This window comes from Pseudophryne corroboree, chromosome 9 (assembly GCF_028390025.1).
Source record: "Pseudophryne corroboree isolate aPseCor3 chromosome 9, aPseCor3.hap2, whole genome shotgun sequence".
In the NCBI taxonomy this organism is placed as follows: domain Eukaryota; kingdom Metazoa; phylum Chordata; class Amphibia; order Anura; family Myobatrachidae; genus Pseudophryne; species Pseudophryne corroboree.
Window position 1 is genome coordinate 437,890,676 of NC_086452.1, and position 144,179 is coordinate 438,034,854.

At 47.1% G+C, this 144,179-nt stretch overlaps 1 protein-coding gene across 1 annotated transcript; it reads left to right on the forward strand.

Annotated features, from left to right (window-relative positions):
* The first annotated feature begins 48,313 nt into the window (after window positions 1-48,313).
* On the forward strand, window positions 48,314-109,832 carry LOC134958451 (ficolin-2-like). Its single transcript, XM_063941071.1, has 8 exons — window positions 48,314-48,439; window positions 56,596-56,709; window positions 57,929-57,973; window positions 99,090-99,128; window positions 99,849-99,976; window positions 104,265-104,394; window positions 106,345-106,485; window positions 109,217-109,832. Exons 1-8 carry the CDS (start codon window positions 48,370-48,372, stop codon window positions 109,462-109,464), a joined length of 915 nt encoding a protein of 304 aa, XP_063797141.1. The 5' UTR covers window positions 48,314-48,369; the 3' UTR covers window positions 109,465-109,832.
* The last annotated feature ends 34,347 nt before the right edge of the window (window positions 109,833-144,179 follow it).

The following is a 144,179-nucleotide window of genomic DNA, read 5'->3' on the forward strand; positions in this document are numbered from 1 at the left end:
GACCAAAACACTGCCATCCTGGGGCAAAGCCAAATAATGTGCCAAAAATCAGCATCCAGACTGCCACATTTAGGACATCTGGTAGTATGAGTACCGCCCATGCGGGCTAATCTCACTGGTGTCATGTATACTCTGTGTATAATAAACAATTGGATTTGCTGATATCTAGTGGTGGTGGTGGTAGATAACCGTGGGGAGCAAAGAGCATTCTCCCATACCTCGTCAGAAATTGTTCCTAGGTCCGATTCCCATTTATTTCTAAGAGAGGATAATGGGTCAGAGTAGTGAGACTGGAGCATACTTGTATAAATACTGGATACCAAATGCCCGTTACCCAGATTCTGTAGGAGTGACTTGACTGGGGAGGCCAGAATCTTCGGAGGGGTATTAGAAAACTGTACATTAATCGCATGTCTCAGTTGCAAATAACGATAAAAATAAGAGGAGGGTAAATTATAGTCCTGTTGGAGCTGCTGGAAAGATTTCAATATATCGCCATTAAACAATTGCCCCAGGGATGTAACCCCCCACTTACCCCACACCGCCCTAGTATGCAGCGAGGCTAATTCCGGGAGACCAAGGATATTATCTAACGGAGTGTCTGGGTCTATACCCTGGCCCAGCAATATAGTATGTACCCGCTTCCACACAAGAGTAGCCTGCCTTATAATAGGGACCTCAGACAATTTAGCCTTCCCACAGAGTAACAACTGCAGCGGCGTGCCATCAGGATACTCCTGCAGAAACATTTGTGAGTGTAAGGTAAGTGTGTCGGAGTCCGACATCCACTCCCAGATATGCGCCAACTGCGCTGCATAATAGTAAAATTTAAAGACAGGGAGGGCCAATCCGCCCGTCAGTCTTGGTCTAGACGGGGTGTCAATCTTCAACCGTGCTCTCCTGCTAGCCCAAATCAAGGAAGACAGTAGGCTGTCAATTTGCCTGAATACTTTTAAGCCAATATATATAGGTGACTGCTGAAGAACATAGAGGAGCTTAGGGACGTACACCATTTTCACTAAGTTGACCCTACCAGTAATAGTCAGAGGCAAAGCCCCCCAAACCTTAATTTTCGAGCGGAGATAAACAATCTGCGGCATAATATTAAGAGAAACATAAGTACAAGGGTCATTCGATACCCAAATACCCAGATATTTAAAGGAGTCTACCCATTTAAGCGGGATATGGATCAATGGGGCTATCGGGATTGGACCCTTAAGTGGAGTGATATTGGATTTATCCCAATTAATTTTGAGCCCGGAGAACTGTCCATAGGTGTTGATCATATCCAGAATTATTGGCATAGAGGAGACATAATCCTGAACAAATAGCAAGAGATCATCAGCATATAATGCTATTCTATCGTCTCTAGCGCCCACCTTAATACCCATAATATCGGGACTAGCTCTAATCAAACATGCCAATGGTTCAATAGCGACAGCGAACAATGTGGGGGAGAGAGGGCAGCCCTGTCTCGTTCCTCTGGACAAAGGGAAGGAATGTGATACGTATCCATTTACCGAGACCCTGGCCATGAGCAAAGAATAAAGCAATCTAACATATTTGATAAAATTGGGACCCATGCCAAATCTACTCATGGTTTCCCACAAGAAGGCCCACTCCACTGAATCAAAGGCCTTTGCGGCATCTAACGAGGCTACAACAGAAGAGCAGGCCTCCCCATGAGAACCTGAAAATGGGTGAACAAGCGCCTTAAATTAACAGCAGTGGACTTACCAGGCATAAAGCCTGTTTGGTCCGGGTGAATGATTTGGGTTATAACCCGATTGAGTCTAGAAGCCAGGACCTTGGCCAGGATTTTAATATCCGTGGGTAGCAGAGAGATGGGTCGATATGACTCAACCCTCTTGGGGTCCTTATCTGGCTTGGAAATCACTATAATCAATGTCTCCGCCATAGAAGGGGGAAGCATATTTTGCTCAAATATAGTATTAAATAGAGTAAGCAACTGAGGGGCGAAAAATCTAGCGTGTTTCTTATACAACTCCGATGGGATACCATCAAGGCCAGAGGCCTTGCCATCTGGAGATGCGGTGATCGCAGCCTCTACCTCCTCCAACGACAGAGGAGCTTCAAGGAGAGCTCTAGCCTCACTGGAGATACAGGGCAACTGGATCCGATCCAAGTAATTACACAATTTTAGCGGGGAACATGTTAGTGTGGAGCTATATAACGCTTGATAATATGATACAGATTCCGTGACAATTTGGGGGGTGCGGTCTAATACAGTCCCGGCCGAGTTCACAACCCCTAGTACCGTATGAGAGGAACGGTCCCCCCTTGCAAGATTAGCCAAATAAGAGCCCGGTCTATCCCCTGTAGCGTAGTGAACATGCGAGGAGAATAGAAGCCTGTGCTGGGTTTTCCCCCATAGATACTTCTTCCATTCTTTCTGAGCATGGAGCCAGTCTAATTTAGAGTTGTCCAAGCCATCCCGTATGTATACCATCTCAGAAGCAATAACCCGAGCCTCCAGCTCAGCCTCATGTTTCTTAAGAGGATTTAAGACTACCCACTCTTTTGATCAAAGTCCCTCTCATGAAAGCTTTAAAGGTATCCCACAATAAGGCGATGTCGGTAGTGTCCGCATGTAAATTAAAAAATTCTAGCCAGCTCGCTTCCAATTCGGATCCCGCACCCATATGCGTGAGCCAGAAGGGGTTAAATTTCCATACTGCTTGGCCCCTCTGACAGCTCAAGTCAATATGCACTGATACAGGGGAGTGGTCCGAAATACCCCTAGTCTCATATTTAACACCATGTATCACAGGCAGGAGCTCCCGAGTGAGGAGAGCCAAGTCTATCCTAGAGAAGGAAGTGTGGGAGTGTGAGAAACACGAATATTGCCTCAGGTCAGGATACTTCAATCTCCAGGGATCGACCAAGCCCAGCTCAGAGACGGTATCTGCAAATGGAGACCGCTTCGGCTGTGGGTTGGAGGATGCCATGGAGAACCTATCCAGTTCATGGTTTAAGACATTGTTTAAGTCACCCATACATATAGCAGCCAGCCCCGGGGACGCGGCCATGAAGGTAGACACCGTTTTAAGAACGTCAGGCGAATAAGGAGGGGGCACATACACAGCTAGCAACAGTAAAGGAACGGAGTTGATTTTACATTTTAGAAACACATATCTCCCCCATTGATCTGTTTGTACACTATCAAGCAAGAAAGGAACAGACTTTCTAATCAGAATCGACACTCCCCGGGACGCCGAGGTATGCGTGGAATGGAAAGCCCACCCCACCCACGGCTTTTTAAGGGACAGAAGTCTAGTGCCTACCAAGTGGGTCTCCATTAAACAGATTACATCTGATGCATATTGTTTGATCTGCCTAAGTACCAAGGAACGCTTGATTTTGTCATTGATCCCCCTCACATTCCAGGACAGTAACCTGACCAAAGCCATAACAGAGCACTTTTAACGATGAAGCAGATGACCCGCGACCAGCCACCTCCAGCACATATCCACCCATCCATACCCGTGTGCAGCTGCAAGGGAAGCACATCTGAAACAAGCACATTGCACATCAGAGAATAAAAACAAAACAATACTTTCTTAACATAACCCCCACCCCCACCCCGTACACCACTGAAAACTTGCAGCATACCTGATTCCCTAACAAACAACTCTCCCAAAAAGCGAAAACTAACGACTAAGGCAAGAAATACCCTTACATATTTTACAAAGTCAAATAAAACAAAAGAAAGACCCAAAAGGGGGCCAAGAATTCAATGACCTTGGGGCAGGAGTAACCTCCAGCTAAATTCAAGTCCCCCCTAGGGCCGTCGGAACAGCCCCATCTAAAGAGCCATTTAGGACCATACATCGGGACAGGGATATACCCAGGCAGCCCTGAGAGTAACCTATAGAGCTGAACAGGATGCTAGTTCAGGGCAATATGAAGCAGATATAAGGACATAAGTAAGCACCGTAACATATTAGTAAAAGCAGAATAACATTTCTAAAGATATTCCAGCATGTTCCCCGTCAACAATGAGCACACATCCCTCCCAGAAACCCAATGCTTGGGTTCAGTCAGCGGCCATCGCCCGCCGTGCCGGAAACTGTCTGTCCAGCCACACCGAAGCCTCACGAGGAGTCAAGAAGAATTTAGTTTCTCCATCCGAAACCACCTGCAGTTTAGACGGAAAGAGCATGGCATAGGGGATGTTCAGGTCACGTAGTCTGCGTTTCACAGGGACAAACTGAGCTCTATCCTTTTGCACGTCAATAGCGAAATCCGGAAAGACTGAAATCGGAGAACCGTTCCACTTGAGGGGGCCCCTAGTGCGGGCCAATTTCAGAATCACATCCCTATCCCGATAATGAAGCAGCTTGGCAATGAACGTACGGGGAGGTGCCCCTGGAGGTAAAGGACGCATCGGAACTCTGTGAGCGCGTTCCACCGCAAAATGTGAGGTGAACTCCTCCGCTCCAAACGCGTCCAACAGCCACTTCTCAAGAAATTTTTCAGGGGAGGCACCCTCCTCTTTCTCAGGGAGGCCGACGAAGCGGACGTTGTTCCGCCTCAATCTCCCCTCCATATCAGTCATCTTTTTATTTACCTCCAACATCTGCGACTCCAGGGCAGAAGTACGTCTGCCGATTGGCGTAATCGTGTCCTCCAACGTGGATACGCGTGTCTCAACTTCACCGACTCTCTCTCGCACCCGCTGAAGGTCCTGATGAATAATGGATAAGTCCGCCTGGACCTGACCGATCCTGTCGGCCAAGCGGGCTTCGCTGGCCGTGACCGCATCCAGCACCTTTTGCAATGCCGCATCCGTAGCCTCCGCAGAAGAGGAGCCAGCCGACGGAGAAGGCGGCAATGAGGTCGACTGTAACTCCCCCCACTGTTGGGACCGTGTCGGAGGGTTTCTAGCAAATTTCTCTAACTTCGCCGCAGCCGCGGCAGATTGATGTGGTTTAACCATTGCTGCCAAGCCGGTAATAGAGAGACAGAAATTATAGTATATCAGAACTGTCCAGGTGCTACGTGTGTAACTGTGAAGTATATCAAAGCTGCCCAGCTGCCGCCTACGGATATATAGTATATCAAAACTGTGGGTGTGTATGGAGAGGGCAGTATAGCAAATCTGTCCAGAGACAGCCTGTCTAGATGCTGCCCGGAAGCATCTGCTGACAGCCAATAGGATAATGTGTTGAGTGTCTCACACTGTGACCCAGTATATAGCAATAAACAGCAGGGCAGCCCAGCCAAGGAATCACTATCAGTTTATATATAGTGTAGGGAGATCTGCAGACACAGATGCTCCCACACGTCTTCATCGAAGGCCAGCTCCGTCCCCCCAGCAGTGTAAGTGCCTCTCCGAGAAGCAGACAGGGGAGTAGAGCAGAAGCCGCAGTGGTAATCAGGAGATCGGCGGCTGGGACCCGCGGCAGTGCCGTAGCAGGAGTCAGGCAGAGCGCTCACCAGTGTCTCCTCGTCTCGGCTCCACACAGCGGCAGCAGGAGCGGAGACGGGCAGCAGTCTCCAGCGCGGGGAAAGGAGAGCAGGTCACGTGGTGTAGCTGGCCGCGGCACCCCGCTCAAACAGACAGTCCGGCTGCAGCGGGAATCGATGGCACAGCTCCCTGTCCGACACGGCGGCCCCTCCAAGAGTCCCCACAGGTATGGGGCTATTTTCGGGCCCAGGGGGGGACGCAGGATCTAGTTATCGGATATTGAAGCTGGAGAGCCACAGAGCCTGTGTGCTACTCCATGTCCGCCTTGGCCACCAACCAAGGTGTATTCTTGTGAGAAAGATTGCATTTAGAAGAGACTCCAGGACCCAACCAGTATCATGGTGAGGGAAGTCGGTGAAGCTGCTCAATGTAGTTGTGAGATATTGACTGACTTGCCAGCGATTCAGTTGTGCTGGGGCATGGATGTCCTGTGAGAGACTTTCCACCAACAGCTATCAAATGGAACGGAGTACGGTACCAGGGAAGGGGAAAAGTGTTCCTGTTGATGCTCTGGATAAAGCAGTACAGTAACAGTCATGATTACTGAAAGCGTATGTTTTGAGGAAGATTTATGTGAATCTAAATTGCGAACACATGCACAGATACATTAGTATGAGCCTAAGAAAGTATTATTTCTTATGTCCTAGAGGATACTGGGGTCCACAGTAGTACCATGGGGTATAGTCGGGTCCACTAGGAGCCATGGGCACTTTAACAATTTGATAGTGTGGGCTGGCTCCTCCCTCTATGTCCCTCCTACCAGACTCAGTTTAGTAAATGTACCCGGAGGAGTCGGTCACGCTTGGGAAGCTCCTGAAGAGTTTTCTGCATTTTCACCAGACTGCCTGCTTTGTGGGACTTGGGGAGGGGGGGGGGGGGGGGCAACCTCCCTAGGATTAATGGTCCCGTTCCCCGCTGACAGGACACTGAGCTCCTGAGGGTCCTATTCACAAGCCCCACCACGGCGAGCGTACAGACCCGCAGCACACCGCCACCCCTAACAGAGCCAGAAGTGAGAAGAGTGGTGAGTAGGTAGGTAGCTGGCGTCCTGGTTAGCGGGTCGCCAGCTGTAATGGCGGCATAAGGGTGCACAGTGTGACTGCTGTGAGGGGCGGCTGGAGCCACTACTATTACCCACTAACTGGCATACCTTACAGGGGTTTTAACACACTGTAGACTTTATTCTGCACCTCAGCAGGTATAAAACCCGGGAAGACCGCACACCGCTACGATGGCGGGGCCTTCACTATGAGCGGACCCAGCAGCTCACCAGCGCCATTTTCCCATCTGCAGCTTACACAGGCAGCCTGACATGGAAGCGCAGCTCCTTCACAAGGACTCCAGAGCACCTCAGCGGTACCAGGGGGTCATAGCAAGGGGGAGAGCAATATTTTGGTGTACTTAGCCCTATTAGGTTATTTAGTTTGCGACCCAGCTTCGTTTGTATTTTAGCTGTAGGGGCGCTGTGTGGCTGGCTCCAATATACTTTGTGTGGGATAACTGTGCTTTTATCATATTCCTCACTGTGTGTGTATGTTCTTTTACATTTATCATGTCAAAGGAGTGTGTATCATGCACAGCAGAGTGCTTTTCTCAATCTGGTGGGTCTCTACATTGTACTCGGGATAGTACACATTCTCAGGCTAGTGGATCAGAACCGGTATGGTTAGATTCATTAAAAGGTATGATTTCAAATAAATTATCCCAAAATGAAAAGGAGATGCAATATTTAAGGCAATCTGTAGATGACCTGATGAATATTGATTCGATGGTTATTTCGGAGTCTCAGACCCCTGCTATTTGTCCACAGAAGCGTACTCTGGTCCAAATTATGCAGGCTGATACCGACGATGATGATGATGTATCAGACCCAGAGGAGGGTGAGGTGGACTCAGTAGTGGGGGATGCAGCTTTGTCACACGGTATACAGGCCCTGATAGAAGCTATTAGAAATGTCCTGCACATTCCTGATAAGGTGTCAGAGGAGGAAGAGAAATCTTATTTTCTCTGGGTCCACAGGATAACATTGGGATATGGTTGACCGACAGCGGAAATGGCAGCAACACGGTCACAAGCTTTCTGGCCTACCAGGATGCATCAGGGCCTCACCATATAGTCCTTCCCACTGACTCGGTCAGATCAGTTTTTTGCTTGGTGCGACAGGAAGCCGCATGGTCACTGGACTGCTATGAATAAAGCAGCCTCAAGCTTTTTATTATTTTATTTTTATAGACTTACTATATTTTTTTGAGCGACTTTTCTTAACAGCGTCTTAAACGCATACTGGAAAAAGTCGCTCCAACAACTCCCCACCGGGTCGCAACAACGCTTACCTTCGCGGTAATAGTGCTGTCTCGACGGGCGTCTGTGTCAGATGTTCTCGCAGGTCCAGCAGACGTAACCAAGCTGTGGCCGAAGCATGGGGGGATGGGAAGTCTATGGATTTCCTCTTACAAGGGGAGTCCGGACACAGTTACACTGATTTGGTGGAGACTACAAACAGTGTGTTGATGCGCCGAACATCTCGAGTGCAACAGCGCTACGCTCCAGGGATCATAGGCGCCAGGACTAGGTAGAGGCCGTGATCCTTAGAGTTTAAGTCAACAGGGGGATTCAGACGCTCTCCTGGCCGCCCCTCCTCTGAGTTCATGACCAGTTTCCGCGCGTCTCCCGTCCATGAACTGAATGACCTCACTTCCATCTCAGACGCTACCACGAGGGTACTCGGTAGCAGCTTAGACGCTGCAGTTGTGTACACTAGAGATCCCGCCTAGACCGAGTCGCAGGCCTTTAGCGTCTGCATACACGTGGAAGTCGCTGAGCATCCGTGTCCGTCAGTGAGCGATTGTGTCCGTTATCAGGAGCGGTAGTGTACATCAGTAGCGTCTGAATACACTCGGCGTCTTACGAGCGCATTTGCTTGGATATGGAAGTGTGGTGAGTCTCCCTGTATCCCGCTCTCCAGAGGAAGGGTATACAGTACTAAAAATTCTCTCTACTTGTTAGTATGAATTGTTAATTTTTAGTACCTATTGCATATGAGATCTGTATATTACTGTGTTTTCTGCATGTAATTTTGAAAAAGAACCAGTTAAAAACAGAAGAAAAATTTTCCTACTTATTTATAAGTTGTAATGGGGGTTGTATTCTCATATGACAATGTCTAACGCTTTAACATGTGACTGACTGCTAGTATGAGTGCTGACTTTTCTGTGTAATGTCAGTCCTGTTCTGACCCTCAAATCAGGTGCACTGTGGTCAGATTGATTTCACTTCTATATACTCATATATAGGTGATTTTCAGTCACAAATTGTGTAGTCATTAACAGATTATTACCATGTCTGTGAGCAGCAAAAGTGACGAGGAGAATTTATCAAGCACTCCTACATCCCTAACATGCTTATCTTGTAAGACAGGGTTAATTGGTATGAACCAATTGGTCACTTATGAGGAATTGTGTGCAAACTGTTTTGCTTTTCAGCAAAGTAAAAAACAGGAGTTGGTTCAGCCACCAACAGAGCCACCATGGAATATGTTCGCAAAGACTCTATCTTCAATAGCGGACAGGTTAACTCCGGTAGCACCACCTCAAGGGTTAGGTTACACTATTAACCCATACATGCAGCTCCCTTCCTACGGCTTGGTTCCAGTAGCTTCTACAAGCAACCAAGGGACAGGTAAGACTAAGACAGATACGCCTATGTGACAGACTACACAAGATGATACATTGATGATGATACAGTATATTCAAATACTCCGTCTGATGATCAGTTGCAACTTATTAATGCTGTGAAGGCTGTTCTCTCTTTGGAAGAGCCAGCTAAGACAGTGTTAAAATCTAAAGCACCTGTGTTCAAACAAACAAAATCAGTGAGAACTGAATTCCCAGCGTCAGATGAGCTGACGGAAATGATGGATGAGTCTTGGGCAACGCCAAGTAAGAAATATAAGATTCCGAAAAGATGGAATTCTTATTATCCATTTCCAGCTGCGGATTGTTCGAAAAGAGAAGTTCCTCCAAAAGTAGATGAACATGTTCTGCGACTTGTGCATAAATCTGCATTCGGTTGTTGGGGAAGATGGTGGCGGCCTACGAGGCCATACAGTTTGGCAGGTTCCATGCCAGAGTATTCCAGTGGGACCTGTTGGATAAGTTGTCGGGGTCACACCTACACATGCACAGAAAGATAATCCTGTCGTCAAAAACCAGGATTTCGCTCCTGTGGTGGTTACACAGCTCTCGCATACTAGAGGGACGCAGGTTCGGGATTCAGGACTGGGTTCTGGTAACCACGGATGCAAGTTTCCAAGGCTGGGGAGCAGTCTCTCAGGGAGAAAACTTCCAGGGACGTTGGTCACCACATAAACGTTCTGGAGCTAAGAGCCATTTACAACTGCCTTCAACAAGCGGTACATCTTCTTCAAGACCGTCCCGTGCAGATCCAGGCGGACAATGTAACAGAAGTCGCATACTTAAACAGGCAGGGCGGAACGAAAAGCAGAGCGGCAATGGCAGAGGCGACAAAAATCCTCCACTGGGCAGAAAAACATCTACAAGCTTTGTCTGCAATATTCATTCCGGGAGTAGACAACTGGGAAGCAGACTTCCTCAGCAGACACGATCTCCATCCAGGAGAGTGGGGCCTCCACCAAGAAGTCTTCGCAGAGGTGACAAGTCTTTGTGGAGTTCCTCAAATAGACATGATGGCATCTCGTCTCAAGAAGAAGCTTCAGAGATACTGTTCCAGGTCGAGAGACCCTGAAGCAGTAGCAGTGGATGCACTGGTGACCCAGTGCGTGTTTCCGTCAGTGTATGTTTTCCCTCTACTTCCACTGATCCCAAAAGTACTCAGGATCATAAGAAAAACAAGGGTTCGAGCAATCTTCATTGCCCCAGACTGGCCAAGGAGGGCTTGGTACCCAGATCTTCAGCAGTTACTCATAGGAGATCCTCAGCCTCTTCCTCCTTGAGAGGACCTGCTGCAGCAGGGGCTGTGTGTGTACCAAGACTTACCGCGGCTACGTTTGACGGCATGGCTGTTGAGTGCCGTATCCTAGCCAGGAAGGGTATTCCCGAGGAGGTCATCCCCACCCTTATTCAGGCCAGAAAGGGAGTAATGTCAAAACATTACCACGGTATTTGGAGAAAATATGTATCTTGGTGTGAATCCAAGAAAGCTCCTATGGAAGAGTTTCATTTAGGATGTTTTCTCCATTTTTTGCAGGATGGTGTGGAGGCGGGCCTCCGATTGGCATCCATCAAGGTCCAGATTTCGGCCTTGTCAGTGTTCTTTCAGAAACCATTGGCCTCTCTTCCAGAGGTTGAGACCTTTGTGAAAGGGGTTCTGTACATCCAACCTCCATTCGTGCCTCCAGTGGCACCATGGGACCTTAGCGTGGTATTGAAGTTCCTTCAATCGGATTGGTTTGAGCTTCTACAAAAGATAGAGTTGAAGTTTCTCACTTTGAAAGTGGTGATGCTTTTGGCTTTGGCATCCGCAAGGCGGGTGTCTGATATTCATCCCACGGACAACAGGTGTCTCCCCGGGTGCCTGACTTAAACAAACCAGCTCACCATCAGATTCCTCCTTGTCAATTTCCTCCTCAGCGCCAGCAACACCCATATCCTCATCCTGATGTACTTCAACAGTGACATCTTCAATTTCAATATCAGGAACTGGACTGTGGGTGCTCCTTCCAGCACTTGCAGGGGGCTTGCAAATGGTTGAAGGCGCCACCTCTCCCCGTCCAGTGTTGGGAAGGTCAGGCATCGCAACCGACACAACTGGACTTTCCTTGGGGATTTGTGATTTAGAAGAACGCACAGTTCTTTGCTGTGCTTTTGACAGCTTAAGTCTTTTCATTTTTCTAGCGGGAGGATGAGTGCTTCCATCCTCATGTGAAGCTGAACCACTAGCCATGAACATAGGCCAGGGCCTCAGCCGTTTCTTGCCACTCTGTGTCGTAAATGGCATATTGGCAAGTTTATGCTTCTCCTCAGACGCTTTTAATTTAGATTTTTGGGTCATTTTACTGAACTTTTGTTTTTTGGATTTTACATGCTCTCTACTATAATATTGGGAATCGGCCTTGGCAGACGACGTTGATGGCATTTCATCGTCTCGGCCATGACTAGTGGCAGCAGCTTCAGCTTCAGCATGAGGTGGAAGTGGATCTTGATCTTTCCCTATTTTACCCTCCACATTTTTGTTCTCCATCTTTTAATGTGTGGAATTATATGCCATTAATATATCAATAGCAATGGCCTACTGTACCGTACTGTTATATATATATATATATATATATATATATATAACCACCAGGAGGTGCGGCACTCCGTGCGACGATATCAACAGGACACTTACTTCAAAAAGTGGTGACATATATATATATATATATATACATACATACTCTGGTGGTCAGCAAAATTCTGCACTGTCCTCCTACTATATACTGCGCACAACTACAATGCAGCACAGATATGGATAGTATACTTGACGACACAGAGGTAGAGCAATGGACTACTGTACCGTACTGCTTTATATATTTATATATATATATATATATATATATATATACTGGTGCTCAGCAAAATTCTGCACTGTCCTCCTACTATATACTGCACACAACTACAATGCAGCACAGATATGGAGCATTTTCAGGCAGAACGTAGATATTTGCAGCACACTGAGCCCAGATATTTGCAGCACACTGAACACAGAAACTGAGAGAATGCAGCCACGTCCTCTCGCTATCATCTCCAATGCACGAGTGAAAATGGCGGCGACGCGCGGCTCCTTATATGCAATATGAATCTCGCGAGAATACGACAGCGGGATGATGTTCGGGCGCGTTCGTGTTAACCGAGCAAGGCGGGAAGATCCGAGGCGGGCTCGGACCCGTGTAAACCACGTGAAGTTCGGGGGGGTTCGGATCTCGAGGAACCGAACCCGCTCATCTCTACTCATTAGCAGATTGCAGTTATTATTAGAGATGAGCGGGTTCGGTTCTCAGAGAACCGTACCCCCCCAACTTTGCCTTCTGAGTCCAGATCCGAGTCGGGCTCGGATTTCCCATCTTGACTCGGAAACCCGAACGCGGCAAAACGTCATCATCCCGCTGTTGGATTCTTGCGGGATTTGGATTCCATATAAGGAGCTGCGTGTCGCGGCCATTTTCACGCCAGTCTCGGAGAGTGTAGTGAGAGGACGTGTCTCTGTCCTCAGTGTCTGTGTGGGGGCGGGAAAGTGGCGTGGCGAGTCTACTTACTGCTGTCTTGTGCTGCTCAGTCTAGTCCAGTGTAGTCAGTGTCTTATGCTGCATCAGTCCAGCCAGTCACAGTGTTGGTGTCCTCTGCTGCTATATGTCCCCAGTGCTGCTGGCTGCTGTATAAGTCCCTTACATTTTAGCTGTGTTGTCTTGCATCAGACCAGGGGTAGTGTCTTGTGCAGCATCAGTCCAGTGACCAGTCACAGTGGTGGTGTCCCCAGCTGCCATGTATCCAATGTTACTGCCGTATAATTCCTGTAATACTGGCGTATAATTCATGTGATATTGCCCTATAATTCCCGTGATACTGGCGTATAATTCCTGTGACATTGCCTTATAATTCTCTGAATACTGGCATATAATTCCTGTGATATTGCCGTATAATTCTTGGAATACTGGGGTATAATTCCTGTGACATTGGTGGTCATTCCGAGTTGTTCGTTAGCTGCAATCGTTCACTGTGCAGCGATGAGGCAAAAAAATGGCACTTCTGCGCATGCGTATGAGGCACAATATGCACGCGCGACGTACTTTCACAATGGCCAATGTAGTTTTACACAAGGTCTAGCGAAGCTTTTCAGTCGCACTGCTGACCGCAGAGTGATTGACATGAAGTGAGCGTTTCTGGGTGTCAACTGACTGTTTTCAGGGAGTGTTCGTAAAAATGCAGGCGTGGATGGCTGAACGCAGGGGAGAACGCAGGCATGGATGGCTGAACGCAGGGCGTGTTTGTGACGTCAAAACAGGAACTGAACAGTCTGAAGTCATCGCAAGCGCTGAGTAGGACTGAAGCTACTCTGAAACTGCCCAAAATTATTTGCAAAAATGTATTTATTTCTGTGCGATCCTTTCGTACGCACTTCTGCTAAGATAAAATGCACTCCCAGAGGGTGGCGGCTTAGCATTAGCATGGCTGATAAAAACTGCTAGCGAGTGATCAACTCGTAATGACCCCCATTGCCGTATAATTCTCGGAATACTGGTGTATAATTCCTGTGATATTGCCGTATAATTCCTGTGATATTGCCGTATAATTCTCGGAATACTGGCGTATCATTCCTGTGACATTGCCGTATAATTCTCTGAATACTGGAGTATAATTCCTGTGATATTGCCGTATAATTCTTGGAATACTGGCGTATAATTCCTGTGATATTGCCATACAATTTCTGTGATATTGCCGTATAATTCTCGGAATACTGGCATATAATTCCTGTGATATTGCCATATAATTCTCGGAATACTGGCGTATAATTCCTGTGATATTGCCATGTAATTCTCGGAATACTGTCGTATAATTCCTGTGATATTGCCGTATAATTCTCTGAATACTGGCGTATAATTCCTGTGATATTGCCGTATAAATCTTGGAATACCGGCGTATAATTCCTGTGACATTGCCGTATAATTCTCGGAATACTGGCGTATAATTCCTGTGATATTGCCGTATAATTCCTGTGATATTGCCATATATAATTCTCGGAATACTGGCGTATAATTCCTGTGACATTGCCGTATAATTCCTGAGATATTGCCGTATAATTCTCAGAATACTGGCGTATCATTCCTGTGATATTGCCGTATAATTCTCGGAATACTGGCGTATAATTCCTGTGATATTGCCGTATAATTCTCTGAATACTGGCGTATAATTCCTGTGACATTGCCGTATAATTCTCTGAATACTGGCATATAATTCCTGTGATATTGCCGTATAATTCCTGTGATACCGGCATATAATTCCAGTTATCCTGCCGTATAATTCCATTTAAATCCATATAATTCTGTATAAATCCAATCCAGTGGTGCTGCCATATAAATTCAGTGGTGCTGTCCTGTGCTGTATATTATTTACTCCAAATAAAGGGGTTATTAATATTTAATCCAAATACTTTTTACAGGGTTTGCCCTGTGAGGTGTAGGGGTATGCTCTCTTGTGCCGCATAATGTGTTATATAACTCCAGAAAAATAATGGAGAACAAACATTTTGAGGAGTTATTAGGGAAAGATCAAGAACCACTTCCTCCTAGTGCTGAAGCTGCTGCCAATAGCCATGACATAGACGATGAAATGCCATCAACGTCGTCTGCCAAGGCCGATGTCCAATGTGATAGTAGAGGGCATGTAAAATCCAAAAAGCCAAAGTTCAGTAAAACAAACCAAAAAAAGAAATTTAAATTGTCTGAGGAGAAACGTAAACTTGCCAATATGCCATTTACGACATGGAGTGGCAAGGAACGGCTGAGGCCCTGGCCTATGTTCATAGCTAGTGGTTCAGCTTCACATGACGATGGAAGCCCTCCTCCTCCCGCTAGAAAAATTACAAGAGTTAAGCTGGAAAAAGCACAGAAAAGAACTGTGCGCTCTGAGATGGTATCACAAATCCCAAAAGAGAGTCCAATTGTGTCGGCGGTTGTGATGCCTGACCTTCCCAACACTGGACGGGAAGAGGTGGCTCCTTCCACCATTTGCACGTCCCCTGCAAGTGCTGGAAGGAGCACCCACAGTCCAGTTTCTGATATTCAAATTGAAGATGTCACTGTTGAAGTACACCAGGGTGAGGATATGGGTGTTGCTGGCACTGAGGAGGAAGTTGATGAGGAGGATTCTGATGGTGATGTGGTTTGTTTAAGTCAGGCACCGGGGGAGACACCTGTTGTCCTTGGGATGAAGAAGCACATTGTGATGCCTGGGCAAACTACCAAAAAAGCCACCTTTTCAGTGTGGAATTATTTATCCTCAAGCCATCTGTTGCCTTTGTCAATTTGTAATAAGTAGGGGTAAAGATGTTGACCACCTAGGAACATCCTCCCTTATACGTCACCTGCTGTGCATTCATCAGAAGTCACTGTCAAGTTCAGAAACTTTGGGTAAGAGCATAAGCAGTCCACTGACACCTAAATCCCTTCTTCCTCCTGTACCCAAGCTCCTGCAAGCCACACCACCAACTCCCTCAACGTCAACTTCCTCAGTCAGGAACGTCCGTAGTCCTGCAGGCCATGTCACTGTCAAGACTGAGGAGTCCTCTCCTAACTGGGGTTCCTCCGTAGGATCCTTGAGTGGTGCACCTGCTGCCGCTGCTGTTGTTGCTCCTGGGAGTCAATCGTCATCCCAGAGGGGAAGTCGGAAGACCACTTGTACTACTTCCAGTAAGCAATTGACTGTCCAACAGTCCTTTGTGAGGAAGATGAAATATGACAGCAGTCATCCTTTTGCAAAGAAGATAACTGAGGCCTTAACAGCTATGTTGGTGTTAGACGTCCGTTCGGTATCCACCATTAGTTCAGATTTGTTTGAGTTACTGTGTCCCCGGTATCAATTCCCATCTAGGTTCCACTTCTCTAGGCAGGCGATACCGAGAATGTACACAGACATCAGAAAAAGAGTCACCAGTGTCCTAAAAAATGCGGTTGTATCCAGTGTCCACTTAACCACGGACATGTGGACAAGTGGAACAGGGCAGACTAAGGACTATATGACTGTGACAGCCCACTGGTAGATGTATAGCCTCCCGCAGTGGTACCAGTAGCAGCATCTTGCAAACGCCAACTCATTCCTAGGCAGGCTATGCTATGTATCACCGCTTTCCATAAGAGGCACACAGCTGACAACCTCTTACAGTAACTGAGGAACATCATCGCAGAATGGCTTACACCAATTGGACTCTCCTGGGGATTTGTGATATCGGAAAACGCCACCAAAATTGTGCGTTATTACAACTGGGTAAATTCCAGGCAGTCCCATGTTTTGCACATACAATTAATTTGGTGGTGCAGAATTTTTTGAAAAATTGCGGGCCACTTTCAGAATTCTGCCACTGCGTGCCGAAGACTGGAGCGCCAGCAAACTCCTGAACCTGCCCCGCCATCAATTGAAGCAAGAGGTGATAACGAGGTGGAATTCAACACTCTATATGCTTCAGAGGATGGAGGAGCAGCAAAAGGCCATTCAAGCCTATACATCCATCTACGATATAGGCAAAGGAGGGGTAATGCACCTGACTCCAGTGCAATGGAGAATGATTTCCATCTTGTGCAAGGTTCTCCAACCCTTCGAACTTGCCACACGTGAAGTCAGTTCAGACAGCTTGAGTCAGGTCATTCCCCTCATCTGGCTTTTGCAGAAGCAGCTGGATAAATTGAAGGAGGAGCCAAGACGGAGCAATTCCGCAAAGTATGTGGGACTTGTGGATTTAGCCCTTCGTTTACTTTGCCAGGATTCAAGGGTGGTCAATCTGTTGAAATCAGAGCACTACATTTTGGCCACCTTGCTCGATCCTAGGTTTAAAGCCTATGTTGTATCAGTTGAAACAAGTGTGTAGAGGTGCAAAGACCTTCTGGTTAGTAAATTGTCAACTGAAGCGGAACGTGACCCGTCAACAGCTCCTCCTTCAATTTCTCCCGCCACTGGGACTGCAAGGAAAAGGATAACATTTCCTAGCCCACCCACTGGCGGTGATGCAGGGAAGTCAGGAGCGAAAGCTGACATCTGGACCGGATTGAAGGACCTGCCAACGATTACTGACATGTCTACTGTCACTGCATATGATTCTGTCACCATTGAAAGAATGGTGGAGGATTATATGAGTGACAGCATCCAAGTAGGCATGTCAGATAGTCCATACGTATACTGGCAGGAAAAAGAGGCAATTTGGAGGCCCTTGCACAAACTGGCTTTATTTTACCTAAGTTGCCCCCCCCTCCAGTGTGTACTCCGAAAGAGTGTTTAGTGCAGCTGGTAAACTTGTCAGCGATCGGCGTAGGAGGTTACTTCCACAAAATGTGGAGAAGATGATGTTACTCAAAATGAATTATAAAGTCTTCCGGGAAGACCTTTACCAGCAATTGCCTCCAGAACGTACACAGGAACCTGTGATGGTGGATTCCAGTAGGGACAATTTAATACTCATTGAGGAGGATGTACACGGTGAAAGGGGTGAGGAATCGGAGGATAATGATGAGGTGGACATCTTGCCTCTGTAGAGACAGTTTTTGCAAGGAGAGATTGATTGCTTCTTTTTTGGTGGGGGCCCAAACAAACCAGTCATTTCAGCCACAGTCGTGTGGCAGACCCTGTCGATGAAATGACTGATTTGTTAAAGTGTGCATGTCCTGTTTATACAACATAAGGGTGGGTGTGAGGGCCCAAGGACAATTCCATCTTGCACCTCTTTTTTTCTTTCATTTATCTTTGCATCATGTGCTGTTTGGGGACTAGTTTTTTAAGTGCCATCCTGTCTGACACTGCAGTGCCACTCCTAGATGGGCCAGGTGTTTGTGCCGCACACTTGTGTAGCTTAGCTTAGTCATACAGCCACCTCGGTGCAACTTTTAGGCCTGTGATTTTAGCTGTTTTTATGGGGGATTTAAAAAAAAAAATCATCCAGATCCAAAACCAAAACACAAAAAGGGTGGTTTGGGCAAAACCAAGCCAAAACCAAAACGCGAAAATGGAATTAGAACCAAAACACAAAACACGAAAAGTGCCAGCCGCACATCTCTAGTTATTTTAAATGGGGACTATTTGAGGCCAGTCTGAGTAAGCTTTGGCTTACTCAGATGGCCGAGGACTGCACACCAATTAAAACACTAGTTTTAGGGCCTAATTCAGACCTGCACAGCAGCAAATCAGGTGCCCTGCAATTGCTTCTGCCTGATTGACAGGGAGAAGCGGTCGCTGGGTGGGAGGGAGCGGGAAAGCAGCGTTTGGCCGCCATTTAGGCGGCGTGGTTCGGGCAATGCAGGCATGCCCGGACCGTGCGTGGGGAAGGGGGGGGGGGGGCGGGCTGCAACGGCTGCGTGATGTCACACGTAGCGGCTGTGGCAAGCACAGCAATGGGTAGCTCCCTGCCAGTATGCACGATCTTCAAGTACAAAAGCATCGCCCTTTGTACTAGTGCGGGGAAGTCGGCCCTGACATGCGGGGCGGACTAGCCCTGTGCTGGGCGTCCCCTCACATGTCAGTGTGCCTGATCGTAGATGTGCTAAATTTAGCACTTCTACAACCAGGTGTGAATTAGGCCCTTAATGTCAACAACAAACTTGAATGTGCACATTGGACTTCGAGTGCAAATGTCGAATTGGTGAAAGTGAGCCATACATTTTAAACCATAAATTGTAATCAGGGTCTTTTGATCTGACATTTTTATTTCCTCTTCATACTTGAATACTTTTTAAAACATTGGTATTTTTTTGCATGCATGGACTGATTTATGTTTGTACGCAAAGCAAATAAGCAAGTAACTGGGTAAAACCGTGCTGCACTGCAAGAGGAGCAGATGTAACATATGCAGAGAGAGTTACACTACCGTTGAAAAGTTTGGGGTCACTTAGAAATTTCCTTTTTTTTTTTTTAAAGAAAAGCACTGTTTGTTTCAGTGTAGATAACATTAAATTAATCAGAAATACACTCTATAATTGTTAATGTGGTAAATGACTATACTAGCTGCAAACATTGGGTTTTTAATGGAATATCTACATAGGTGTAGAGGCCCATTTCCAACAACCATCACTCTAGTGTTCTAATGGTACATTGTGTTTGCTAATCGCGGTAGAAGGCAAGTGGATGATTAGAAAACCCTTGAAAACCCTTGTGCAATTATGTTAGCACAGCTGAAAACGGGTTTGCTCATTAGAGAAGCTATAAAACTGGCCTTCCTTTGCGCTAGTTGAGTATCTGGAGCATTACATTTGTGAGTTCGATTATACTCTCAAAATGGCAAGAAAAAGAGAACTTTTATGTGAAACTCGACAGTCTATTCTTGTTCTTAGAAATGAAGGCTATTACATCGAGAAATTGCAAAGAAACTGAACATTTCACAAAGGTGTGTACTACTCCCAGAGGCGGATTGGCCATAGGGTTCACAGGGAAGATCCCCGGTGGGCCGACGCACCCTTGGGGCCTGTTTTGTTTGAGGACATGTGGTCCTTTTTATAGACATAATGAATAGGATGCAAAATAATTTGCATATATGAAAATGACTTTGCCACTTAGCCTGTGATTGCAGATGATCTAGTGCAGGCATGTCCAACCTGCGGCCCTCCAGCTGTTGTGAAACTATATATCCCAGCATGCCCTGACACTGTTTTGCTGTCAGAGAATGCTAAAGCTGTGTCAGGGCATGCTGGGATGTGTAGTTTCTCAACAGCTGGAGGGCCGCAGGTTGGACATGCCTGATCTAGTGTATGCTCTGACTGCCTGTTTGGCTGACATATAAGATTGATTGAATAGTGATTGGGATACGGTTGGTGTAATAAGCAAGAAAATATATCTTTCTAAAGAATTATATAGTTTCCTAAATTCTGAAGGTGTATCATATAATGTGCTCATAATATGTAATTTTATTTCTTTTTAACTTCCCCCTTGATGCTGGACCAGCCCACTATCTGGAAAGTCTTGGGGGAAGGGTGCTGCTGCCATGGCCCATGGCTAGACCTTACACCTCTGGTGCTGCCCATGTGGGGCCACTAGTACAAATTTTTCCAGGGCCGGTTTTTGTTCCCAATCCGCCCCTGACTACTCCCGTCAGAGAACAGCACAAACAGACTCTAACCAGAGTAGAAAGAGAAGTGGGAGGCCCCGGTGGACAACTGAGCAAGAAGACAACTACATTAGAGTCTCTAGTTTGAGAAATAAACGCCTCACAGGTCCTCAACTGGCAGCTTCATTAAATGGTACCCACAAAACGCCAGTGTCGACCTCTACAGTGAAGAGGCGACTCTGGGATGCTGGCCTTCTAGACAGAGTGGTACAGAAAAAGCCATGGTGGTCATTCCGAGTTGTTCGCTCGGTAATTTTCTTCGCATCGCAGCGATTTTCCGTTTATTGCGCATGCGCAATGTTCGCACTGCGACTGCGCCAAGTAAATTTGCTATGCAGTTAGGAATATTACTCACGGCATTACAAGGTTTTTTCTTCGTTCCGGTGATCGTAATGTGATTGACAGGAAGTGGGTGTTTCTGGGTGGAAACTGTCTGTTTTATGGGAGTGTGTGAAAAAACGCTACCGTTTCTGGGAAAAACGCGGGAGTGGCTGGAGAAACGGGGGAGTGTCTGGGCGAACGCTGGGTGTGTTTGTGACGTCAAACCAGGAACGACAAGCACAGAACTGATCGCACTGGCATAGTAAGTCTCGAGCTACTCAGAAACTGCACAGAGAAGTCTTTTCGCAATATTGCAAATCTTTCGGTCGCAATTTTGCTATGCTAAGATTCACTCCCAGTAGGCGGCGGCTTAGCGTGTGCAAAGCTGCTAAAAGCAGCTTGCGAGCGATCAACTCGGAATGAGGGCCCATATCTGAGACTGGCCGATTAATATGAAAAGATTAATGGGGGCAAAAGAACACAGACATTGGACAGAGGAAGATTGGAATAGTGTTATGGACAGACGTATCGAAGTTTGAGGTGTTTAGATCACACAGAAGAACATTTGTGAGATGCAGAACAAGTGAAAAATGCTGGAAGAGTGCCTGACGCCATCTTTCAAGCATGGTGGAGGTAATGTGATGGTCTGGGGCTGCTTTGGTGCTGGTAAAGTGGGAGATTTGTACAAGGTAAAATGGATTTGAATAAGGAAGGCTATCACTCCATTTTGCAATGCCATGCAACATAGAGATGAGCGGGTTCGGTTTCTCTGAATCCGAACCCGCCAGAACTTCATGGTTTTTTTCACGGATCCGAGCAGACTCGGATCCCTCCGCCTTGCTCAGTTAACCCGAGCGCGCCCGAACGTCATCATGACGCTGTCGGATTCTCGCGAGACTCGGATTCTATATAAGGAGCCGCGCGTCGCCGCCATTTTCACACGTGCATTGAGATTGATAGGGAGAGGACGTGGCTGGCGTCCTCTCCATTTAGATTATAAGAGAGAGAGATTTATAGAGAGAGAGATTTACTGGAGCTAAGGACTAGGAGTACTGTTACTGTAGAAGTGTAGAGAGTGCAGAGAGTTTACTAGTGAGGACAGTGCAGTTTATTTAATATATCCGTTCTCTGCCTGAAAAAAGCGATACACACAGTGACTCAGTCACATACCATATCTGTGTGCACTGCTCAGGCTCAGGCCAGTGTGCTGCATCATCTATTATCTATATAATATATATATTATATATATCTGTCTGACTGCTCAGCTCACACAGCTTATAATTGTGGGGGAGACTGGGGAGCACTGCAGTGCCAGGCAGTTATAGGTTATAGCAGGAGCCAGGAGTACATAATATATTATATAGTGACTGTGAGTGACCACCAGACAGTGCAGTTTATTTAATATATCCGTTCTCTGCCTGAAAAAAGCGATACACACAGTGACTCAGTCACATACCATATCTGTGTGCAGTGCACTGCTCAGGCTCAGCCCAGTGTGCTGCATCATCTATATATATTATATATCTGTCTGACTGCTCAGCTCACACAGCTTATAATTGTGGGGGAGACTGGGGAGCACTGCAGTGCCAGTTATAGGTTATAGCAGGAGCCAGGAGTACATAATATTATATTAAAATTAAACAGTGCACACTTTTGCTGCAGGAGTGCCACTGCCAGTGTGACTGACCAGTGACCTGACCACACTGACCACCAGTATAGTTAGTAGTATACTTATATTGTGATTGCCTGAAAAAGTTAAACACTCGTCGTGTGACTTCACTTGTGTGTTGTTTTTTTTTTTATTCTATAAAAATAAAACTCATTCTGCTGACAGACAGTGTCCAGCAGGTCCGTCATTATATAATATATAATATATACCTGTCCGGCTGCAGTAGTGATATATATATATATTTTTTATATCATTTATCATCCAGTCGCAGCAGACACAGTACGGTAGTTCACGGCTGTGGCTACCTCTGTGTCTGCACTCGGCAGGCAGTCCGTCCATAATTGTATACCACCTAACCGTGGTTTTTTTTCATTCTTCTTTATACATACATAGTTACATAGACATCTTCTCTTTATCAACCAGTCTATATTAGCTGCAGACACAGTACAGTACGGTAGTTCACGGCTGTGGCTACCTCTGTGTCTGCACTCGGCAGGCAGTCCGTCCATAATTGTATACCACCTAACCGTGGTTTTTTTTCATTCTTCTTTATACATACATAGTTGCATAGACATCTTCTCTTTATCAACCAGTCTATATTAGCTGCAGACACAGTACAGTACGGTAGTTCACGGCTGTGGCTACCTCTGTGTCTCTGCACTCGGCAGGCAGTCCGTCCATAATTGTATACCACCTAACCGTGGTTTTTTTTCATTCTTCTTTATACATACATAGTTACATAGACATCTTCTCTTTATCAACCAGTCTATATTAGCTGCAGACACAGTACAGTACGGTAGTTCACGGCTGTGGCTACCTCTGTGTCTCTGCACTCGGCAGGCAGTCTGTCCATAATTGTATACCACCTAACCGTGGTTTTTTTTCATTCTTCTTTATACATACATAGTTACATAGACATCTTCTCTTTATCAACCAGTCTATATTAGCTGCAGACACAGTACAGTACGGTAGTTCACGGCTGTGGCTACCTCTGTGTCTGCACTCGGCAGGCAGTCCGTCCATAATTGTATACCACCTAACCGTGGTTTTTTTTCATTCTTCTTTATACATACATAGTTACATAGACATCTTCTCTTTATCAACCAGTCTATATTAGCTGCAGACACAGTACAGTACGGTAGTTCACGGCTGTGGCTACCTCTGTGTCTGCACTCGGCAGGCAGTCCATAATTGTATACTAGTATCCATCTCCATTGTTTACCTGAGGTGCCTTTTAGTTGTGCCTATTAAAATATGGAGAACAAAAATGTTGAGGTTCCAAAATTAGGGAAAGATCAAGATCCACTTCCACCTCGTGCTGAAGCTGCTGCCACTAGTCATGGCCGAGACGATGAAATGCCAGCAACGTCGTCTGCCAAGGCCGATGCCCAATGTCATAGTACAGAGCATGTCAAATCCAAAACACCAAATATCAGAAAAAAAAGGACTCCAAAACCTAAAATAAAATTGTCGGAGGAGAAGCGTAAACTTGCCAATATGCCATTTACGACACGGAGTGGCAAGGAACGGCTGAGGCCCTGGCCTATGTTCATGGCTAGTGGTTCAGCTTCACATGAGGATGGAAGCACTCAGCCTCTCGCTAGAAAAATGAAAAGACTCAAGCTGGCAAAAGCAGCACAGCAAAGAACTGTGCATTCTTCGAAATCCCAAATCCACAAGGAGAGTCCAATTGTGTCGGTTGCGATGCCTGACCTTCCCAACACTGGACGTGAAGAGCATGCGCCTTCCACCATTTGCACGCCCCCTGCAAGTGCTGGAAGGAGCACCCGCAGTCCAGTTCCTGATAGTCAGATTGAAGATGTCAGTGTTGAAGTACACCAGGATGAGGAGGATATGGGTGTTGCTGGCGCTGGGGAGGAAATTGACCGGGAGGATTCTGATGGTGAGGTGGTTTGTTTAAGTCAGGCACCCGGGGAGACACCTGTTGTCCGTGGGAGGAATATGGCCGTTGACATGCCAGGTGAAAATACCAAAAAAATCAGCTCTTCGGTGTGGAGGTATTTCAACAGAAATGCGGACAACAGGTGTCAAGCCGTGTGTTCCCTTTGTCAAGCTGTAATAAGTAGGGGTAAGGACGTTAACCACCTCGGAACATCCTCCCTTATACGTCACCTGCAGCGCATTCATAATAAGTCAGTGACAAGTTCAAAAACTTTGGGTGACAGCGGAAGCAGTCCACTGACCAGTAAATCCCTTCCTCTTGTAACCAAGCTCACGCAAACCACCCCACCAACTCCCTCAGTGTCAATTTCCTCCTTCCCCAGGAATGCCAATAGTCCTGCAGGCCATGTCACTGGCAATTCTGACGATTCCTCTCCTGCCTGGGATTCCTCCGATGCATCCTTGCGTGTAACGCCTACTGCTGCTGGCGCTGCTGTTGTTGCTGCTGGGAGTCGATGGTCATCCCAGAGGGGAAGTCGTAAGACCACTTTTACTACTTCCACCAAGCAATTGACTGTCCAACAGTCCTTTGCGAGGAAGATGAAATATCACAGCAGTCATCCTACTGCAAAGCGGATAACTGAGGCCTTGGCATCCTGGGTGGTGAGAACCGTGGTTCCGGTATCCATCATTACTGCAGAGCCAACTAGAGACTTGTTGGAGGTACTGTGTCCCCGGTACCAAATACCATCTAGGTTCCATTTCTCTAGGCAGGCGATACCGAAAATTTACACAGACCTCAGAAAAAGAGTCACCAGTGTCCTAAAAAATGCAGCTGTACCCAATGTCCACTTAACCACGGACATGTGGACAAGTGGAGCAGGGCAGGGTCAGGACTATATGACTGTGACAGCCCACTGGGTAGATGTATGGACTCCCGCCGCAAGAACAGCAGCGGCGGCACCAGTAGCAGCATCTCGCAAACGCCAACTCTTTCCTAGGCAGGCTACGCTTTGTATCACCGGTTTCCAGAATACGCACACAGCTGAAAACCTCTTACGGCAACTGAGGAAGATCATCGCGGAATGGCTTACCCCAATTGGACTCTCCTGTGGATTTGTGGCATCGGACAACGCCAGCAATATTGTGTGTGCATTAAATATGGGCAAATTCCAGCACGTCCCATGTTTTGCACATACCTTGAATTTGGTGGTGCAGAATTATTTAAAAAACGACAGGGGCGTGCAAGAGATGCTGTCGGTGGCCAGAAGAATTGCGGGACACTTTCGGCGTACAGGCACCACGTACAGAAGACTGGAGCACCACCAAAAACTACTGAACCTGCCCTGCCATCATCTGAAGCAAGAAGTGGTAACGAGGTGGAATTCAACCCTCTATATGCTTCAGAGGTTGGAGGAGCAGCAAAAGGCCATTCAAGCCTATACAATTGAGCACGATATAGGAGGTGGAATGCACCTGTCTCAAGCGCAGTGGAGAATGATTTCAACGTTGTGCAAGGTTCTGATGCCCTTTGAACTTGCCACACGTGAAGTCAGTTCAGACACTGCCAGCCTGAGTCAGGTCATTCCCCTCATCAGGCTTTTGCAGAAGAAGCTGGAGACATTGAAGGAGGAGCTAACACGGAGCGATTCCGCTAGGCATGTGGGACTTGTGGATGGAGCCCTTAATTCGCTTAGCAAGGATTCACGGGTGGTCAATCTGTTGAAATCAGAGCACTACATTTTGGCCACCGTGCTCGATCCTAGATTTAAAGCCTACCTTGGATCTCTCTTTCCGGCAGACACAAGTCTGCTGGGGTTCAAACACCTGCTGGTGAGTAAATTGTCAAGTCAAGCGGAACGCGACCTGTCAACAACATCTCCTCCTTCACATTCTCCCGCAACTGGGGGTGCGAGGAAAAGGCTCAGAATTCCGAGCCCACCCGCTGGCGGTGATGCAGGGCAGTCTGGAGCGACTGCTGATGCTGACATCTGGTCCGGACTGAAGGACCTGACAACGATTACGGACATGTCGTCTACTGTCACTGCATATGATTCTCTCACCATTGAAAAAATGGTGGAGGATTATATGAGTGACCGCATCCAAGTAGGCACGTCACACAGTCCGTACTTATACTGGCAGGAAAAAGAGGCAATTTGGAGGCCCTTGCACAAACTGGCTTTATTCTACCTAAGTTGCCCTCCCACAAGTGTGTACTCCGAAAGAGTGTTTAGTGCCGCCGCTCACCTTGTCAGCAATCGGCGTACGAGGTTACATCCAGAAAATGTGGAGAAGATGATGTTCATTAAAATGAATTATAATCAATTCCTCCGCGGAGACATTGACCAGCAGCAATTGCCTCCACAAAGTACACAGGGAGCTGACATGGTGGATTCCAGTGGGGACGAATTGATAATCTGTGAGGAGGGGGATGTACACTGTGATATATCGGAGGATGATGATGAGGTGGACATCTTGCCTCTGTAGAGCCAGTTTGTGCAAGGAGAGATTAATTGCTTCTTTTTTTGGGGGGGTCCAAACCAACCCGTCATATCAGTCACAGTCGTGTGGCAGACCCTGTCACTGAAATGATGGGTTGGTTAAAGTGTGCATGTCCTGTTTTGTTTATACAACATAAGGGTGGGTGGGAGGGCCCAAGGACAATTCCATCTTGCACCTCTTTTTTCTTTTATTTTTCTTTGTGTCATGTGCTGTTTGGGGAGTGTTTTTTGGAAGGGCCATCCTGCGTGACACTGCAGTGCCACTCCTAGATGGGCCCGGTGTTTGTGTCGGCCACTAGGGTCGCTAATCTTACTCACACAGCTACCTCATTGCGCCTCTTTTTTTCTTTGCGTCATGTGCTGTTTGGGGAGGGTTTTTTGGAAGGGACATCCTGCGTGACACTGCAGTGCCACTCCTAGATGGGCCCGGTGTTTGTGTCGGCCACTAGGGTCGCTAATCTTACTCACACAGCTACCTCATTGCGCCTCTTTTTTTCTTTGCGTCATGTGCTGTTTGGGGAGGGTTTTTTGGAAGGGACATCCTGCGTGACGCTGCAGTGCCACTCCTAGATGGGCCCGGTGTTTGTGTCGGCCACTAGGGTCGCTAATCTTACTCACACAGCTACCTCATTGCGCCTCTTTTTTTCTTTGCGTCATGTGCTGTTTGGGGAGGGTTTTTTGGAAGGGACATCCTGCGTGACACTGCAGTGCCACTCCTAGATGGGCCCGGTGTTTGTGTCGGCCACTAGGGTCGCTAATCTTACTCACACAGCTACCTCATTGCGCCTCTTTTTTTCTTTGCGTCATGTGCTGTTTGGGGAGGGTTTTTTGGAAGGGACATCCTGCGTGACACTGCAGTGCCACTCCTAGATGGGCCCGGTGTTTGTGTCGGCCACTAGGGTCGCTAATCTTACTCACACAGCTACCTCATTGCGCCTCTTTTTTTCTTTGCGTCATGTGCTGTTTGGGGAGGGTTTTTTGGAAGGGACATCCTGCGTGACACTGCAGTGCCACTCCTAGATGGGCCCGGTGTTTGTGTCGGCCACTAGGGTCGCTAATCTTACTCACACAGCTACCTCATTGCGCCTCTTTTTTTCTTTGCGTCATGTGCTGTTTGGGGAGGGTTTTTTGGAAGGGACATCCTGCGTGACACTGCAGTGCCACTCCTAGATGGGCCCGGTGTTTGTGTCGGCCACTAGGGTCGCTAATCTTACTCACACAGCTACCTCATTGCGCCTCTTTTTTTCTTTGCGTCATGTGCTGTTTGGGGAGGGTTTTTTGGAAGGGCCATCCTGCGTGACACTGCAGTGCCACTCCTAGATGGGCCCGGTGTTTGTGTTGGCCACTAGGGTCGCTAATCTTACTCACACAGCTACCTCATTGCGCCTCTTTTTTTCTTTGCGTCATGTGCTGTTTGGGGAGGGTTTTTTGGAAGGGACATCCTGCGTGACACTGCAGTGCCACTCCTAGATGGGCCCGGTGTTTGTGTCGGCCACTAGGGTCGCTTATCTTACTCACACAGCGACCTCGGTGCAAATTTTAGGACTAAAAATAATATTGTGAGGTGTGAGGTATTCAGAATAGACTGAAAATGAGTGTAAATTATGGTTTTTGAGGTTAATAATACTTTGGGATCAAAATGACCCCCAAATTCTATGATTTAAGCTGTTTTTTAGGGTTTTTTGAAAAAAACACCCGAATCCAAAACACACCCGAATCCGACAAAAAAAATTCGGGGAGGTTTTGCCAAAACGCGGTCGAACCCAAAACACGTCCGCGGAACCGAACCCAAAACCAAAACACAAAACCCGAAAAATTTCAGGCGCTCATCTCTAATGCAACACCCTGTGGACATTGCTTTATTGAAGCCAATTTCCTCCTACAACAGGACAATGACCCAAAACACACCTCCAAATTATGCAAGAACTATTTAGGGAAGAAGCAGGCAGCTGGTAATCTGTCTGTAATGCAGTGTCCAGCGCAGTCACCAGATCTCAATCCCATTGAGCTGTTGTGGGAGCAGCTTGACCGTATGGTACGTAAGAAGTGCCCATCAAGCCAATCCAACTTGTGGGAGGTGCTTCAGGAAGCGTGGGGTGAAATTTTTTAAGATTACCTCAACAAATTAACAGCTAGAATGCCAAATGTCTGCAATGCTGTAATTGCTGCAAAGGGAGCATTCTTTGACGAAAGCAAAGTTTGAAGGACAAAATTATTATTTCAAATAAAAATCAATATTTCTAACCTTGGCAATGTCTTGATTATATGTTCTATTCATTTTGCAACTCATTTGATAAATAAAAGTGAGTTTCCATGGAAAACATGAAATTGTCTGGGTGACCCCAAACTTTTGAACAGTAGTGTAAATTTGGGTGGGGCGTGTTCAAACTGAAATCTAAATTTACCCTGCACAGAAATTTTTTTTCAGGTATTTGCTCCCCATGTATGGCAACATGATATGTTCCAGACTCAAAGTTACTTTTATTTATTTTTTTCTTTACTTACAAACATGAATCAGGCCCACGGTATGGTGCAGTTGCACGACTTGGATAAAGAGAGAAAAATGTTTGACTTTTAGATGGAGCCACGCTCATCTAATGTGGCTCCATCACAAACGTGCACTCCCGTCGCTGATAGGCGATCTGGCGCCTAGCCACGCTACGTGAGTGCACAGAGATGCTCCCATTGTAGTGAATGGGGTGCGTGCGCGTCTCAAATGCATGCGCGTACCAGACTCTGCTATAAGCACGCCAAAGGCTCAATCGCCATCACAAAGATTAGGGGTGACAGAGGGCACCCCTGTCTCATACCATTGGAGATGTCAAAACCTGAGGATAGGCATACATTAACAGAACCCTAGCAGATGGAGAGGTATATAGGGCCAGAATAGAGTCCAACATCCTACCATCAAAACCAAATCTGCTTAAACTAGCCTGTAAGCAGCCCCAGTGAAATCTGCCAAATGCCTTTTCAGCCTCGAACAACTGGATTAACAATGGTTCCTTCCTTCAATAACATTCAGAACTCTGCGCGTATTGGGGGTCATTCCGAGTTGATCGTAGCTGTGCTAAATTTAGCACAGCTACGATCATTCACACTGACATGCGCGGGGATGCCTGCGATGGCCGGACTGCACTCCCTAAACGGCGGCTTAACGCCGCCGTCCAGCCCCCTACCGCTCAGTGACCGCCTCTGCCTCATGTGCTGTTCCGACCCAATTGCTGCGCTACAAGAAACTGCAGCGAGCGTTCGGGTCGGAATGACCCCCTTTGTCTGTGGCCTGCCTGTCCAACACAAACCCCACCTGATCAGATTTAACCCCTTCAGTGGTGACTTTATTTTTACTATGTAACACCACCCAGGGTGGGTTTTTAAATGAATTACCTGCGCATTGCCAGGGGTTTCATGCACTGGGTGTCATGCTCGTTGCCAGGGGTTTCATACTCTGGGATCCATGCCACTGCCAAGGGTAATGCTTGTTGCCAAAGGGATTCATATTTGCTGGCAGGCGCTAGCTGAAATCCTCTCCCCCTCCTCCCTCATATTTAGCTTGGGGGCGGGGGTAGAGTATTGCAGAATGATCGGAGTACGAGGGAGGAGGAGCAGTTGCATGCCCCGTAATCTTCCGGGATAGCCAGTCTCCCCAGTGCAGCTGGACCCAGAGATTTTCTGGGCATGACACTTAAGGGGTTAATAAGGGTGGGCAGAAGGGGGCACAGATGGTTAGCAACTAATTTAGTATATAATATAATGTCAGTGTTCAGCAAGGCTATAGGTCTGTAATTTTGCCCAGCAGTAGGATCTTTAGGGATAGCAATAATCTGTGCTTGCAGCATCTGTTTAGATTCCAAAAGTAATTTAAATCTAAACATCAGCACCGGGGTCAGCTTTGAAAGACTTGCAAAAGTTAGAAGGATACCCATCTGGACCAGGTTCCATAGCTCTTTCCACCTCCTCCAACGTCCAAGGAGAGTTAAGTGTCATGGCAGGTCTCTCACGATGAAGATGGATGGGGAAGCTCATTCAGGAAGTTATCAATAGCAGTCAAACGAGGCTGAGGTTCATTAGAATTAGAGATGTGCACCGGACACTTTTCGGGTTTTGTGTTTTGGTTTTCGATCTGGAACTCTGTTCATGTTTTGAATCTGCATTGGTTTTTCCAAAACCTCCCTTTTGGGTTTTGGTTTTGAATCTGGATTTTTTTTAAACCCAAAACATAAAAACAGCTAAAATCACAGATTATTTTTTTTTATCCTACAATATTATTAACCTCAATAACATTAATTTCCAGTCTATTCTGAACACCTCACAATATTGTTTTTAGGCCAAAAGGTTGCACCGAGGTAGCTGGATAACTAAGCTCAGCGACACAAGTGGGCAGCACAAACACCTGGCCCATCTAGGAGTGGCACTGCAGTGTCAGACAGGATGGCAGTTTTAAAAACTAGGCCCCAAAGAGCACATCATGCAAAGAAAAAAAAGAGGTGCAAGATGGAATTGTCCTTGTACTCTCCCACCGACCCTTATGTTGTATAAACAGGACATGCACACTTTAACAAACCAATCATTTCAGCGACAGGGTCTGCCACACGACTGTGACTAAACTGATTGGTTTGTTTGCGCCCACACAAAAAATAGGATTTTAATTACCTACCGGTAAATCCTTTTCTTGTAGTCCGTAGAGGATGCTGGGGTCCACATTAGTAGCATGCGGTATAGATGGGTCCACTAGGAGCCACTGGCACTTTAAGAGTTTAATAGTGTGGGCTGGCTCCTCCCTCTATACCCCTCCTACCAGACTCAGTCTAGAAACTGTGCCCGAGGAGACGGACAACTTAGAGAGAATGATTTTACACAGATAGGGGTCGAGATTCACACCAACTCACACAAACAAGGCAAACCAAGCTAACTAGCTTGAAATCTCAGCAACAGCTGAATAACATTACTGAACCAAGTAATAACGCAGTACTTAACTAAGAACAAAGCAGTACTCCATCAAGTAACCACTGCAGGATCACCAAGCGCTGGGCGGGCACCCAGCATCCTCTACGGACTACGAGAAAAGAATTTACCGGTAGGTAATTAAAATCCTATTTTCTCTTACGTCCTAGAGGATGCTGGGGTCCACATTAGTACCATGGGGATATACCAAAGCTCCCAGAGGGAGAGAGTGGAGGTTCCTATAGAAATGATTGACCAAACTTAAGGTCCTCAGAGGGTCGCTTAGCTTAGTCACACAGCTACCTCATTGCGCCTCTTTTTTTCTCTGCATCATGTGCTGTTTGGGGACTATTTTTTTGAAGTGCCATCCTGTCTGACACTGCAGTGCCACTCCTAGATGGGCCAGGTGTTTGTGTCGGCCACTTGTGTCGCTTAGCTTAGTCACACAGCGACCTTGGTGCGCCTCTTTTTTTCTTTGCATCATGTGCTGTTTGGGGACTAATTTTTTGCAGTGCCATCCTGCCTGACACTGCAGTGCCACTCCTAGATGGGCCAGGTGTTTGTGTCGGCCACTTGTGTCGCTAAGCTTAGCCATCCAGTGACCTCGGTGCAAATTTTAGGACTAAAAATAATATTGTGAGGTGTGAGGTGTTCAGAAAAGACTGAAAATGAGTGTAAATTATGGTTATTGAGGCTAATAATACTATGGGATCAAAATGACCCCCAAATTCTATGATTTAAGCTGTTTTTGAGGGTTTTTTCAACTTTTTTGTAAAAAAACACCAGAATCCAAAACACACCCGAATCCGACCAAAAATTTTCAGGGAGGTTTTGCCAAAACGCGTCCGAATCCAAAACCAAAACACAAAACCTGAAGTTACCAGCTGCACTAAACACTGTTTCGGAGTACACAGTGGAGGCAGGGGGGGGCAACTTAGGTAAAATAAAGCCAGTTTGCGCAAGGGCCTCCAAATTGCTTCTTTTTCCTGTCAGTATACATACGGACTACTTGAATGTTGTCACTGATATAATCTTCACCATTCTTTCAACGGTGACAGCATCATATTCAGTGACAGTAGACATGTCAGTAACTGTTGGCAGCTCCTTCAGTCCGGACCAGATGTCAACACTTGCTCCTGACTGCCCTGCATCACCGCCAGCGGGTCAGCTAGGAAATTTTATTCTTTTCCTCGCAGCCCCAGTTGCAGGAGAAAATGAAGGAGGAGCTGTTGACGTGTCACGTTCCGCATGAGCTGACAATTTTCTTACCAGCAGGTCTTTGCACCTCTGCAGACTTGTGTCCACTGTATTTTCACAGCACTTCTGTATTTTAACAACAGCCCTGTATTTTTACAGCATACAGGACAGGGCCAGCACCCCTGTATTTTAACAACACCCCTGTATTTTTACAGCATACAGGAAAGCGCCAGCATATCTTTATTTTTACAACACCCCTGTGTTTTTACAGCATACTGGACAGTACCACTGTACAGCACAGGACAGCAACATCCATGTACAGCACCCCTAATAGCACAGGGCACCCCTGTACAGCACCCCACATAGTACAGGACAGCACCCCTAACAGCATACAGCACAGCACCCCTAAAGAGCACACACTGACCCCCACCCGACACCACCACCTACAAAGAGACATAGGTCTGTCTTCCTCACTTCTCCAAGTCTGGAGTGACTTTGAGACACACGGCACCCGGCTCCTTATATGGAATCCAAAACCCACAAGAATCTGACAGCGGGATGATGATGTTTTGCTTCGTTCCGGGATCCGAGTCTGGCGGGAAGTACCAAGCCTTGGATCCCGGCTCGGATCGTGAAGTTAGGGGGGGGGGGGGGGGTCGGATCTCGCTCACCTCTAACTGGGATCCTCTTTAAAATTATACAGCTGGGAATAATATGGTGCAAACACATTGGGAATCTCTTTCAGATCAGATACCTAGGGCCGGATGTAATGACACCCCCCGAGTTCGCCAAGGTGCAGGTTCCCGGCCGAACTCGGACATTTTTGTAATGTGGCAATCATTTGCAAGGATTAGTTTTGTCTTGTAAATGAGTTCGGCCAGGAACCTGCACCTTCAGCGAACTAGGGCATCATTACATCCATCCACTTGGCTCATTTCTCTGTATAAACATATTAAACCCTCTCCCTAGCCCTCCTATACCTCAGTTTTCATGACAACAAATGGTAGCCCAGTTCCCGAACACAGAGAATTTCTGGTTAAGGCGAGCGAGTATTACGCTGAACTTCAGCAAGAGAGAAAACATTTACCTTCTCCCTAGCGAGGCAATTTAAATAAGCTTTATTAGTGGGATCAGTTTTATAAGCCACCTCAAGTCTCGCCAGTTCTGATTCAGCCTGCTCATAATGATTCTTATAATCTCTCGATTCTCGCCGCTACTTGGATTGCTTATCCCCGAATAACAGCTTTCAGGGAGCACCAAAAATTATACTTGGATGTATACTGAAGAGTGTTTTCACTTAGGTAATGAGACAGGGAGGACTGAATGGCTTGTTGAGCCTCCAGCTCAGACAGGGTATGGTTTCCCAAGAACCACAGTCCAAAAGCTACCTGTCTTATGCCTATATCCCACACCAAGAATAAAGGAGAGTGGTCTGACCATGACATAGGGAGAATATCAGCTTTACGGACAGAGGGCAAAGTCCATCTATCATAGAGTGCTAGATCTATCATAGAGTAGGACCTATGAAAATGGGAATAAAACATTAAGTATTTTTCTGAGGAATGCTTAGAGCACCAAATATCAAAAAGATCATATTCCACCAATACCTGGCAAAGCCTCAAGCAAATTCAAGTAGCTGACTTGAGAGTGGAGCACATTTTCTGGATCTATTCCTCAGTGGGGAAAGGACCATATTAAATTCCCAAGAATTAAAACCACACCTCTAGAATGTTTCTGGAGTATTGGACAAAACTTCCAATAGAAGGATAATTGTCTGGGGTTGGGGGCATAGCAGGCGACTAGGGTAACTTCAATGTCATCTAAGCAACCAACCAAAATTAAGTACCTCCCCTCAGGATCTACACATTGTGATACCAAAGTAAAACGGCACTGCGCTGAAATAAATATAGCCACCCCAGCTTTTTTAGCTCGTCCATTGTCCGTACAGCAATGAGGAAATCTAGCATTTCTAAAAAGGAGGGGAGCTGAATGCTTAAAGTGGGTTTCTTGAACCACAACAATATGGACTTTGAGTTTGTGAAAGTCATTTAAACCTAACCTCCTTTTGGGAGGGCAGTTTAATCCCTTAGCATTTCTGGAAACAAACATCACCATACCATATTCATCATAACTAGATATTAAACAGATGCAGCAATCGGGTATGCAACATATACCTGGTGGGCAAAAAGGAAAACAGAAAAGTACAAGGGAAGTAATAAATGAAAAATACATGAAAAGAGAACTGAAATGACCCCACTTGGCGAACCTTACAGAATCATTGGGGGTAGTAGTATATCCCTGATCACCCATAACATAGACTAAAGAAACACGGTTCGTTGTTCTAGACCACCCAATCATCTAAAATGTTAAAGGTAGACATCTAATGGGAAGCCGGCCTTGCAGACACCTGGGTGGGAACTGAAACTGAAGCAAAAATGGAAAAGTAAAATAGAAATAACAGAATAGCATATGAAAAATATGCTATACTCTTGGCTTTGATCCCACCATCGATCAGTCCTGCTGGAGCCTACGAGCAGGAGAAGAATGTACAGTATAGAGGGCCTTGCAAAGTTCTATTTAGAGAGGAGTTTCATGCCCTCTCCAGAGTAGCAGTTGCAACAGTGGAGCCATCGTGAGACACCAGCAGCCTAGTAGGAAAACTCAACTGATAGGGAATGTTCTACCTCCAAAGAGCAGTGGTGATGGGCAGTGGCAAACGCAGGATTTAGCGAGGGGGGTTTCCGTGGGTGTGTATGTATATGTGCATGTATGTGTAATATATATATATATATATATATATACGCAGTGGTTGAAGTGGAATTTTGAAGTGGGGGTATGCAAAAGTCAAGGACGTAATTATGCGCGCCCAAGGCGCGCTCCAGAAAGGGGGAGTGGTCACCCAAAAAGGGACATGTTCACCCAAAAGGGGGCGTGTCCAATGTAGTAGAACCCCTTATACTATCTAGTACTGGTGCCCCTTTCACCTTATAGCACACGGTACGAGCTGAAATTCACATTATAGCACACGGTACGAGCCAAAACTCACATTGTAGCTCACTGAATGAGCCGAAATTTACATTGTAGCACAATGAATGAGCCGAAACTCACATTATAGCACACTGAATGATCCGAAATTCACATTGTAGCACACTGAATGAGCCGAAATTCACATTGTAGCACACTGAATGAGCCGAAATTCACCTTGTAGAACCTGAATGAGCCGAAATTCACATTGTAATACACTGAATGATCCAAAATTCACATTATAGCACACTGAATGAGCCGAAATTCACATTGTAGCACACTGAATGAGCCAAAATTCACATTATAGCACACTGAATGAGCTGAAATTGTGACAGCAGGGACTGCCAGAGTGACGACAGGGAGAGAGAGCGACGACAGGGAGAAAGTGACGATAGTGACGTCAGGTAGAGAGAGTGACGACAGGTAGAGAGAGTGACGACAGAGAGAGAGAGTGACGACAGGGAGACAGAGTGACGACAGTGACGGCAGGGAGAGAGAGTGACGATAGTGACGACAGGGAGAGAGAGTGACGACAGGGAGAGAGAGTGATGATGGAGAGAGAGTGACGGCAGTGACGACGGAGAGAGAGTGACGACAGGGAGAGAGAGTGACGACAGGGAGAGAGAGTGATGACAGGGTGAGAGAGTGATGACAGTGATGACAGGGAGAGAGAGTGACAAGAGGGAGAGAGAGTGACGACAGGGAGAGAGAGTGACGACAGGGAGAGAGGTGACAGCAGGGGAACTTTACCTCATTTGTTGCTGGTGGCTGGCAGCGGTGAGCTGCTGGCGGTGGCGGGAGGCTGGTGTCTGGCGGCGAGCAGCGTGCGGTGAACGGCGGCCAGCTGGCGGTGAGCGGCGTGCGGCGGCGGGTGGCTGTGAGCTAATACAGCGCTCTACACAGCCGCCGGCCGCCGCGCAGGGACGGGGAGCACAATGTGCAGCAGGATCGCCACTTATATATAATTATATACACACATACATACATGTGTGTATATATATATATATATACATATACACACACACACATACATACATACATACATACATACATATATACCACATTAAAATATACATACACAAACGCACACATATACACAAGTACACATCCATACAATGGCGCACGCATGGGGGGTTTCCGAGTACCTGGAAACCCCCCGATGAACCGAGATTTCTATTTTGAGACGGAGACAGCTTTGTCTCCGTCTCAAAAAAATCCGCTACCGCGATCGCGACCGCGGAGCTGCAGCAGCAAGGGAGACCTGTGGAGCTCTCTGCTTGCAGAATGTGCCGGGGGAGCTGCTGGTTGCGCATGCTCAGCATCATCAGGTCCCTCCGCTCTGTCCTCACTCCGCCGTCCTTCTGCTCCCAGGCCCTGATGGATCATGTAAGTTTTTGCAGCCAGTGTTTGTGTGTATTTGCATGTTTGTATGTACAGTATGCCTGTGTGTTTGTGCAATGGTGTATGTACAGTATGTATGGGTGTACTTGTGTATATGTGTGCGTTTGTGTATGTATATTTTAATGTGGTATATATGTATGTATGTATGTATGTATGTGTGTGTGTGTGTGTGTGTATATATATATATATATATATATACACACATGTATGTATGTGTGTATATATATAAGTGGCGATGCTGCTGCACATTGTGCTCCCCGTCCCTGCGCGGCGGCCGGCGGCTGTGTAGAGCGCTGTATTAGCTCACAGCCACCCGCCGCCGCACGCCGCTCACCGCCAGCTGGCCGCCGTTCACTGCACGCTGCTCGCCGCCAGACACCAGCCTCCCGCCACCGCCAGCAGCTCACCGCTGCCAGCCACCAGCAACAAATGAGGTAATGTTCCCCTGCTGTCACCTCTCTCCCTGTCGTCACTCTCTCTCCCTATCGTCACTCTCTCTCCCTCTTGTCACTCTCACCCTGTCGTCACTCTCTCTCCCTGTCATCACTGTCGTCACTCTCTCTCCCTGTCGTCACTCTCTCACCCTGTCGTCGCTCTCTCACCCTGTCGTCACTGTCGTCACTCTCTCTCCCTGTCGTCACTGCCGTCACTCTCTCTCCATCATCACTCTCTCTCCCTGTCGTCACTCTCTCTCCCTGTCGTCACTATCGTCACTCTCTCTCCCTGCCGTCACTGTCGTCACTCTGTCTCCCTGTCGTCACTCTCTCTCTCTCTGTCGTCACTCTCTCGACCTGTCGTCACTCTCTCGACCTGTCATCACTCTCTCTCCCTGTCGTCACTATCGTCACTTTCTCCCTGTCGTCGCTCTCTCTCCCTGTCGTCACTCTGGCAGTCCCTGCTGTCACAATTTCAGCTCATTCAGTGAGCTATAATGTGAATTTCGGCTCATTCAGTGTGCTACAATGTGAATTTCGGCTCATTCAGGTACTACAATGTAAATTTTGGTTCATTCAGTGAGCTACAATGTGAATTTCGTCTCATTCATTGTGCTACAATGTGAATTTTGGATCATTCAGTGGGCTACAATGTGAGTTTTGGCTCGTTACCGTGTGCTACAATGTGAAAGGGGCACCAGTATTAGATAGTATAAGGGGTTCTACTACATTGGACACGCCCCCTTTTGGGTGAACATGTCCCTTTTTGGGTGACCACTCCCCCTTTCTGGAGCGCACCTTGGGCGCGCATAATTACGTCCTTGACTTTGCATACCCTTACTTCAAAATTCCACTTCAACCACTGCGTATATATATATATATATATATATATATATATATATATATGAAGAGAGAGAACAAACCGCGCCAGTATGCGATTGCCGATCAACACTAGTAGTTAGACCAAAAATAATAATAGGTAAAAATCAATCAATAAATGAATATATACCTATGTGATCTCCCTTGAAGGACACTCCCGTAAGTATAATAGGGCGTCTGCTAAAACCTTAAGAATTAAGCATTGGTAAAGTGCTTCATGGGTAATGTAAATTGGAAGGTGGATAAGGCGTTTTTAAGCGACCAATGGTTTCACATGAAATTTTGGAGATCAAAAAAAAATAATTTTTTTTTTGTTTTTTAAAAATTTTTTTGACAATTTATTACTAAGCACACCAGTAAAAAACAGTAAACTATTTAAAACCACAGATAAAAAGTTGATCAAAAATCTTTAGAGCAGGCTAAAAATGCAGAAAATTCATCCCTAAAAAAGTATATATATGATATATAATATATATAAAATATGAGGAACAAATACTACATAAAATAATGGTAAAAACAAGATAAAAAAGAACCATAAATTTGCTTAACTTGAGAGGATGGGTTAAGTCTGGTAACACCCAACGCGTTTCGTCCTATCTGGACTTCATCAAGGGGTGATCTGTGAGTGGGACAGCTCAGATATATATACCTATGCTAGTGAGGAAGTAATTATTACCTCACTTCCTGTCAATTAGTGATTCAGAAATTAAAGGTATATTTTAAATAGTAAAAACAAGTGCTGGTGCTTCCTCTGAAATGTATACACCTTACTGAGATTAATCGATAGGTTAAAAGATTGTAATTTGCTGTTTACAGGGTGTTTTTCACATTAGATTGTCTTTTCTCCGGACTTCCGGTCCGGGCTGCGGGTGACGTCACATCCGCCCCACTTCCGGCGTCGGACGTTTCCATCTGCGCATGCGCCGGCCCCGGATGGCGGTACTCGGATCCCTGTGCGCTTCTGCGCCTGCTCCGTACAGCCCGTTCAGGTGACGTCTGATGTCCCTGCTCCTAAATTCAGCATGCAGCGGCCATTTTCTTGTAGCATGTCCTGCTAGTAGACAGTTCTTTAATACAGAATACAGTCACGGCGGCCATCTTTGATAGGAAAATCCGGATGCTTCACAATAATACTCGCAAGCCGTGGATATAGTTACAAGAGAGACAAAGGAGATAGGAGGAAAGAGAAAAGTAGTATGAGTTCTTCATTTGTAATGGCACAAACATTACTTTTAATGATACATATGGATAAATCTTATTATTATTGTCCAAATTGTTTAACTGCTAAACTGATAATAGAGGGGAGTGATTCCAGGATGTAGCAATGGTCATTACCCGTATTATGCAGATATACAGGGACTGTAATTTTCCCCTTTGGATGCATATGTGTATATTATCTATATGTGTGTGCATATACGCACGCGAAAACATGGATCCCCATACACATTTCGGTACATGGTTTGATCATTATTGTTCTCATATTTGGATACCAGTTTAATAGGGGTCCCCTGAATGTTTAGCTCATTCAGTATACCACAGAGATTGCACCAGAGCTCCCCATGAAGGATTAATTTCAGAAAAGAGATTAGATGTAAAATAGAGGAATAGTCAGCCTCATATTTATCCTTCAGAGATACAGCACCCAGTCTTCCATGACGGTCTCCCGTCTATGTACTGGCTGAGCCCAACACTGCTTGGCTTCCAAGATCGGGCGGAGTTGGGCATCTCCAGTGTGGTATGGCTGTAATGTTGATGTGAAAACAGAGGTGGAAGGAAAGTATATGAAATGGAAAAAGAGGGATAAGGAAGGTCGCTCTGGTGATCATGAGGAGATGCAAAAACTGGCTTACGTCATAGAAATGGGGCTATTTCATAGCCCTCGTTGAAGCCTTCTGGATGGAGGGTGTTCACTTCGAAAATCCAGTACATCTCCCTTCTAGATAGAAGGTTGGAAAGATCTCCACCTCTCTCTCCCAGCGCAACCAACTCAATGCCTTTAAACGTTAGTTCATCGGGGTCAGAATTGTGGCATAAATGGAAATGCTTCGACACCGCATGTGTCAGGACCTTGTTTTTAATGTTTCTCACATGTTCCTGAATTCGGAGCTTCAAGGGTCTCTTGGTTTTCCCAATGTACTTCATTCTGCATGAACATTCCAACATGTAGATGACCGAGACGGTGTTGCAGTTGATAAACTGTTTAATTGTATAGTCTTTAGAGTTGTTGGTATCTTTGAAAGTTTTCCTATTGGGATGCAGATATCGACACACATTGCAGCGTCCACACTTGTAGCATCCCACACACTTTGGCATCCTGGATAGTGTAAAATATACCTTTAATTTCTGAATCACTAATTGACAGGAAGTGAGGTAATAATTACTTCCTCACTAGCATAGGTATATATATCTGTGCTGTCCCACTCACAGATCACCCCTTGATGAAGTCCAGATAGGACGAAACGCATTGGGTGTTACCAGACTTAACCCATCCTCTCAAGTTAAGCAAATTTATGGTTCTTTTTTATCTTGTTTTTACCATTATTTTATGTAGTATTTGTTCCTCATATTTTATATATATTATATATCATATATATACTTTTTTAGGGATGAATTTTCTGCATTTTTAGCCTGCTCTAAAGATTTTTGATCAACTTTTTATCTGTGGTTTTAAATAGTTTTACTGTTTTTTACTGGTGTGCTTAGTAATAAATTGTCAAAAAAATGTAAAAAAAAAAAAAAATTTTTTTTTTGGTCTCCAAAATTTCATGTGACACCATTGGTCGCTTAAAAACGCCTTATCCACCTTCCAATATATATATATATATATATATATTACACATACATGCACATATACATACACACCCACGGAAACCCCCCTCGCTAAATCTTGCGTTTGCCACTGCCATACATACTGTACATACACTATTGCACAAACACACAGGCATACTGTACATACAAACATACAAATACACACAAACACTGGCTGCAAAAACTTACATGATCCATCAGGGCCTGGAAGCAGAAGGACGGCGGAGTGAGGACAGAGCGGAGGGACCTGCTGATGCTGAGCATGCGCAACCAGCAGCTCCCCCGGCACATTCTGTAAGCAGAGAGCTCCACAGCTCTCCCTTGCTGCTGCACCTCCGCGGTCGGAGACAAAGCTGAGACGGAGACAAAGCTGTCTCCGTCTCAAAATAGAAATCTCGGTTCATCAGGGGGGGTTTCCAGGTACTCGGAAACCCCCCCTGCGTGCACCATTGGATGGGGTAGAAAGCACACTGTTTGGAGAAGGTAGTTTGTGAAATCTCAGACGATTCAGGTGATGGTCTAGCACCCTTCAATACTGACTCTATGATATGAAAAAGATGCACATCGCGTGGAACACCCTCGAGGGCATTCCTGGTTGTAGGGAGCCTATGAATAAGGTCTATCAGAAGATCTGAGGGTCTAGCTGAAGACAGAAGTTTCTTAAAGGGGCCAACAGCGAAGTCGTCTAGGCTGCTTTCGGGGACACCATGGGGTATATTTACTAAAATTCGTATTTTTCCGAAAAAGGTCAAAGATCAATCACGAATGACATCGACAGTGTAAAATTGCAACTTTTTGAATTGATTGCGACTAATTTACTAAGCTGCCGTATTTTGCCTTCTCGGGTTTTCCGATGTCGATGTCATTCGTGTTTTTTTTCCGTTTTTTACGGCAGTGATTAGCAAAACACTGCCGACTTTTTCAAAATGAATCTCGGACGGATCTGTGTGATCCGTGCTGGGGTTCATTTTTTTTTAAATAAACACTGTAAAACGTAAAAAAAAATTGCATGGGGTCCCCCCTCCTAAGCATAACCAGCCTCGGGCTCTTTGAGCCGATCCTGGTTGCAGAAATATGGGGAAAAAAGTGACAGGGGTTCCCCCATATTTAAGCAACCAGCATCGGGCTCTGCGCCTGGTCCTGGTTCCAAAAATACGGGGGACAAAAAGCGTAGGGGTCCCCCGTATTTTTAAAACCAGCACCGGGCTCCACTAGCTGGACAGATAATGCCACAGCCGGGGGTCACTTTTATACCGTGCCCTGCGGCCGTGGCATCAAATATCCAACTAGTCACCCCTGGCCGGGGTACCCTGGGGGAGTGGGAACCCCTTCAATCAAGGGTCCCCCCCCCCCAGCCACCCAAGGGCCAGGGGTGAAGCCCGAGGCTGTCCCCCCCCATCCAATGGGCTGCGGATGGGGGGCTGATAGCCTTTGTTGATAGTTATGAATATTGTTTTTAGTAGCAGTACTACAAGTCCCAGCAAGCCTCCCCCGCAAGGTGGTACTTGGAGAACCACAAGTACCAGCATGCGGTGGAAAAACTGGGCCGCTGGTACCTGTAGAACTACTACTAAAAAAATACCCCAAAAATGACAAGACACACACACCTTGAAAGTAAAGTTTTAATACATCCATCCACACAAACATATACACATACTTACCTTATGTTCACACGCAGGTCGGTCCTCTTGTCCAGTAGAATCCATGGGGTACCTGTTGAAAAAATTACACTCACAAAATCCAGTGTAGATCGGTCCTCTTCAAATCCATTTGTAATCCACGTACTTGAGGGGGAAAAAAACGGAGTCCCGACCATGAACTGAAAGGGGCCCCATGTTTTCACATGGGACCCCTTTCCCCGAATGCAAGAAACCCACTCTGACTTCTGTCTAAGTGGGTTTCTTCAGCCAATCAGGGAGCGCCACGTCGTAGCACCCTCCTGATCGGCTGTGTGCTCCTGTACTGAGTGACAGGCGGCACACGGCAGTGTTACAATGTAGCGTCTATGCGCTACATTGTAACCAATGGTGGGAACTTTCTGCTCAGCGGTGAGGTCACTTTCGGTCAACCGCTGAGCAGAAAGTTCCCACCATTGGTTACAATGGAGCGCATAGGCGCTACATTGTAACACTGCCGTGTGCTGCCTGTCAGTCAGTACAGGAGCACACAGCCGATCAGGAGGGTGCTACAACGTGGTGCTCCCTGATTGGCTGAAGAAACCCACTTAGACAGAAGTCAGAGTGGGTTTCTGGCATTAGGGGAAAGGGGTTCCATGTGAAAATATGGGTCCCCTTTTAGTGCGTGGTCGGGACTCCGTTTTTTCCCCCCTCAAGTACGTGGATTACAAATGGATTTGAAGAGGACCGATCTACACTGGATTTTGTGAGTATAATTTTTTCAACAGGTACCCCATGGATTCTACTGGACAAGAGGACCGACCTGCGTGTGAACATAAGGTAAGTATGTGTATATGTTTGTGTGGATGGATGTATTAAAACTTTACTTTCAAGGTGTGTGTGTCTTGACATTTTTGGGGTATTTTTTTAGTAGTAGTTCTACAGGTACCAGCGGCCCAGTTTTTCCGCCGCATGCTGGTACTTGTGGTTCTCCAAGTACCAGCTTGCGGGGGAGGCTTGCTGGGACTTGTAGTACTGCTACTAAAAACAATATTCATAACTATCAACAAAGGCTATCAGCCCCCCATCCGCAGCCCATTGGATGGGGGGGACAGCCTCGGGCTTCACCCCTGGCCCTTGGGTGGCTGGGGGGGGGACCCCTTGATTGAAGGGGTTCCCACTCCCCCAGGGTACCCCGGCCAGGGGTGACTAGTTGGATATTTGATGCCACGGCCGCAGGGCACGGTATAAAAGTGAGCCCCGGCTGTGGCATTATCTGTCCAGCTAGTGGAGCCCGGTGCTGGTTTCAAAAATACGGGGGACCCCTACGCTTTTTGTCCCCCGTATTTTTGGAACCAGGACCAGGCGCAGAGCCGATGCTGGTTGCTTAAATATGGGGGAACCCCTGTCCATTTTTTCCCCAAATTTCTGCAACCAGGGTCGGCTCAAAGAGCCCGAGCCTGGTTATGCTTAGGAGGGGGGACCCCACGCATTTTTTTTTGGAAAAATTAACACTTTCACACCCCTTCCCACTGATATACATGCACGGATCTCATGGATCCGTACATGCCTATCCAATCATGGCTTAAAAAAGCAGGTCTGTTTTTTTAGCACTTTTTTACGAATTGTAATTTTTCACGGCAGTGTTTGGCTCTTTTGAGATTTGCACTTTTTAGTAAATGACCGAGTTCTGCTAATTTGCTGGCGTATTTGACCGATGGTGTATTCATTCGTATTTTTTTTCTTGGACTTCCAAAAAAATACGAATGCCCTCATCACTGCCGAGATTTCAGTTTAGTAAATTACCGAGATGACACTTTGAAGAAAAAACGGCATCTCGGTCAAAATCGGGACCTTAGTAAATATACCCCCATGTAGTTTGATGTTGTTGCGGCAGTATCTGTCTTCTAAATTTGTTGTGACCTTATCCCTGAGCGCTGTAACCTCCACCTGCAAAATCTCATGAAATGTTATCAGGTCATTGTGAGAACCAATAACCTCCCCCATTTTAGACTATAGATGATCAGTATACCCCCCAAGTCATCTATAGACTTTTGGCATGCCTGAAGGGTGTCATTTAAAGACAGCTGCAACCTCCTCCTTAAATTGAGATAGGAGATACTTCATGATACCCACAGAGAGGGCATTATTGTCACCAATCTGCACCAAAGTAACATCCTCTATAGCCAACGATGGAGTGCTGGCAGAAGGGGAGGAGGCAGGAGAGTCTTTCCGTGAAGTGGGCTCCCCCAGATTTTTTGGATTTAGAGACTTAAGGGGAACGTTTAAAAAAGCCGCATGACACATTTTGACACCTTGTAGCATTTAGGAGGCAGAGGAAGGCTGAGGGTCAATAACATAGTAGCAGAATATTATCTAGTATATTATCTAGTATATTCATCGAAGAAGTCTCCACTCCACTGTAGATGAAACTGTTAAGGGGGGTACACACGGTGAGATCCATTCTTAAAAGCTAAGCAATCTGACTTAATTTTAAGCATGGATCTTGCGTGTATGCCCCCCAGCGATAGCGATGCGCGACCCCGCGCGTCGCTATTGCTGGTGCTAAATTGGCACATCGCGCTCTGCTGAGAAGGGGGAGAGATGTGTGCTGAGCGGTCTGTGATATATTGCTCAGCACACTTCTCTGCCAGTGTGTACTTAGACAATCACACAAATAGCACGGGTGATTGGAGATAAGGGTCAGGTCACTTCAATATGCTAAAGGGGGGTACTCACGGAGCGATATTCTAAGCAATCTGACTAGATTGCTTAGAATATCGGGATGATCGCTCCGTGTGTAGCCCCCTCGGTGATAGCGATGCGCGGCCCCGCACATCGCTATCGCTGCTGCTAGATTGGCCTGCATGCAGGCCAATCTAGCGGGTCGCTCACTTCAGCCGCTGGGTGAAGTGAGTGGCCCCCCCGTCTCCCCCCGCAAGCTCAGCACAGATCGCGCTGTGCTGAGCGGCAGGAGAGATGTGTGCTGAGCGCTTCGCTCAGCACACATCTCTCCTATATCGGCCCGTGGGTACTGGGCTTTAGTTACACATTCATGCACACTAATGGAGTCATATGGCCTCATTCATACCCGATCGCATGCTACCTTTTTTTGCAGCAATATGATCAAAGCGCATGCGCGTCGCACGGGTACAAAGCGGATCGTTGCTGTGCGATGGATTTTACGAAGAATCCATTCACACGGGCGATCACAAGGTGATTGACAGAATGAGGGCGTTTGTGGGTGGCAACTGACCGTTTTCCAGGAATGGTTGGGGAAATGCAGGCGTGCCTAAGCGTTCACATGGAGGGTGTCTGACGTCAATTCCGGCCCCGGACAGGCTGAAGTGATCGCAGCGGCTGAGTAAGTCCTGGGCAACACAGAAACTGCACAAAATCTTTTCGTACCGCTCGGCTGCACATGCATTTGCACACTTGCAAAGCTAAAATACACTCCCCTGTAGGCGGCGAATATGCATTCGCAGGACTGCAAAAAAACCCTAGCGAGCGATCAGGTCTGAATGACGGCCGTAAACGTATTGGGAGAGCAGGGAGCCACACACTGGAAGTGAGGAATTCCGGGCACAAGGTAAAGGTATCACTCTGCAAACTGCTAAGAGCCAAAAAATTAATTTATGCAGGCTGTTGCTCTGAGGGACCGCCAGAGGGAGCTCCTGGACCACCGCAGATCAAGATATAGTCAATAATAGTGAAAATGGGGAAAAAACAGGAGTAAGACTGTATAAAAATTCGGGCACACACCAAAAACAGGAAAGGGGTCCTCCTAGGGGAACACAGGCACCCACCTTACTCCAGAATGGTATGGAGTTCAGCCTAGGGTAGAGGCTGCTGAATAAAAAAAAATGTCCATCTCCCCACACTCATGGACAGGGAATCTGTCCATGCTTGAAACCCTCTGTATCAACAACCTGGTGCCACTCCTGGCCAGACACAGTCCCAGGGGACGGGTGTGGTATAATAGATAGTGTCTAGTTAGACAGTCAATCGATAGACACCACGGGCCAAATGTAATAGAGTGAGAACTTCAGAAAGTGAGAGATTTGGTAAGGTTTTGCAGTTTTTTTTTAAAAGTGCCAATCATTTATACAGCAAGATCAACCTGGTTTTGCAGTGTAAATGATTGCCACTTTAAAAAAAACTGAAAAACCTTACCAAACCTCTCACTTTCTGAAACTCTCACTCTATTACATTTGGCCCCATACAGTATGTTAAACAATGAAAAGGTAGACAGGGTCAAAAAACATAAAAAAGGTAGACACTATTTTTTGGGGGAATTTTTGGGGTTTGTGTGGATAGTTTTGGCATCTGGGACCCCTGATTGTAAGAAGGCATCCCCTTGTGGGGCTCGCTTTGCTCGCCAAGCTTTGGGCTCGGTGGCTCGCTGCGCTCGCCACAAGGTTTCTAACCCAATCTGTGCCGACATGGATAGAGTAGGTATGAAAAAGTCTAAAAACATGTAAAATAAATAAAAACCTGTGTCTACCTTTTTATGTCGATCATTTTCGTGTGGACCTTTTGACCCTCTCTATATTTTGACCCTGTTGACCTTTTGTACTGTCTAACTTTTTATGTAGACCTTTGACCCTGTGGACCTTTTGACCTTGATGACCTAATGTCTGTCTATCATATAGTGTCTATCTATTGACTGTCTAGCTAGACACTGTCTATCTATCATCTGGATACCCCAGGGGGCAAAGGAGACATCTGCCACCACTCTGGTTGAATGCGGAGGCCCTCTTGCGATTTGGACAGAGAGCTTCACAGCTGGGGTGACCCCTGCAGGAAAGACCATGGCTCCACCTAGCCAACTAGGCCGCAACTGCTGGAAGACCACAGGGAGCACCATGGACTCTGGGACCCGAGTCCTGCAATCTCTGGAGGCTAGAGAGCACTGTGGGGGAGCCTGCAAAATCAGCCAGACAGGTGTTGGGATGCGGGAGCTCAAGGTTGGTGCAACCGCTCCCGGTAACCGCTAGACCACTCCCCACGGTAAGTGTTTTTGAGGCTACAGCCCTTTGAACAATACACGCCTAAATCAAGATATCCACACCAATTAATGCCACTGACCTGCAGTGTGTCGCTGCTTAGCATATTACCGCTGGGTCAGTGGAATAAAACAAAGCAGGATTGACACAGATATTCCACAGATCTTTGTCTATGGGTTGCTGTTGTAATAAGAAGACCAAATAAGGAACAAAAATTGGAATTTCAATTGCGCAAGTATTACATATTTTTCAAGATAGAGAAGTGTTTACATGGGGAGGAGTTACATGGTCTCTTTTATCTGGAATCACTGATGAAACTACATTGTAGAAGGCAGTGAGGAACAGAAGGTAACAACATATCAGTTACTATGTGGATCTTGGTGGCCTCTGTATTCTGCTTGGTGATCACTCTCAATCACGCTGAGGACACCTGCCCAGGTAAGTTGTATCCTACCGACACTACATGTGTCAAAGTTTTCTATTAGAGCCACTGAAAAGTTTGACGGTAATATTTGTATTTTATTATTTGTTGATTCTCTTTTTCAAGACTGGGGGTGGATTCTGCCTTTACAACGGGACACATTATCATGGCTTTCACCAGAAATTTTATTTTTATATGTTATTCTATCCAAGCAACTGTTATATTGGATTGTCTGTACGTTTATTTTGGAAGCTTACTGAAGTTTGTGCATTTTTATTTTACATCCATCAATTGTATATAAAAATATAAAAAGTTGATAAAAGCGTGAAAACATACACTCTCTGTTATTTTTCCCATACTTACTTTTACTATGGACAAATGCTTCTTAAAGTAAAATGTGTCAGCAATTAGAAAAAAACAATCAGTGGGTCTATGTTCAGTGATAAGAGCAGAATATTATATTATAAATCTATTATATATAATGCACATAAAATAAGCTTCTGCATCATCCCATGTTCCCTTTATCCCCCTACAACCATGTTCCCCAACACATTGTAATAGCCCAATGACCATATACTGACATGACCAGACCTAAACATACATACATTATGCCACACACCGCAATGCCCGTTATATATTATGCCACACACCGCAATGCCCATTACACATTAAGTCCTACAGTAAGGCTTCTAATTACTTTTAAATTACCTGCTTGTTGCCAGGGGTTTCATGCTCAGGGTGTCATGCTCGTTGCCAGGGGTTTCATGCAGTAGGTGTTATGCTTGTTGCCAGAGGTATCATGTGCTGGGTTTCAAGCTTTTTACCAGAAATTTCATGCACTGGGTGTCATGCTCATTGCTAGGGGGTAATGCTTGTTGCCAGGGATTTCATGAGCTGGGTGTTGTGCTTGTAACCAGGGGGGTAATGCTTGTTGCCAGGGCTGTGCTCCCAGTGTCACATATGCCCCCAGTACCAGATATTCCCCCACAGTGCCAGGTACACATATGCCCACAGTGCCCCATATCCCCCCCCCCCCAGTGCCAGCTACACACATACCCCCTAGTGCCAAATATGCCCCCCGGTGCCAGGTACACATATACCCCCGGTGCCAAATATGACCCCCCCAGTGCCAAGTACACATATACCCCCAGTGCCAAATATGCCCCCCCCCCCCCCCAGTGCCAGGTACACATATATCCCCAGTGCCAAATACGCCCCCCCAGTGCAGGTACACATATAACCCCAGTGCCAAATATGCCCCCCAGTGCCAAATATGCTCCCCCGGTGCCAGTTACACATATACCCCCAGTGCCAAATATGCCTCCCCAGTGCCAAATATGCCCCCCCCCCAGTGCCAAATATGCTCCCCCAGTGCCAGGTACCCCCCCCCCCCCCCCCCCGGGCTCCCCTGCTGCTGTGCGTTTTGGGAAGGAGGACACGGAGGGCACAGTGCGCGCCTCTCCTGTGTGTCCCTCCTGCCTCTCCGGCAGCAGCGACGTGTCTGTCAAATTAAGTGCCGGTTCATGACCCAATCGGAGCTCATGAACGGGCACTTCATATTTGGCACATTGGAGAGGGAGGGGATCACCTGGCATTGTACAATAAGAGCTATTTCTTTATGTGTGGACTTACACAGTTTAAATTAATTATTATTTTTTTTGCAAAATTAGTCCCACCTCCCCCAAATAAGAAACCTGTGGGACAGGTGGTGGAGAAAATATGACGCAATTCAGCATGAAACGCATCCTCAGCCTCTTTCCGACTACACAGGGGGTGGTTTATGTGTGGGTGCGGTGGGGTGGCCACCAGCCGGGGGACTTGGCCACTATTCCAGGGGGACAGAAAGCAACCCAATTTTTGGGAGCTTCCCGGCCAATCCAGGGGAGTAGGCAAGTATCACATCACTAACCCCCTACCTTACTCTGTTTGCCACCACTGTCTACAGAAGTAATCACTCACATAGTATACATTCCTCTACTTCCCAAACTAAAATCTCTACACATCACTAAAAACCAAAAGAGATCTGTGTCTTTTCTCATCATGGTCCTTCTGTTGATTTTTTAGCATTAAAATCAATCCACACCTTAGCCAGTCCAAGCTACAGCACAGGGACAGACTCTGGGTGAGAAACTTGTCCATCACACACATAAAGGCATAGGAACCAGTTGGAGTTTTTCCAAGGCACTTAATAGGCAGTGAGGAATTACTGTATGTAGTATGTATTATGCTGGACAGCTGATTTTCCTCAAGACTGATCTGAAGCAGTGTGGCTTGTTGGAAACAGATAAAAGGATCTGCCACAAATGACCATGGTTTGTAATTGTGACCACACAGAAAATCCTAACAAGAACTTTGGCTGGTTCAATGGTCAGGTTTTATATTTATACAGCTGGTACCATTAATGTCATAAATTCACCCCAGAATTATAATACACAACAATCCAGCTATGCATATCCTCCATATTGCATCAGACTGAAGAAGGTGAGATGAGCTGCGTGGATGAATGCGTGGATGAATGTGTGTATGAAGTAGTGATGAGCGGGTTCGGTTCCTCGGAATCCGAACCCGCCCGAACTTCAGGTTTTTTTACACGGGTCCGAGCAGACTCGGATCCTCCCGCCTTGCTCGGTTAACCCGAGCGCGCCCGAACGTCATCATCCCGCTGTCGGATTCTCGCGAGGCTCGGATTCTATCGCGAGACTCGGATTCTATATAAGGAGCCGCGCGTCGCCGCCATTTTCACACGTGCATTGAGATTGATAGGGAGAGGACGTGGCTGGCGTCCTCTCCGTTTAGACTAGAGTACTAGAGAGAGACACTTGATTTACTAGTAATTTTGGGGAGCATATTATTAGGAGGAGTACTACTTGCTGCTGATAGTGTGACCACTGACCAGTGACCACCAGTTTAAATAATCCGTTCTCTGCCTGAAAAAAAACGATACACAGTGTGACACAGTCACATACCATATCTGTGCTCAGCCCAGTGTGCTGCATCATATGTAATACTGTATATCATTATCTGACTGTGCTGAGTGCTCACTGCTCACACAGCTTAATTGTGGGGGAGACTGGGGAGCAGTTATAGCAGGAGTACATTAACAGTGCACACTTTTGCTGCCAGAGTGCCACTGCCAGTGTGACTGACCAGTGACCACTGACCACCAGTATATTGTGATTGTCTGCTGACCACCAGTATATTGTGATTGTCTGCCTGAAAAAGTTAAACACTCGTCCTGTGGTGTTTTTATAAACGCATTCTGCTGACAGTGTCCAGCAGGTCCGTCATTATGTAATATATACCTGTCCGGCTGCAGTAGTGATATATATATATTTTATATCTCATTATCATCCAGTCTATATTAGCAGCAGATGCAGTACGGTAGTCCACGGCTGTAGCTACCTCTGTGTCGGCAGTCGCTCGTCCATCCATAATTGTATACCACCTACCCGTGGGTTTTTTTTCTCTATCTTCTTGATACTAGTAGCTTACTTTAGGAGTCTGCAGTGCTGAGCTGACAGTGTCCAGCAGGTCCGTCATTACATAATATATACCTGTCTGGCTGCAGTACTAGTGATATATATATATTTAAATTTTATCTCATTATCATCCAGTCTATATTAGCAGCAGACACAGTACGGTAGTCCACGGCTGTAGCTACCTCTGTGTCGGCAGTCGCTCGTCCATCCATAATTGTATACCACCTACCCGTGGTTTTTTTTTTCTATCTTCTTGATACTAGTAGCTTACTTTAGGAGTCTGCAGTGCTGAGCTGACAGTGTCCAGCAGGTCCGTCATTACATAATATATATACCTGTCCGGCTGCAGTACTAGTGATATATATATATTTTAATTTTATCTCATTATCATCCAGTCTATATTAGCAGCAGATACAGTACGGTAGTCCACGGCTGTAGCAACCTCTCTGTCGGCAGTCGCTCGTCCATCCATAATTGTATACCACCTACCCGTGGGTTTTTTTTTCTATCTTCTTGATACTAGTAGCTTACTTTAGGAGTCTGCAGTGCTGAGCTGACAGTGTCCAGCAGGTCCGTCATTACATAATATATACCTATCTGGCTGCAGTACTAGTGATATATATATATTTAAATTTTATCTCATTATCATCCAGTCTATATTAGCAGCAGACACAGTACGGTAGTCCACGGCTGTAGCTACCTCTGTGTCGGCAGTCGCTCGTCCATCCATAATTGTATACCACCTACCCGTGTTTTTTTTTTCTATCTTCTTGATACTAGTAGCTTACTTTAGGAGTCTGCAGTGCTGAGCTGACAGTGTCCAGCAGGTCCGTCATTACATAATATATATACCTGTCCGGCTGCAGTACTAGTGATATATATATATTTTAATTTTATCTCATTATCATCCAGTCTATATTAGCAGCAGACACAGTACGGTAGTCCACGGCTGTAGCAACCTCTGTGTCGGCAGTCGCTCATCCATCCATAATTGTATACCACCTACCTGTGGTTTTTTTTTCTTTCTATCTTCTTGATACTAGTAGCTTACTTTAGGAGTCTGCAGTGCTGAGCTGACAGTGTCCAGCAGGTCCGTCATTACATAATATATACCTGTCCGGCTGCAGTACTAGTGATATATATATATTTAAATTTTATCTCATTATCATCCAGTCTATATTAGCAGCAGACGCAGTACGGTAGTCCACGGCTGTAGCTACCTCTGTGTCGGCAGTCGCTCATCCATCCATAATTGTATACCACCTACCACCCGTGGTTTTTTTTTTCTGTCTTCTTGATACTAGTAGCTTACTTTAGGAGTCTGCAGTGCTGAGCTGACAGTGTCCAGCAGGTCCGTCATTACATAATATATACCTGTCCGGCTGCAGTACTAGTGATATATATATATTTTAATTTTATCTCATTATCATCCAGTCTATATTAGCAGCAGACACAGTACGGTAGTCCACGGCTGTAGCTACCTCTGTGTCTGTAGTCGCTCGTCCATCCATAAGTATACTAGTATCCATCCATCTCCATTGTTTACCTGAGGTGCCTTTTAGTTGTGCCTATTAACATATGGAGAACAAAAATGTTGAGGTTCCAAAAATAGGGAAAGATCAAGATCCACTTCCACCTCGTGCTGAAGCTGCTGCCACTAGTCATGGCCGAGACGATGAAATGCCATCAACGTCGTCTGACAAGGCCGATGCCCAATGTCATAGTACAGAGCATGTAAAATCCAAAACACCAAATATCAGTAAAAAAAGGACTCAAAAATCTAAATTAAAATCATCGGAGGAGAAGCGTAAACTTGCCAATATGCCATTTACCACACGGAGTGGCAAGGAATGGCTGAGGCCCTGGCCTATGTTCATGGCTAGTGGTTCAGCTTCACATGAGGATGGAAGCACTCAGCCTCTCGCTAGAAAAATTAAACGACTCAAGCTGGCAAAAGCACAGCAAAGAACTGTGCGTTCTTCGAAATCCCAAATCCACAAGGAGAGTCCAATTGTGTCAGTTGCGATGCCTGACCTTCCCAACACTGGACTGAAGAGCATGCGCCTTCCACCATTTGCACGCCCCCTGCAAGTGCTGGAAGGAGCACCCGCAGTCCAGTTCCTGATAGTCAGATTGAAGATGTCAGTGTTGAAGTACACCAGGATGAGGAGGATACGGGTGTTGCTGGCGCTGGGGAGGAAATTTACCAGGAGGATTCTGATGGTGAGGTGGTTTGTTTAAGTCAGGCACCCGGGGAGACACCTGTTGTCCGTGGGAGGAATATGGCCATTGACATGCCTGGTGAAAATACCAAAAAAATCAGCTCTTCGGTGTGGAAGTATTTCAACAGAAATGCGGACAACAGGTGTCAAGCCGTGTGTTGCCTTTGTCAAGCTGTAATAAGTAGGGGTAAGGACGTTAACCACCTCAGAACATCCTCCCTTATACGTCACCTGCAGCGCATTCATCATAAGTCAGTGACAAGTTCAAAAACTTTGGGCGACAGCGGAAGCAGTCCACTGACCAGTAAATCCCTTCCTCTTGTAACCAAGCTCACACAAACCACCCCACCAACTCCCTCAGTGTCAATTTCCTCCTTCCCCAGGAATGCCAATAGTCCTGCAGGCCATGTCACTGGCAATTCTGACGAGTCCTCTCCTGCCTGGGATTCCTCCGATGCATCCTTGAGTGTAATGCTTACTGCTGCTGGCGCTGCTGCTGTTGTTGCTGCTGGGAGTCGATCGGCATCCCAGAGGGGAAGTCGGAAGACCACTTGTACTACTTCCAGTAAGCAATTGACTGTCCAACAGTCCTTTGCGAGGAAGATGAAATATCACAGCAGTCATCCTGTTGCAAAGCGGATAACTGAGGCCTTGACAACTATGTTGGTGTTAGACGTGCGTCCGGTATCCGCCGTTAGTTCACAGGGAACTAGACAATTTCTTGAGGTAGTGTGCCCCCGTTACCAAATACCATCTAGGTTCCACTTCTCTAGGCAGGCGATACCGAGAATGTACACAGACCTCAGAAAAAGAGTCACCAGTGTCCTAAAAAATGCAGTTGTACCCAATGTCCACTTAACCACGGACATGTGGACAAGTGGAGCAGGGCAGACTCAGGACTACATGACTGTGACAGCCCACTGGGTAGATGTATTGCCTCCCGCCGCAAGAACAGCAGCGGCGGCACCAGTAGCAGGATCTCTCAAATGCCAGCTCGTTCCTAGGCAGGCTACGCTTTGTATCACCGCTTTCCAGAATACGCACACAGCTGAAAACCTCTTACGGCAACTGAGGAAGATCATCGCAGAATGGCTTACCCCAAATGGACTCTCCTGTGGATTTGTGGCATCGGACAACGCCAGCAATATTGTGCGTGCATTACATCTGGGCAAATTCCAGCACGTCCCATGTTTTGCACATACCTTAAATTTGGTGGTGCAGAATTATTTAAAAAACGACAGGGGCGTGCAAGAGATGCTGTCGGTGGCCAGAAGAATTGCGGGACCCTTTCGGCGTGCAGGCACCGCGTACAGAAGACTGGAGCACCACCAAAAAGACCTGAACCTGCCCTGCCATCATCTGAAGCAAGAGGTGGTAACGTGGTGGAATTCAACCCTCTATATGCTTCAGAGGATGGAGGAGCAGCAAAAGGCCATTCAAGCCTATACATCTGGCCACGATATAGGCAAAGGAGGTGGAATGCACCTGTCTCAAGCACAGTGGAGAATGATTTCAACGTTGTGCAAGGTTCTGCTGCCCTTTGAACTTGCCACACGTGAAGTCAGTTCAGACACTGCCAGCCTGAGTCAGGTCATTCCCCTCATCAGGCTTTTGCAGAAGAAGCTGGAGGCATTGAAGGAGGAGCTAAAACAGAGCGATTCCGCTAGGCATGTGGGACTTGTGGATGGAGCCCTTCATTCGCTTAACCAGGATTCACGTGTGGTCAATCTGTTGAAATCAGAGCACTACATTTTGGCCACCATGCTCGATCCTAGATTTAAAACCTACGTTGGATCTCTCTTTCCGGCAGACACAAGCCTGCAGGGGTTCAAAGAACTGCTGGTGAGAAAATTGTCAAGTCAAGCGGAACGCGACCTGTCAACATCTCCTCCTTCACATTCTCCCGCAATTGGGGGTGCGAGGAAAAGGCTCAGAATTCCGAGCCCACCCGCTGGCGGTGATGCAGGGCAGTCTGATGCTGACATCTGGTCCGGACTGAAGGACCTGCCAACGATTACTGACATGTCGTCTACTGTCACTGCATATGATTCTGTCACCATTGAAAGAATGGTGGAGGATTATATGAGTGACCGCATCCAAGTAGGCACGTCAGACAGTCCGTACGTATACTGGCAGGGAAAAGAGGCAATTTGGAGGCCCTTGCACAAACTGGTTTTATTCTACCTAAGTTGCCCTCCCTCCAGTGTGTACTCCGAAAGAGTGTTTAGTGCCGGTGAGGTTTTGCCAAAACGCGTTCGAACCCAAAACACGGCCGCGGAACCGAACCCAAAACCAAAACACAAAACCCGAAAAATTTCAAGTGCACACCCCTAGTATGAAGACAGGTATATAAGTGCTTTTGTTAAATAACCATGATGTTATCTACAGAGAGGTGATTTGTCAGCAATGGCTGTCCTTATTATCTGTCACCCTACGTATATTATACCTCTCCTCTATTATCTTGGCCTGCAGATGTAAAACTTGTGGGGATTGGAGAATCTGATAAGTTGGCCATTCTTCGAGGATGCCCTGGGCTGCCGGGATCTCCTGGCCAAAAAGGAGAAACTGGTCCGTCTGGAGAAAAAGGTAAGTGGTCACTTATGTGCTACATACAGTAGCCCTTCCTGCACTTAATAGGAAATTATGGATATGTAATGCTGTATATCAGAGGTTCTCAAACCCGGTCCTCGGGAGCCCACACAGTGCATGTTTTGCAGGTAACCCAGCAGGTGCACAGGTGTATTAATTACTCACTGGCACATTTTAAGAGGTCCACAGGTGGAGCTAATTATTTCACTTGCGATTCTGTGAGGAGACCTGCAAAACATGCACTGTGTGGGCCCCCGAGGACCGAGTTTGAGAACCTCTGCTGTATATAATATGCTGGACTGGGATAACTGACCCACCAAATGAGATAAAAGTGAGTACCAATGGGATATGTGTGGTTGTATGAATGGCATCAATATTGTTGTTCAGTACTTTATTGAGGTTTGTATGTGATTGGAATGATATAGTGGCACAGTGGTTAGCACCATGGCACTATTTGTGTGGATTATGAATGTTCTCCCCAAATCTGCAGGTGTATCCTATTGGTGTTCTGGTCTCCTCACAGCATACAAAAACAGACTCATAGATTAATATCGTTGTGGGAGGAAATTTACATACCTCCCAACTGTCCCGATTTTTGCGGTACAGGCTCACTTTACAGGCACTGTTCCCACCGTCCCACCAACTGGACAATATACGGGGATGTTTGGAGGTGGGGATGTTGGCACTATCTAAATAAAGGTTAATAACAATTATAATTATAATAATAATAATAATAATAATAATAATATAAATATTAATAATATTAATTATTATTATTATTATTATTACTATAATATAATCTTAGCACGGGCCCTCCCTCAGCACCCCTACCCCCATACCCAGGTAAACAGTTACTTGCTCTTTTTTGCTTTACTTCCACCACAGAATCAGACCCACAATTCTGTAGGAAGTGAATTGTGCTTTCACTGTGGAAATTGATAGATTGCAAGAGACCACGGTGCCTAGTTTATGTCAGCAAGGTGTCCTACTGTCCTGACCGCGCCAGCTGCAGGTTGGGGATGCCATGAGTTTGTCTTCCGCACCAGTACTGTGGCATGGGTAGAGGACAGCTGAGAGCGCAGTTTATATAAAACAGATTGTTCTCTGAGCTACTAGTGGAAGGTAATTGTTATAGTTGTCCCCCTGTCCTGTAGCTGCTCGGCAAATACAAATTGTAAACATTAAACTTGATCATCAGCATTTTTATTCCTTTCAGGACCTAAAGGAGAGCCTGGGAAAGCTGGACCTACAGGGCAGACAGGTTGGTTGTTTACAATTATTCATCATTGATGCCAGGATTCAGGAATACCCACACTGTGCCCTACTGTCATACACCAAGATACTGACTGGTTTATTTATGCAGTTCCTGGACCAGTCTAATGCCCAGAATGTATCATTACTAGAACTGATGCCCACATACATTTGTTCTGCATTCATTTTCCTCCACCCAGAAAGTGGGAATTTCCAATACGCCAACTTTCTCCAAGACTGAGTACCCATAATGTTGGATTGTCTGTCCACCCAAGTGTTTGTATTAGAAGTTTAGGCTCCAGATGGACAGGTGTCAATCCAAGCACAATAGAGAGCCTTGGCACGTGCCATAGCAGAGTATCTATCTAATAGGATACTGCCAATCTTTATTGTCTACCCATGTTGGATTTCTCCTGGCACAGATGTAAAAATGAGAGAAGCACAGCTATGGAACATGTAGATGGAGGTCCTGGGTGAAGGACCCATATGAACATTTTCATACTTTTTGCTTACAAATGTAGTTTGTTCTGCATTGATAGTAAGCAATTGTGTTTAGTCATAGTCAGGGCCAGCGTATGGAAACATACAATCATCTGTGCAGGTTTAAGCTGACGTCACCCAGGTGTATTACAGCATGGGGCCTGATTCAGCAGCAGGGGGTGTCCTGACAGCCCATGTGATCCCAGTACTGCACCCGAAAGAGCATTGAATCACCATCACAACCATTGTTGCATCTGAGTATGCCAAAGCAACACCTTCCCGTTTTCAGACACACTACGTTCCCACCCCTTCCCACTATGGCTGGGATGTACTAAGCATAAAATTCTGTAAACCCCTGTTTACCGTATTTCTCTAATGTACAAAGCCCTGGCCGCCAGGTCAGCTGGCAATAACTTATAGGAGCCCATGAGCTTCTCTCCGCAGCGCTGGTGTGAGGGATCTGATCAGATCCCTCGCAGCAGGCCCCGCAGCCGGCCCGTCATTCTGCGCAGGCGCAGACTGACTCCTGGGGCCAAAACCCGGAAGTCAGTCATCCACCAGGGTTCATGGAGGACAGCTCTTATCAGAAGAGCTGTCCTTTGCAATGCTAATCACATGTGTAAGTACCAGAGATGTGCGCCAGGCACTTTTCGTGTTTTGGTTTTGGATTTGGATCCCTGCTCGTTTTTTTGGATCTGGATTGGTTTTTCCAAAACCACCCTTTCGGGTTTTGGTTTTGGATCTGGATGATTTGGGAAAAAAACATAAAAACAGCTAAAATCACAGAATTTGTGGGTAATTTTGATCCTACGGTATTATTGACTTCCATAACATTACTTTCCACTCATTTCCAGTCTACTCTGAACACCTCACACCACACAATATTGTTTTTAGGCCAAAAGGTTCCACCAAGGTAGCTGTGTGACTAAGCTAAGTGACCCAAGTGGCCAACACAAACACCTGGCCCAGCTAGGAGTGGCAGCAGTAGCAGACAGGATGGCACTTTTAAAAACTAGGCCCCAAACAGCACATCATGCAAAGAATAAAAAGAGGTGCAATGAGGTAGCTGGATGACTAAGCTAAGCGACACAAGTGTGCGGCACAAATGTTTGGTCCATCTAGGAGTGACAGTGCAGTGGCAGAAAGGATGGCACTTTTAAAAAGTATGCCCAAACAGCACATCAAGCAAAGAAGAAAAAGAGGTGCAGTGAGGTAGCTGGATGACTAAACTAAGCAACACAAGTGGGCGGCACAAACACCTGGCCCATCTAGGAGTGGCACTGCAGTGTCAGACAGCATGGCACTTTTAAAAACTAGGCCCTAAAGAGCACATAATGCAAAGAAAAAAAAGAGGTGCACCGAGGTCGCTTGGTGACTAAGCTAAATGACACAAGTGTGCAGCACAAACACCTGGCCCATCTAGGAGTGGCACTGCAGTGTCAGACAGGATGGCACTTTTAAAAACTAGGCCCTAAAGAGCACATATCACCAAATTAATTGAATGTGCAAAACATGGGACGTGCTGCAATTTGCCCAGATGTAAAGCACGCACAATATTGGTGGCGTTGTTCAATATCACAAATACCCAGGAGAGTCTAAGCGGGGTAAGCCATTGTGCGATGATGTCCCTCAGTTTCCGTAAGAGGTTGTCAGTGGCGCGCCTCTTACGGAAACCGGTGATACACAGCGTAGCCTGCCTAGGAACAAGCTGGCATTTGTGAGATGATGCTACTGGTGCCGCTGCTGTTGTTGCTGCGGGAGGAAATACATCTACCCAGTGGCCTGTCACAGTCATGTAGTCCTTAGTTTTCCCTTCTCCACTTGTCCACATGTCTGTGGTTAAGTGGACACTGGGTACAACTGAATTTTTCAGGACACTGAGGACACTTTTCTTAATGTCCCTGTACAGTCCAGGAATCGCTTTCCTAGTGAAGTGGAATCTAGATGGGATTTGGTATTGGGGATACACTACCTCCATCAATTGTTGAAATCCCACTGCACTAATGGCGGATACCGGATGCACGTCTAACACCAACATAGCTGTCAAGGCCTCAGTTATCCGCTTTGCAACAGGATGACTGCTGTCATATTTCATCTTCCTCGCAGAGTGGTCTTCCGACTTCCCCTGTGGGATAACGATCGACTCCCAACAGAAACAACAGCAGCTGCAGCAGCAGCAGTAGGAGGAAGTGGTTCTTGATCTTTCCCTAGTTTAACCTCCACATTTTTGTTCTCCATTATTTTTCTGGAGTTATATAACAATATGCGGCATAGGAGAGCATACCTCTACAACACACAAGGCAAACCTTGTAAAAATTATTTGGATAAAATATTAATAACCCCTTTGTTTGGAGTAAATAATATACACAGGACAGCCCCACTGGACTTATACGGCAGCACCACTGTACTGGACTTATATGGCAGTACCACTGGACTTATACGGCAGTACCCCTGGACTTATATGGCAGTACCACTGGACTTATTTGGCAGTACCCCAGGACTGGACTTATATGGCAGTACCCCTGGACTTATACGGCAGTACCGCTGGACTTATATGGCAGTACCTCTGGACTCAACTTATACAGCAGTACCCCTGGACTTATAGGGATGTACCACTGGACTTATACGGCAGTACCCCTGGATTTATATGGCAGAACCACTGGACTTATGGCAGCACAGGACACCAGCACTGGACTGATGCAGCACAAGACAGCACCACTGGACTGGACTTAAACAGCAGCACTGGACTTATGGCAGCACAGGACACCACCACTAGACTTGTGGCAGCACAGGACACCACCACTGAACTGATGCAGCACAAGACAGCACCACTGGACTTGACTTATACAGCACCACGGGACTTATACAGCAGTACCCCTGTGCTTATACAGCAGTACTGCTGGACTTATAAGGCAGTATCCCTGGACTTATATGGCAGCACCACTGGACTTATGGCAGCACAGGACACCACGACTGGACTTATGGCAGCACAGGACACCACCACTAGACTGATGCAGCACAAGACAGCATCACTGGACTGGACTTATACAGCAGCACTGGACTTATGGCAGCACAGGACACCACCAATGGACTGATGCAGCACTAGATTACACCGCTGGAATGGATTTATACAGCAGCACTGGATTTATGGCAGCACGGGATACCATCACTGGACTTATGGCAGCACAGGACACCACCACTGGACTGATGCAGCACAAGACAGCACCACTGGACTGGACTTATACACCACCACTGGACTTATACACCACCACTGTACTTATTGCAGCACAGGACACCACCGCTGTGACTGGACTGATGTAGCACAAGACAGCACCACTGGAATGATAGAAAAGAGCAGTTTGCCACACCACCCACACCCCACGCCACTTTCCTGCACAGACACTGAAGAGACACATCCTCTCGCCACACTTTCCAGGACTGGAATAATGGGCAGGGGGGCAGTCAACACCTTGTTTCCACCGCTGCCAGATGTCTGGCTGCTGGGCGCTGCACACCTCCTCCCCGGGACACTGAAGCAGCTCCCCCCGCCATGGTGGCATCCGGTTCATGAAGTACAGTGCCCAGCGATAAGGGCACCATCTCCCGTCACTGCCCACACGCCCACCACCTTTCAGAAAGTTTCACTGCGGCTCCCCAGCCGCCAGCTCTCCTTGTCCCGGAGGCTTCCAGTGCAATACCAGCGGGCATCTCACAGAGACAGTGGCGCTGCATGAGTAAACACACACCAATGTGAGTCATTGCCTGCGGCAACAGCATGGAGCATTGTAGTGACAATGTTGGGGGGGCCTTTCAAGATTTTGCTATGGGGCCCCCAAAGTTCTAGTTATGCCCCTGCTCCCCCTGCGTCTCTCAGCCAAACAGTATGAGTCTTGCATCCCCCTTGCGTCTCACAGCCACACCATAATTTTCCTCCCTGCGTTGCCTCTCAGCAGATCCGGATTTAGACCTCATGGGGCCCTAGGCAAGATATCAGTTTGGGCCCACCCTCCCTCAAACAATCCATAGCACTATATTTCCTTTCCTGATTCATGCACCTTACATTGTGTGTTGATTTTACGTCTTATGCAAGCTACGTCGCAGCAACAACACCATTACATCATGTCACACTGCAATAACAATGTATGGTTGCAACAATCTGGAGCTGCACTGCACAAGGTGGTGGGGGGACAGAATGTGGCTATAATATACGCTGCATGAGGAATGTGACAGCCGTAAATTAAAAGTGCCAATTTGAAATGTAGAAAAGGATTTGGGGAGTGAGCAGGGAGTGTTCGTACTGAGTCCTATCCCTATGTCCTCAAACACTGTGATAATTTTGCATGTGATCCATTTCCACCAGTTACTGCAAGCATCCAGGCCCGGCGACAGGGGGGGTCAAAGGGGACAACCCTCGCGGGCCCCGAGCTTCAGGGGGCCCCATCACTTGCTTGGTCTGGTTGGTCTCCGCTTTGTTGCCTTCATTATGCTTGCGGCATGCCTCTCTGCCGTCCCGTCCCTGTCTGACGATCTGCTGCCGCTGTCGCTGAAGAGCCGGGCAGCAGAGCAGCAAACACAGGCTACACTGACTGTGTGAGTCAGGGCTCCTTATAGCAGCTGCCCGCAGCACTATCTCTGTCCAACCCTGCTCCCTACGTGCCTGGATGGCACCCTCACAGCCTGTCATACTGTATACTATGTCAAGGTACTGCCATATTATTCTATATAAATGTGTGTATGTTGAGTTCTGTGTGTGTGTGTGTGTGTGTGTGTGTGTGTGTGTGTGTGTGTGTGTGTGTGTGTGTGTGTATATATATATATGCAAAAAAATGTCCCTGGCACTCCGGACTTCCGTTCACCTTGCTCCGGTGCCCTCCCCTCAGATCTGCACCTGTGTATATGGTCCTTGTATGCTGCCCATACAAGGACCATATATATATGTATATATATATATATATATATATATAGTGTATATATATATATATGTATAAATTATAATATATATACTGTATATTTTATATATATATATATATATATATATATACAGTATATGTGTGTGTATATATATATATAATTTTTATACAGCGACTTTGTGCTTTATAAGGGGGGGGGGGGGGGGTAGTCAAGGCAGGGTGGGGGGCCCCGGAGAAATTGGTGTACCGGGCCCCAAGATTTCTCTTGCCGGCCCTGCAAGCATCACAGCGTTTATTGGGGGTAATTCTGAGTTGATCGCAGCAGCAAGTTTGTTAGTAAATGGGCAAAACCATGTGCACTGCAGGTGTGACAGATTTAACATTTGCAGAGAGAGTTAAATTTGGGTGGGTTATTTTGTTTCTGTGCAGGGTAAATACTGGCTGCTTTATATTTACACTGCAATTTAGATTTCAGTTTGAATGCACCCCACCCAAATTTAACTTCTCTGCACATGTTATATCTGCCTCCCCTGCAGTGCACATGGTTTTGCCCAACTGCTAAAAAAATTCCTGCTGCGATCAACTTGGAATTACCCCCATTAATCCGGAAGGCTTGAAGCAAATCGCAAAGGGCAGCTCTCCCGGGAGCTGGGATCCCACAAAGGGGCAATAGGCTTCTATAGGGTAACGCATTGCCTACTGCATCCAAGCTCTGGAATATGTCTTCTGTCAATCCTGCTGCAGTCCTGATGCCATGCTGCGAAACACAGCATGGCATCCTGCATCATTCTGTCACCCCCTGCATCGGCAAGTGTGTATGCACAAGAGCGGATCTAGGCACGGGCAAGCAGGGCAGGTGCCCGGAGCGAGGACGCAGTCATCCCACAGGTGCCTGCCACCCACCGCATCCCGCACTCCGGCTGTAGCAAGCGCCGTGGGCAGTGTGGGCGCCCGCTGCAGCCGGAGCCGCTGTAACCAGCTCCAGTGACAGACAGACACTAAAGGTAATAATTGACCTCTACTGTCTGTACGTATCTGCTATGGGAGAGACGTCATGACGTCTCTCCCATAGAGAAAAGCCGGCGGCGGCCAGAGACAGAGCGGTAGCGGCAACAACAGTCGGGAAGCAGGAGCGGGGCAGGTGAGTATTGGTTTTGTGTTTTTTTGTGGGAGCTGCTCTGCTGTAGTTAATTCAGGCCGCCGTGGCCAAACACCACGAGCCTTCAGTGGCACAATGGTAGGTGGGCGGCGTGGGTGTGTTGCCAGGGGGGCGGGAGGTGTGGGCACAATGCCATTGCCGGAAAGCCACTGAGGGTCAAGAACATTTGGAATGACCCAATCCGCCCCTGTGCCCGCACTGACGTGGTCAAACTGAAATTAAACTTCAGCTCCAGCTTCCAGCAGCAAGGGCTGCTGGGAGCTGTAGTTTACATTCAGCTTGATCACTGTAGTGTAGTGCCACTCCTACTCAATTCAGGCATGTCGCGAGGTCCAGTCAGTCTCGCCGGGATCTAAGCCTCTGCTTTTGCGGCTTAGCGGGGTGAATTCGCTAATGGCTGGGGGAGGGGGGGGGGGGGGAGTGCTGAATATTAGGGGTTATCTGTGCGCACCAGGCACTCCCTGTGAGCATGCCTATGCAGTCAGCCAGCCACAGAACCTAGAACCCAGAAGCCTATTACAAAAGTACTACAGTATATACAAGATACAAACACCAAATTATATACACACAGGACATAAGAGATTCTGTATCTCTTATATCTAGAGCAGAAAGAGGAGAAATTACAATGTTTAGAAAGTGCACATTAAGGGGCAGATGTATTACGCCTGGAGAATGCATAAAGACGTGATAAACCAGTGATATGTGCAAGGTGATAAAGGCACCAACCAATCAGATCCAATATGTAAATTGAGAATTATGAGCTGATTGGCTGGTGTGTTATCACCTTGCACTTATCATCGCTTTATCACTTCTTTATGCCTTCTCCAGGCTTAATACATCTGCCACTAAATTCCTTAAACCACTAATTAAAATGGAAAATAAATTCAATAAAAAATAAACAAACTTGTGTGGGCCCCTAACGCTAAAAGTATTTTTCAAGCTATCAGTGAGAGACGGATTTCTCTACAAAATACAGGGGCAAACATAGGATTTCTAAGGATTTTTTTCTCTCCAGATTTTTATATAGGTGTTATTTATATATAGCAACAAACATACTGCGGCACTCGGAGACTTTAGAAGTGAATAACTGTATTTCACAACAGCAACATGGAAAGCTCCTCATGTTGCTGTTTCTGAAATACACTTCTAAAGTCTCCGAGTGCCGCAGTATAGGGGTAATTCCAAGTTGATTGCAGCAGGAATTTTTTTTAGCAGTTGGGCAAAACCATGTGCACTGCAGGGGAGGCAGATGTAACATGTGCAGAGAGAGTTAGATTTGGGTGGGTTATATTGTTTCTGTGCAGGGTAATACTGGCTGCTTTATTTTTACACTGCAATTTAGATTGCAGTTTGAACTCACCACACCCAAATCTGTCTCTCTCTGCACATGTTATATCTGCCCCCCCTGCAGTGCACATGGTTTTGCCCAACTGCTAAAAAATTTCCTGCTGCGATCAACTTGGAATTACCCCCCTTGTTTGTTGCTATCTACCACTATTGAGGCTGAGGGCACTGGAGCCCAATTCTTTCTAGAGGGGAGTGCCGGTCTAGCAATATTGTCCACCTCATCAGGAGCATGCCCAGGCGTTATAGGGAGGTCATACAGGCACGTGGAGGCCACACACACTACTGAGCCTCATTGACTACCATATACTGTATTACAGAGCACATCAGTGAACACCATATATTAAAGAGAGCATCGCAGTGACCACCATATACTACAGAGAGCATCAGTGACCCCCATATATTACAGCGAATATCGCAGTGGCTACAATATATAGAGAGAGCATCAGTGACAACCTTACATTACAGAAAGCATTGCAGTGACCACCATATAATACAGAGAGCATCACAGTGACAACCATATATTACAGAAAGCATTGCAGTGACCACCATATAATACAGAGATCATCACAGTGACCATCATATACTACAGAGAGCATCGCAGTGGCCCCCATATATTATAGTGAGTGCCATATGATAGAGAGTACTACAAAGACCATCACAAAATACACAGGACATAACAGTCACACCACACACTATGTATGCAGGGCCATTTTTAGACCTTGTGGCGCCCAGGGAGAATGTTTTCTTTGGATCCCCCCCATTCAAAACAGGAATGTGGCTTCATGGGGAATGGGCATGGTCACAAGCTAGTACCAATTCACATTACACTGCACAGTAGTGTCCGTCAGTCACATTAATCCACACAGTAGTATCCCTTATACGCATTGCAGCAGGTAGAGCCTCTAATACACATTGCACTAGGAAGAGCCTCTTATACATACTGCACCAGGTAGAGCCTCTTATACATAATGCACCAGGTAGAGCCTCTTATACACATTGCACCAGGTAGCACATTATACACATTGCACCAGGTAGACCCTCTTATACACATTGCACCAGGTAGAGCTTCTCTCTCTATATCTATCTATCTATCTATCTATCTATCTATCTATCTATCTATCTATCTATATATATATATATATATATATACAGGCACTCACTCAATCCAATGAAGGAAGAAGCAGAACAAGCCAGCACTCACGGTTTTGATGCAAAGAAACACGAAGGTTTATTCCATGTTGTCACAATGAGCATACATACAGGCACAGCCCGTCAGTTGTTTCGACCGACTTAGGTCATCCTCAGGGCCCCTGAGGATGACCTAAGTCAGTCGAAACAGCTGTTGGGCTGTGGGCTGTGCCTGTATGTATGCTCATTGTGACAACATGGAATAAACCTTCGTGTTTCTTTGCATCAAAACCGTGAGTGCTGGCTTGTTCTGCTTCTTCCTTCATTGGATTGAGTGAGTGCCTGTATATTATTTTTGCTGCCTTGCACCTACATTAAGTTATTCATCTGTGGCTTTGAGTGCTGTCCTTGCCTTTTATATATATATATATATATATATATATATATATATATATAGTGCAGTAGTTGTGCGGCACTCAGGATTGGAGACAGAAATTACCACCAGCAGTCTATCAACGTTTCAATTTTACTAAGAAAATTGTCATCCAATTTTCTTAGTAAAATTGAAACGTTGATAGACTGCTGGTGGTAATTTCTGTCTCCAATCCTGAGTGCCGCACAACTACTGCACTGTACCTATCCATTGGATTAGTGAGGGCACCAGGGACTTTTGCATCAGTTTTGGAGTGCCAGACCATCTCCCACATTATATATATATATATATATATATATATATATATATATAGAGAGAGAGAGAGAGAGAGCGAGTCACGCGCACACATTACCTATAAGACATTTTTTCAACTTGCACCACTGCACAGCGCCCTGGGTGCATGCCCTTCAAGCCCCCACCTAAAACCAGTACTGTATCTACTGCCCCTAGAATGGGATAAATTAGTCAGAAAACTGCAGGCACCACCCCCCCTCTACACACACACACACACACACACACACACACACACACACACACACACACACACACACATCCCCCCACTACCACCCACCACCACTACCACACACCACAACACCACAACACCACACACCACCACCACCACCACCACCACCAACACAGAATTTGACCAAAATCTCTCACTTTCCGATTCTCACACCCTATTACATTTCCCCCATCGTGCTGGAACTAGTTGGTTTTCGTCCCAGCGCCGTAAGGAATGCCTGCAAAATAAATGACGATTGATAAGTCAGAGACTAAAATACTTAAGACTAAGTTAGAACTATTAAGATAGGTCTAGATTTTTGGAAATGGATCAAAGGTTAATATCATGTTTTGCTAATTTGTGTACTATGCTTTTCCCAAAAATCATACATTACAGGGAAAATGTACTAAGGTGGGAGCTTTTTTAGAACTGGTAACATAGCAACCATTCAGAGTCTATCGATTATCTTCCAGAAGCAGCTAGATAAATGTTAAGTAGAATCTGATTGGTTGCTAAGAGCAACATCGCCAGTTCTAAAAAAATCTCCCACCTTAGTAAATTTACCACTGCGGTTTTTAACTAGTCTCTGTTAGGGTCTCCTGCCCTGTGCTGCCACGTCGTCATGGCAACCGGGAGACAAGTGCTAGCGGAGTAACCTGAGCGCAGCTGATACTCCGGTTCGGGTCTTTTGCTGTGCAGTGGTTATAGGCTCTGTGCACGACAGGGGATCCGGTGCTGGTTTTTGTGCTCACAGTCTGTGATGTCTGAGTGGGGCGTGGACAGCACCTGCTTTATAAGGCCTATTCTCAGGGTAAGCAGATGCTGCTGAATCTTTGTTGGTTAGTCAGTTCCTGAAAGTTAACCAGTACTGTGTAGCTTTGTATTTGTTTGTTGCTTACTGCAAATAGGCCTGGGGATTTGGTATTACACTCTGCCAATCCAGACCTAGCAGTAAGACTGGAGTCAGTCGTTTAGCTTGCTGGGGTTCTGTTACTACTCTGTGAACTTAGCAAGTTTGCGGCTGTATTCTAAGACTTGCCTGTCTAATCCTGTCTCACTGTGCTAGGTGTCAGGGGTCAGTTTAGTGGCAGTAAGCTGAACCTGTGCACTGCAAGTGAGAATTAGGATTGTGGAGACTCTCCTTGTGTCTATCATTCCATCTCTGACCAAGGAGTTTACTGCCACACCCGTTGGTAACCCTTTAGGGTTTTGCTGTTGCCCTTAGCAACAGCATTTCGGGTTCGCTACGTATTAAAACACAACATCTTGCTTTTCCCATCTGAGCATTTCTAATACAAGGGAGATACCCAGTTCCTTAGCCTCTGGGCTTCTCTGTTCACTTTGTGTGTATTTTGTTACCCTATCACCTTCTGTGTACGTTATGTCATATTCCCCAGTCTGTCTGTGAGTCCATTTGTTTTGCATAACAGTTCAAACACCAGTACATTCCTGCAGGCACTGGAGTGCATAACAGTTCTGACACCAGTACTTTCCTGCAGGCACTGGTGTGCATAACATATTCAGCAGCCTAATACTCCTGTTGAAATTTTGTGGGAATATGGAGCATACCCCTCAAAATACGTTGCAACAGGTGGTCGATCAGGTGCAGGTCCTGACTCGACAATTTAATGATTTGTCCATTAAAATGCACACCTCCCAGGCTGCTGGCGGAGCTCCCGCAGCAGCAGCACCTGCAGGGGTTAAGGAGCCGAAAGTAAATCTCCCGGATCGTTTTTCTGGAGATCGCTCGCAGTTCTTTTGTTTCAAGGAGAGCTGCAAGCTATACTTCCGGCTTAGGCCTCAGTCTTCTGGGTCGGAGATTCAGCGGGTGGGCATAGTGATTTCCTTGCTACAAGGAGACCCACAAGTCTGGGCATATGGGTTGCAGCCTGACTGTCCGTCGCTTAAAAGTGTTGATGCTTTTTTTACGGCACTGGGCATGTTGTATGATGACCCTGACAAGACGGCCTCAGCCGAGGCTCAGATTTCGATCCTTAAGCAAGGGCGAAGGCCAGTTGAGGTTTACTGTACGGAGTTTCGGAGGTTGGCCCATGATACCCAGTGGAATGACCCAGCCCTGAGACACCAGTACCAAAGAGGTCTTTCTAACCAGATAAAGGACCAACTGGTACAATATCCCTTGCCTGATAGCTTGGATCAGCTCATGCAGTTATCCATTCGGGTGGATAGACGGCTGAGAGAGCGTAGGCTTGAAAGGGAGACTGAGATTTCCTTCCTTCCCAAGGGAACCTCAGACTCTGAGGAATTTTCCGAGGAGCCTATGCAGATTGGGGCTACCCGCCTCTCCTCGCGTGAGAAGACGCGGAGGAGACAGCAGGGTGTCAGGTCCGGGTGTTTTGTGAATCCGTTAACCTGGAACCAACCACAGGTGTAGGTGCTGGGGTATGAAGAAAACAGGGAGGACGAAGGAAGTTCCGTTTCATATATTTATTAAAGTAACAATTCAGTAAGGAGTTAAATGACTAGTTGTTAATCATCATTATACTGAAGTATTGCAGGAATGGCAGAAATAATATGCAAGAGAAAACTCAGAAATAAATAAAAGAAATGTTCATGGAAACATATGCAAAAACAAGCTGAAGAATAAATGTTGAATTGTCCAAATATAAACAAGCTTTGATGCTGAGCTGCAGATTGAGTTTAACTGGTTAATGCAGACATGGAGAATCAACTGTAAGAATTTGCAATGGAGCTTTAAGAGTTAACTGAGAGACTGTGAAGAATTATCCTTGTAATGACAACATAGAAAATAAAAGTACTGAATTGGGTTACTTGCGGGTTCCGGAGATCACTGTGAAACTGTAGTAGATGGCAAGGTGATGAATGGGTTAAATGCAGAGTTGAACAAACGAACAGCTGAGGGAATTGGATTCCTCCAGACTTTGTATGAAAGGCAGACAGACAAGGTAACCTCATGCAGGACACTGGGAATCCAAGTATTTCCAATAGGTGTGCATTTGACTGATAGCACAATGGAGAGCCGGTGAATCTTTGGCAGTGAAGGTGTCAAAGTCAGAAAAATGTCTCTATGCACGTTGCCATATTTGCACCGCACACTGGTCCGCGCTGCGCATGCGTACGCTCTCCCGTGAAGGCGCATACCCGCAATAGCGTGCACCCGCGGGCGCACGGTATGCGTATTTACGGTAGAGTTTATGTAGTCGTAGCGTGCGACTCCTTCGTTACATATTTTCATAATTAATGTAGTTTGTAGATCATGGTCCCTTTGATAGTTTCTGAAAGTTTGGTTAATATAGAATGTCCCTGAGCTGAGGAATCCCTCTTTGTATTGTAGGAAGGGTCTAACAGGAGTCATACAGCAGTGTTTGGTACCCATCGGAAGAGTATTTAATTAGCAATATTCCGGTGTTGGTTTGGAGCGTATTAATCGCTCGTGCGAATAGTTATGGACATAAGAAGTTTATGTCCATTTCTATTATTTACTCATACTCAGGTATGCGGCGGGAAACCTAGTTTCCCACCCACCTGAGCTGTTTGAAATCGTCACAGCCCACCTGTATGAATCAACCTATGACCTTTTGTTATGATACAGGGCCGAATTCCGACGTCCAATGGACAATGGGATTGTAGGGACTATGAGATTGCATTGTGTGTGGGGCATAAATAGGCAGGCCGACCATATCCAACTTCACTCTCTCATCAACGGTTTTCTGCTGATAACCGGGAGCTGGATATCGAGGCGCATGCGATCGTTACCCTTTGTGCGTAAGTTTTCTCTCCGTAATCATTGTCTTACTGTGAGCCAATTTCTCTCATCTCTCTCCATTTCTCTCTCTCTCTCCTTTCTCTTTTCTCTCACATCTCCCCTAGACTAGTATTGTATTGTATTAGATAGTATTGTATTTTGGTTAGGAAGTCTCTGTTATATTGTAGTGTATCATTTGTACTGTTATCCCCTTTTACAAGTATATTAGATATAATACAGTTAATAGGCTTTGGACCCTAAACCAGTATCTGTGTATTTCCTATAGTGTTAAGTGTTCACTTGAGCGTCGGTGACGCTCAAGCAGCTTTGTAGCTAGTCAGGTTACACAAGGTTGCACTTACACCCTGTATTCACATTAAGGTATTCTGTGTATTTCATTGGTATAAGGTTTAGACATAAAGGTATAGCGTTGTGAGCGTCTGCGCCGCTGGTGATCTCCTCGTGGTCTCGAGCGTCCGCTACGCCATAGCGAATCATTACTCTAGTCATAGCCATTAACGTGCTGTCCTGTGATCGCTGGGCCGTGAGCGAACGTGACGCTTGAGCGTCTCGCCTACGGCTGAGCGATCGTTACGCAACCAGCGTACCCGTACGGTACTTCTTAAGTAAACAGCGTACAGTGTTCTTAGACTTCATAAAGGGTTGTTTATACGACAAAGGAATTTAGCATTGTCAATTGGGGACTCGTCCTATCCTTCTCATATCTGCACTAGGTAGATCAGCAGACATTTTCCCCCCAGCAAAGGGTGGGAGTTTGTCTCGCAGTGCTGACGGGATAAGCGTCTGCTTCGCTTAGATAAAGAGTGCTGAAGGAATCCGGGAACCGGAAGTAAGAACAAAAACGCTTGTGTCTTTTAAAACTGTTTATTTCTCTTCTGTCTTGCGCATACACGCACGCATACATATATATCTGCATTTTCTTTTTCAATTTCGTATATCACTATTCCTGTTTGCCAATTTTTATAGTTGATAGAAAGTGCTAAAAGAGATTTGCTGTTATTTCATAGTAGAGGTAATAGTTAAAGTATAGACCAACACACGGCTTGTCTGGGAGATAAGGCAGTCAGTGTGGTGTGCGGTAGATGATCAGGGATCATCTACATTGATAAAAGTAGAAATTGTGTTACGGTGGATCTTTGTTTTGCGTACACGTGTCCCTAACAAAAGACTTGCGTACGCAATCCAAAAGGCAGACGCACGCAGCGTACATTACGCAACGTAGCGTCCGGTTACGCCCACGTAGCTCAAGTCACGAAAAGTTGAATTAACGCAAAGGCGATAAGTAACGCACAGCGGTAGATAACGCGACGCGGAAAATAACGCAAATCTATTTTTTGGAAAAATCTGAAATTTAGTTTAACAGATCCTGCTCCTAATTGGTAACACAGTTGGACTGAAGAAAATTTCTGCGCAGAAATAGATATAGAAACAAAGTGTACATGTGTTGTGTGAGTGTGTTTTTATCACATAAGTTTATATAACTTAGAGGTTGAACCAAAAAGGAAAGTCGGGTACTCGTCAAAGGACATACGTGTAAGTGACATATACGGTGGCTAGGGAGGCATCCCTGGTTAAATAATATTTGAGCATTAGAGTATAGCGGACCATAAGGTAACAGACCAGGAGGTCATTAACAGACGGTAACAAACCAGGAGGTCATAAGGTAACAGGTAAAATAGACAAAGAGGTCCGCTATAAAGGTACAAGAGGCACAACGCCTGGGGTGTTGGTGCAGAACCCATATAGGCCATACAAGCTCATGCTGAAGGAATCGCGGCCGGAAACATCGATTCCATTGATCTTTCAGTACATGACAAGTAGTGCTTATGTACTGAACGATTGTACCGCACGTAATTGTGTGCAGTAGTTAGTAATCTGACCTAATACCATTAGAGTAAAGTCGTCACAAACGCTATTTGTACATTCTGACGTGATTTGTGTAATTTTTTATTTTTGGAAGGGAAGTTCGCTGGTCACTCAGGAACTATCTAACAACCCCACCTTTACTGGAAAGAGTAAGTGTCCTGCGGGTAACCCTCATATGTTCCAGTAAACAGAAGGTTCCATAGGGGCCCTGTATCGAGTACGCCAGCACCATATCGGTGTGATCAGGTCGTATTGGTCGAGGTGGGCGAGTGAGTGGGGTACTCGGTAAACCGCCACCGCCGGCCTATTTTTGGACAATTTGGTTTGCTGTAAGGGTTCGCTGAAAACCTTGATATAAAGATCCAAGGAGGAATAAGCAACACCTGCAGATTATGGGGGCCAGTTGTTCAGGTAGGGGGCGATCAACCTCGGTTCGGGTTGATTCAGAGAACCGACCAGTTGGGTCGGCCAGATACATCATGTGTGAAAAATACGGAAGTCACACAGAATCTTTATGTGATGAATGGGAGAGAATGACTGTACAAGACAGGGACAAATTCCCAAGAATAGGTAGCTTCAGTCCAGAAGTGTTACAAAATTTAAGGAGGAGGATATGTCTAATAAAATCAACAAAGAGACGAATTCAGCATCATGATTATTTACAGTTATGGCACCAGGAAGGTGAGATACAGAGAGGTTTGGCTCTGGCGGCGGGATCTGGGGCAGTCAGGAAGCTGATAGCCACAGCTCCACCACCACCATACATAGCAGGAGAGAAGTTGATTGCGGAGAGAAACGCACTGGGTTGTAAAATACAAACTCTTAGTAACCCTGTAAATGTTAAGGATATTAACCAAGTAACTCATGCAATTGTTGACCCGTGCAAGTTGTACCCTGTTTTGAACCTTCCTCAGGAGTGTGATCAAGAAGACGATTCGGCAACAATTTCAGCGCTCTCTCTGGCGGCCACCATAGCAGAGACCACAGTAGGCACAGCGACACCCACGAGATTAGCGAAAGCCCCTAGCGGAGGGATAGGTGAGGTCGTGTCAACGGGTAAGTACGGCACCATGCACTACACTGAAACAATTGTACCACAACAAGCTGTAGAATCTACACAGGAAGAGGCTGTTAGAATTGCTCCTGTAAGGGTAATAGCAGTTCCCAATGGAAAAACAGATGTGTCTGGAGCCACTCCCATAAGGAACATTGCCATGTACACTCCATTTTCCCGAATGGAATTAAGAACAATAGTGTCCGAATTTCCTGACCCCAGGAAAGACTTAGTTGCTAGCCAAAAATACATCAGGGATCTAGGTAACACTGTAGAACCCAACAACAAGGATTGGCAGATACTGCTAAGAGCTTGTTTACCTTCCAATGTTGACGCAACTCAATTTTTAGCTGACTGTGCATTGGATAAAGATGTACCGCTTACAGACGTGTACAACAAGGATAATGTAAAAAGGATAAATTTACAGCTAAAGGAGTATTTCCCAGCCGTTGTTAAATGGAACAAGATATTCTCCATTAAGCAAAAGGAGTCCGAAACGGCAACAGAATATTTTCACCGGGCACTATTAGAAATGGCAAAATACACTGGAATAGAAGACATTAAGACCAACCCAAACCATCGAGAAGTAGCAGTATCTGTACTGATGGATGGTTTGAAAGAAACATTAAAAGCTAGGGTACAGACCACACAACCATGTTGGCGAGGTCTGTCAGTGTCCACCTTGAGAGAGGCTGCTATTGATCACGACAGAAACATCACTAGGCACAGGGAGTCGCAAAGTGATAAGTTGATGTCAGTAAGTATACAGGCGCTGACCACAAGGCAGCCTGCGTATGTACCACCGAATCCTGTGGGTAAGGCAAGTGTAATAACATGTTTTTCTTGTAACAGACCGGGACACTATGCACGAGAATGTAGAACAAAGAGTGTACAAAGATCTTTTCAACCCCCTAGACAACGACACGACACACGACATTGGGAGCAGGGTCCACAGAGGCGGAGTTTCGAGCCACATACAGGGGAAACAAAAAGATATCCCCCGAACAGAGATTGGCATGCCTCTGGTAGTTCCCAGCTAACCCCCTCACAAGTAGTTGCTGCCAGCGGGATTCAGGGAGGTCAGCATACCCACTAGGGGTGTGGCCATACCTGTAATCTGCAGCCAGTTAAGTTGATTGCCAGTCTTGGAAGCGAACCAGAGATTGCAATCAATGTAGCTGGTAAAACTTTAAACTTTCTTGTAGACACAGGGGCGGCCAAGTCAGTGATAAATTCGACAGTGGGCATGAGAACCACTGGTAGGACAATTCCAGCCATGGGAGTAACAGGAGTAGTCCAGCACTACCCTGTTAGCAAACCAGCCGAGATTACAATAGGGCCTTTGCATACCAAGCATTCCTTTTTGCTGGCTGCATCGACACCAACTAATCTCCTGGGTAGAGACTTACTATGTAAAATGGGTTGCGTCATTTATTGTACTCCTGAAGGTGTATTCTTGGACATTCCTGAGAATCACGCTCAGGAGGTACGAGACATGTTAGACTCCCCATCAAAATTAATGTCACATTCCATTATGACAAATAGGAATCCATCCCAAGTAGAAGAGATGACATCTCAGATACCAGAGTCACTTTGGACAAAAGATGGACAGGACACTGGATTAATGGCAAACGTAGCTCCAGTAGTTGTACAAGTAAAAGATGGTAGGATAGCTCCAAAAATCCCACAGTATCCTCTGAAGCCAGAGGTGGAGTTAGGAGTTTTTCCAGTAATAGAGCGCTTGCTACAACAGGGCATTCTAGTAAGAACGTCCAGTACAGCAAATAGTCCCATCTTCCCTGTTAAAAAGAGCGGGGGGAGGGGTTACAGGCTAGTGCAGGATCTAAGGGGGATTAACAAAATAGTTGAGAGCCAGTTCCCCGTAGTGCCTAATCCAGCTGTCATCCTAATGCAAATTCCTCCCACTGCCAAATTTTTCACTGTTATTGACCTCTGCTCCGCTTTCTTTTCGGTACCTCTGCACCCTGACAGCCAATATTTGTTTGCATTCACATACAGAGGAGTCCAATATACGTGGACTCGGTTACCCCAAGGTTTCATAGATAGTCCAAGTATATTTTCTCAGGCTTTGCATGATTGTTTACAGTCTTTCCAACCAGAGAGTGGATCAGTATTGATACAGTATGTGGATGATTTACTGCTGTGTTCAGATTCACTGGAAGCTTCCCTGAAAGATACGAAACAGCTCCTGTTTCATCTTTCAGACACAGGTCACAAGGTTTCCAAAGACAAGTTGCAATTATGCCAAACTAAGGTAAAATATTTGGGACACTGTCTAACACAAGGACTGAGACACCTGACCGCTGATAGAATCCAAGCCATTAGAGACATGACACTGCCACAAACCCAGCAACAGATCAGGACGTTTTTAGGAATGTGTGGGTATTGCCGTAATTGGATCCCAGGGTTTTCCATATTGGCACTACCTTTGCAGGAAATGGTCTCTTCAAACAAACCTGATAGGATTTCGCATACCGACGAATCCGAAACAGCATTTGAGAGACTCAAACAGTGCCTAACGCAGGCACCAGCACTAGGTATGCCAGACTATGGGAAACCCTTTGAACTATACGGAACAGAAAGTGCTGGGTGCGCAGCAGGTGTACTAACCCAAAAACACGGTGACGCCAGCAGGCCAGTCGCATACTACAGCGCCCAGCTAGACACGGTAGCGCGATCCCTCCCCACATGCTTGCGTAGCGTTGCGGCGATAGCATTGCTAGTGACAAAAAGCGAAGATGTCGTGCTAGGCCACAACCTCACAATCCATACACCGCATGCGGTATCTGCCTTATTGAATTCTGCCCAAACCAGACACGTCTCATCAGCAAGGTTTACAAGATGGGAATTGGCATTAATGGCCCCAGTAAACATCACCATAAGGAGATGCAGTGCATTAAATCCTGCAACGTATCTCCCAGGTGTGCCTGGTCAGGCACAAAGGGTGGAAGGTGAGAGTGATGGGGAAGGAGGATTTAATGCAAAGGAAGATACACATGATTGTATGGAATATTTGACCCAAAATTTTACCGCAAGGCCTGACATCAGTGACAATCCACTGGAAGATGCAGAACTCACGTTCTACACTGACGGTAGTTGTCATAGACAGTCAGACTCGGGAGACTTGTGTACTGGATACGCAGTCGTAGATGACCAAGACACCATAGAAGCGGAACCGTTAGGCCCACCTCACTCAGCCCAGGTTGCTGAACTGGTCGCCCTAACCAGAGCATGTGAATTGGCTAAGGGTAAGTCAGCCAATATCTACACCGATTCTAGATACGCCTTCGGGGTAGTACATGATTTCGGAGCCCTATGGCGCCTCAGAAATTTCATGACGGCGGCTGGTACACCGATAGCGCATGCAGCTCATATAAAAAGGCTTCTAACAGCGATACAGGAACCCGACAGAGTGGCTGTTATCAAATGTAAAGCACATACATATAGTCAAGACCCAGTATCCCTTGGTAACAGCCGAGCAGACGAAGCCGCAAAGCTTGCAGCTGCTATCCCCATACAGACAGACACCACACAACTGATGGTATTTAATACCATCAACACACAGAAGTTGTGTGAGATGCAGAATTTGTGTTCCACACAGGAAAGAGCAGTCTGGAAGGCAAAGGGATATGGCCAGGAGTCCTCAGGGCTCTGGACGGATGGACATGGTAAACCAGTGGCCCCCAGGGCATACCTTCCATGTCTGGCTGAAGCAGCTCACGGGCTGACTCATCTAGGCAGGGAGGGGATGTGCAAATTGGTAAGAGCATACTGGTGCGCCCCAGGATTCTCCTCTCATGCGAGTAAAAGAGCAATGTCATGCCTTACCTGTCTGAGAAAGAATATTGGAAAAGCAATACCTACAGAACCATCCCATATCCCACCTGCCGGCGGCCCTTTCCAGGTAATACAAATTGACTTCATTCAATTACCCCCATGTCGAAATTTGAAATATGTACTTGTCTGTATAGATGTTTTCTCGAATTGGGTCGAAGCTTTTCCAGCAGCTACAAATACCGCTATGTTTACAGCTAAGAAAATTGTGCAGGAATTTGTATGTAGATATGGTATCCCTAGAATCATTGAAAGTGATAGGGGTACCCATTTTACAGGTGATGTCTTTCAAGGAATGTGTAAATTAATGGGTATTGATAGCAAGCTGCACACTCCGTACCGTCCACAGGCGAGTGCGAAGGTCGAAAGAGTGAACAGCACTATTAAAAATAAATTGAGTAAAGTAATGGCAGAGACAGGATTGACGTGGCCAGAAGCTTTACCCATTGTTTTGTATAGCATCAGAACCACTCCCAGGTCCCCTCTTAATCTGTCCCCTTTTGAAATCTTGTTTGGTCGACAACCGCATGTCATGATTAACCCTCAGGATGATTTGAAATGTAACAATGAAGTAACTGTAAAGTACTTGATTAACATGAGTAAGCAGTTGAGGAATCAAAATGATAATCTGAAGTTAGTGATTCCTGATTTACCAGATAGTAATTGTCATGACATTGAACCTGGGGATTATGTAATGATACGAAATTTTCTACGCTCAGGTTGTCTTATTGATAGATGGGAAGGACCATACCAGGTCTTATTGACTAGCACCACAGCATTGAAGGTTGCTGAGAGAGAGACTTGGGTCCATTCATCCCACTGCAAAAAGGTTGCTGATCCAGAGAAGTCCCGTGATAAGGAACAGACGGTAGAGGTTGTATCACTGGAGTGTCTGTTCCAGGAGGACTGAGGCGGCACCTGAGCCTTGAAGACCGAAAGCAGTTGTCGACTCCCTTCTCCCTTTTATTGTTTTTCTCCACTTCCCATCCCCTCTTCCTTGAAATTTCTTTTTCCCCCTTCTCATTCTTCTCTATTTCCTCCTCAAAGATGGACTTGCCCCAAGAGACTGTGATCCGGATTTTGATGTTAACCATGATGTTGACCAGAGCAGTCTGTTCCGGCGAGAGTACCATAGAGGTCGAGAGAGGTTCTGGAATGGGTTCCGATTATGATGATGGAGGCGTAGTTTTCCAAGATCAACCAAACCAACAAGCAAAGGCGAGTATCAGAAAACGATCCGATAGAAGAAATTGTGATGGATTGTTAGCTGAAGAAAACTGTATCTGTAGGCTCTGTGATAATCTGGTTGAAGATGGATGCATAAAGAAATGCCAATCCAGTTTTAATATCCATATGGACCGGCATCCATTGAGTGACTATCACTCCTTAGTGGGTAACGTGTTAAACCAAACAGATTGTTGGGTATGCTCTCAAGTACCTCAGGGTCATAGCAAATCAGGGCTAGTACCATTTCCTTTAACGTTAGGGGAGGTACTTGAGCTAAGTGGTGGGAGACCGGTGGACCGGAGGTTTAACATCTCCAGCCCTCCTAGTTTGAAGCTCCACCAATACCATGTGGATAGGTCCCTCTTATGTTTTAATATCTCCAATCCCCGTAAGCCGGGAAATTGGGAAGTGTCATGGAGCAACCTTACCATGACCTTTTCACACAGAGCAGATAGAATGCCTACAGATACAGAGCTGGTACGCCACATAGCCAGTAGAGGAAAATCTTTCCGGTATCGATATACCTTAGGAAATAGGATTACTAGAGTTGGAGAGGTATCACCAGGATACTGTGCACATATCGTACAAACTGATACGTGCATTAAGCAGATGGAAGAATTAGGGTCAGGAGATTTCACCTGGAAGGTTTGTAACATGGTCATGTCCTTCTCCGTCCCTTATGTTCTCCCCGATGATGCATATTTCATATGCGGGAGAAAGGCGTACAAGTGGCTTGCCCCAAACTCTGAAGGATTGTGTTATATTGGAAAAGTATTGCCTGAAGTGATGACTGTTACACATGACAAAATGAAGGACATACACCGTGGTGCCCAAGCTCCTTATACTCACACTCATTACGAGCACCGAGTTAAAAGACAACTGTCAGAAAGGTTAGAGCATCCGGCCTCTGATCTTATCCATGAATCCACCGGGATTCAGGTATTGGTAGCGTTAGATTTCACTCGCACCGCTCGAGGAGTGATGAATTATAGATACATTTCCGCACTCGCCAATTTGTTAGATAATATCACCGAAATGTATGATGACACGTTTAGATACACTGGAAGAGAACTTCAAGCTTACAAAACAGAACTAGTTCAGCATAGGATGGTTCTTAATTATCTTACAGCAGTAACAGGCGGATATTGTGTTACATTGGCAACACAGTACGGCATAAAGTGTTGCACGTATATCACAAATAGCACCGAGGATCCGGTAGAGGTCATAGACCAAAAGATGGACGATATTCTCCAATTGAAGTGGGAATTTCGTTGAAAACACAATCTCACCCTTGCTGCTGTAGGTAATGAGCTGACTGGTTGGGTGTCATGGTTGAACCCGCGAAATTGGTTCTCCGGTTTAGGAGACTGGGCTCAAGGAGTCATAATGGATGTTGGAAAGTTTCTACTATGTATCTTGGGTGTCGTTATATCGATTGGATTGATATTTAGATGCGGGCAGGCTTTAATGAGGTGCAAACAAAGTACAAAAGTGATGAGCTTGAGGAGTGAGGAAACCGTAATTAACCTAGATTTGATTTATGACCCAATGATAGAAACCAGAATGTGATGAAAATGCGAATATACGGTCCGTTTCTTTCACCTGTTTTTCTGCTTTTCTCCAAGATACAAAGACCCCCTTGGACGAGGAAGTTGACGAGACGCTGTACAGACAACAGACAAGCACCAAAGATGAAGTTTTGACAACCTATGATATGGACACTTGATGAACTTTGCCATGGATCCCCAGTTTCCCTAGTATTTTTAAACTCACGCTAGCCCAACATTTTTTGTAAAGCTGATGGCACTGACAAAGCTATTTGCTCATGCCCAAGGAGCAATACAGCGCAAAGAAGACGACTCTCAACAGATAGCGAACACAACTTCAACAACAGATGTACATTTCCCTGACATAGAATATCATTGCATTTTCCATAAGTGTTCTTTATCTTCATCTCTACAACCCTCAGGTAATGACACACATAGACGATAGGGAATACAGGCACAGATATCAGCAACCACATACCTCCCCCATTCGTGTATCATCAACTAAAATGTGCATCCCCATTTTGTTACAACTGAAAGCCGAAATGAGCTCGGTAGAGTTTGACAGCCCATCCACAGACCCTTAGTACGGGATAAGAAGGAATTCAAATGTATACTTCGCAATACCTCGAAGCTTGATTTACCACACGTACGGCACGATGATACATGACCCTCCAAACATGGACTCATACACACATGCTTCTGCTTTCTCACTAGGTCATACCCTCTTCACACCTACTCCACTCTTCTTCCTTTCCCCACCATGGAAATCAATTAACCCCTGACTTACATTTTTCTCCTTTTTGAAATGTTTTAGAAGGTGGCAGTTATTATTGACTGCCAAAGGGTGGACTGTCAAAGTCAGAAAAATGTCTCTATGCACGTTGCCATATTTGCACCGCACACTGGTCCGCGCTGCGCATGCGTACGCTCTCCCGTGAAGGCGCATACCCGCAATAGCGTGCACCCGCGGGCGCACTGTATGCGTATTTACGGTAGAGTTTATGTAGTCGTAGCGTGCGACTCCTTCGTTACATATTTTCATAATTAATGTAGTTTGTAGATCATGGTCCCTTTGATAGTTTCTGAAAGTTTGGTTAATATAGAATGTCCCTGAGCTGAGGAATCCCTCTTTGTATTGTAGGAAGGGTCTAACAGGAGTCATACAGCAGTGTTTGGTACCCATCGGAAGAGTATTTAATTAGCAATATTCCGGTGTTGGTTTGGAGCGTATTAATCGCTCGTGCGAATAGTTATGGACATAAGAAGTTTATGTCCATTTCTATTATTTACTCATACTCAGGTATGCGGCGGGAAACCTAGTTTCCCACCCACCTGAGCTGTTTGAAATCGTCACAGCCCACCTGTATGAATCAACCTATGACCTTTTGTTATGATACAGGGCCGAATTCCGACGTCCAATGGACAATGGGATTGTAGGGACTATGAGATTGCATTGTGTGTGGGGCATAAATAGGCAGGCCGACCATATCCAACTTCACTCTCTCATCAACGGTTTTCTGCTGATAACCGGGAGCTGGATATCGAGGCGCATGCGATCGTTACCCTTTGTGCGTAAGTTTTCTCTCCGTAATCATTGTCTTACTGTGAGCCAATTTCTCTCATCTCTCTCCATTTCTCTCTCTCTCTCCTTTCTCTTTTCTCTCACATCTCCCCTAGACTAGTATTGTATTGTATTAGATAGTATTGTATTTTGGTTAGGAAGTCTCTGTTATATTGTAGTGTATCATTTGTACTGTTATCCCCTTTTACAAGTATATTAGATATAATACAGTTAATAGGCTTTGGACCCTAAACCAGTATCTGTGTATTTCCTATAGTGTTAAGTGTTCACTTGAGCGTCGGTGACGCTCAAGCAGCTTTGTAGCTAGTCAGGTTACACAAGGTTGCACTTACACCCTGTATTCACATTAAGGTATTCTGTGTATTTCATTGGTATAAGGTTTAGACATAAAGGTATAGCGCTGTGAGCGTCTGCGCCGCTGGTGATCTCCTCGTGGTCTCGAGCGTCCGCTACGCCATAGCGAATCATTACTCTAGTCATAGCCATTAACGTGCTGTCCTGTGATCGCTGGGCCGTGAGCGAACGTGACGCTTGAGCGTCTCGCCTACGGCTGAGCGATCGTTACACAACCAGCGTACCCGTACGGTACTTCTTAAGTAAACAGCGTACAGTGTTCTTAGACTTCATAAAGGGTTGTTTATACGACAAAGGAATTTAGCATTGTCAAAGGCTGCAAACGGACCTCTGGGAACGGAGGCGATATCTGGACCACGGGAATCACACAGGAATGCACGGAGAGAGTTCAGAGCTAGAGCACAGCTTTGATACAACAAAGCACTGGCCCAGAGTGACATAATCCCAGCCTACTTAAAGGCAGCACAAGCACGGGATTGGCTTACACCTGCTCCGTATCCGTTCACATGGTCGACCATGTTATGGTCGACAGTCATTAGGTCGACCACTATTGGTCGACATTGACATGGTCGACGTGGACACATGGTCGACACATGAAAATGGTCGACACATGAAAGGTCGACATTGACATGGTCGACGTGGGCACATGGTCGACACATGAAAATGGTCGACACATGAAAGGTCGACACATGAAAAGGTCGACATGAGTTTTTTAACTTTTTTTTCTTTTGGGGAACTTTTCCATACTTTACGATCCACATGGACTACGATTGGAACGGTAAAGTGTGCCGAGCGAAGCGGTAGCGGAGCGAAGGCACCATGCCCGAAGCATGGCGAGCGAAGCGAGCCATGCGAGGGGACGCGATGCACTAATTGGGGTTCCCTGTCACTTTACGCAAAAAACGACACCAAAAAAAGTTAAAAAACCCATGTCGACCTTTTCATATGTCGACCTTTCATGTGTCGACCATTTTCATGCGTCGACCATGTGTCCACGTCGACCATGTCAATGTCGACCTTTCATGTGTCGACCATGTGTCCACGTCGACCATGTCAATGTCGACCAATAGTGGTCGACCTAATGACTGTCGACCATAACATGGTCGACCATTCATACCGGAACCCACCTGCTCACAGGTGTTTTCACAAGTGCTCAGTATTAGCTATTTGGTCTCCAACATGGCCACCTCCTATACAGCAGACACACCGCAGTGCCTTAGGCCATTTAGTCCCCGCACTCACAGTTCCCAGACTCTGCATTACCTGTGCCATTGATCACGCCGTGTCCCCACACGGGCGCACAGCACCGCGAGCAACCGCACTGGCAACGGATGAACCCCAGAACCCGCAAAGGTGAGAGACCGGTTCGTGACACAGGGGTTGTGTTTGTACTGTGGGAATAAAGGTCATGTGGTAGTATCATGCCCAGAAAAGCCGGAAAACTTCAGGGCCTGAGGGTGATGGGAAATATCCTGTCAGGCCAGAAGTCAGAATTTCCCAAGAAGACTTTTATCATTCCGGTGACCTTGAAGATCCTCGGTCAAACTGTCAAGACTGAGGCCTTTGTGGACAGTGGGGCCGACGGGGTTTTTATGGACCGCCAATTCGCCCTGAAACACTCTGTTCCCTTAGTACCCTTGGCATCGGAAATTGAGATTTGTGGGTTAAACGGGGAACCATTATCCCAAGGTAAAATTACCTCTTGCACTAGCCAGATTTCTTTGTTTATTGGAGCCACACACTCTGAAAAATTGTCCTTTTATGTGACTGTCTGTACTTTTGCCCCATTGGTGTTGGGGTTACCCTGGTTAAGGGCCCACAATCCTCAATTTGACTGGGTCTCTGGGGAGATTCTTAGTTGGGGTACTGATTGTTTCAGGAGTTGCTTGAGCCTTCCAGTCAGGCTCTCGCAGCTAAGTTTGCCAGGATTGCCAGGGTGTTATGCAGATTTTGCGGACGTGTTCTCCAAAAAAATTGCAGAGGTACTACCTCCCCATCGCCCCTATGACTGTGCCATTGATTTGTTGCCAAATGCTAAGCTTCCCAAGAGCAGGTTGTACTCCCTGTCACGTCCTGAGACTCAGGCTATGGCAGAGTACATTCAGGAGAACTTGGCTAAGGGATTTATCAGACCTTCACAGTCTCCAGTTGGGTCGGGGTTCTTCTTCGTGGGTAAAAAGGACGGTTCGTTGCGACCCTGCATCGACTTCAGGGAATTGAACCGTATCACGATTAAAAACTCATACCCACTGCCTCTCATTTCGGTCTTGTTTGACCAGCTTCGTACTGCCACCATTTTTTCTAAGATTGACCTACGCGGTGCATACAATCTAATCCGAATAAGAGAGGGGGATGAATGGAAGACTGCCTTTAATACCCACTCAGGGCGTTATGAATATTTGGTGATGCCTTTTGGGCTCTGTAATGCCCCGGCAGTCTTCCAGGATTTCATGAATGATGTGCTCAGGGAATATTTGGATAGATTCTTAGTTGTGTACTTAGATGACATCCTAATCTTCTCCCATTCCCTGGAGGAACATCGGAAGCATGTACGCTTAGTCCTCCAGAAACTCAGAGACCACCGGCTTGGGGCGAAGCTGGAGAAGTGCGAATTTGAAGTTCAGCAAATCGCATTTCTAGGATATATTATCTCCCCAGAAGGTTTCCAAATGGAGGGTTCCAAGGTACAGGCAGTCCTGGATTGGGTGCAGCCCACTAGTTTGAAGGCGCTTCAGCATTTCCTGGGCTTTGCGAATTTTTATAGACGATTTATCGCTGGATTTTCGTCTATAGTGGCGCCCTTGGTGGCACTCACTAAGAAAGGGGCGGATGTTGCTCACTGGTCTTGTGAGGCTAAAGCGGCTTTTGCCCGTCTCAAAAGGGCATTTGTTTCGGCCAAGGTGCTGCGACACCCAGATCCAGAGCGTCCTTTTGTGGTGGAGGTGGATGCCTCTGAGATGGGTATTGGGGCAGTGCTTTCTCAGATGGGAGTGTCTGATAATCGCCTTCATCCCTGTGCTTACTTTTCCCGTAAATTTTCGCCTGCCGAGATGAATTATGACGTGGGTAACCGGGAATTGTTGGCTATTAAGGATGCACTCGAGGAGTGGAGACACTGGCTTGAGGGGGCTAAGTTTGTGGTCTCAATTCTCACTGACCATAAGAATCTGGCATATTTAGAGTCAGCGAAGCGTCTCAATGCCAGGCAGGCACGATGGGCTTTGTTTTTTGCTCGCTTTAATTTTTTGATAACATATCGCCCTGGGTCAAAAAACATCAAGGCTGATGCACTCTCGCAGAGTTTTGCTCCAATCCAGGAGACCACCGAGGAGCCGTTGCCCATTGTTTCCCCATCATGTATTAAAGTGGGCATTACCTAGGACCTCTTATCATTAGTCCTTAGAGCACAGGAGCAGGCTCCTCCAGACCTTCCGGTAGGTCTTTTGTTTGTGCCTCCTAGGTTAAGACAGCGAGTGTTCCTGGAATTCCATGCCAAGAAGTCGGCAGGTCACCCGGGTATTGCCAGAACTCGGGAGTTGCTATCTAGGGCGGTGTGGTGGCCCTCGGTGGCTAAGGATGTGGATCAGTGTGTTCGGGCATGTGACATCTGTGCCCGAAATAAGACTCCTAGAGGGGTTCCTGTTGGCCCATTACATCCACTCTCTATCCCATCTAAGCCATGGACCCACATTTCAATGGATTTTGTGGTGGACTTGCCCAAATCCTCGGGGATGACAGCCATCTGGGTTGTCGTTGACAGGTTTTCGAAGATGGCGCACTTCGTTCCACTGGTTGGGCTGCCATCGGCCAGACGCCTGTCTGAATTATTTATGCTGCATGTTGTGCGTCTCCACGGGTTGCCACTTGATGTGGTCTCTGACCGCGGATCCCAGTTTGTGGCCAAATTCTGGAGGGCATTTTGTTCCGATCTCCAGATTTCTGTCAGCTTGTCGTCAGGCTACCATCCGCAGTCTAATGGGCAGACTGAAAGGGTGAACCAGTCCTTGGAGCAGTTCCTCAGGTGTTATGTCTCCAAGTGTCAGACTGACTGGGTTGCTCATCTGTCCATGGCGGAGTTTGCCTATAACAACACGGCTCACTCTGCTACAGGGATCTCTCCCTTCCTTTGTGTGTATGGACATCATCCTAAGGCCAATTCTTTTGACCCCCTGGACTCCACGCCTGGTGGTTCCTCTGTGGTTTCGGTCCTTAGAGGTATTTGGCGGAAAGTGAAGAAAGCCCTTGTGTCTGTGTCATTAGTGACCAAAAGGGTTTTTGATAAGCGGAAAAGACCCTGCAGCTTCAAATTAGGAGACTTCGTCTGGTTGTCTACCAAGAATTTGAAGTTGAGACAGCCATCTCATAAGTTAGGCCCCCGGTTCATCGGCCCTTATAAGATCACCAGGGTTATCAATCCAGTGGCATTTCAGTTAGATCTGCCCCGTTCTTTGGGTATCAATAAAACATTTCATTGTTCCCTTTTAAAACGGGCGATTAGTAATCCTTCTTCCAGTGGAAGACCTTCCCCTATTCTGATACGTGGCCAGAGGGAGTTTGTTGTTGAAAGGATTCTTGACTCCAAGGTGGTTCGGGGTCGGCTGTCATTTTTGGTGCACTGGAAGGGGTATGGCCCGGAGGAGCGGTCGTGGGTGCGCAGTTGTGATCTTCATGCCCCCAGACTGATACGCTCTTTCTTCTCGCAGTTAAAACTGATAAACCCGGTGGTAGGGGTTCTTTGACCCCTCGTCAGAGGGGGGGTACTGTTAGGGTCTCCTGCCCTGTGCTGCCACGTCGTCATGTCAACCGGGAGACAAGTGCTAGCGGAGTAACCTGAGCGCAGCTGATACTCCGGTTCGGGTCTTTTGCTGTGCAGTGGTTACAGGCTCTGTGCACGGCAGGGGATCCGGTGCTGGTTTTTGTGCTCACAGTCTGTGAGGTCTGAGTGGGGCGTGGACAGCACCTGCTTTATAAGGCCTCTTCTCAGGGTAAGCAGATGCTGCTGAATCTTTGTTGCTTAGTCAGTTCCTGAAAGTTAACCAGTACTGTGTAGCTTTGTATTTGTTTGTTGCTTACTGCAAATAGGCCTGGGGATTTGGTATTACACTCTGCCAATCCAGACCTAGCAGTAAGACTGGAGTCAGTCGTTTAGCTTGCTGGGGTTCTGTTACTACTCTGTGAACTTAGCAAGTTTGCGGCTGTATTCTAAGACTTGCCTGTCTAATCCTGTCTCACTGTGCTAGGTGTCAGGGGTCAGTTTAGTGGCAGTAAGCTGAACCTGTGCACTGCAAGTGAGAATTAGGATTGTGGAGACTCTCCTTGTGTCTATCATTCCATCTCTGACCAAGGAGTTTACTGCCACACCCGTTGGTAACCCTTTAGGGTTTTGCTGTTGCCCTTAGCAACAGCATTTCGGGTTCTCTACGTATTAAAACACAACATCTTGCTTTTCCCATCTGAGCATTTCTAATACAAGGGAGATACCCAGTTCCTTAGCCTCTGGGCTTCTCTGTTCACTTTGTGTGTATTTTGTTACCCTATCACCTTCTGTGTACGTTATGTCATATTCCCCAGTCTGTCTGTGAGTCCATTTGTTTTGCATAACAGTTCAAACACCAGTACATTCCTGCAGGCACTGGAGTGCATAACAGTTCTGACACCAGTACTTTCCTGCAGGCACTGGTGTGCATAACAGTCTCTAAATGATACAAAATATATATTTATATACCAAGATTAATTCATCTTTTTTTGTCCATTCTCTCCTGTCTAACACTCTCCTCCTACTCCATCTTCTTTCTCCTTTCCTTTTCACCTCTCTCCTCCTCCTCCTCCTCTCTCCTGTCCTCTCCACCCCTCTCCTTTTACGCCTCCTCTTTCTTGTCCTCCTCTCCTCTCTCCTGTCTCCCCTCTCCTCCTACTCCCCCTTTTCTCTCTTGCCCTCCACACCCCTCTACTACTACTCTCTCTCCTATCCTCTACACCCCCCTCCTCCTACTCCTCTCTCCCTCCGCCCCACCCCTTCCTCCTACTCCCTCTCCTCTCTCCTGTCTTGCACACCCCTCTCCTCCTACTCCTAATAACAGTAAATAAAGCGCGCTGCTATGGGGGAGTTCTATCCTCTACAAAGGGGGGACATTTGTCCTACTCAGCAGCGCAGCTCAACAACTGACACAGGTCCGCGGCACTGCGAGCTGCATAAGGGAACAATGTTCTTCTCATCAACTGACCCAAGCTTCCACCAGGCCTACAAGTCCAGGCTTGGGTAAACAGCGCCCATTCCCCCACCCCTCTCGGCGACACTGATGATGACGTTTGCAGGGATAAAAATGTTTTTTAGCAACCTATCATAAATACCCCTAAATGAGCCGTCTAAACCCTTCTAAGCTTATGTTTGTGTATATTTATGAGCAGCATGAAATGCATTACTGAGGGCACCTTGTATGCAGGTCCATCCCGTCAGGTTCTGTTTGGTTTGTGTCCCCGGAGGGGGCGCTAGTGGGTCAGTGGAGGTAGGATGGAAGAAGTGAGGAGGCCGGATTAGATTCCTGCGCATGTGCGCAGTATGGTTTTATTAAACAATACGTAAAACAATAAGGCAGCAGGAATACTTGGCAGTAACAGAAAATAAATGCAGTGGTAGTTGTGCAGCGTAGAAGCTGAGAGTCTATGGCAATGACTGTATAGTTGTATAATCGATCAAGGAATCGATATGTCGGTATGGGAACCGAAGATAGTTTGACCGTGGAGCCAACAGAGATGGTATTGGAAGTAGCAAGCCTGGTAGCAGATGCAGGAGACAAGTGAAAAGTTCACAGTGCAGTTGGGCATAACACTGGCAGCTTGCAGGCTGATGAACAGGTGTAGATGATGAGATGCACCTGGAGAAGAGTCTCTACTGCAGAGAGCTGGAGCACACTGTAGCTGTTAAAGGTGTGGAGCTTGGTAACAGATGAAGGGATTGCTGGTACTTGTGGTTCCACAGTGGTATCGGAACAACGCTGGAAGGTAGACTGGAACACAGGAGAACTGGAGAGCGGAGCCAGACACACGGGTCGCAGGAGTGACACGAAGTCCAGGACAAGGACTGACTCACCCTGCTGTCCCTGATATACCCCCCGGTCTGCAGGCATTGGCTGGAATGGAAACGAGGAGGTGCGGCCAAGCTCCGGATTGGCCGACGCAGCAGTCCGAGAAAAACTGTCATGGCGGCGCCCATGCCGCGGCCCGACGGAAACGCGGCGTGCATGCACGCCCGCTGACAACAGGAGCGTTCCCAGGCCCAGGATAACATCCAGCAACAGCAACAGCAAAACGTAGGGACCCCGGACGGAGACCGCACCGACGGACAGATGCAGCTGTGGTAAGTTGATTCCTGACAGATTGCCATGGGCAACATCCCATCTTAAATAGAACTCCTATCTTAGTAAATTTACCCCTGTGTCTGAAAAATTAATGACGGGAGCTGATTGATAAGTGCTTTATCTCTCTCCACTTTATCACTCTCCATATTTTGATGAATGCCCCCATTATGTGTTTTATGCCCCTTTCACAAAGAGCCGAGTTATTTCCATGGTAGGCCAGCACTACTCGGGCCCAGGCTCTGTGTGAATCCCTGATCCAACCAAGGTCACGACCAGGGTTATTCTCTGGGTCCTACCTGGGTCGGCTGCAGTGTGAAAGGCAGACCCGGGTCACTGATGTACCATGTCATGCCTAAAAGGCTGCAGATTGGTTGGTTTAGTAGCGCTTAGAGATTACATCATCTCCCAGTGCCCTGTGTGAGTGATGACAACCCGGATCCTGGTAGCGATGTGAAAGACCGCGTAGGGAACATAATGTGACCATAGCGGCATAAACGCACCGTCTGGGCTTCCGCAGCGCCACTCGATGCATCACCTTGGCCTGAAGGGGGTTAATGTTTTGTGGTGGGAGAAACGTAGAGAGAGGACCGGGGGCTAATTGGCTGGATCATGGAGAGGGGGCTGGCCTGTCATGCATATAGGCAGCTGACCGGATACTTCCCGCCTCTCTTCCAGCTCTTTTCGTGAGACCTGCAAGTTCTGCTCATTTATTATATTTCTAAATCCTTATTCTCCCTCATATTTCTCATTCACCCCTTTTTACTTCTTCCACTCTCCTCCTCTATCCCTTGCCCTTCTCTATCACCTCTACTCTTGTAATCTATTTTCCTCTTCCTATCCTTTGTTCTTTCCCCAGCCTACCCTCTCTATGGATGTCAGAAGCCGCGCCGCTGGCCTCCCCGCCCGGCTCCTGGACGCCTCTGAAGTCCAGCCGGCACGGGGAAGGCCTGCTGCGGTTGCCGCGCGGGAGACTCGAGGCGTGCGCGGCCGGGCTCGGCCGCCCGCCTGTGCTCCCCCGCACTTGCGCTCTCCGTCCCCGCTGCTAGCCGCGGCGGGAGACGGAGTGCAGGGGGATGGCGGGCGCACGCGGCGGCTTGCCGGGGACGGTGTCCTGCCGTCCCTGAGCCCGCCGCTTGATGCTAACCGAGGCCGCTCCGATCACGTGGGGTCGGGACGGAGCTCCCGCCCCGCTGACCAGCGGTTCGCCGCATCCACTCATAGGGGTAAATTTACTAAGGTGGGAAATTTTTAGAACTGGTGATGTTGCCCATGGCAACCAATCAGATTCTACTTACCATTTATCTAGCTGCTTCTAGCAGACAATAGATATAATCTGATTGGTTGCTATGGGCAACATCACCAGTTCTAAAAATCTCCCACCTTAGTAAATTTACCCCATAGAGTCCCTGGGGTTGATGGGCGGGTGGGGGGTCGCACGGCTGCCAGACCCGTTCAGTCTCGGCAGCGCGTGCGTGCCGCGGTTCTCCCTGCCAGCTGGGGGGCCCAGATGAGGCCAGACCCCTCTGCACTGCCCTCCCCTTCACCCAGTCAGGTCCGGCCTGCGCCCTCCCCCGACAGGGTGGGGCGACGCCTCCCCTGCTCCACTACCCCCTCTGCCGTTTGCGGAAAGGGCAGGGCCCGTCAGGCGAGGGCGTTCTGCATCCGTCCGCGGCGGGGCGGCCCCTTCCCGGTTGCCTCGCATGGCGGGTGGCGCTGCGGCCGCCGCCCGTGGCCGTGCGGCTCCTCCCAGGGTCACTCACCCCAACGGGGGGCGGCGTACCCCGTCGGTGAGCGACCGTTCTGCCCCTCCCTGTGTCCACTCGTCTCCTGCCCTCCGGCTCTCATTCCGACGTCGGGCTGCCTCCGTCCAGCAGTGACGACTCTCCGGTTTCGAATCCTGAGGCCAATGCTCGGGATCGGAGGAGGTTGCGGCGCTGGCGGTTTGCGCGGGATTCAGCGCAGTGGGTCAGCGGTACCGTTATGCCCGACAGTGAGGGATCATCCGGGTCCTTGCTCCCGACGGGAGGTTTACGAACCTCCCGTGGGGCGCACGACTCGCTTGGCGGCTCTGATCTCCCAACGCCTGCCCCTGCGGCAGCACCCTTGGTGGACGCCACTGTTCTGTCCGCCATTTGTGCAGCTGTGGTGTCGGCAGTGGCACCCTTGTTATCCTCCATACCTGGGGGACTGGGGCGGCCCACTGCTTCTTTGGCGGATAGCATTGCGCGATCTCTTACCCCGCTTCTGTCCTCTGGCGCGACGGTACCCACGCCTGCCCCGCTCCTGGCGGCTGTTGGTCCGATGGGGGAGCAGGGGAACCATGTCTCTTTTCTTTCCCCAGCAGCGGACGTCGGGCCAGGAATGGAGTCTGTCGGTGCTTCCTCGAGTCGTCCAGTGGCCGTTGGGACGGACGGTGTCGCGTGCTGGTGAGTCTTCATCGGACCCCGACTGGTCTTGGGGGAGCACGGTTACACCCCATAGTGGCTTGGGATCGGGTACTCAATCTGGCTCCTCTAGCGCAGGCAGCAGTGCGTGTAGGTTTTCCAGCACGCGCAGCAAGCGCAGACGCAGGCGTCGGGGCACGGACTCTTCCCTTGCCTCCACATCCTCGTAGGGGCTGTCCTCCTCTGACGGCGGCTTGCACAGGGTTAAGCGTCGCAGACAGCGCGAATGTCGGTATTCAACCTCGTCCGCCTCCCAGGTCTCGGTGGAATCGGACACCGTGCACTGCGCTAATACGGCCGTGCAACGCGGGCTCAGGCCCCGAACCGGGACCGTATCCGTAAGGGCCAATATGTAAATATTTTCGCTCTTACTAGTGACGATCGGAAAGCCTTACTTTCAGCTAAGAAAAAGGGGCAGGGCAGCGAGGACGCTTTGCGCTCCAACACGAATTGGGTGCGATGTATGCTGATCTTTGCTGCATGTTACCTAGAGACCCGCCCAGACGAGCACATGAACATAGTGTGATATCAATTCCTCATACATGTTCTGTACCATAAGTACAAAGGGTCGGCTTGGCGACGTTATGATGAGGATTTTCGGCGGAAACAACATGGGCGGCAGATCTATAACTTCGGTAAGAAAGATGTGGAATTGTGCTCGGAACTGACCCAGGGTTCTGCCGGCGCTGAGGAGGGCGGCACTGCGAGGCATTGGGCAAAATGTCCTGCCTCTCGTTCTGCTGGCTTTCGCGGCGGTTCGGGCCGCGCGGAGCATGGCAAATGCTTTGCTGTTAATAATGCCCAATGTGACTTGGGCGGCCGCTGTCGTTTTCGTCACTCCTGTATCCGATGTGGCGGGGGCCACGAGATTAAGGACTGTCCAAGTCCTGCGACCGGAGGGGGTTCCGGCCCACAGGCCCGGCAGAGTCGCACGCCCTCGGCCCCTGGCATTGTCCTCATCCCCCACCCCAATTAGACTCTGGGCGCTCATTCCCTGGCTGCGACGGAACCCGCGGCCGGCGGACGCCCAATTCTTACCCTCGGGTTTCGCGTCGGGCTTCCCTTTGCCGATACATGGCCGTGTTGGTCCCGGGGCGGGTTCGAACCTGCGTTCGGCCCGGGAGTTTCCGGACGTGCTCCGGCAGAAGGTGGAGGCAGAGGTGGCGTTAGGGAGAATGATAGGCCCTTTCCGGGAACCCCCCTTGCCCGATTTGGTCCTGTCCCCCGTAGGCATTGTTCCCAAAAAGACCGTGGGAAAATTTCGGCTTATCCAACATCTTTCCTGTCCTCTGGGGTCATCGGTTAATGATGCTATACCTTATGATCAGTGTAGTGTTGTTTACCTGTCCTTTGATTCAGCTATAGATGCCATCCGGGCTTTCGGCCCTGGGGCTGTTATGTGTAAACTGGACATCCAGTCATCGTTCCGCTTACTGCTGCTGCACCCGTCCGCCTTTCGGTTTATGGGTTTTAAGCTAGATGATGGCTATTACATCGATCGGTGCCTCCCTATGGGCTGTTCTATCTCTTGCGCCTACATCGAGAGGTTTAGTTCTTTTCTCCACTGGTGTCTCGAGCAGGCGACGGGCGAATGGGGATTTCGGACTACCTGGACGATTTTCTTTTTATCGGCCCATCAGACTCGGATCACTGCGTCCGCTTGCTGCAGGGGGCTCTTGCCCTCTTCGCACACTTCGGGGTTCCAGTGGCACCTGAGAAGATGGAGGGTCCCTCCGCCTCCTTGGTTTACCTCGGAATTCAGATTGATACGGTCGGTGGTCTGTGTTGGCTCCCTGCAGACAAGGTGTTGCGTTTACACGACGGTATCCTATATGCGCTGGCTGCGGGCAAGCTCACTCTCAAACAGGCTCAATCCTTGTTGGGCCTGTTTAATTTTGCTTGGAAGGTGATCCCCATGGGCAGGGTTTTCTGTAGAAAATTGGAACGGGCTACCGTGGGGGTTAGACGCCCGCATCATTTTCTTAGGTTGTCTCTCGAAATCCGTAGGGATTTGCGGATTTGGGACGAATTTCTTGTTAGTTTCAACGGCATCTGTATTTGGCAGGAGGCGGCCGTGTCTAGCCCATCCCTAGAGCTTTTCACGGACGCCTTTGGCGCTTACGGGTTCGGAGCTTATTTCACAGGCCGTTGGTGCGCGTGTCCCTGGCCTCGTGCCTGGCTTAGCAAGGGCCTCACGACGAACATGCTGTTGCTGGAAATATTTCCCATTCTGGTCGCTCTGGAATTGTGGTGCGATGCCCTGCGTAACAAACAGGTTATCTTCTGGTGCGACAATTTGGGCATGGTTTTTGCCATAAACCGCTAAAAATCCACGTCCTTGCTGGTCCTGCAGGTCCTTGCGCAGATAGTCTTGCTATGTTTGGTGAACAACATTATGTTGCGAGCCAAACATGTCCCTGGCGTGCGTAACGAAATTGCGGATGCACTGTCTCGGGGCGATTGGCAGCGGTTTAGGCGCTTGGCTCCTGCAGCGCTAATCCATGGGGAATCCTGTCCTGCTTATGTGTGGCAGCTCATCCACCCGGATTGGAGGAGTTAGCACACAGGTCATTGGCTCCTGCTACTTTTACGGCCTATCGGGCCGCCTGGGAGTGGTGGAGTCGCTTCCTCCTGGAGAGAGGCTAGCGTGGTAAGACCTCTCACGATTTACTCTCAGAATATATCTGGATGTTGTACTCCGACGGGATTTTGCGGGCGTCTGTTAGCAGGATTCTGGTGGGTATATCATACTTTCTGCAGCTGCGGGGGGAGCGGATTTTACAAAGTCCTTTTTCCTCCGGCGGGTGTTGACAGGTTGGGCTCGGGCGTTCCCGCCCCTCCCGGATACTCGCCTGCCGATCACGGGTGCTTTGCTGAGGCGGATTTTGGGATCCCTACGGAGTATTTGCTCTTCGGGATACGAAGTTCGCCTTTTCGTTGTGCCTTCCACGGTGCATTCAGGGTGGGCGAGCTGGTGGCCGTCTCTCGGACTTCTGCCTCGCCCACGCTGGCAGCCCACGTCGTCGTACGCCCCGACGGTTTGTGGTGCAGGATTCAGCGCTCCAAGACTGACGTAGTCGGCAGGGGGTAGTGGGTTTGAATGGGTCGGGCTCGTGCGCGGGGCATTTGTCCAGTTGCCGCGGGCCAGGCTTATTCGTTCCTTCGGCATTCAACGCCCCCCGAGTGGCTCGTCCATTGTGACGGTTCCCCGTTGACCAGATATCAATTCTGGTCGGTTTTGGGACGTTGTCTTTTGTACCTAGGTCTCTCTCCGGCCGACTATGGGACTCACTCTTTCCGCATTGGCGCTGCTTCAGCAGCCCCTGCGGCGGGTTGGTCCGAAGTCGAAGTCCAGGCACTGGGTAGGTGGAGGTCTGGTGTAGTCAGACGCTATATCAGGCCTTTTCCTCCCAGTGCGCCCATTTGAGGACTAGCCGCTCGTCGCAGTTGCATTTTGTGATTGCGGGGGCCTTGAGGAATTTTTGTTTTATCGATGGTTTTACTCATGGCTTTTGCCGGCTAACAAAGTTTTGTTTTTGCCTCAAGTCAAATTGGGTGCCCCCCTCCCCGCCCCCCTCCACTCCCTGTTAGGGCCGCAGTCAGGTTGTCCATTTACATATGCCATCTTTCCCTCATTTTATTAACCTTCGTCACACCCTTCTTTTGCAGGACGGCGGTTAGATCCACACTTTATATGGTTTGTCGGTCATTCATACGTGTATTGGCTGTCCGTGTCGGCTCTGGCCCGCGACACGACCTGGTTTCCATAGCTGCGGGCCATGCGCTGGTTGGGGCGTAGAGGCCTCTGCTGGGGTGGCCTGTTTTTGGTCTTGTTTCTCGGTGGCAATAATTTGGTGCGCCGCACGGGGCTTGACATTCGCCTCGAGATCAGACGTCAACTGTTGGAACTTATGGCTGATTGTCCGTTTTGCCTGATCTTCTGGTCAGACATCGTCCCTCGGCGGTCTTGGCGTGGAGCCTTTAACCCCGGGGCATTTGACCTAGTTCGGAGGCGGGTCAATTCGGTTGTCGGTCGTGCTGTCCTCCAGCATGGCGGCCTGGTCGTGCCGCACGGTGGTATCTCTTTCCGGGATCCGACTCTATACCGGTCTGACGGTGTGCATTTGTCGCCAGCTGGCATGGTGATCTTCTTCGGTCCTCTTAGGTAGTTTTTCTCTTTTGATAGTCGTTTTGGATTTTTTCATTGCGTTAGTTTGTCTTCTACCTTTCTGGTTGCTTTAGTTAGTTTTGTCTGCTTTTAGGTCCCTTTAGTTAGTTTTGGAGTTCGGTGGCGGTGGCAGGTTGGTAACCTGGCAGTTGGCCGGTTTCTGAACGGTTACTTAATTTTTAATTATGAGTTCAAGGTTAGAAGTTTGGGTGTACTTTTAGGTAAATTTCATAGTCGTTTGAATTAGTTTACGGGCATCACTTTACCAAGTGGGGTCCATATAATTGGTATAAACATATGTGGATGGCGGGGCCGGTGGCCCAATTTTTTACCCCGTAGGGGCGGAGCGTACCTTCGTCCCTACAACTGTTGGTGGGCAGGGGTAGTGGCAGTAGGTCGACCCCTGTCCTTGGATTTTTTGATTTTCAATGTTCGGGATGGAGGCAGGAGGCCGATCCTGGAACATCGGGGGCAGAAGGCTCCCTTACACATATGTTTTTTATTGCTTGCTTTTTCTGTATTATAATGTTTTTTCACCCATGTTACATTTATTATGTTTAACCGTTCTTTCCCCCGCCACCTTAGTTACAGAGGGAAGTCTGCATTTTAGTTTTAGTATTTAATAGGCCTCCCTCTCAGTCAGAAAATAAAAGCTGACCCCTTTCACGCCAACTACAGTTGTGGTGTCTTTGTTTTATAAGATAAGCTGCGTGAGTGGCGCATGGATGCATCTGACGTGTGAGGTTTAAGACCGCGTAGGGAACATAATGTGACCATAGCGGCATAAACGCACCATCTGGGCTTCCGCAGCGCCGCTCGATGCATCACCTTGGCCTGGAGGGGGTTAATGTTTTGTGGTGGGAGGAACGTAGAGAGAGGGCCGGGGGCTAATTGGCTGGATCATGGAGAGGGGGCTGGCATGTCATGCATATAGGCAGCTGACCGGATACTTCCTGCCTCTCTTCCAGCTCTTTTCGTGACCCGCCCTCCCGCCCTGGGGACTTGGTTTTGTTCTGCAGTTGTGTTCATTGTGTCGGCTTTTGGTGGCCGGTTTCTGAACGGTTACTTAATTTTTAATTATGAGTTCAAGGTTAGAAGTTTGGGTGTACTTTTAGGTAAATTTCATAGTCGTTTGAATTAGTTTACGGCATCACTTTACCAAGTGGGGTCCATATAATTGGTATAAACATATGTGGATGGCGGGGCCGGTGGCCCAATTTTTTACCCCGTAGGGGCGGAGCGTACCTCCGTCCCTACAACTGTTGGTGGGCAAGGGTAGTGGCAGAAGGTCGACCCCTGTCCTTGGATTTTTGATTTTTCGATGTCTGGGATGGAGGCAGGAGGCCGATCCCGGAACATCTGGGACAGGAGGCTCCCTCACACATATGTTTTTTATTGTTTGTTTTTCTGTATTATAATGTTACGTTTATTATGTTTGACCGTTCTTCTCCCTGCCACCTTAGTTAGAGAGGGAAGTCTGCATTTTAGTGTTAGCATTTAATAGGCCTCCCTCTCAGTCAGAAAATAAAAGCTGACCCCATTCACGCCAATTACAGTTGTTGTGTCTTTATTTTATAAGATAAGTTGCGTGAGTGGCGCGTGGATGCATCTGACGTGTGAGATTTAAAGGACTAAGTATAGCTGAAGTCCGGGTTCAGACCGATGTTCAGTATCCCAGATGGGAAACAGGCCGGATCCGGGGGTTCAGTGTGAAAGGGGTATAATTGTGCAAATGAGCGCAGGTGCGCAAGTATAGAGCATGTCATTTGTGGTGCATATTTGGAAATTACCCTTACTGCCTCTTATTTGCCAGTAAATCTTCATTTCAATAACAGTATCCAAAAGTACAAAGTCGCTGACAAGTCACTTCACACAGAGTAGTGTCTTATATTTTGTGTATTGTCAGAAAGTTCATACATAGCATTCCACTACATGCCCTACTCATTACTGTCTTTCCCTTTTAGGAGAGAAGGGGGATGCAGGCTCCACAGACCCAACTTATGGTAAGTGAAAGTCTTAAACTCGGACACCATTTTATTATATAAGCAAAGTACAAAGGCTAAGGTAAAAGTGATGCAGGGCAGTCAAACGTACCATGTGATCCTGCGCAAATCAGGCATTGGCTAATTTGATTGTTGCCGTCAACATTTTCTGTCTCTTGTACTTTGTCCCTCATTCCAAGTTGATCGCTCGCTAGTTACTTTTAGCAGCCGTACAACCACATAGCCGCCGCCCACGGGGGAGTGTATTTTCGCTTTGCAAGTGTGCGAACGCCTGTGCAGCCGAACTCTGCAAAAACATTTTGTGCAAAACACGACTAGCCCTGCAGTTACTTATCCTGTGTATGATGAATCCAGCGACGAAAGGTCCCGGAATTGACGTCAGACACCCGCCCTGCAAACGCCAGGACACGCCTGCATTTTCCCAAACACTCCCAGAAAACGGTTGACACCCATAAACGCCCTTTTCCTGTCAATCACCTTGCGATCGGGTGTGCGAATGGATTCAACGCTAGATCCATCGCTCAGCAACGATGCGCATGCGCATTGCGGTGCATACGCATGCGCAGTTTTGCCGTTTTTTTTTTTACCTGACCGCTGCGCTGTGAAAATCGTCAGTGAGCGATCAACTCAGAATCACCCCTTTAGTATGATCACCCTTTCTGGTTTCCCCAAATCCGGCATTAGCCATGTCTGCTGGCCACTTACTGTACTCTCTTCCAGCTGCTCGTAACTGCAAGGAGCTGCGGAACCTGGGCTCAGGCCTCAGCGGGTGGTACAAAATATATCCGGATGGTGTAAAGCCTCTTACAGTCTTGTGCGACATGGACACAGATGGTGGAGGATGGATTGTAAGTGAGAACAGACCTACTGTATAACCCTGTGTAATGAAAACATTCACAAGTCCTCTCCAATACCTCTACTATACAGTACTAGATGGAGTACCCGGCGTTGCCCGGGATTTTAAGAATGTCTGTTTACAAAAGAAATGTAAATATTAAACTCACAGTATAAATGACATTGTAGATCGCTGAATACCCGTGCTTTGTTACGGGATGAGGATGGTAAATTAGAATGATAGTTGTTCACTAATTTACGTTGGTTGGAGATCTAATATATAGGCATATCTTGCTTCCCTGACGCACTTTGTGTAGTGACCACACCCCTTTTTGGTCCCCCAAGGGACCCTGCTCTTCCCACTATACAACTCTCAGTCTGTGGCTTCCTGCTGCCTCCATTACCCTCCTCACATCATGTCCGTGCCCTGTGAAATTATTGATTTTTTTACAGTTTCTTATATAGCGGAGCACATTATGTATCTACTGGTATACTCTGTGCTGCTGGGGGACCCTGCTACTTCCACTATATAACTCTCAGTGTGTGACTTCCTGCTGCCTCCATTCCCCTCCTCACATCATGTCACTGCTCCTGTCACATGCAACCCTGTCCTTACTGACACATCACTCATCTCCTGATATACTCTGTGCTGCTGGAGACCCTGCTCCTCCCACTATATAACACTCAGTCTGTGGCTTCCTGCTGCCTCCATTCCCCTCCTCACATCATGTCACTGCCCCTGTCACATGCAGCCCTGTCATCACTGACATATCATGCATGTCCTGATATAGTCTGTGCTGCTGGGGACCCTGCTCCTCCCACTATATAACTCTCAGTCTGTAGCTTCCTGCTGCCTGCATTCCACTCCTCACATCATGTCACTGCCCCTGTCACATGCAGCCCTGTCATCACTGACATATCATGCATGTCCTGATATAGTGCGTGCTGCTGGCCCACCCCTAGGGGTACTAGTGGTGTGTTACCCACACAGGGGTATATGCAATTGCGGTCGAATTCCCGAAATTGGCGAAAAACTGGACTTTTTCGCCCCCAAAAAAATTTGTCAATGCAATTCAGTACTTTCTGTCAAAAAAACGGACTTTCAAAATTCGACTTTTTGAAATTCGACTTTTGACAAATTCGACTTTTTTGCAATGATACAAATGCTGCAATTCAACCAAAGTATATTCAATTGAAGTTTGGAAATTCGACAACAGTGCTTTTAGACAGTAAATTCGTCATTTTCAATCTGCCACACTTTGGTGGGTGAAACTAATAAGAAAAATGTAAAACATGTTTTTTTTGGTAATAGCATATCTATTTATATTAGAAGGGATTAGGTACTTGGTTTGTCTTTTTTGGAGGCACAAGTATTATTTATATATTTTTAAAAATATATATATATATTTTTTTTAGATGGAATGGTAAAATCCCGGGGAAAAATGGCGTGGGGTCCCCCCTCCAAAGCATAATCAGCCTCGGGCTCTTCGAGCCGGTCCTGGTTCTAAAAATCCGGGGAAAAAATTGACAGGGGATCCCCCGTATTTTTAAAACCAGCACCGGGCTCTGCGCCTGGTGCTGGTGCAAAAAATACGGGGGACAAAAAGAGTAGGGGTCCCCCGTATTTTTTACACCAGCATCGGGCTCCACTAGCTGGACAGATAATGCCACAGCCGGTGGTCACTTTTATACAGTGCCCTGCGGCCGTGGCATTAAATATCCAACTAGTCACCCCTGGCCGGGGTACCCTGGGGGAGTGGGGACCCCTTCAATCAAGGGCCCCCCCCCCAGCCACCCAAGGGCCAGGGGTGAAGCTCGAGGCTGTCCCCCCCATCCAAGGGCTGTGGATGGGAGGCTGATAGCCTTGAGAAAATTGTCCGAATATTGTTTTTCCCCGTAGTACTACAAGTCCCAGCAAGCCTCCCCCGCAAGCTGGTACTTGGAGAACCCCAAGTACCAGCATGCAGGAGAAAAACGGGCCTGCTGGTACCTGTAGTACTACTGAAAAAAAATACCCAAATAAAAACAGGAGACACACACCTTGATAGTAAAACTTTATTAACCAACTGCCGACACACACACACTTACCTATGTTTCCCCGCCGACTGCCACAGTCTCCGTCGATCCGGGGTACCTGTGAAAAAAATTACACTCACCTGATCCAGTGTCCACTGTCCAGAGATAAATCCACGTACTTGGCAAAAAAATTAAACGAACACCCGGACCAGCGGACTGAAAGGGGTCCCATGTTGACACATGGGACCCCTTTCCCCGAATGCAGAGACCTCTCCGTGACAGCTGTCACTGAAAGGTGTCTTAAGCCAATCAGCGAGCGCAACGTCCTTGCACTCTGCTGATTGGCTCGCACAGCTCCCTCCATCACTTTCAGTCATATGTGTAGCAAGTTTGGTGTAAATTGCTCCAGGCATTCCAAATTCAAGCTGTCTGCTGGAAAACTCTGTGCTGCTGCCTCACCCCTAGGGGTGCTAGGGGTGTGTTTCTTGGACTTAACCTTACCTCCCCTAAAGAAGGTATTGGATGAGCTGGCCTTTCTAGGCTTGTTAGGCCAAAAGGACTGCTGCTCTGCTGAGGAGAAGCATTTCTTCGGAGCAGGTGCTGCTGAGGGAAGAAACAGTTTTTTCATGGTATTTACAAATAGCGCTGCTATCAGTTTGTTCACACAGGCTTATTTTTTTCTTTGTTAGATGCACAGTCACTTAGGGGTATTTGGGAGGTGAAAAATAATAAATTCCAGCGTTTCTGTAGGCGCACTTACTAGTGTGAAGCTGTCTGCTTACCGATGTATACCTGTCCCCGTGCGTCCTCAGGTCCTGTCACTCCCTTAAGTCCCGTTTAGATGCAAGTATCCACTGGGACAACAGCAGATCAATGCCGAATATGATGACACATGTGTGGGCGGAGTCCTTAACGCCTTTTGTCACGCGTCATGTGACTTTCTCAAAAGGCAGTCTGCTGCCTTTTGGGGGGAGGGAGCAGCAACAGCCACCGTTTGTGAAAGCAGAGGTGTCTCACCACCGTTTAGAGCAGGGGTTCTCAAACTCGGTCCTCAGGGGCGCACACAGTGCATGTTTTGCAGGTAACCCAGCAAGTGCACAGGTGTATTAATTACTCACAGACACATTTTAAAAGGTCCACAGGTGGAGCTAATTATTTCACTTGTGATTCTGTGAGGAGACCTGCAAAACATGCACTGTGTGCGCCCCTGAGGACCGAGTTTGAGAACCCCTGGTTTAGAGGGTGGGAAGAGGCCAGGGATCTCCGTCATAGATTAATGTGTTAGAATAGGAACCTCCCTACACAAGGTTAAGATTTTGTAACCCAAGACAGAAGACTTGTTTGCAATTCCACATTTGTTCTAGTACATACAATGACAATGGTTATTGGGGGTAATTTCAAGTTGATCGCAGCAGGATTTTTGTTAGCAATTGGGCAAAATCATGTGCACTGCAGGGGAGGCAGATATAACATGTGCAGAGAGAGTTAGATTTGGGTGGGGTGTGTTCAATCTGCAATGTAATTTGCAGTGTAAAAATAAAGCAGCCAGTATTTACCCTGCACAGAAACAAAATAACCCACCCAAATCTAACTCTCTCTGCACATGTTACATCTGCCCCACCTGCAGTGCACATGGTTTTGCCCAATTGCTATCAAAAATCCTGCTGCGATCAACTTGGAATTACCCCCATTGTTACAAAGTAGAATTAAGTATAAGAACTAGTGTATTTAGGGGGACATTTACTAAGCAGTGATAAGAGCGGAGAAGTGAGCCAGTTGAGAAGTTCCCCATGGCAACCAATCAGCACTGAAGTAACATCCATAATTTGCATACTATAAAATTATATAGAGCTGGTGATTGGTTGATGGGGCAACTTCTCCACTGGCTCACTTCTCCGCTCTTATCACTGCTTAGTAAATGTCCCCCTTAGGGACTAATTTGCGATGCGACCGCAATTTCTGAGTACAGTGCGCACTGTGCACGTGCAAGTCCCATCCTGGGCATGCGCGAGCAGTTAATGCAGTTGGCCCGCATTAACTGTGAATGCCTCTCCCTGATTGGCGGACATCTTAACCGCATCCGGTATCAGCAAAGCAACACATTTCCCTCAAAACTGCTGGTCCCATACATCCAGTTTTGGCCACTAACCATAGTGCCAGTCAGGCCTTTGTCATCTTCCAGTCTCACTACAGATAGTTCCTCTGTACTGAAGTTGTAATTTAGAACTATCCATATTGTACTGACTGGGGTTCTCCAAGGCTCCTAAACCTGCTGTGAACCTTTAGGTTTTCCAGAGACGATGCGATGGCACTGTAAATTTTTTCAGAGAATGGGATGACTACAAACGAGGCTTTGGCAACCAACTGAGCGAGTTCTGGCTAGGAAATGATAACATTCACAGACTGACATCTTCAGGTAACTGACTCATTACCTTCACATACCATGCAAAAATGTGTATTTTTTTAATCTATGGTGTTGTGCAGGCATTCCTTGGCTCAAGTGCCTCAGGGTGGATCTGAGTGCTACCCCACCACGGTGGGGTCAGTCCCATTCCAAATATGCATGCTGTGCTGCTTCTCTCCTTCTGCCTCACCTGCTTCTATCACAGAGGAGACCTTTCTGGAGTGCTAGACACTCTCCAAACTGGAAAATCCAAACGCGGCCTGCATACCTAGCAAAGCCTGGGTCTCTAGTGAGTGAACCCAGACACAGATAGTCCTGCTCACAACTAATAAATGCACGAGGGTGGTTCAATAAGTAAGATAACAAGACCTCTCACATGTGTAATGTTCTCTATTTTGTTCTAATTTGCCACCAGGCCAGAGCAGGTAGACCACTGCTTCCCCTCACGGCCATCACACTGCGTCTAACACCAGCTAAGATGATGGGGCTGGCGGAAACTTGATCACACGTTGATGTGCGTGGTGTGACCAGTTTTCTGCATCTAAAGGACACGTCAGCAACTGAAATTCATTGGAAACTTGTTGAGGTGTATGGTGATAACGTCATTTAATGGAGACATGTTGGGGTTTGGTGCACTTTTACGTTATCAGCGTAGACTTTTACAAGCTGGCGATGAATTTCAGCTGCTGATGCAAAATTCTCAATGTTTAACAATGCATCCGCCAGCCCCGCCATTTTACAGCTGATGTTGGGACAGTATGACTTATATGAGGCGCAGTCCTTTCCTGGCGGGAAATTAGAATTAAATAGAGAACATTACCCACATAAGAGTTCTTGTCACTTTTTCTTATTGAACTACCTTCGTACAAAATTCTGAAAGATGGCAGTGTCTCCAGACTACAAATTATCAACTTGACTTAAGCAAACTGGTTTCTGAAAAGCAAGGACAGAGAAGCCATTTTATGTAAATACAGATGTGTCCTCATAAATTTTTGCTCACGTCATGGCAAATAGCCCCTCTCAACGCACCAGGTCCCATGGGACTAAGGCCCTCATTCCGAGTGGATCGCTCACTAGCTACTTTTAGCAGCTGTGCAAATGCATAGTTGCCGCCCACGGGGGAGTGTATTTTTGCATTGCAGGAGTGCGAACGCCTTCCAGCCGCGCGGCAGCAAACACATTTTGTGCAGAACAAGACCAGCCCTGTAGTTACTTATTCTGTGCGATGATTGCTGCGACGAAGGTCCCGGAATTGATGTCAGACACCCGCCCTACAAACGCCCGGCCACGCCTGCGTTTTTCCAAACACTCCCAGAAAACGGTCAGTTGACACCCAGAAACTCCCACTTCCTGTCAATCTCCTTGCGTTCGGCTGTGCAAATGAAAACGTTGCTAGAAACAGTGCAAAACCACAATGCTCTTTGTACTTGTACGACGTGCGTGTGCATTGCGGTGCATACGCATGCACAGATTAACCCCATTCTGCCATAATCGCTGCGCTGCAAAAATCCGTAGTGGGCGATCAACTCGAATGACCCTAAGTCAGGCCGAGTTACTTTTTTGCTCAAAATTATCAATTTGATGTGGGACATTTGTACATCTGTGTGTGATTTAGGAGTCAATCCAAATATCTGCAATGAACTCGCACCCACGAGTCATCGCAACAGCCGCCGCACTTTACGGCTCACTGAACTCGGACAAAAGTGCTCGCTACCCCATAGGCCTCCAAGCCATTTTGTGTGAATTTGGAACAGAAATCAGCATGCAAGGGGTGCGAGATCAGTTGCTGTTGCCGGCGTTGAAGTGCCGCGGCAATGGCACATTGCATCCTTTGCACCTAACTGAATTGACTTCTTAGTCTGAATCTGTATACAAAGTGCTGCGATGCAGCGGCTTTGGCCTTTACCGACACCAAGTTCGTTTGTGCTTAATCTGTGACTTTGCACATGTTTAACCCTTCAGGAACCCATGAGCTTCGAGTTGACCTGACAGATTTTGAAAACAACTCTAGTTTTGCAAGCTATGCTTCCTTCGCTTTGCTAGGAGAAGAGGACAATTATAAGCTGAGCATTGGAGCTTTCAGCGGAAGCAGTGCAGGTACAGGTAAGTGTCTTTATTCAATTTCTGTGTAAAGATATCCTCATACAAATACTGCAGCCTCAGTTCTCCACGTGTTGCGAGTCATCTGGCATAAGGAAACCGCCGGGTCCTGTGAGACTCTGCTAGCACCGGGCGTCTTTTTCACATCATCTTCATCTGGAAAAGTTGCTAAATATACAGAGATGTGAAACGTAATTATGCCCCATGACTTGACATTCCACTCAAAATTATATATATATTTTTTAACAGCTATTCATACAGATGTCTCCTCATACACCTACTGTAGCCTCACTGCAGCACAAGAGGGTTTAGAATGATTTCCCGATGGACGGGATGCAGACGGTCAGGATACCGACAGCGGTATCCTGTCCATCAGATCCTGTCCGCGGTGTCCTGTCCGCTGGATGGACATTCAAGATTCTGGCTGTCAGTATTGTGACGCCGGTATCCCATGCGGCATTGGTGTCAAGACGCCTGGATTTCAGCGTCCTTCCGGATACCGGCATCGGTATATATCATACACTAGGATCCCGTCCGTGGGGAAGCTAACTGCTTCCGGCACAAGAAGCCTGGTGAGATAGAGAGCCGCCAGGCCCCGTGCAACTCTGAAAATGATAAGCTTCTTTTTTGCCCCAAAATTCATCTTACTCGCACACAGATATACAAATGTCAAAAACAGCGCAGTCGCATTGCAAATAAGATGCATGTCTGGGTGAAAAAGACGCCTGGAGCTAGCAGAGTCGCATGGGAGCTGGTATGCTGAGTGGGTCTGTTTGGCACGACTGCAGCAATAGTGTATGAGGAGAGGACACATCTGTATGTGGTATTTTAATGGATGTTAAATTATTCTTTATATCCCATACAATAAAAACTCATTCTCCTTGCCTGCTGCTCAGATTCCCGATTTATGCCTCTCTATGGGCATGGCCGCCATGCCCTCTTCAAAAAAAGATGAGGGACATCTGTCCTCCCCGGCAACTGATCCGGACCATCGCCAGGTTCCTCCAACAAGCCCAGGGGCCAGGGTGATCACAGTGCCCATTCTCCCCCCCCCCCCTTTCCTGCACTCCTGAGTATGGGCTAAAGCATAAAAGTTACTAGTCTGGCACTTGCAACCCTAATAAGTCACATTTTCTATGTGTCTGTCCAAAAGCATGGGTCCATTAAATGGGATATTCACCTAATTAGCAGAATGAGGTGGGCCTCCAGAGTCAAGCAATAGTTTTCATTGGTATTACCAGTGCTGGTTTTTTTAATAAAAATAAAAAGGTGCCAGTACTCACCTAAGGTTATAAATTGACGATACAAGAAAGCTAATCCTTAGTTGGGAGCAAAAACACATTACACCGCAGGTGGGGCAGATCTAAAATGTGCAGAGAGATTTACATTTGGGAGGGGCGTGTCCAATCTCACATCTAAAATTGCATCTATGGACTACATGCATAAGCAGCCAGTATTTACCCTGCATGTAAAACTAATAAATTAATTTCCACCTCTTGTATTGCAACATGGTTTGGTCCAGATAGTTACTTGCTTTTTTATGCTTTGCTTCCAAATCTGAATCATCTGCATTGTGTATAGGCCCTCATTCCGAGTTGATCGCTCGTTCTTTTTCATCGCATCGCAATGAAAATCCGCTTAGTACGCATGCGCAATGTTCGCACTGCGACTGCGCCAAGTAATTTTGCTATGAAGAAAGGATTTTTACTCACGGCTTTTTCTTCGCTCCGGCGATCGTAGTGTGATTGACAGGAAATGGGTGTTACTGGGCGGAAACACTGCGTTTTATGGGCGTGTGGATGAAAACGCTACCGTTTCCGGAAAAAACGCAGGAGTGGCCGGAGAAACGGGGGAGTGTCTGGGCGAACGCTGGGTGTGTTTGTGACGTCAAACCAGGAACGACAAGCACTGAACTGATCGCACAGGCAGAGTAAGGTTGAAGTTACTCAGAAACTGCTAAGTAGTTTGTGATCGCAATATTGCGAATACATCGTTCGCAATTTTAAGAAGCTAAGATACACTCCCAGTAGGCGTAGGCTTAGCGTGTGTAACTCTGCTAAATTCGCCTTGCGACCGATCAACTCGGAATGAGGGCCATAGTACTGTCCACACAATAATTGTGCTTATTTACAAAAAAAAAACCCTCAGAATTTTTTTTTTGCTGCCCTGTAATACTCGATGTCTGAGACAGCTTCCTTAGTTTGGCTCCGTAGTGCACCCCGGCTCATTATATGAATACTCCTGACCAGTGCCATATTCAACCCTGTGGAGGCCCCTCGGTGGTTGAAATCTCAGAGCCCTCCTCACAAATTATCTCCGTTTTCCTAATATGTTTTTAATTTTTACCAACCAACAGTCTGCAAACTGGAAACTGTGATGTGAATCTGATGTCTATGGTTTATGTTCTTTAAATTGTTAATCCAGTATTTTCTCTATAGAGTGTTTAATGTAACGTTCTCATTTCTTTGAGTTGATTCATTTTTTCGATCTTTTGGAAACAATTTAGGAATGCTTGATTGTAATTTTCTAGCAAGATCAAATAAATATTATTTTGATCCTTTGTCGCGGTGCCCCTAAAAGGTGCGCTACCCAGAGGCCGGTGCCTACTCTGCCTATTTGGTAATCCGACACTGCTCCTGACTTGTTATAGGCTCACCCCTGTCAGATGGAGCCAAGAGTCAAATATTAATATATAACAAGTTTTGATTTCTTGCTATTTCTTTGTTATCTGCAGGTGACTCTCTTAGCTATCATAACAACCGTCCCTTCACGACAAAAGACAGGGACAATGATACACATGACAGCAACTGTGCAACCATGTTTAAAGGAGCTTGGTGGTATGGAAAATGCCATAATTCCAACCTGAACGGACAATATCTGAGAGGGACACATACCAGCAACGGTGACGGAATTAATTGGAAATCTGGCAAGGGATTACATTATTCTTATAAAATAACGGAAATGAAGTTCAGGCCTCTCTAACCTGTAACTACACACTGTGTGCATCATTTAATTTTATATAAAGCCTGAAACAATATCTGTTACTGTATGTTGCATGGAATACTCAGGGGAGGAAACCTTTGGCCTGCGGGCAAACAAGTGACTCAGGCTCTTCTAGCAGTGAGTAGCAATAGGAAAAATGGTCATTGTCCAATCCCTGGACCCTGATTGGTCTGACGCGGTTGTGGTTATAGGGGGTCAAAGTAATATTTTCTTTTTAAACTTTTTTATTTTATTGAAGCTGTATACAGTCATATTGAGTTACAAACTGTCACTTTACAATACATGAGGTAATGCGCAGTACAGACGTTTACTGATCTTTTACATAATAAACACAGAATGTAATTGAAGATGTTGTTGGGATGTTTTTCAAATGATCAGACACCTGGAATAGCGCACATATGATATTTTAATATGCGCTAAGAGTCCGCTTGCGGGCATGGGTTCTCGCACTCGCCACAAGATCTATTCCCACTCTATGGGTGTCGTGGACACCCATGAGTGGGAATAGCACTGTTGCCCCAGTATTCCTGCTGTCGGCATTGTCGGCCGTCGGGATTTCAGTGTCTGTATCCTGACCGTCGGGATCCTGACAGCCAGCAAATTAACCGCATCCGTGTAAGTTGTAAGGCGGTGGTTAGGGTTAGACACCAGGGGGTGGGATTAGCCGTAGCCACCACTCTCACTATCTTAGCCCTAGCCGACACCCCCTGTGTCTTAGCCCTAGCCACCACTCCCACTATTTAAGCCCTAGCCGTCACCCCAGGCGGGTTAGGGTAGGGTACAGGGGAGGTATTCTATTTGTCCAGATTCTGTGGTCGGTCATGTGACCTCCGGCATCCAGAACATCAGGATCCTGTAGAATAGATAGGCATTTTAACAAGATACTAATGTGTTTGAGCAAAATAATTTTCACCAAGAATTGGTAAGATACAGGCGCTGTAACTGGGCTGGTTCTCTGAGCTGCTGTTGGATGGGGTAATAGTCAGTCACCTCAACAAACATAAACATATATACACAAAAAAATGGGGACCAACTGCGCTAGTGCAAATAATCAATATTATATTCACTGAAAAATCGATATCTGGATATTTAATAAAAACATTTTTTATAAAATAAATGAAAAATAGTAGTCATATATGTAAACACATACACTTAAACCCGAGCCATATAAGCCAATCTCTGACCGCAATTAGTCTCTCTTAGGGCAGTCTGTGTGCAAATGACAGCATGAGCAACCGGTGCTGGTTGAGATAAGAATGAGTCCTGCAGGACAAACAAATGTGTGGATTTTGTAACATCCAATCTGGAGACGAATAATTACCTTTGATAAAGCTGCCAATTGACAGCGAAACGCGTTAGCAGGGCATTGCTGAGAATTCTACAGAACTTTGCAAGATTTACATCTTGGGAGACTCCAGTACCCCTTCTGTGGACATTAATAAAGGCAGAACCATCACATTATTGGGCTGGATAATGGAGGATACTCCGGACCCCCGCTAGGTGGAATACCCGGCAGAAAGACCACAAGGGATTTGGTAATTATTCGTCTCCAGATTGGATGTACCGGAGGACAGAAGATCGGCAGCTGAATCCCGACACTGCTTAGAATACCGACTCTGGAATCCCAACAGCCGACATCCCAAACGTATGTATTGGGTGAGTTTAGGGATAGGCTGCCGAAAGGGAGGATTAGGGTAAGGCTGCGGTATGGTACTGTTAGGGCTAAACTGCGGGGAGGGAGGGTTAGGGAAAGGGTAAGAATTAGGCTTACGTTGGCTTACGTTCCTTATGAAGAACTATCAGGGTTCTTACTGTTGGGATCCTGAAAGCCGGGATCCCGTATCACACTCAGGGGAAGATTTATTAAGCCTGGAGAAGTAATAAAGCAGTGATAAGTGGAAGGCGATAACGCACCAGCCAATCATTATGGGTTTGAAAAATGACAGGAGCTGATTGGCTGGTGCGTTATCACCTTCCACTTATCACTGCTTTATCACTTCTCCAGGCTTAATACATCTGCCCCTCAGATTGACATGTGGTAGAGGTGTCAATATATTTAAGCATTTCTTTAAAGACTAATGTGACAATAATCTTTGACATTGGTATGCTCTGTTGGCTCATTATCAGTATGAGAAGGTGAGGTTTTCCTTGCTGAAGCATGTACAGGAGAAGAAGATAAAGGAGGAGTTGTGTCATATATGATATGAGCTGACAATTTGTTCACAAAACGCTGTTAAAGACCTGTGTCAGTTGGAAAGACAGACCTTACATAGGACTTAAACCTAGGGCCTAGCATGGTCACCAAAATATGGTGATCCAATTCCAAGTTGCTGGCCCCAATGAAGAAAATAAAGAATGTTTGAGACATTTAGAAAAATCACTTACTATACTTTCACATCCTTATTCTGCTTCTTCAGCTGCTTTTCAGTACAGGTTTAGTCTCCCATATCTAAAAATCTAATACCCAATATATTCTGAAATCCAACGTTTATTGAGTGCCACTGATATCGTAACACCTTTCCTTTCTGATGGTTTATTGTACAAAAAAAATTTAATGCACAAAATTATTTAAATTATTGTATAAAATTTCCCTCAGACTTGTTGAAATAGGATCAGACTCCAGTCTTCCTGTTCTCCAGGGAGGCTTCATGTCCTATTCCAAGATGTCCACTGAGATTTCTATTGAGCATGTGCAGGAGCCATCTTGAGATTGTGTACAGTGACATGGCAGGAGACAGAAGTCTCCTGCTTAGCTCCTATGAGAGACCTGGTTAATACCTGCAATAAAGCTATTCTAGCATCCCTGAACCACTACCCATTTGCAGCATGCTTTCACCAACTGGTAAGCTGTATGGAACCCCAATCCACTCAAACTCCACTCCATCACAACTATACATGTAACAGTGAGTACAGCTGTACCTACTATAAATAAGCCAACACCACTGGTTAAGTAACTGGGCTATTTATAGTTTGAGTCATCTGCTGGTGTGTGCCTTTATAATTGTGCCACATTAACACCTGCACACACATCATTTCCAACAAGACTACTGTATGTGTAACATACTGTAAATGCATTTTGTGTTTAGACTTGGGTACCATCCCCAAGATCTCTCAATTTGGAATGCAAATATTCCAAAATATGGAATAATCCAATTTACTTTTGGTATCAAGTGTAACCAGTAAGGTTGATGCTAAAAATAAGAGTTAAGGTAAAACTTACCCTTGTTAACTCTTTTTCTCCAAGGTCCATGGGATCCACCGGGTTAATCTTGGGGTATGGTTGGTGGAGACCAGGATCAGGCACCAAACAGCAAAGCTTTTGAACCTCCCAGGATGCACTGGGTCCCTCTCCCCTCATACCCCGCCTACAGTTCAGGATCCTCAGTTTTAGTTAACAAGCCCAAAGCAGGAGCTGGAGAGAAGGAAGAATGGTACACACAGGAAACACACTCTCACTTGTAGGAGAAGGGAACTGGTGACCGAGAAGAGTAACCCATTGAAGCTAGAAGCATCAGGGTGGGCATCCTGTGGATCCCATGGACCTCAAAGTAAAACAGTTAACAAGGGTAAGTTTACCATAACTTTTATTTTCTTCTTCATGTTCCATGGTGTCTACAGGGTTAACCTTTGGGGGTGTCCCAAAGCAGTTGTAATAAGGAGGGAATGCTTCTAAGCTGAAATGAGGACACTGCAGCCAACGGTTGCATCTTGAGAGGCAAACATATCGAAGGCATATAACCTAAGAAACATGTGAGCAGAAGACCATGTAGCGGCCTTACATAATTGTTCAACATATGCGCCACAGCGGGCTGCCCACAAAGGACCCACAGAGCGAGTAGAGTGAGCAGAGACTGTTCTTGGAAATAGAAGATCAGCCTGCATGTAAGCCTGTGAGATGGTCATGCAGAGCTAATGTGTACACGTTTGTTTATTGGCTGGCCAGCCCTGCTTGTGGAATCCATAGAGAATGAAAAAAGGATCTGTTTTCCTAATGGAACAAGTATTGTTCACACAGATCTTTAGAGCACAGATCATGTCCAACAAAGCTTCCTCTTGTGAAAGGTCCAGACCTTGGAAGGCCTGGACCACAATTGGCTCATTGATATGGAACTTGCAGATCACCTTAAGCAGGTATCCATGCTTAGTCTGAAGAACAGCCCTGTCATGATGAAAAATCATAAAGGGGGGAATTCAGGAGAGTGCCCCCAAGTCAGAAACTCATCGGTATGAGACAATCACTAAGAGGAAGAGAGTCTTTGCAGTCATTTGAGGTCAACAGTATCCAATGGATTAAAGTGTGGCTGTTGCAAGGCCCGAAGAACCAAGGACAAATCCCTAGGAGCCACTGGAGGAACAAAGGGAGGTTGAATCTAGAGTACCCCCTGCAGGAAGGTACAGGCATCTGGTAAGGCAGCAAGTCTTTTCTGAAACCAGATGGACAGAGAAGAGACCTGTACTTTAAGAAAAGCAAGGTGGAGACCCATGGTAAGGCCTGCTTTTAGAAATGCCAGAAGTCTAGGAATCTGAAAAACCAGAGGATCATAGTGGCGATGAGCACACCACTGAAAGTAAGAGTGCGAGCTGATGCCGGTTTCCGAGCATGAAGCATAGCTTGAATAACCGCACTGGAAAACCCTCTTTCCCTTAGTATAGATGACTCAAGAGCCACACCATCACAGACAAGTGAGCTAGGTCCAGGTGTAGATGGGGACCTTGTGATAAAAGATCTGTTCAAAGAAGAAGCGGGAAGGGCTCATCTATGGAGAGACAACAAAGATCTCTGTACCAATGCCGCCTGGGCCATGCCGGAGCCACTAGATTGATCCTGCTGCCTTCCTCTTTGAATTTGAGCAGTACTCTAGGAAGAAGAGAGACTGGAGGGAAGAGATAAGCCAGATGAAAGTACCATGGGACTGCGTCCACGGAAGCTGCGTTTATATCTCATGTCCTGGCTCCTTATACGGGTACCTTGTGGTTGTGTCTGGAGGCCATGAGGTCCTATTTGCTCACCAGAAGCTGAAAGACATCTGGGTGTAGATACTACTCGCCGGTGTGCACATCCTGGCGACTGAGAAAGTCTGCTTCCCAGTTTAGGACCCCCGAGATGAAGATCATAGAGATGGCCGGAAGATGGATTTCTGCCCAGGCAAGAATCTGAGTTATTTCCTGCATTGCTGTGGCACTGCGAGTGCCTCCCTGCTGATTTATATAAGCCACTGTTGACTGTACTTGCACGGGAGAGCCATGACGAAGGTCCTGAGCCAACTGAAGTGCCCAGTAAACTGCTTTAAGATCCAGGACATTTATTGGAATAGCTCTCTCGGATGAGGACCAGTGGCCCTGAAAGGAGTGACTGCCCATGACAGTTCCCCAGCCACAGAGACTGGCATCTGTTGTGAGAAGAACCTAGAGTGGAATCCAGAATGGGCGACCCTTGTCCAGGTTGGGAGCGTGTAGCCACCAGGAGAGGGACGTTCGGACTTCCTGAGGCAGAACCATTATCTGACACTTGAACTGCTGGGGGTGTCCATTCCACCTGGCAAGTACAGTATGAGGTGTTGGAGAGGCCTGGAGTAGAATTGCTGTATTTCACCATGTCAAAGGCGGATACCATGGAGCCCAGGTTCTGCATTGCAGACTGACATGCACAAATTGTTTGTTATTGGGTTTACATATTGCTGCATTAGTAGAAAGGTGGGTCTCATAACAAGATGGTCTCAAGAACAGGTAATAAATGATTTTATATGCTGCTATTTAGCTATAACTATAAATTAAGCAATACTTCCCCATACCTGAAAATAAAGTAGAGCATCAATGTATGGATGCTATATAGTTTGTATACATTTCTGGGGAAACATCATCCCTAATCTCAAGAGGGACAAAAGGTTGTGATGTGTGACACATCTTGGCCTTTGTTACTTGAGCTGATATGGATGGATGTGTCCAGTATCCACGTTCTTCAATCTGGGTGTCTGATTATGTCAGAAAGTAGTCCCCTCAGGGATCATTGAAGTCTAAATCAGTGGTTCTCAAACTGTGTGCCATGGCACCCTGGGGTGCTTCGGGGTACGTGCCTAGGTTGGTGGTCCAGGACTAATTGATTTACCATTTACAGTCAATGTAATAGACAAAACCAGTGCTTGTGGCTTCCAGTAATAAAATATGTGGACAAACAGAAGTGAATCCTGTCCCTCACCACATCACTGTCCCTCACCACATCACTTGTCCCTCACCACATCACTTGTCCCTCACCACATCACTGTCCCTCACCACATCACTGTCCCTCATCACATCACTGTCCCTCACCACATCACTGTCCCTCACCACATAACTGTCCCTCACCACATAACTGTCCCTCATCACATCACTGTCCCTCACCACATCACTGTCCCTCACCACATAACTGTCCCTCACCACATAACTGTCCCTCACCACATAACTGTCCCTAACCACATCACTGTCCCTCACAACATCACTGTCCCTTACCACATCACTGTACCTAAGGATGACATATAAACACAATTTACTTAGTTTAAACTGTTGGCTTAGGGGTGCCGTGAAAAAAAAATTGATACTCTAGGGCGCTGTGCCTCAAAAAAGAGAACCACTGGTCTAAACTAGAGATGTGCACCGGAAATTTTTCGGGTTTTATGTTTTGGCTTTGGATTCGGTTCCGCTGCCGTGTTTTGTATTAGGATGCGTTTTGGCAAAACCTCCCTGAATATTTTTTGTCGGATTCGGGTGTTTTTTTTTCAAAAAACCCTCAAAAACAGCTTAAATCATAGAATTTGGGGGTCATTTTGATCCTATAGTATTATTAACCTCAATAACTATAATTTCGACTCATTTCCAGTCTAGTCTGAACACCTCACAATATTATTTTTAGTCCTAAAATTTGCACCAAGGTCGCTGGATGACTAAGCTAAGCGACCCAAGTGGGCGTCACAAACACCTGGCCCATCTAGGAGTGGCACTGCAGTGTCAGAAAGGATGGCAGATTTAAAAAATAGTCCCCAAACAGCACATGATGCAAAGATAAAAAATAAATAAAAAAAGAGGTGCAAGATGGAATTGTCCTTGGGCCCTCCCACCCACCCTTATGTTGTATAAACAGGACATGCACACTTTAACAAACCCATCATTTCAGCCACAGGGTCTGCCACACAACTGTGGCTGAAATGACTGGTTGGTTTGGGCCCCACCAAAAAAAAAAAGCAATCAATCTCTCCTTGCTCAAACTGGCTCTACAGAGGCAAGATGTCCACCTCATCATCATCCTACAATTCCTCACCACTTTCACTGTGTACATCCCCCTCCTCATAGAGCATTAATTCGTCGCCACTGGAATCCACCATCTCAGGTCCCTGTGTACTTTCTGGAGGCAATTGATAGTGAATGTCTCCACGGAGGAATTGATTATAACTCATTTTGATGAACATCATCTTCTCCACATTTTGTGGAAGTAACCTCATATGCCAATCGCTGACAAGCTGACCGGCTGCACTAAACACTCTTTCGGAGTACACGCTGGAGGGGGGGCAACTTAGGTAAAATAAAGCCAGTTTGTGCAAGGGCATCCAAATTGCTTCTTTTTCCTGCCAGTATACGTACGGACAGTCTGACGTGCCTACTTGGATGCGGTCACTCATATAATCCTCCACCATTCTTTCAATGGTGAGAGAATCATATGTAGTGACAGTAGACGACATGTCAGTAATCGTTGGCAGGTCCTTCAGTCCAGACCAGATGTCAGCATCAGCAGTCGCTCCAGACTGCCCTGCATCACCGCCAGCGGGTGGGCACGGAATTCTTAGCCTTTTCCTTGCAGCCCCAGTTGCGGGAGAATGTGAAGGAGGAGATGTTGACGGGTCATGTTCCACTTGAGTTGACAAGTGTCTCACCAGCAGGTCTTTGAACATCTGCAGAATTGTGTCTGCTGGAAAGAGAGATACAACGTAGGCTTTAAACCTAGGATCGAGCACGGTAAACAAAATGTAGTGCTCTGATTTCAACAGATTGACCACGCGTGAATCCTGGTTAAGCAAATTAAGGGCTCCATCCACAAGTCCCACATATCTAACGGAATCGCTCCATTTTAGCTCCTCCTTCAATCTCTCCAGCTGCTTCTGCAAAAGCCTGATGAGGGGAATGACCTGACTCAGGCTGGCCGTGTCTAAACTGACAACTGTATAGGCTTGAATGGCCTTTTGCTGCTCCTCCATCCTCTGAAGCATATAGAGGGTTGAATTCCACCTCGTTACCACCTCTTGCTTCAGATGATGGCGGGGCAGGTTCAGGAGTGTTTGCTAATGCTCCAGTCTTCGACACGCGGTGGCTGAATGCCGAAAGTGGCCCGCAATTCTTCGGGACACCGACAGGATCTCTTGCACGCCCCTGTCATTTTTTAAAAAATTCTGCACCACCAAATTCAATGTATGTGCAAAACATGGGACGTGCTGGAATTTGCCCACATGTAATGCACGCACAATATTGGTGGCATTGTCCGATTTCACAAATCTCCAGGAGAGTCAAATTGGGGTAAGCCATTCTGCGATGATGTTCCTCAGTTTCCGTAAGAGGCTGTCAGCTGTGTGCCTCTTATGGAAAGCGGTGATACAAAGCGTAGCCTGCCTAGGAACGAGTTGGTGTTTGCGAGATGCTGCTACTGGTGCCGCCGCTGCTTTTCTTGCTGCGGGAGGCAATACATCTACCCAGTGAGCTGTCACAGTCATATAGTCCTGAGTCTGCCCTGCTCCACTTGTCCACATGTCCGTGGTTAAGTGGACATTGGGTACAACTGCATTTTTTAGGACACTGGTGACTCTTTTTCTGAGGTCTGTGTACATTTTCGGTATCGCCTGCCTAGAGAAATGGAACCTAGATGGTATTTGGTACCGGGAACACACTACCTCAAGCAATTCTCTAAGTCCCTGTGAATTAATGGTGGATACCAGACACACGTCTAACACCAACACAGCTGCCAAGGCCTGAGTTATCCGCTTTGCAGCAGGATGACTGGTGTGATATTTCATCTTCCTCGCAAAGGACTGTTGAACAGTCAATTGCTTACTGGAAGTAGTACAAGTGGTCTTCTGACTTCCCCTCTGGGATGACGATCAACTTCCAGCTGCAACAACAGCAGCGCCAGCAGCAGTAGGCGTTACACTCAAGGATGCATCGGAGGAATCCCAGTCAGTAGAGGACTCGTCAGACTTGCCAGTGACATGGCCTGCAGGACTATTGGCATTCCTGTCTAAGGAGGAAATTGACACTGAGGGAGTTGGTGGTGTGGTTTGCAGGAGCTTGGGTACAAGAGGAAGGGATTTAGTTGTCAGTGGACTGCTTCCGCTGTCACCCAAAGTTTTTGAACTTGTCAATGACTTCTGATGAATGCGCTCCAGGTGACGTATAAGGGAGGATGTTCCTAGGTGGTTAACGTCCTGACCCCTACTTATTACAGCTTGACAAAGGCAACACATGGCTTGACACCTGTTGTCCGCATTTCTGTTAAAATAATTCCACACCGAAGAGGTGATTTTTTTTTGTAATTTGACCAGGCATGTCAATGGCCATATTCATCCCACGGACAACAGTTGTCTACCCGGGTGCCCGACTTAAACAAACCACCTCACCATCAGAATCCTCCTTGTCAATTTCCTCCTCAGCGCCAGCAACACCCATATCCTCATCCTGGTGTACTTCAACAGTGACATCTTCAATTTGACTATCAGGAACTGGAGTGTGGGTGCTCCTTCCAGCACTTGCAGGGGGCGTGCAAATGGTGGAAGGCGTCACCTCTTCCCGTCCAGTGTTGGGAAGGTCAGGCATCGCAACTGACACAATTGGACTCTCCTTGGGGATTTGTGATTTAGAAGAATGCACAGTTCTTTTCTGTGCTTTTGCCAGCTTAAGTCTTTTCATTTTTCTAGCGGGAGGATGAGTGCTTCCAGCCTCATGTGAAGCTGAACCACTAGCCATGAACATAGGCCAGGGCCTCAGCCATTCCTTGCCACTCCGTGTCGTAAATGGCATATTGGCAAGTTTACTCTTCTCTTCAGACGCTTTTAATTTAGATTTTTGGGTCATTTTACTGAACTTTAGTTTTTTGGATTTTACATGCTATCTACTATGACATTGGGCATCGGCCTTGGCAGACGACGTTGATGGGCATTTCATTGTCTCGGCCATGACTAGTGGCAGCAGCTTCAGCACGAGGTGGAAGTGGATCTTGAGCTTTCCCTATTTTACCCTCCACATTTTTGTTCTCCATTTTTTAATGTGTGGAATTATATTCCAGTAATATATCAATAGCAATGGCCTACTGTACTGTACTATATGTATACTGCTGGTCACCAAAATGCTGCACTATCCTACTATATACTGCTCACAATAATGCAGCACAGATATGGATAGTATACTTGACACAGAGCTGCAAGATACAGCAATGGCCTACTGTACTGTACTACTATAATTATATACTGGTGGTCCCCACAATGCAGCACACTGAGCACAGATATTTGCAGCACACTGAGCACAGATATGGAGTGTTTTCAGGCAGAGAACGTAGATATTTTCAGCACACTGAGCACAGATATTTGCAGCATACTGAGCACAGATATTTGCAGCACACTGAGCACAGATACGAAGCTTTTCAGGGAGAGAACGCAGCCACGTCCTCTCCGTTCAATCTCCATTGCACGAGTGAAAATGGCGGCGACGCATGGCTCTTTATATAGAATACGAATCTCGCGAGAATCCGCCAGCGGGATGATGACGAAGTGCAGACTGGGATATTAAAGCAGATGGAAAAAAACAGAGCATGCTGAGAGTGGATTTTTCCTTTAAACTCAACACTTTTTATTTTGGCAGCAAGTTTGTCCGTCTGTATCATTCTGCGAGGTACGCTGGGGTTAATAATATACAGTGGGTATTCCGGACTTCCCATCTGTGTTACAGTTATTTCCATCTGCTTTAATACCCCAGTCTGCACTTCCCAGTTTTGCATGAAGTCATCTTGCTCATTTTATCGTTTATGTAAATTTGAATTGGCAATTTTTTGTGTAATAAAAAGAAAAAACATTTTCTGCTCATCTACCGGGTTGGATTGTGATTGAAAGATACCTTTATATGTGGATTGAACCTGTTTTACACGTGAGTGATGGTACGATGTGCCTATATGAATTGATGCAATACCATTAGACAAAGAAACCTTTATGTGCTTTTCTCCATCACTATATGAGTGAGTTTTGGTACGCTCCATTCGATACTGAACTGGTGGTGAGAGTCTGTCCTCCCTTCTATCAAGTTGAATCACCAGGGCTCTTTTTCTGATTATCACGAGACAGAATTTTCCAGCAATATTACCCATTGGAACTTTTGTATTTCTTTTATTTGCATGTTTCCCGTGGACATTCGATAAGGTACGAGTGACCCAAGGACTGTGTTTGGGACATCTAGACCATATTGTAAAAGGTTCTTTATTCATTTTTCGTTATTAGACTCATCACATTGTTGCTATTTCTCTATTTGTGGGCGCCTTTGATCATTTCCTTGTCCTTTTTCCCACGTCATTGCATGAAAGTCTGCCCCCTGAGCTAAGTAGTAATGATGGGGAGGAGGGGGAGCACAAACTGAGCCACAAAGAGCCACGGCGGGCACCCCGCGCGAATGCACGCCTCGCCCGCTGCAAGAAATGGCTTTGGTTGAAATATATTCACACCAAGCATTTTGGATATGGGAGATTGAACCTGTGGTTTGATTAGAGGTATGAACTGACTCAGGCTGGAAGTGTCAGAACCAGCGGTGCAAGTATGCGGGTACAGGTGGGCACGGCGTACCCTTAAGAATTTAGCCGTGGGTACACCGTACCCACGCCAATGGGCCGCCGCTCCTCGCCGCTCTGTCCCTCCCTCCGCTGCTGCCCACCGCTGATGTGAGGGGAGGAGAGCACAGCCTGCGCCTCTCCTGCCCCTCAGTAACTTCGTTCAATTCAGCGCCGCCCGTGAGCCAATCAGAGCTCGCGGACCGGCAGCCAAGGCTGCCGGACCGCAAGCTTTGATTGGCTCATGGATCGGCGCTGAATTGAACTAAGACAGCCGCACCCGCCGGAGACTGAGAGGCTGCGCTCTCCCCCCCTCACACACACAGGACAGCAGCTGCGGTGAGCAGCAGGGAAAGGGGGGGGGGGGGAGGGCGTGTATACCTGGTACTGGGAGCATATCTGACACTGCGGGGGACCTGTGTATCTGGCACTGGGGGCATATCTGACACTGAGGGCATATCTGGCACTGGGGGGACGTGTGTATCTGGCACTGGGGGGGGGGCATGTGTATCTTGCACTGTGGGCATATCTGGCACTGGGGGGGCATGTGTATCTTGCACTGTGGGCATATCTGGCACTGTAGTGGACATGTATATCTGGCACTGGGGGCATATCTGGCACTGTAGGGGACATGTGTATCTGGCACTGTGGGCATATCTGGCACTGGGGGAACATGTGTATCTGGCACTGGGGGCATATCTGGCACTGGGGGGACATGTGTATCTGCCACTGTGGGCATATCTGGCACTGGGGGCATATCTGGCACTGGGGGACATGTGTATTTGGCACTGGGGGCATATCTGGCACTGCGGGGGCATGTATATCTGGCACTGCGGGGGACCTGTGTATCTGGCACTGGGGCATACCTGACACTGAGGGCATATCTGGCACTGGGGGGACATGTGTATTTGGCACTGGGGGCATATCTGGCACTGGGGGGGCATGTGTATCTTGCACTGGGGGCATATCTGGCATGGGGGGACATGTGTATTTGGCACTGGGGGCATATCTGGCACTGGGGGGACATGTGTATCTGGCACTGGGGGCATATCTGGCACTGGGGGGACATGTGTATCTGGCACTGGGGGCATATCTGGCACTGGGGGGCATGTGTATCTTGCACTGGGGGCATATCTGGCACTGTAGGGGACATGTGTATCTGGCACTGGGGGCATATCTGGCACTGGGGGGACATGTGTATCTGGCACTGGGGGCATATCTGGCACTGGGGGGACATGTGTATCTGGCACTGGGGGCATATCTGGCACTGGGGGGACATGTGTATCTGGCACTGTGGGCATATCTGGCACTGTGGGCATATCTGGCACTGGGGGGACATGTGTATCTGCCACTGTGGGCATATCTGGCACTGGGGGGACATGTGTATCTGCCACTGTGGGCATATCTGGCACTGGGGGCATATCTGGCACTGGGGGGACATGTGTATCTGGCACTGGGGGCATATCTGGCACTGGGGGCATATCTGGCACTGGGGGACATGTGTATCTGGCACTGTGGCCATATCTGGCACTGTGGGGACATGTGTATTTGGCACTGGGGGCATATCTGGCACTGGGGGGCATGTGTATCTGGCACTGCGGGGGACCTGTGTATCTGGCATTGGGGGCATATCTGACACTGTGGGCATATCTGGCACTGGGGGGACATGTGTATCTGGCACTGTAGGGGACATGTGTATCTGGCACTGGGGGCATATCTGGCACTGTGGGCACATCTGGCACTGCAGGGACATGTGTATCTGGCACTGGGGGCATATCTGGCACTGGGGGGACATGTGTATCTGGCACTGGGGGCATATCTGACACTGGGGGGACATGTGTATCTGGCACTGGGGGCATATCTGGCACTGGGGGGGACATGTGTATCTGGCACTGAGGGCATATCTGGCACTGGGGGACATGTGTATCTGGCACTGGGGGCATATCTGGCACTGGGGGCATATCTGACACTGAGGGCATATCTGGCACTGGGGGGACATGTGTATCTGGCACTGGGGGCATATCTGGCACTGGGGGCATATCTGGCACTGTGGGGGCATTTCTGTGTCTGGCACTGGGAGGCAATGTATATCTGACAGTGGGGGCATTTGTATATCTGGCACTGTGAGGCAATGTATATCTGGCACTCTGGATGCATTTGTGTATCTGGTATTGTGGGGCAATGTGTATCTGGTACTGTGAGGCAATGTATATCTGGCACTCTGGGGGCATTTGTGTATCTGGCACAGTGAGGCAATGTGTATCTGGCACGTGGAGCAATGTATATCTGGCACTGTGGGGCAATGTATATCTGGCATTGTGGGGCAACGTGTAACTGGCACTATTGGGGTCATGTGTATCTGCCCCTCCCCCACATGTGTATCACGCCCCCATTTTCATTGGTCACGCCCCATGTGGCATTTGGCCACACCCATGTTTTTGGCGCGTGCACACAGTACCTGTAAGACATTCTTTCTACTTGCACCACTGGCTAGAATTCACATCATTTGTTGCACTTTTAAATGGTTTCAGTAACTTGCAAGTAAAAATAAAAGCTGCTGCAATGTTCTACAAGCAGCTGCTGAAACCCGAAAATGCCCAGAAATTTTATGGGCCACATACATCATCTCCAGGACCAACCTCTCATTTTTTATCTTAACTTAAAACTTTGGTGGTCATTCCGAGTTGTTCGCTCGTTGCCGATTTTCGCTATGCTGCGATTTGTTGCTAAATGCGCATGTGCATGGTACGCAGAGCACATGTGCTAAGTTATTTTACACAAAACTTGGTAGATTTGCTGGTGTTCGTGCTTTTCAGTCGCACTGCTGATCTGTGAATGATTGACAGGAAGTGGGTGTTTCTGGGTGGTAACTGAGCGTTTTCCGGAAGTGTGCTAAAAAAACGCAGGCGTGTCAGGGAAAAACGCGGGAGTGTCTGGAGAAACGGGGGAGTTGCTGGCCGAACGCAGGGCGTGTTTGTGACGTCAAACCAGAAACTAAACGGACCGAGGTGATGGCAATCTAGGAGTAGGTCTGGAGCTACTCAGAAACTGCAAGGAATTATTTAGTAGCAGTTCTGCTAATCTTTCATTCGCTATTCTGCTAAGCTAAGATACACTCCCAGAGGGCGGCGGCCTAGCGTGTGCAATGCTGCTAAAAGCAGCTAGCGAGCGAACAACTCGGAATGACCACCTTTGTTTACCAGAGGAATGAACATTGATATACTGTAGATCACAGTAGATGTAGCATCGTTTTTATAGCTCTATGAAGCTTCTATCCATAATGAATTTTCAATGGCCCTCATTCCGAGTTGTTCGATCGGTAAATTTCTTCGCATCGCAGCGTTTTTCTGCTTAGTACGCATGCGCAATGTTCGCACTGCGACTGCGCCAAGTAAATTTGCTATGTAGATAGTATTTTTACTCACGGCTTTTCCTTCGCTCCGGCGATCGTAGTGTGATTGACAGGAAATGGGTGTTACTGGGCGGAAACACAGCGTTTTATGGGCGTGAGGATGAAAACGCTACCGTTTCCGGAAAAAACGCAGGAGTGGCCGGAGAAACGGGGGAGTGTCTGGACGAACGCTGGGTGTGTTTGTAACGTCAAACCAGGAACGACAAGCACTGAACTGATCGCAGATGCCGAGTAAGTCTGAAGCTACTCTGAAACTGCTAAGTAGTTTGTAATCGCAATATTGCGAATACATCGTTCGCAATTTTAAGAAGCTAAGATTCACTCCCAGTAGGCGTCGGCTTAGCGTGAGCAACTCTGCTAAATTCGCCTTGCGAGCGATCAACTCGGAATGAGGGCCAATATACAACTCCATTCCTGTATTCTAGTTTTTTCTGTCACTGAAATTCCATGTGTACCACTATACATATACATTAATGTATGCACTAATCCTATCAGTTTTCTGTATCAGTTACAGCTCTATACAAATAGGTGATAGTATTGTACATGTATATAACGGTTCTGGTATGAATGGTCGACCATGTTAAAGTTGACAGTCATTAGGTCGACCACTATTGGTCGACATTGACATGGTCGACATGGACAAATGGTCGACACATGAAAAGGTCAACGTGGATTTTTGAACTGTTATTGGTGTAATTTTTTCCGTAACTTGACCAGGAACCCCAATTAGTGTACCGCGTCCCCTTGCACAAGGTGCCTCGCTCCTCTACCACTGCGCTCGGCACAGGTTACTATTCCCAATCATAGTCCATGTGGATGGAAAAGTAAAAAAATCTATTTTTTTGGAAAAAAGCCATGTCGACCTTTTCAAGTGTCGACCTGTCATGTGTTGACCATTTTCATGTGTCACCATTTGTCCATGTTGACCATGTCTATATTGACCAATAGTGGTTGACCTAATGACTGTCGACCTTAACATGGTCGACCATCCAAATGGATACCATTTATAACAAAGGCGTGGTCTTCAGATTGCCGGTTGTCGGGGTCCCAGCGCACAGTATACCGGCGCCGGCATACCGACAGCTGGCATACCAACACCTTTTCTCCCTCTTGGGGGTCCACTACCCCCATGGAGGGAGAATAGACAGCGCACCACCGTGCCTGCAGCGTGGCGAGCATAGCGAGCCCGCAAGGGGCTCATTTGCGCTCGCCCAGCTGTTGGTATGCCGACGGTCATGATTCCGGTGCCGGCATGCTGTGCCCCGGGACCACAACAGCAGGCATAACATACTACACCCATAACAAAGCTGTAATGGTTGTGTTTATAAAAAAAAATTTTTTTGTTGGGCCCCCTGGCTCGCTGCTGAATGCACATCGTCGCCCCCCTTCTCTTCCTCTTAGCCCCTACCGCTGACCCATGGGCACCACCCGCCGCTCTGACTCCATTGTCCACTTTCATGACTTCTCCTTTTTTTTTTCTCTTTCTTTTTTAATTCTCTTCTTGCTATCTCTTCTTCTTTTTTTCTCATTCTCACCCTCTCCCGTCTCCTCCTCGACCTATCTCTCCCTCTCTCTTCTGCTTTTACCATCTCCAGGATATGCACTGTGTTTATGTTACACTGTGGTTTCCATCCATATATGCCCCCCTTCTCCCTCCTCTCCCCTCTCCCCTAATCTCATAATTGATTACCATCGTTCATTTTATCTGATTGTTCTTTCTGTTTATTTTAAAATTGTGGTTCTTCCTGGACGTTGGGTCTTATGACCACCTGTTCCATATGTCACTGTAATGTTTGGCTACCCTGTTTTACCACACACAAATTGGGAGTAATGTGCTCTGTGCTCTATGGGACTGTGTACTAACTATGGAGACAAAAATATTTTTTTTTAGGAATTTTTGTTTATTTGTCTGTACGTTTCGGCATCACGCAAAGAAAAAAAAATATGGGATGAATTTGGATTGCACTTTCACTATTGTATATCTTAGTGACCTAGAAAATAATTGAGGTATATGTATTATTTAAATGTGACATAAGGGAGAAGAGCAGTAAAGGAAAAACCAGACACTTGACACGGCACAAACAGTGGGATAAATATACTATTAGACACCTCTGTCTTTCTCAAATGAGTTCCTCTGAGCAATGACGGACATTCACATGAGCAAAGCAGCAGGCAAACTCTGGTCATCAATATGATAAAATATATACAATTTGTATATACGTGTTCACATTAGTATATACATTGGCCCTCATTCCGAGTTGATCGCTCGCAAGGCGAATTTAGCAGAGTTGCTCACGCTAAGCCGCCGCCTACTGGGAGTGTATCTTAGCATCTTAAAATTGCGAACAATGTATTCGCAATATTGCGATTACAAACTACTTAGCAGTTTCAGAGTAGCTCCACACTTACTCGGCATCTGCGATCAGTTCAGTGCTTGTCGTTCCTGGTTTGACGTCACAAACACACCCAGCGTTCGCCCAGACACTCCCCCGTTTCTCCAGCCACTCCTGCGTTTTTTCCGGAAACGGTAGCGTTTTCATCCACACGCCCATAAAATGCTGTGTTTCCGCCCAGTAACACCCATTTCCTGTCAATCACACTACGATCGCCGGAGCGAAGGGAAAGCCGTGAGTAAAAATACTATCTTCATAGCAAAATTACTTGGCGCAGTCGCAGTGTGAACATTGCGCATGCGTACTAAGCAGAAATCTGCTGCGATGCGATGAAATTTACCGAGCGAACAACTCGGAATGAGGGCCATTCGTTCTAATAATTATCTATAGATCAAAGATTCATGATATCCATATCCATATTGCTGAACATACAGTATGTGCATCAACTGTTTTATTTCATATTATATTGTATCATTCATTATCTTATGTTAATTGTATTCAGATTTTCCAAGTAATTTATTCATGTTTAATATAATTTATAAATCTGCTTTATTATATTTTAATATAAAAATGCTCTCAGATGCTAAATTTCTTTAGTTAATCCTCTGTTTTTTAATATCTATTCATGAATACTGCACTCCTACACTTTTATCACTTGAACTGCATCCATATTGTAGTTTTTACTAATCCCTTAATATCCTCCTTGCACTGTTCACAATTCCATACAGAGACGGAGTCACAGTGCGCATGTCAGGGCTTCAGAACCTCTTCTTTGTTTACATGTTGCTGGTTAATCAGTCACCTTTTCCCTCACCACACTGACTTATACCCCTTTCACACCGCTGTTTCAAGCCAAGTCACGGCTCAGTGTGAACTAGTCCCCTCCGTCCCTCAAAAATAGAATCCATTGACCCAGGAATCCAACATGGGTAGCTTGCGGGGTTGGAAACGGTAAGAACACGGGTCAAGGGGCAGTATGAACGGGTAACCCAGATCATCCAGGTCCCATTTACAGCAAAGGGAGATTCCCTGAGCTTGGAGAAGCTGTCATCTCCCAGTGCCTGCAGAACAGTTCCACAGCACCCGTGTGCAGCGTAACCAGTGCCGGGATACGGTCGTTAGGTCGACCCAACTTAGGCCGACAGTCATTAGGTCGACATGAGCACTAGGTCGACATGGACATTAGGTGGACATGTACTAGGTTGACAGGTCAAAAGGTCGACATGAGTTTTTCACATTTAATTTTTTTGACTTTTTTCATACTTTACGATCCACGTGGACTACAATTGGGAATAGTAACCAGTGACGAGCGCGGCGAGACATGCCAGGGGACACGGTGCACTAATCGGTGTTCACGGTCACTTTACGGAGAAAACGACACCAAAAAAAGTCCAAAAACTCATGTTGACCCAACGACCCATACCCACCAGTGCCAACCCAGGAATAAACCAGGTTGGAGCTACGGTGTGAACGGGGTCTGTCCCTGACAGGAACCATGTTCCAAATCCCAGGTCAGACCTGTGATTTTGGTGTGAAAGGGGTATTGCTTACAGAGACTCTGCTACAAACTTAAAGTCCAAGCTTACAGCTGACTACTAATAACCTCAAGCTCTAACACACTATCTAATAGAAAGGCAAGATCCTTCCATCTACTTTCTTTCTTTCTTTCCTTCTTTCTTTCTTTCTTTCTTTCTTTCTTTCTTTCTTTCTTTCTTTCTTTCTTTCTTTCTTTCTTTCTTTCTTTCTTTCTTTCTTTCTTTCTTTCTTTCTTTCTTTCTTTCTTTCTTTCTTTCTCTCATTGTTCTATTTGCATCACACTGGCCAATATATCTGCCATTCAATTGAATGGCCAATATATCACTGATCTGTCAGTCAGTGTGTACCAGCAATATGTCTGTGTACAACATCGTTCACAGACATATTGTGTCAGTCCTGCAACACAGCCGATGGACTGTATATCTAAAGATATATTGGTGCATCGTGCTGTGTGTACGAGCAGTTAGCCGACCGCCTGTACACTCTCTGCACAAGCCGGCGGTGATTGACAATGCAACTGGGCGGGTGCATATAACTGCCCGCCCATTTCATGACATCAGTCAAACGGATCGGGGCAGAAATATCTATAAGTGTGTACGCAGCATTACTTTAAATATGATTGATAAACAGGGTCGGACTGGCCCAAAGGGGGATAGGGAAACCCCCAGTGGGCCTCACCGTCTGTGGCCCCCCCCTCCTCCTCTAGGGATTAGATTCCAGACTCGATCCTACTGCACTTGAATTATGCATTATACTTCACAGTACTATGGTTTAGTATAAATTTACAATGTACTCTCTAATGGATAGCCAAACCTCTGTGATGGCTGGCCGCATCCCCATTGGAGCTTGGCCACACCCTCAAGAATGGGCCCCTACAACTGCATCCCCCCTGGGACCTTCATGCCCCAGTCCGACACTGTTGATAACTCTAAAGAAACATATCGTTTTTCCCTTCCCTTTCTTTTGTACCCCTTACACATTAAGTTATGAATGTATATCATAAACTCACAAGGGCATATAAAGAGAGGAGGGGACCAATGTGCAGTCTCCATACGGGCCCCCTCCTCTCCAACAGGCAGTGACAGTGACTCTGAAGACTAGCTCAAGCGCAGGTCTCCAGGAATATGGCGTGGATGCTATTTTCCCAGTGATTTTCCTTGCTACACATGTGCAAAACAGCGGGAAAATGGCAACTGCACCATTTTCCCGGAGACCTGTACACCACCCAGTGGTCAGAGTCACTGTCACTGCAGCAGGACTCCGGAGAGGTAAGTATTAGAAAAATGGGTGCATGGTGTGGGGTCCTCTGAACCAACGGCCCCATGTGCACCACACACACTGCACCCATCATAGATTTGCCACTGTAGATGCACCATTTGTTATCAATAATTACTTTTATTTAATCTATTGAAAGACATTTCGTTTTCCCCTATCCCATTATGACTGCATCCATGCTTTCATAATCTACCCATTCAGTCTACATTAGACTAACCAAGCGAAAGGCAGAGCTCCTTTAAAAAAAAACCTGAGCCCTCATTCAGCTACACACTGTCTGAGGAAGTGGTCCATTGCACAGAGAAACGCATTACTGAGAAACAAGCACTTTCTTTCCTGTGACAAATCCATTTCTATTTTCTATTTATATTACTTCTTTTTTTCATTTTATGATTTATCATCAATATTTTTAATGTCTATGTTTTTTTTAAATATTTTTTGAGACTGTGATATATATTTTATCGGTTCAGAAGCACTTTAAAAACACCTGGTTTTTAATAGACTTGCTTTGTATTCTCCATTATTTATTCATACTGTACAGTATATATACTGCAAGTGGAACTAATACCCTAAATACAATCTGCTATATATAGTATTGTCATTGTATACTATTAGTTTCCGGGAGTGAAGGTACGCCCGACACATATGTACTTTTATATTTTAATTCAATAAAATGTATTTATTTCATTAACCCATTGACTGATCTTTTCTTTACATCAATTTCTCATCGTATCAGTAAGAAATTAGTTCACTATATGGGAATAATTCTGACCACAAATAGAGCACACAAAATATACTTTTTTTTTATTCAGGCTTGCATTTGGTTGGTCTAACTATTCCTAAAGAATATATATATATATATATATATATATATATCCTATATATTTGCCTTAGTCTGTGACTCTGTGCCCGTAACGCTGGGCGGAGTCACAGTGGCTGCATGCAGGGCAGGAACAGTCCCCTCCCTCGGTCCGCCCATCCCTGCCCCGTCTCCGCCCAGTGCCCTGTCTCTCTCCTCCCCGTACACTCCCTGTACGTACCCTGGTGATCCTGCAGCCGGGGAGCGGGGACTGTAAGCCGGACTCGCTGTCACCGCACAGTCCGGAGGCCCCCCTCCCACAGCATTCACCCCACCCGTGGCGCACGGCTCTCCTTTCACCCGCGGCACACACCGCATCTCACCCGCGCCGCACGGCCCTCCTCCCACCCGCGCCGCACAATCCCACCCGCGCCGCACGGCCCTCCTCCCACCCGCGGCACACACCCCTCACCCAACCACTGCACTCCCGTCCCCTCCCCCACCTGCTGCACACCCCCACCCCTCCCCCACCTGCTGCACCCCCCACCCCTCCCCCTCCCGCGGCACCACCCCCATACCACTTCTCCCCCCGCACCCATGGCACCCACCACATCCATCCCCCACCTGTAGCACCCACAACCCAAAAAACCCACCCTCTCTCTCCCCCACCCGCAGCACCCTCCCTACACCCATCTCCCCCCCCCCTACACTCACGCACCCTCCACCCCACCTGCGCCGTACGGCCCTCCTCCAACACGCGGCGCACGGCCCTCCTACCACCCACGGCATCCAACATATCAGCCCCCCACCTGCGGCACACGGCCCGAGCCCACCTGCACCACACGGCCAGCGGCACCCCGCACCCTCCCACCCGCGGCACCCACAGCATCCACCCCACCAGCGGCACACACCCCTCACCCAACCACTGCACTTCCTTCCCCCACCTGCTGCACCCCCCACCCCTTTCCCACCCGCAGCACCCCCGCACCACCCCCATACCACTCCCCCCCCGCACCCTCCACCCCACACTCCCCTCCAACACCCGCAGCACTCCCGTCCCCTCCTGTACCACCCCCCCGCCCCTCCCCCACCTGCAGAACCCCCCCTACCCCTCCCCCACCCGTGGCACCCACCACATCAATCCCCCACCCGGACCACCCACAACCCAAAAAACCCACCCTCTCTCTCCCCCACCCGCAGCACCCCCCCTACACCCATCCCCCCCCTACACCCACGCACCCTCCACCCCAGCCGCGCCGTACGGCCCTCCTCCCACACGCGGCACCCCACCCGCGGCGCACGGCCCTCCTTCCACCCACAGCATCCAACACATCAGCCCCCCACCCGAGGCACACGGCCCGCACCCACCCGTACCACACGGCGCGCGGCACACCGCACCCTCACACCCGCGGTACCCACAGCATCTATCCCACCCGCGGCACACACCCCTCACCCAACCATTGCACTCCCGTCCCCTCCCCCACAACCCAAATAACCCACCCTCTCTCTCCCCCACCCGCGGCACCCCCCCTACACCCATCCCACCCCCTACACCCACGCACCCTCCACCCCACCCGCGGCACCCCCTTTTCCACCCCACCCGCCGAACCCACACCATCCGCCCCCCACCCGCGGTACTCCCCCCTCCTTCCCGCTGCACTCCCTCCCCCAACCGTAGCACCCCCCCTCCCCCACACACAGCACCTCCCCCCATACCCACCTCTCCTCCTCGCTACACCCACACCCCACCAGCCTCTCCCCCACCCGCAGCATCCACGACATCCGTCCCCCACCCTTGGCACACACCCCTCCCCCACCCGTAGCACCCACACCCCTCCCCCACCTGCAGCACCCCTGCACCTCCCCCCCCATACCCACCTCTCGCCCTCCCATGCTCCACCCCCCTGGCCCTCTCCCACCCGTGACACCCACAGCATCCACCACATACGCCCCCCCTCCCACCCACAGCATCCACCACATACGCCCCCCTCCCACCCACAGCATCCACCACATCCACCCACCACACACGTCCCTCCAACCAACACCCACGGCACTCCCACCCCCTCCCCCATCCGTATCACCCACACCCGCATCACACTGCTCCCCTGCCGCAGCGCATCCGGACCCCCGCAGCCGCCACTCCTCCAACCACAGCACCTCCGGCCCCCTCCCCCATCCACACCTTCCCTAGAGCCGGATTAAGGGGGGTCCCGGGGATACGTATCCCCGGACCCCTCTTTCCAAAAGGGCCCCCTGCCACACCACAGATCGGATCTCTCTTCCGATCCGATCTGTAGTGCTGTAGAGATGTGACCTGTGTTCCAGGGCACATCAGAGCTCCGGTGCAGGGATCAGGTGTTTCCCTGCACTAGACTGGAAGTGGCGACGGGCAGCGGCGCTTCAAACTTGGCGCCGTTTTGCCTGCCAATCTGAAGCGCTGACGGCGGGAGTTCTTTTCCGGCGCCGTCCGCGAGTAAATCATGGCTCGCGGGGTGCCGGCCAATCAGATTGTCTCGCCGGGTCATTGGCCCCGCCCACACCATCTGACGTCAGATGCCGGCCGGGAGCCGAAGAAGACGACCGCGCGGAAGAGCGCAGAAGACACCGAGCGAGAGCCGAAGAGGGAGGCCGCGCTGAAGAGCGGTGAACAGCCGGATGGAGGGAGAAGAGCTCCGGTGCCCGCTGAAAAGGCCGGAAGACGCCGTGCTCCTGATGGAAGATGACCCGGACCAGGTGAGGCCTCAGTGAGGTGGTTTCTCACTCACCCCCCCTTTCCTCCCTAGACCGTCAGGGATCGGGCACTAGGCCCGTAGGTACAGTCAGGCCCTCCCGGCCTGTCGGTATGTAGTCGGGCCATTTATAGTCGGGCCCTCCCGGCCCGAGGGCGCATGGTGGGCATTAGGCCCCGTTAATAGGTGCCTCCCCCACCCCTCTCTTCAATAGGGACCCCAATGTCTAAAGCACCCTGGGCCCCCCATGGTCTTAATCCGGCTCTGCCTTCCCCCATTCGCGGACCTACCACACCCTCCCCTTCCCCACCCGCAGCACCTCTTGACCACCTATCTACTGGCCTGTGTATGTTCAAGGCGTGCAGGGGTTAACGGGGCATAGCCCCAACCGACGGTGTGAAGAGCGCCCGTAGGGCGCGATGAATCACCTAGTACCCCATAATGGCACTGTGAAAAAAGTTCTTTTGAGATTTTTGGAAATTTATTAAAAATAAATAACTAAGAAATCACATGTATTCACATGTATTCACAGCCTTTGCCATGAAGCTCAAAATTGAGCTCAGGTACATACTGTTTCCACTGATCATCCTTGAGATGTTCCAACAGCTTAATCGGAGTCCACCTGTGGTAAATTCAGTTGATTGGACATGATTTGGAAAGGCACACACCTGTCTATATAAAGTCCCACAAATGACAGTGCATGTCCGAGCACAAACCAAGCATGAAGTGAAAGGAATTGTCTGTAGACATCCGAGACAGGATTATCTTGAGGCACCAATCTGGGGAAGGGTATAGAAAAATATCTGCTGCTTTGAAGGTCTTAATGAGCACAGTGGCCTCCATCACCCATAAATGGAAGATGTTCAGAACCACCAGGACTCTTCCTAGAGCTGGCCGGCCGTCTAAACTGAGCGATCGGGGGAGAAGAGCCCTAGTCAGGGAGGTGACCAAGATGCCGATGGTTACTCTGTCAGATCTACAGCATTCCTCTGTGGAGAGAGGAGAACCATCCAGAAGGACAACCATCTCTGCAGCAATCCACCAATCAGGCCTGTATGGTAGAGTGAAAAAGGAGGTATACTCTGCGCTTGAAACAATGTATCCAAAATAAATGTGCAGTCGGACACAGAAGATTGACTCAATACAACTTGATTATAATATAAAACACTTTATATAGTATCTATTGAAGCAAAATATACAACATTTAATAAAAATAAGCAATTAGTAACAATTAATACATTCTCTCACATGAACTATCTAAATGAGAATTGAATTGACATACAGCATGCAATAAAGCTGTTAAAATAACTCTTTCAAGTGGTGATAGTAAGGAATCAGAACACTGGCGTCCCAGTGTGTTAGTTTAAATTTGTAATTCCCGCAGAGATAGTTTACAGTCTCACAGTCTCAGAAATTTATATAAAACTTTGGAGGAAAGGTGCAATCTGTAATTTATGCTCCCGTGCTGGTTCCTGCGTTAGTATGCAAACAGGGTCCTTTTATATAGGTGAAATACACGTGGAGTGAAGATATATCATTTATTTCCTGTTATAGTAACAGCTGATGATTGCGGTCTTTCCCAGAATAGTATTTGTTGGTTTGAATATAAATAGCAGTGTTCATATACGATAGATATGGCCGCCGTGAAAATTGGTTTATGGAGACAGGTGTTAGGCCCCACAGCGGGGGTCACACGGAACTCACCCGACCAGTGCTTGTAAAGCCGTGCGGCAGTGATGGATCCAACGTGCGGCAGAAGACTGCGACCGAAGCTGTCGCGGTTGTGCTGAGCTGCGGACTGTGTCCATACGGCGGGTATCACCAAGTGAGCAGTGGAGGAAGTCTCCGTTGCTAAGAGACGAAACGCGTTGACGCCCACTCTCTGTTACACTGCTCACTTGGTGATACCCGCCGTATGGACACAGTCCGCAGCTCAGCACAACCTCATTCAGCACAACCCTCATTCTCCCAGGCTGCAGTACAATCCTTTTTAATGTATTCATTGTTTTATTATATTTGGTATTATTTGTGTGGAACCAGTCAGACCATCTGCCTATAATGTCATGTTGCCTTTCTGTTGCCTACATTCTGAATATGGACAATTTGTATCACACGCATGGATGGTCACAGAACTCCTGTATGACTTCAAAGATCCACAGAGATTACAGAGTGCAGTATTCAATCTAGAACCCCCTGATCATAAACAGAAATTCATCCAATATCCCAAAGAAAAGAAATCTTACCGTCATCAAAGTGCCAGTTTGTCCATTCTCATCTTCAGACCAGAGAGCATCATGTTACACCACATAGTTACCCTATAATGAAGTTGGAAATGCAAACATTCATATTTCAAGCTTACACACAGTTCTGTCATATTCTCCCCTCCCTCTGATGAATTCCTGCAGGAGAGATGAAGGTGACCAGGATGAATCACATCATCATACTCATTCCCCCCAGTGCTCCAAAGAGAGGAGGTGGGACCCAAATCACGGCACTTGTCCTGTCCATTTCACTCGGAAGTGGGCGTACTGTGGGAGGGTGACTTGCTATTCTGGAAATAGGGTGGGTGCAAGCAGTGGCACGGGGGGGGGGGGGGGGGAGGTACTAATTATCCGGGCCCAGGTCCAAGTCCCCCATTACCACTCTTACCTAGCAGCAGCAGCTGCAGCTCTTTTCCATGCTGGGCTGCAGTGTGGCCGGGGAGGCTCTTAAAATAGATTTTTTTCCATATTATTTTCTAAAGGTGCATGACCGGGATACGGTCATTATGTCAACACCACTTAGGTCGGCAGTTATTAGGTCGACCACTATAGCTCGACATGCATTAGGTAGACTGGGTCATTAGGTTGACATGTCAAAAGGTCGACATGAGTTTTTAAAAAATAATACATTTTTGGACTTTTTCATACTTTATGATTCATGTGGACTACGATTGGGAATAGTAACCTTTGCCGAGCGCAGCGCTAACGGAGCAAGGCACCTTGCCCGAAGTTCGCTTGTCATGCGAGGGGACAAGGTGCAGTAATTGGGGTTCCCCGTCACTTTACGATGAAAAATATAGCCAGGGGGAGTAATGCCATAGCAGGAGAGACACTCAGTGTGGGGTCCCCCTGCCATAGTCAGTCCAGGGTTGGAATTCCTCAGGAGGTGGGGACGCCAAAAATGTAAATGGTGTCCCCCCTTCTGAGCAACAACCAGCACTGGGCTGAAAGCCCAGTATTATGCCCCACAACCCTAGTGGCGGTGGGTGCGGGGTTCATGGCATACTGATATTGTTCTTTATAGTCGGCCTACAGGTCCCACCAAGCCTGCCCAAGCATGTCGGCACTTGGAGAACGACAAGTTCCAGCATGCCCAGACATTAAGGGCCCGCTGGCACCCGTAGTCCGCCTGTAAATAAAATATTAAAATAAAAACACAACACCTGATGTTTTAGTATTTTATTGTGCAGGACCTTCATCTGGGGGAGGCGGCCTTTAAGCTCTTTTGCATGGCCGCCCCCACTCCAGGACTTCCGGCGTCTTTACCTCGGGGGTGGCGGCCTTTAAGCTCTTTTGCATGGCCGCCGCCTCCCCAGGGCTTCCAGCATCTTCGGTCTTCGGAAGCTCTTGACTGCTCCCTCCCCGCCGCCGGGCTGCCCGCCGCTACCTCGCCGCTGGCTTATATAAGCCAGTTGAGGGGGCGGTGCGATGATGCGGTGGTCGACCAAAGTTGTGTTGACCCAACGACCCATACCCGCATGACTACGAGAAGAGGAAGAAGAAGAAGTTACTAAACTTTGGAATGAAAAGCATCCTTTAAAATGGTCCCTATTGTGATTAAATAGTTCTATGATGGCAGGTGTGCCCATCCAATGTTGTTTTCATATAACATTTAAAGTAACATAGGCTGACATTACACTGTGAGATTTCAAAGCAGCAGATGCAGCTGACTACAATCCTCATTGTTGCTGCATTATGCAGGTGGTTCATGCGTACGCATTGTGGGATGCTGCGCTTAATCACACCTGCCAGTCCCCCATGTTAGTTAGTGGATAATGAGTGAGTGTGTACGCGCGTTCTCCGCTATCCAACGCAAAACTACTGTACCTATTTATCATCTATTTGTCTATATAGCTGTCTTTCTAGAGCAGATGTATATAACGTTTTTATTTTTGAGTGACATATTAAGAAAATGAATATACATGAGCATGTTTGGTGTGATAGTCACCATAAAGTAACACCAGCTGCTAATTGCTAACTTACCGATGCCAAGCAGAAAGTCTATTAATCTTTATTACAATTTATTTTAATGACTACTTTCTGTTTATTGCACTTCTGCATATTTATAATGAGCGAGATAAGTACTGTATTGTTTCAAAGTTGACACAGAAGTTATTACACATACAGCATACTTAGATGCATTCATTCTTCCGAGAGTCTGCTGTAGTTAGGGCTTTCTTTCTGTAAAACAGTAATCCCCTTAAAAATACACAATCAGTCATTTTAAACACAAAATTATTAAGTTCTGATTTCATGCAGTAGGTGGCAGTAGAGTACATCTAACAAATGGAAACGTTTAAAACTGTACACAAATACAGAAGCAATTACAAGCATACCTCCCAAATGGCCCGATTTTCGCGGGACAGTCCAGTTTTTTTGGTATTATGGTATGTTTACCCTTTTCCTGACCACTTATTTATATTATTTCAATGTTTGATACAGCCTATACTACAGACCATATATAGTGTTAAATATTAATGAACAAAAAACAAACGGCTGCGCTGTGTGTCAGGAGATGATATATATAAAGAGAGCCGACATGTGAATAATTAACAATGTTTAATATGATTAAAAAAGCAATAAATGAACATGTATGAACCAATCACATGCAATAGGACACACCTTATAAGCTCAGGATAAAATTATACTCTATGAAGGCGTTATAAGCAGATTGAGGGCACGATATTGGTGAGTGTCCGTTTTCCATAGGCTAAATAGCCATAGTATGAATTAATTGCTGGTAAACTGAACACAGAAAGTTCCAAAAGTCTGGGTGCTTGCAGCAGTAGGATGTGATACGTAGAAGGTTTTACCTCTCCAGTGGGCTGGGCGAGAGTCGGGCGTCCCCGACTGTCCGTCCTGCAATGCCCACGTCCACACGACGGCGGGGAGGGATGAAGATCACTGAAAGAAATAGCTGGTAAACTGATACTTTCGAATTGCAGGGAGTATCATAACAGCCAAAGACCTCTCTAACAGTCCCCCCCCCCCCCCCCTGAATGAACGAAGCAGAGTGTGAAGAGGGTGACCCACTTGTGCACAATGGGGTCACAAAGTACAAAACTTACATTTCACCATAGCATAGTCAGTTGTAAGCCCCCTTAAAATATAGATGATTTTCACAATGATCTTCATATTTCACTACTGCAATATAGTAAAAGCAATGCACAGATTATTTTTTGTCTTTCATTGTCCATTTTGAGATCTGCTTACAGCATCGTTAATATAAATAGTATAGAAAACATTGTAATATATAGGTGTATTGGTCATTACTTACTACTAGTTCTCTATTTCTCCGGCAGGGTCCACAGGTTATCCACAGGATAACAATGGGATATGATGGAGCGACAACGGATTTGCACCAATCAGTCAAGGCTTTCTGGCCTCCCAGCATGAAATGGACCCGTCCATATATCCCCGCCCCCTGGCACAGTCAAATCAGTTTTTTGTTTGATGCTGCAGGAGCCGGACCATGCTCAAAGGGCTGCTGGATTGTTAGCAGCCCCAAGCTTTCTTATTTTATTTTTTATAGTCTTACTGTTTTTTGAGTGATCTTTCTTAACAGCATCTTATATGCATATTGGAAAGAGTCGCTCCAACAACTCTCTGCCGGGTCGTGACAACACTTACCCATGAGTACAGTGCTGTTTCGGCGGGCGTTTGTGTCGGATATACTAGCAGGTCCATCAGACGTTACCAGGCTGTGGCCGGAGCATGGGGAGAAGGTAAGGCATTGTTTCCGCGTAGCACATGGAATACGGACACAGCCGCACTGTTTTGGGAGGAGACTACCAAACAGTAGCTGACGCGCCGCCACCACGGGTGCTCCAGGAATAGTATGAGGCCGCGGTCCCTAGGGTTGCTGTCAGCGGTGGGGAGTCAGACGCTCTTCTGGTTGCCCCTCCCCCCGGTTCATGACCAGTTTCCGCCATGAACTGTTTCCTCGCTTCCATCTCAGACGCTACCAGCTACGCTGGAAGACGAGGGGACCCAGTCGCAGCATATGCGGCTGTATGACCGTGGCGTCTGTGTTCACTGATTGCTACCACAAGGGGACCTGATCGCAGCAAAGGCGGCTGCGTAACCGGTGCGCAGGGCCGGTTCTGGCGCTCTGTGCGCCCCGGGCGGCATTTGGGGGTCTGGCTGCGTACAGGGGGTGTGATCATTTACGCCCCCTGTACAGACTGAATTGATGTGCGGCGCGCGATGACGTCATCGCGCACCGCACAGCAAAGGTCCTCTCCACGAAGGGAAACTAGACACGTAGCTGCTTGCCCGTGGCAAGATCCGCTACTGCCGGTGCGTCCAAGTTCACTGAGGGCCCGGTTGCAGCATAGGCGGCTGTGTGACCGGTGCGTCTGTGTTTACTATAGCTTCTTGGAGCGGCAGTGTACACTAGTAGCGTCTGGATCCACTCAGCACTCGCTAATGTATTGATCGATCCTGGAAGCGGGGTGAGTCTCCCTGTATCCCACTCTACTGAGTACGGGCTATACAGCACTAAATCTCTATCTACTGTTTTGAGTATGAATAGTTAGATAAGTGCCTATTGTATATTGTATACCATTACTGTTGTTTCTGTCGCATTGCGTCTGAATACGTTACATATGTTAAACATGTTTAAGTAAATGTGTTCACCTACATACTCAAAATATTAATGTAGTTGACGATATGCTCATATTGCTTAATATACTAATGTGTAACATGTGACTGACTGCTAGTATGCTGCTGACTTTGCTACAGGTTTGTCAGTTTGTTTTTCAGATCCTCAATGCTGGTGCATGAATTTTAAAAGGTAAAGTGATACAGTCACAAAATTGTATAGTGCTGAATATTTATCATGTAATAAAGTGACAATGGTGAGGACACTCATACCATGTTTACAGCTGTTTTATCCTCTTATTATCTGGTTCAGGATGGCTTGTATGCATAAGGTTTAGCTCAGCAGGAATAATCTGCAGCCACACCACACTGGGGGTTGGTTTCTGGATGTGGGGTCACCTGGGGCTATATTAACACAAGTTTATCCAGGAAATTAGATGGATAATCCCCCAAAATCCTGTACCAGGAATAGGGTTACAAGCCCTTACATACAGCAGCAGCTTCTCAGAATCAGTGGTAAGTAAATCTTCACTCTTGCAGACTACACATTGTTTAGATCATCAGTAGATTAAAGCCCTATTATTCTACTTCATCATATGGAAAAGAGGTAGATCTCGAATATACCTGAGTTAATTGAAAGCAATAAAGCCATCTTATCCTTAGAGGATACAGTAAAGCCTGGGTTAAAAACCAAGGCACCTGTGTTTAAACATCCCAATACCTGAGTTCCAAGAAAATCATGGAAGAGGTTGGGTTACGCCCAATAAAAAGTTAGAATTCCTAAAAAATGGAATTCCTATGATCTGCTTCCAGCTGGGGATTGGTTAAAAAAGGGGAGATGGCTCCTAAAGTAGATAAGGAGAATCTACAATAGCTTTGCTTTCAATTTTCCTGTCTAGGGCAGTCATGAGGCCAAGCCTTGGTTTCGGCTTAAATGGAAAAGGCAGTGGTTGCATGGGCTGATGCAATGGAAGGAGATTTTTTTCAAGAACAAGAATTATGGCTCATATTAAAGACTGCAATGCTCCTGGAAGCATTGGATATGGGCAGAATATTTACTCCAAGGCATCATCCCTAACTTTACCTGTTCATAGAGCAGTTTAGCTGGGTACGTGGAAGATCTACAGCCACACCATACTGGATATGCCCAAACTCACCAGATCTTGGAAGCTATACAGTGTAGGGCCTGGTAAGAATTATGTGGTGCTGTAGATGGAATCATTGTCTTGTTCTAAATATATTCCTTTTTGGTAATAATTGACAGAATTCCGGAGTCAGAAACAGACTCCAAGAAAGTTAGGTTCCTTCCACATACAGTTCACGCATTGACATTACACTATCAATAGAAGCCTGTCATAGGCTGAATCACACGTCAGTGTGATTTCAAATTAGGAAACCATTGAGCTACCAGAAGATCTATGGCCCTGGTTAGTATTCGGTCAGAAATTAGCTTCGGTCAGGAATAGTCATTCCAGTTCCTCTTGCAAATAAGGACAAGGTTTTACGTCAACCTGGCTTAGTCGGCAGCCAAAGGAGTAATTTCGTCTCATGCTCCAATACGAAAAATGCTGAGCAAATACATTTGGAAACATGGAATCATACATTCCTTATGTGTGGTATGGAGCCAGGGGTTTTTATGGATCCCTGGGGATACAGGAGGCGTACCTACAGGTTTCCATACCATTGTCAATCAGAGTTATCCAAGGTTCTGCTATACTCCAGAAAGCATTTTTCAGTTTAGGCTTTACCCTTTGGGATAGCCACAGTCCCCAGAGTATTTACCAGAAATATGGGGGTAACAACACCCTTTCTCCACCAGCAGGGGTTAAGGTTTTTCCCATACCTAGGATAATTTAATCCTGGCACAGTCACAGAGATTGCTCTTTGTCCTCGGCAACAGTAATAATGAGTTTGCAGGGGCAAGTAACTCATAACTTAGGGAAAATCGTCTCCAGTTTCGTCACATCAGATGACTCACTTAGAGGCTATACTGGATCATGTCTGCAGAGAGTCATTTTTTTACCTCGCAACAATAAATCCAGGGTTCACTATAGGATTCAAGAATCACCACAAAGTCAAACAGTATCCATTCACGCAGAAATGCGAGGATGGGTTTGATGGTATCTGCATCGACAGGAGGGAGTATGCATAATTCCACTCTAGGTCTCTGCAGCGTCTGATTCTTGCCTAGTAGAATCTACAACCACACCACACTGGATATGCCCAGACTTCATTGGATCATGGAAGATCAGCAGTGTGGGCCTGGTTGGTACCTGGAGGGTCCATCTGGGAATACAAGGTGTGGTAAGTATAAATGTATTGCATCAGATAATAAAGACCAACTATGGTACGTATGATAAAAGTAAGAAGGTCATTAGCCCATTAGCCTGGTGGCTACAGACATCCCAGTGGGACAAAGGAAAATCCTTTTAATATCAGATTGGAGATTCTGACACTAGGATTAGTGTCAGGAAGATCTGGGAAGCTATGCAGTGTTGGGCATGGTGAGTACTTGGATGGGAAAACATCTGCAAACACCAGTTGCTATAGGTGAATGGCCCCAAGAATTTTTTCAGAGTTCCAGGGTCATAGCATTCCTACAGGAATGAATGGCTTCCTTGAGAGAAGCAAGGGTTGGCATCGACTGTAGAGTGCCAAAAGTAAATAACCTACTTACAGGATGTGCGTATCTTTTTTCCAGGGTATGCTGCACATCAACCTTTGGTTGTTTTTCCTACAGTGTCGTGGGACTTGGTTAGTCCTGAAAATCCTGCAAGTTGCCCCATTTGAACCACTTAAAAATATGGATTACAAATGGTTGACATCTAAAGTGTCTTTTCTACTGACTGGATCGTCAGCTAGAAGAATATCAGACTTAGGGATTGTCATATTGTTCCCCAGTTCTAATTGTTTATACAGAGAAAGTAGTTCACAGTACTAGATCTGGGTATCTTCTTAAGGTGATGGCTAACTTCCACCTTAACAAAAGGAAATATTGTCCCGGCCATTTAGAGTCTGGACTTTTTCTGCGGGAGATGCATCGCTGGACGTGATCCGTGCATTAAGGATCTACGTAGATGGTACCAGTGTCATCAGAGAAGTATATTCTCTTTTCAATTTCTATGGATGATCTGCTGGTAGGCAGATACTGGCAAGATGACTTCAAATGACGAAGCAGATTTTCAAGCTGATCTCCCTGTTCCGGCTAATGTCTCTGTTCACTCTACTCGTAGGGTAGGTCCTTCATGGGCAGCACAATGTGCTGCTTAAACAGAACAGACATGTAAGGCAGCCATATGGTCTTCCGTTTACACATTTTTTAAGACATTATGCCTTGGATACCTTTGCCTCTCACGATGCTGAATTCGGGCAAAGGATTCTCTTCAGCATCAGGAGCGTCCCCACCACTAAACTGTTTTGGGAAATCTCATTGTTATCCTGTGGATAACCTGTGGACCCTGCCGGAGAAATATACGTTATTGCAAGAACTTACCGTTGATAACTGTATTTCTCCTAAGTCCACAGGGATCCCACCCTGACGCACCTGATTTGAGGATCCTTTTTACTCACTAACCTCTTCCTTCTTGTACGGAAGGATGTGCATGTGGGTTCTTCTCGCCTGATTAGGGTTCTACATGATGCTTCTGCCTTCTGCTTTGGAATACAACTGATTTGACTGAGCCAGGGGGCGGGGATATATGGACGGGCCTGTTGCATGCTGGGAGGCTGTAAAGCTTTGACTGATTGGTGCAAATCAGCTGTCGCTTCATCATATCCCATTGTTATGTTGTGGAACCTGTGGACTTAGGAGAAATACCGTTATCAACGGTAAGTTCTTACCATAACGTATATTTTCTCTCCACATG

Excerpts from the sequence above, each read along its gene's own strand:
- LOC134958451 (XM_063941071.1), top strand. The coding sequence starts at position 48,370 with ATGTGGATCTTGGTGGCCTCTGTATTCTGCTTGGTGATCACTCTCAAT. Across the intron at positions 99,129-99,848 it reads CTCCACAGACCCAACTTATG|CTGCTCGTAACTGCAAGGAG; the intron begins GTAAGTGAAAGT and ends ACTCTCTTCCAG. Across the intron at positions 99,977-104,264 it reads CAGATGGTGGAGGATGGATT|GTTTTCCAGAGACGATGCGA; the intron begins GTAAGTGAGAAC and ends GTGAACCTTTAG.